This window comes from Hydractinia symbiolongicarpus, chromosome 4, assembly GCF_029227915.1.
Source record: "Hydractinia symbiolongicarpus strain clone_291-10 chromosome 4, HSymV2.1, whole genome shotgun sequence".
Lineage (NCBI taxonomy): Eukaryota > Metazoa > Cnidaria > Hydrozoa > Anthoathecata > Hydractiniidae > Hydractinia > Hydractinia symbiolongicarpus.
This window is the reverse complement of record NC_079878.1, coordinates 12823635-12958268: the sequence shown is the minus strand read 5'-3', so window position 1 is coordinate 12958268 and position 134634 is coordinate 12823635. Positions and strand designations below refer to the sequence as shown.

Here is a 134634-nt window from a genome sequence, read left to right as displayed (position 1 = left end):
TAGAATGGTATTGCATTTGTGGGGTTCCTTATAAATATGGGACCTGATACCCGTCACGTCTCCTTCATGGTACCTACAGAACACAATCGCGGGATCACCCACCATCCCCGTACGCAAAAGGTCTTAGGCCTCATTCCTCATAAATTTATCACATGCTCTGTACCTCTTTACGAACGAAGTTTTGTTATAGCAAGAGTCTTCGCACTTGTGCCTGCAGGGTTCTCCTGGAGCGTATAGCTCCAGCTTGGGGTTTAGCCGTAGAGACTTGTTCAACACATAATGCATTGACACGCCTGGAATACTTACCGCATCCTTCAAAATATCTATCTCGTCCTTATAATACTGCAACCTCATCTTGTTCACAGCTTCAATGAACGGCTTCACATCGGCTATATTGTACTTGCGCAGCCAGTCCATCATGGTAACGCAGCCTCGTCTGTAAAACTCCTCGCGGAATGCCTTGTACCCTTCATTAGATAGCATGTTTTCAACTCTTAGACGGCTATAGAAGTCCTTATGTGCCACAGGCCAAACATGGTCCAACTTGTCGGGGCTCGTCAACCATTCATACGGAAACACGAGCTTTTAGAACTTACATTCCAACGACTTGCACCAACCGTCATAGCTCAGAACAGGAACAAGGAAGTTTTTGATGTCGAGAAATTTAAACCTCGATGTGGCCAGGAACATGTAGTTACTATCTTTCTTCGCCACCATGATCCTTCTACCCCCTTGTGCAAGTTCTTCGACAAAATACCGCTTGATCGGGTTAATATCATACTTGCCACTGTTAAACCCTATTACAGCTACTTGATTTACCAACTCGTCCCATAACTCGCGGTTCTTTATGCAGAGCATCTCGAAGTCGTCAGGCTTCGGGTACATTCTCTCGAGCCCTTTCACAATCAGGGCATGCCTCTTTTCCAGCTCCTCCACAAACTGTTTAACCAAGACCTTGGGATCCTCGTGCTCGATGAACGTTGGGTGGTTATTCAAACTATCGCAATACCAACACTTATGGGAACATATTTTGAAAGGTATGTTAGATAAGAGGTTTGCCGGTAATTTAAAGGTGATTAGGAAGGCTTCACAGTCAAATACAATATAGTGAGGGTAGGTTTTAAATTCCTTCTGAAAGTACATCTTGATTTTGAGTGGTTTCTCACATTCCCAGGCTGAGACGAGGTTGTACCCCTGTTCCCGTATCATCCTTTCCTTAGACAGGGTTGCAGTGTAACGAGTCTTGTCCGCTTTGGTTCTCTCGGACAGACAGGGACATCCGTACCACTTACAACCGTTGTACTCGTAAACAGTCTTTGAAATAGGCTCATACCCATCTGGCTTCCATTCTTTTTTATCATCACGGATAACACATTCACCACCATGACCACTTAAGGCATGATGAATATGTCTTCCGGTTTGTTTTGACATGTATTTTATCCATTTTGATGCATCGTAGCTAAAACCCTCATCGTAAAAAACCTTCTCCGCCCTGCTCGGTATACGTTTAACCTTCCCCCTTGGCAGATAATCGTCGTCTTGACACCCTCGCATTTGTTCCTCTTATGCCACTTGAGGTAGTTGCTTTTAGTAAACAGTTGTTTGGATACCTCACATTCCTAATTCTGTTGGGCCAGCACGTCTAAATCCTTGATGTAAAAACAGTGCCCGTCCAGCATAACAAGATTGATGCCATCTAAACCTTTTTTGTATTGCTTTTGACCATAGACGAGTCGCCATGGTGCGTTCTCGGAGCTTGTCTTGGGTTCAAAGACCCTGATGTTGATCTCGAATTGTTTGGCAACGCCCTTCAGATCCACCAATCTCGTAGGTCTCACATCTTCGCGCTTAAGTTTATGGTCCCCGTAGTACTTTTGAGCCAAAGTGAGAGCTGTTTTTGCTAGACGTTCCGCCCCTCGTACTACGTTGTCCCTCTCTGTTACTGCAAAGCATCTCCAGAAGCATAGATTGTCTGTTCGTTCTTTTTCCCTGTCCATGGCGTAGATGCACCTCTTTTTCTGCAGCCAACCCGGGAGAGGGCCGCATCCCAGAAGAGTTCACGCGTGCTTATCACCTTGATCTGTACATGATCAAAAATGATTTTGACCTCATATCTTCTTGGGATCTCGGTGGTCCTAGCAGGTGGTAAATACGCCTTCCACCAGAACTCGCCATCCTCCAGATCGAGACGCTTCAACTCGCATTCTTCGAGGAACGCTTCAATTTCCGCTATACTTGATAGCGATATGGAGCTCTTAGTTTAGTGGTAATCAGACAGGCCACCTTCACCCTTGTAAATAACACAGCTGAAGCTGTACACAACCCTAACGCGCATTTCTATGTGGGGTTTAATTTTCCGCATAATGGCGTCCTCTAGAGGTTGGTTTAAATGCTTTTTGACTATACTTCCATCTTCCAACATTTGGATATCGTCCTCCTGAATATTCTCCTTGTAGTCTTCCCTTGCCCCCTGTTCGATTTGATCGTGAAGCGTTGTACATCCCGAAATTTGTTCCTTTGCCTTGTTGTAGTAGAAGGCAATGGTATCCAGCACACTCTGTAATCGATCGGCAAGAGCGTCGCGAGTTGCTGCTACTGGAGCCGACACGGTGCTGTATATTTTACTAATGGCATTCTTGAACCAGCTCATTATTATATACACATTTCAACAAAGTCTGAAGATTGCAGAGCATGTTGGGAATTTCCCTCTACTCAACTTGCGCATGCGTTGGGAGCTCATTTGTTGTATGTTAGGGAACTTACCTTGTTACATGAGTAAGCACCGCATGATGGAGATTTGTGTTGGATGATCGGTGGATTTTTGTGCAATGGGGCGTGATGAGGTGTGATGAACAGCTGTGACGTCACAAACTATTTTGAGTATGATGTTTTCTATGAGAGTTTGACCGTGGTTTTTGAAAAAACGTGGTTATCGTGACCCCGTACTACTACTAATGGTTCTTTTTACAAAGAAGCCAAAACGTTCCAGTCGACGGTGTCTTGCTTAAAGAGAAAGCAATGCATTTTGCTGAAAGCTTTGAGTGCCCAGACGTCAAGGCGATGGTTGGTTGAATAAATGGAAGAAAAGGTAGGAAAAAAGTTTCAATTTATAGATATCTTTGAATCAGTCTAGCATTATCCAATAATATAAAATTACGTTACAAAATTTGCTTTCTTAAGATTTCAATCATGTTCTTTCGCCCTGAAAAATGTATTGTGCAAGGAACCTGCATTCCATCACCATCCTCCGAGATTTACTGGTTTTCCTGCAACAGTTATGTCACATTTTCCAAAGGGGCCATTTCGTAAAAAGTAAAAAATCATGTTGGCCAATCAATTTTTCTTCTTTCTTGACAACAACAGCATGAAGGTGGCCCGTATGCTTTTATAGACGTGAAATCCTTTGGTGTGTGATGAATGTCAAAGCAAGTTAAGATTATTATAAAAAACTTTTCGACTTCTGTAATATTTTTTCTCATGCATTTTAATGCCATGCCACTTGTTGGTTGTTCACATTGGGTTTACTCGAAGGAAAAAACTCAGAGAAAGAAAATCACATTCGAAAGTGTAAGAGTTGTTTTACACTGTAAATACTTTTTCATTTAAATTTTCAATCAATATCTTTCTTCCGTTCCAGGCATGTTATTTCGTTGAAAGTCATTGGGGGGTGAATCCAAATCTGTTTCCACAGACATGACAAGCTCTTGGATTAAGACAACACTACCAACAATCTTGTCTCATCACAAGATGGCCGACATCTTCAATGCGAACGAATTTGAGCTGTTCTATCAATGACTTCCTTACAAAACGTACGAACTGAAGGGAGAGAAATGAAAAAGAGCAGAGTCAGATTAACCGGAATGGCAGCAGCTAGTGCAACTGGAAAGAATTTACCAATGTTTGTAATTGGAAAATCTAAAAAATTCCTGGTTAATTTAAAAATGTCAAGCATTTACCTTGTACCTACAAGTCTTAGAAGAACAGTTGGATGAACAGCCAACTTTTTGAAGAGTGGGTTCCAAAGTTAGATAGAAAGTTCGTGCCGAAGATCAAAAGATTGCACTATCATTGATAACTGTCCAACCCACGCCCGATTGAAAGTCTAACTAACATCCTTCTCGTTTTTTGCCACCTAACACAACATCAGTTCTGAAACCAATGGACCACGGTGACATACGGAGCTTACAAGCACACTATCATGGAAAAGTTGTACGATGTAAGATCTACCAAGCTATAGAGAAAAAGGAATCCTCTCCAAAGATTTCCATTTTAAATGCTATGAAAATATTAGCAAATTCTTGGAATATTGTATCCAAGAAAACCATAATCAACTGCTTTAGAAAAGCTAGTATTACTCCTCAGCCTCAACAAGCTGCACTGGATGATTCTAATGATCCATTCAAGGATCTTGAAGACAGTCTTGTACGATTGCAAGATTCACATTCATCTATGGTACCACCAGATGTGACTGCAGCATCGTTAGTGAGTTTAGATGACGATGTAATTCCAACTGCCCCACAACGGAAGCCGATATCATGGCTGTTTTCCGAGAAGATACTGGTGAAGTGAGTGAGGACGAAATCGAAGACATAGGAGAGGAAGCAGCCGGCTATGTGTTTGAAAAACCGTCACGGTCAGATGTCTAGATGACTTTGGATGTTCTTAAAGACAACGCCATATACATCGACGCAGGAGATGAAATGATAAAGTTCATCCTAACTTTGGAAAATCTGTGCGAAAATGAGAGATTACGATCTCTCAAGCAACAGATATTAGGGAATTTTTCAATCAATAATATATTGCTTGTTGTTTTTTGTTTGACAAAGTTTTACAGTAAAAGAAGCATGAAACTAAATATGCTTTTTGATGACTTATATTGTACCCCTGAGCTTTTGTTAGCCCAAAATCTCACCTTTAAAGCAAACTTTCTTTATCTCGAACTTTCTCTACTTCGAACAAATTTTTTGGTCCCTTGCGAATTCGAGATAGAGAGATTCCACTGTATTAGAAATCCAAAAAGAAGCGGGAACGAGATTGATACTTTCCCCATTTTCTGTCATATCAAAAGGGAAAAAACATGGGTAAGAAAGCAAGTACCCTTCCACCCCCCGTCCCCCCAGCATATTTCTACCATTATTGGTCCTTCCCGCCCAATCACATTTTAATTAGAGCCTTTGCAATGCTGTAACCCATCACAGTCCTCATCTGGGCCCTTAGCCTACTGAAGCCTTGGCCTTTTGTGCACTAAGATTCTTGTGCGACCTTGACGTTGTTAGGGCTTTTTTGGTATTAAAATGGGTGTTGTAGTGTGATGACAAAAAGGGGACTTTTATTGTCTAACAACGGTGCTTTGACCATGTTCCATGACGATACAGGTATATGCATTGGTGCTCGAGTAATCCTGAGTCGAGTGTAAGTATGAGAGAAGTTGAAAGATTCGGATTGAAGACTGTTATTCTTCGGTAGAATGTTATAGAAGGCAGAATATCATCGAATACAGTGAAAAAGTGAGGAATTTGGTAGTAAAATTGGGTCGTTATGCAGAGCAGAGAACAGAAATTATTGATACAGACAGCAGTAAGGGAATAAATTGAATTCGAAAAACAATCCATAACATATTATTGTATAAATTGCTTTTTTGATTAGGTTTATGTTATTTTGGTATATTACTTGAAGAATTCGCAGAGGTCAGGAATAAGTGTTTAGTTATCATTTTTAAGTAAGGCTTTTGCTAAACATTCCGGAGAGAGCACCCGTTTTATCAGTAAAAAATGCACATGCAATTTGATTGTCTAAGCAAAGTATTTAGAAGAACATTCTGCTGATAATCCAGGGCCTTTTGGATCTTGTGTTTACAAAAATTCCATGGATTTAGTTTTTATCCACTAAAATGTGCACGCATTTAAGAAAATCCGCATTTGTAAACGTTGAAAAGTCATTCAATGCCACTTTTTCTTTGTTCTTGACTTCTCCCAGGCTAAGAGAACATTGAGAAGTTGAAGTTGGTTGACGTAAAGGCGAGGGGAGTGGATAAATTCTGTACCTTGCAGGCTAGAACGTTTTACATGCTGAACTGTCAGGGTGTACTGCTAATTAGACGGCATCGCATTTTTAGAAAAAGCGCGGATAACAAAGTAGGCGACATGTAGAAATTAGGCTTAAGTTATTGTAAATTGCGGAACAGCTGTCACGTGACTCAAAAATGTATCCTTCATAGAAATGCCTGACTAAAGATTATCGAATTGAAACCGCTCATTGACAACTTCTAGCATAATTCAGTATGAAAGCTCGTCAACGGGGTCATGTGGCCCCTAAGCCTGCAACTGCTATCAACTTCAGGATAGGGTATGAAAAATTTGGGGTAATAAAGGACAAAAAGGTGTGTATTGTATTTGGTAGTTTCGTTCTGTCCCTGTTTTCGGTTACTCTAGCAGCCCAGTTACCATGGTTAAAGCTGGCCATATGCATTTAGTACGGACAAATCAATCGTTTCTGCTTAACGTTCACCATGAGAACAGGATTGATATCTTAGGCAGTTGTCTAGTTGAGTGGATGTTGTGCGTGCACGCCTCCCGTAGGTCAAATAGGTTAGAATTAACGGACCTGAAAAGCCGAAAACCTCTGAATGATGGACAGATTTCTTATAAAGGCAAAATTTTCATAAAAAAACCTTCTATAAAGCGAGCAAGGAAGTAGCGAATTATTAACTCCAATTAACGAACATATTTTTATACACGTTATGAACTTTTTTAACGGACACCTGCCGAAAATAATGCAACAGCTTTGTTTTTGGATGTATCGATACTAGGAGCATTATCGTTGTTGTTGGTACTTTTAATATTTAGATATAGTACAATTTACCTCTTTTTTTTTTTTTTTTTTTTAGCTTTTCTACTAAAAAATGTATGGATTTTTGTTGGACCATAAAAACGATACTGAATTCATCCTGGTCCCCCAGTGTTTGCTGCCTGATGTCAAATCCACTAACGCTTTACTTGAGGGCTAGCATTTGAGGACGAAGTTGTACTGAGCCAGCATAATAAAAGTCCATATCCTATTAAGCAATTTTAGAACTCCAAAAACAAAAACATACACAATTTATTGAAAACAAGCCGTAAAAAACTGCAACTTCAGTGTCCGCCAAATAAATGGGCGGCGAGGGCGGCTATTCTAACTAGTGAAATCGGTAACCATCTGAATCATTCGTGACTTTTAACATGAACATGGCGGTCAAAGAGACGGCATTGGTCTCGCTTGTCTTAAGATGTGCTCTAGAACTCTTTCCCTGTTATCCCTATAGCTAGTACTATTAACTTTCACAATTCTCATGGAAACTTGAAAGATGATTTTGTGAGGTTTCTTTATCCTGATAGCTATATAGCTTAGAAGTTATAGGGAGGGAGGTTAGCTAGCTAGCTAGTCTACAATTTTTCACTTTTAACTTAGGTACTTATTATTTGACATCGCAATGGGTTAATGTGACTTAATAATGACTTCAGGGCAGAGTAGTATCTCCATTTTAAAGTTTTGTGTTTCCATTTTTAAGATAGATAGATAGATGTGCATATTTTACATGGCTAGCCTCACAAATATCGAGGGGATATACCCTGTCTATTATTTTCAGGAGGGCCATGGCTTAGATGGAGAGTCCTAGAGTATTTAATGCTCTTTTTGACCTACACAGACCCAATTACGGCCCACGCTCTACTAGACAACTCCCGGCAACATCCAACAGCCCACACAATGTGCCATCTCCCCAATTTCCCTCACATGGCTTGGGTTAACCCGGGGCTATGGTAACATTCACTCACCCATGTTGAATTGCTGTCAAGAGGAATCGAACCCCCGCCTCCCTCACAAAGTACAAGAGCTATAACTACCAATCTACAGCGCCACGTCAAAATTTAATGTCAACTAAACCTAACCTTAATGTCAACCTGGATCTACGTATTGATTAACTAAGGTTGTGGATATTCTGCCAGTACCGGCAGAATAAGAGGAGGTATTTATTCTGCCGGCACTAATTACCGGTAGAATAAAGGGGGTATTAATTCTACCGGCAGTAACCAACTACCGGCAGAATAAAGAGAGATATTAGTCTGCCGGCACTAACTAGCGGCAAAATAAATCTGCTGTCAGTGATAGCGGAAAGCACGAGTCAAGTGGAAAAAAAATATGATGCCGGCTATATACCTTCTTTGGTTACTTTTTCATCTCCCCTTTTCCTCTAACAGAATATGGTAACATTAATTTAAGAATGTAATGAAAAAAGAATTATAAACTTTCGCATTGTACACTTTGGTTAAAAAAGCAAATATTTCCATCTGTGCCATTAAAACAAATGTTGTGGTATCTAATTAAGCACCTTGCACAAGAGCGTGGTTGGACAAACTCTGCTTTACAATTTCAACACAAACTTTCTTTCGGTGATTCAACTGCATCTTTTATGTATTCGTACAGCTTACCATAAGTTTCTTTTAGGCAAAATCTCCTAATTAGTTTTATATTAAATGATTCATCACTTAGGCACTTAGGAAGATCCTGTTTGACCATCCTTCGAAATGTCTACGATTTCGTTTTTATTTATACAGTTGATAGCACATTCGGGTGAAAACAAAGCAGACAAAATCATTTTAGCCTTTTCTTCTTCGTTCATCTACAACACAATTAACAATCAAATTTATATTACAAAGATTACTTTTAATCTTTATTATGTAGAGATAATCAATGAAGGCAGCAGGAATTGAACCTGCAAGGCAAGAGCCATGTTGTTTTCCCGTTAAACTATACCTTCAAACATAATAATTCTTAAGTTGACTTATAAAATGAGCCACAACAGGGTGGCAAAACGCCATAAAGGTAAATGATGTTTATCATAAAAATTGTACCACCGTGCATAGCGAGCTAGTCACCTTGTTGAGTTCATGATTATACTTATCAACTATATCCTTTACTTCTAAAGTTTGGCCATCAGCAGATGCCCTAATCCTAATACTAAATGGGCAGTTATTCTTCAGTGTTCTGTAATAAAGAAAAAAGAACAGTAGCCAGCTAGGCTGGCTAGGTGAACAGAGCTTGCTAACTAACACTATGCAGAAATTCTTTGTAATAAAAAGCTAGAATCAACCTTGAAAAATAAATGACTTATTAATATGTACTTACTGCGAGAAGCGTTTTCCTGAACTTTCTGATTAAAATTTATGACCACCATGAACACAACACAAGACAGTTTGACAGTTTAAGCTCATAATAATATTTTAAATCAGGGTCTGGTGTTTTCTTTACTCTCCCTTAAGAAGTTTTATTGTCCAAGAATCTCTAATCCATAAATCTACAAAATGGGATGTTTCAAAACGTTCTAATCTATTACATAACTCCCCAACAATAAATGCACCATCAACCGCATTCGACATTAAGATAATGCTGAATGATGGTGACGTACGCGATTTGGCGGGAAATTTACTGCCGGTAGAATAATTTTCTTCCCTAACCTTCCAGTACCATCCGAACTAACGCATGTTACTATTCCGCCAGTACCGGCAGAATATACACTCTGATTAACTAAACCTAACCGACTAATTTCAAAAGTGGAAATTGAAGTCTGGGAGTCATTAAATTTATAAAAACAATAAACCAAAAAGGAACACTGTGTTTGTGTGTTTAAAATAGTCATGGTTTATATAAATAAATATAAAAAAAAGAATACAATAAATAAGGCACACAAAACTTCATCCCCCCTTACCGCCTCTCATTTTATTATATCTATATTATAATACTGATATATTTCTGCTTGTCACGTAAAATGGTAAACACAATAGCAAGATACACAAAATGCAGTAAATAAAGGATGGGTGTAACAGTGGATGTATCCACCACAGGCCACTGACTAGTACACTATAATTGCTAAGATAGAATAATAAAATTATAAAAGCATGGGAAAAAAATCTTCCATACATCATTGTTACAGACAAGCTGTAATAATCATTATTTTGTTTATTTTTATGTCAAAAAAACTTTTAACAAAAGGTCTAAAAATAAATTTAGATCAAATTATTATTAATAGCATGTCTCCCTTTGTTTTGTTTTGTTTTTTTATTTTGTTTTATTTTCACTTTGTTAGAATAACTATTGTAATCTCTTTAAATTGGAAGAATTAGCAAATTTATATAAATATGCATGTTTTAACTATGCAATTTTCTATGTACATAAAGATTTAAGTTAACGATAAGGGTTGCAAAGCCCTCTTAAATCATTTTTGTAATTTTAATGTGTGGGGCATGCATGTGCGATTACACCCCTCTTTTGAAATGGTCTGTGTACTTAGTTGATAGGCAGGCAATAGACATAATAATTTTCCCTACCGGATTACACAAAGCTACATTACTCAAGTTGCCAAAGTCAATTTGATGTTTCTTTTTTATTATGGACACTGGCCTTGGTCAGTGAAAATGCATAATCAAAGGATCCTTTAATAGAGGTAAACTTAAGTTTTTCTTGACTGGATAGTCTTTTTTTAATTTTAATAAGTGATCCCTGTATACCACAATGGCTAAAGTGATTTCTCAAAATTTTCATTGAACCCAGCGAGACATTGCCTGATATTGTTTACTAAAATCTTATCTTTGCTGTGAATTGTTAAGGCTATAGATTTGTTAAATCAAGAACTGCATGTGGAGTGTCTGGGACAAAATGCTCATTAATTAAACAACAATTTTTGAGAGAATTGGTGCATGGAGAATCAGCATAACTCGTGGATTTGGCTATCACATAACCATAATGTAACACTTATGAGGCACAGCCCTGTGAATCCGAAGGATTAAAAGTCGGAACTTATGTGCTGATCTCAGCCGGGCGAAGGCCAGCGAAAATTTGCCAACCTTAAGCAAAAATTAGGTCAGCAAACCGATCTGACAGGTCGACAAGGTCGGCACAAGCAAGTCTATTCATAGTGAACTGACCATCCTAGCTAATTCACCGACTCCTGACTTAGTTAAAAGAACTACATAGACATAAATCTCTATTGCCTGGCCCCTTTGTCGTTGGTAACCAGGTCTTACACAAGAAATCCAGCCATGCGGTTCTTAACTAATGCAGAGGTGAACGCCAACGGAGCACGGATGAAGCAAGTCTGCAAAACTGCACTTCAGGCGGAATATACATTATATCATGATTTAATTGTAGATAAAACCTGTTGCAGGGAATTCCTGTCACAGGGGTTGGATAACAGGATTTCACTGGTCAGGTAAATCATTTATTCTGTAAGTTACGAATGTTAAAAAGTTATATTACAAAATGGGGAGTTCACTTCATTCGTTCGACCAGGCCTGATAAATGCAGGAAACTTGATTGACACTGACAAAATACAGACGCTATACTAAGTGCTCTCAAAGAATCTTGTTAATAGCAAGTAAAGCTGCAAGCGAAATATGGAAACAGTAACTGTTCGTTGAAGCTACATTTTTGATACTTATTTGTGACAAAAGTTAGGTTTTTCCGACGTAATAAATTAATTTTCTCCGCATACCAACCATGAAAAGAATATAGGTCGGCATGTTCAAGCCGACTTCAATTTATTGAAGGTTGGTTTTCAGTTTGACATTGCCGAGTGTCGACCTAGATTCACAGGGCTGGAGGCACCCTCGATCCCTCGATTATGTGATATTTGTCAAAATTACTGGTTAAACAAAGTCTTGCATTGATCCACAGAGCCAGGATTATATTAGAGTAGAGAATTTGGGTTAACAAGCTTTAAGCAAATGGTTAGTTCTTTTAAAATATATTTTTTATCTTTTGTATTATGTTATTTATATTTACTACGTACAGGAATGTGTTTGTATGTCCATTGTTCTCAAAATCAAAACATTATGATGCACAGAAGATCTTATATAAGTTTTCAAGTAAAACGCATTTTTTACAGATTATAGAAAATAATTTTGTTAACAAACTGAAGCAAAAAACATTTTCAGATTTTAAGAAATATCTTTTGTTTTGATATGTGTTTTGTAATACATCATAGTTGCAATGGCAATTTTATATTTTACAACAAAAAAAATATAAATCAAACTTTGTGCTTACATTTCTAATGTTATACTTTGCAGATGTAGAAAAATGGCTAGTAAAGAAGATGAACGGAAAAGATTTGAAGTTGAACTGGAATTTGTGCAGTGTCTGTCGAATCCACATTATCTAAACTTTCTAGCACAGCGTGGCTATTTTGAAGATCAGGCATTTGTTAACTACTTGGAATACTTGTTGTATTGGAAAGAACCAAGTTATGCAAAATTTTTAAAATACCCACAATGTTTAATGTTTTTGGAACTGTTACAATATGAAAAATTCCGCAAGGAACTTGTAAATCCTGGTTGTGCAAAATTTGTGGATGAACAGCAGTTATTGCACTGGCAATATTATTCATACAAGAGACGACAAGTGAAGGTGCCACATCCTGACGACCATGCCAGATGAGTACATTTAATTTTGAAATCACAATGATTGTAAAAGAAATATATTCTGTACATTAAAAATACAAGTTTTTTTTCTTCTTAATATCTATTGGTTCATCTTCCAAAGATCCTGAGCTGAATAAGACGTACCCAAAGAAAATTATTTTTACTAGATGCCCTGTAAATTACTCTCCTGGTACTGTCAAGATCTTGTTTTATTTTTTATAATTCATTACAAAGTGCATCAGTTAACTATATATTTATAATTTTGAGAAAATGTCACATGTTATTTTTCAAAAAAGATGCAATATTTTTTATAATATTAAGTGATAGGCCATTAATGATCTCCTATTTAGTGACAAAGTGCTATATGATTTTTGCTATCAATTTTTTGTTATTTTATGGTCATACTCATTGTTGCTACAGGAAACAATTACTTCTTTAGAAAAAAAGTTGATGATCCAGTACAAGGATGTGACATAGAGCATGCATCTACTTCCTCGACAATTCACAATGTATATAATCTAATTTATGCAACCTAACAAATTGAAAAGGTTGTATACTGTAACATTGCTTAATAAATTTCATGCTGATCATTTTCAGGGTTTTGTATTTAACTTTTTACTTTGTGAGTCAAATCCATAGCTTTGATGTCTGAAAATTTAGTTACTTATTGTTTGAAGTAACATGTGTAAGTTTGGAACAAATTATAACACAGAGCACAGGTTTATGTAATTCAATTTTTTATTTCATGGAAGTGCTCCATGAAAGGGCTTGAAGTCGAATCTTAAGATAATATGTGAACAAATATGGCGTTAAAGGTCTCAGCATACTGACGTTAGCAACAGGAATCCTAAAATAAAACAATCAACATAGTCACATCATTTCAGGTGAGAGTTAGAAATTTAAAATAGCAGCGTATTGCAAACAAGCAAAGACAGAACAGTGAAAATAAAATTAATCACAGAGCTTTATTTAATAAGCAATCACACTGAAAACTGGGATGCATCGCATTATCAATGTCATATAACTTTGCGTATGAATTTTGATATTAAATTTCTAGCTTCAAAATTTTGAAATATTTTGCGAGAAGCTTAACCAGTTATTTACATATGTTGTTACCATTTTAATGTTACCTTAAGTTACCTGTTCATATAAAAGTTTATACTGAACATTATATATATTTTACTTCGGGGTGAATAAGAAGTTATATATTGATAATAGAGTTTTTATTTTCTTTGTAAACTAGCCTGCCTCGTTGTTCATTGACTTGTGTCTGTCATTTTATTAGAATTTGACAAAATTTTTGATTAGCCAAATTTAATCTCATTTTAGCCAGTCAGCAAATTTAGTCTTTTTTAATCCTGTAATTTCACTACTCCCTTCTAACAGTCAGGAAAATGCTACTATCATTGAATGTTACAATTGCTTTGCCTGAAACTTTTTTCATTTACAATGAGGAATTCCATTGCAGTGTCTTCTTCAAAACACTTTTTTGCAGCTTATGCACCATCTTTGCAGTTTACAAACAGCAGCATGTGCGGGTAAAATTATATCTGTGAGCTTATAATATCAGGGCAAGTCTGATGAAAACAGAATTTCTTATGTGCTTCATTATTGGTATGTGCTTTGTGGACCTTTTTTAAGATTTTTTTATTAAATAAATAAATTTCATCTTGTAGAATGAACATGTATTTCTCTTAAAAAACAAAACAATTGTTCATTTATTCCTACTCTATTGATACTTTTTTATCTCACAAACACAAAATGCTATACCTCAATCTCTGAACAAACATTTTTAATAAAAAAATGGTATCCTACAATTGTAGGATTTTCCTAATCTTGTACTAATCTCCTCTAAACAACATGCAACGATATCCATATACTGAAGGCTATTTTCCAATTTTTTTCTCAAGTGTCATTTTATAAGTGCCCTTTTCTTTGGCTGTTTATGATTTAGTTATTAAAAGATTAAAAAATTGTGTATTATGTAGGGACAAAAATGAAAATAAGTGACTCTGAAAAACAAAAGTATGCCATTTTTATTTTGGAGCTGGTGAGTTAGGTATCTTTTAGTTTCTTAGACTTAAACATTGCTTTATTTTCTATGTTTGATTATCACCTTACTGCTGTATATTTTAACATGCACACTATTTTCTAATTATAGTGGTAAAACAATATAATATCTAGGAAGCTGTAGTAACAAAGTCTAGCTGTAGTAACAAAGTCAAGCATACAATTTTGATATAATCAAGGACTAAACATGAGTATCAATGAATAAATTAAAAACTTTGCCAAATCAATGCATTACAGAAGAACGATGTTCATTTTGCCAAGCTGACAAAAATATTCGTTTAAGGTGAGAGATATGGGTTTCCTTCGTTGAACAAAGTGTATTTAGAATAAATTCTGATAGTATGTAAATGCAAATAAAGTAAAAATGTGTATACTGGAGGATGTAGATGGTTATTATTTTTCTCTTAAAAATCAAACTGAAAAAAACTATCGATTTCTTTAAATTTAACCCGGAAAACCTAAAGATTCATTTACTTGTGTCTGCCATTTTAGTTTTTTTTAGAGGAATTTTTGTTGGAGTGAGTAACACAAATTGGAATCAGGCTATTACTTCAAGTTAGATTGTGGAATCTAAAACATAGTGTTATATTTTTTTTGAAACCGTTGAGGAAGTGTATTGTTTTCCCAAAATCTTTCAAAATTTAGTGATGGGAGCCTGTTGTTATTATCTTATTAGGAACTGTTTGATTTTGAATACTTAACACATTCATTCTCTTTTTTAATTTTAATGAACTTTCTTTCTTGTATAGCATTTTTAAAAATCTGATTTTGTTATTTTAGGTGTCCAGTCCCTTAATGTAGTTTTCTAGCTAGAAATTATAATACTTTTATTGAAAAAATCTTAAAAGTGATTCAATTTAAAAAAATGATATTGAACCTAGAGCTTAAAAAGCTTTTACACACACACTTACTATCCTTTACTGTCATTTTATATGTCAGACGTATGTATGACTTGCAGTCTTGAAAAAATTTTGCCATTTCACCCGATGTTGAGTATCTCCGCATGTATTTCATTTCACTGCTCAAATAACTAGGGACAACCTGGGACCAGATTTGATTAGTTACAGACAACGGATAAATAAATTTCATCAATTGTTTTTTGTATATGCACTGCTGAAGTCAGCAAAACATCTAAAAACCTATTTTTCCATTGTTTTTCTGCCTAATTGGATTTTTCAACAGGCCTTATCAACTAGTAAATTATAATGACATATTGAAGAAATAGAAAATTTGAATTCTTTATTAATTTATTTTAAATATTGTAGAGTTGAATGATTGTTAAAATGAGATTGTTTGCTCGTCCCAGACTTCTTATGTGTTTTCAATGACCTCGTAACTTGAGATCTACACATCTGTTTGCAAAAAAAATTTGTGGGTAAGTTTAAATGGAAGTTATCTTTTGTTAATCCTAGCCATCTTTGCAACTAAATTAATTTCAGATCATTGCTGAATTTTTATAATTAGCTGTTTTAAAAATTAAAAATAATAAATAAAGTAAAATATGTGTTGTTACTTACAATAAAATTTATTTAAGAACTTTTAAATATTGCTATTCTTAAGTGAACAAAATCAAATTGAACTTTTTAAAGTTGTTTGAGCTTTTCTTCTTATTTGTTATATGTGTTTCACTAAAATCAATGTAACATCTTTGATTTTTTTTGTGATAACATGGCTTCATTTTTGTGATAACATGGTGTTGTTGCCATGACATTGTTGATGAGATTTGTTTTTCACAAGTTCCTAATCCATGTGATGTATTTCTGTGGGAGGATGTAAACAAATGCACTCCAAAATGAACGATGCGACATAATGCTAACTGAATAATCTGTTACCTGTAATTGTCTGAAATTACTTTTATTAATTTTATTTTGTAATAAACATCTTGTGTAGAAATAAAACATTCACTGTTATAATTATGTTTTTTGGATTTAGTTTAAATTTTTTATGATATGAAACGTTTTTAAAACAAATGGTCAAATAGTTTCAAAATTATAAATCTTCATTTGTGAATGTTTGGTGTGCACTATAAGATTGCCGTATGCATCCATGTCTCTTCATGAAGGCCAGAATTTAACTTGTCTTCTTCATCACCCGAAACTTTAAATATACTGGTTTATGTTTTTTTTTAAATTTCTTTCTATATTATGATTTGTGAGCATAAAAAGCTTTAAATTCTTCACTCAATAGTGACTCAACACCTAATTGACATGATAAATATAAATCACTGAGTTGAAAACAATCTAAGAGAAAATTTATTAGTGGTGAAGTTTCTCTTGTATATCTTGTTGAGCGTGCACAATATGACATCACAGGTCAACAAAATTATTACGAACTAAGTTAGCCTTTGTTTCATAATGTTGTCGACTGTTAATATAATTATCACTTATGGGGATAAAATTTGTATGTAAGTTTTTTTTTTAGTTTTCCTTTAAACCTGCTCTCCTAGGGGAAGTTTTTGCAGCAAATTTAAAAATTATTTGCATAAGCTCAATTTGGTATGTGCCTAAATGGGAGGAGTTGTTAATTTTTTTATTTTATTTCCCATTTATTTGGTATGATGTGATTAGCCAATGTTAAAATGGTAATTTGCTATTTAATTAATGAAGCGTAATAATATCCTCTTGCAAGTGTTACACACAGACTAAGCGTATTCTTTTATCAAATTGTTATTAACATCTTATTTGAGAGGTGGGTCAAGAAATCATTATTATAATTTTTGTGTAAAATAAAAGAAAAAGAAAGAATAGTTTTTATGAAGCAAACAATCAGTTGATAAAAACATTTTATTGCATTTATGTTTGCGAGATAGTTAATTCATTGGCAACACGGTAGGATTTTTGTAATTTTTTTGTTCTTTGATGTCTTATCATATAGTTGATGTATCCACAATATGGTGTTTTTTTTAATAATTTTTGTTCTTTGACGTCTTATCATAAATAAATGCTTGTGCTCTTTTGTCTTCTTGGTTTGTATTATTACAATCATCCATTGTTGTTATATTGGAATTTGACACGCTTGCTCTTCATGTAATTTTAAATGCCACAGAAAATAAACTTTCTCAGATATCTTATAATTTCCATGCAAGAAATCATGCAAACATTGAAAATAAATTTACGAAAGGTTAACTCAACTTAACGTATTTGTCGTGGTCTGGTTTTAGGTCTGAACTTTTATATTGTTGTGCTACTGCTTGGAAATTAAATCCAGCTATGCCTTGTTATGTTGCTTGCAGTTCCTGGAATTTAGGACTGTGCATGTTTGCCTTGTGTGTTTTATTTGCCTATTGGTTACCAGACCAGAAACTGTCTAAATGCCATACTGAGTCTATATTTCTTCGTTGTCAAATACATAAAAACACAGACTGAGTTCAATTTTTTATATTTTGCTTTGTGTATATAATTTTTTATTTGTGTTTTGATAATTTTACAATTTAAGTCTTTACAAATATTTTAAAGTGATAAAATAACAAACGTATATTATATATATTTGATCACTTAGAGTTATAAACACAAAAACACAATTTAAATCTTTACAAATATTTTATATTGATAAAAATATACAAATGTATTTGATCACTTATAGTTAGACAAAATAAATGTTCTACTTAGTTATTGCTAATGACTTTCTAGGATAACAAGAAGCAGCTGTTTTTTTTTAACAAAACCTGATCCAAATTGTGTGCATAGAATCATGCCTGAGCAATGTTGTCGTTTTTATTGGCGACATCTGATAGGCTTGTATAGATAAGATGTTGTTTTAATTATGTAGAGTCTTTTTTACTTGTTTTCTTTTTTTTTCTTTTAAATATTTTTCTTTGTGATTAATCATTGATGGTTGTTAAATAAATATAAATTAAAAAGTGAAGTAACTAGAATGAATGCCAGTGATTTGAAAATAATTTAAAGATGAGCTGTTTTGGATCAGTAAGTGTTTTCAGAGTTTTATGTATATGGCCTTGGGTTTGCATTTGCGTTGAAAAAGCTATTTGCCAGAATTTTGCTGCAAGCAATTTTAATTCCAGTGGCAATAATCACTACCTGAATAGAAAATGTCACTTGGGCAATATGGCAAAAATAGTGAATTTTTGCATGAAAGTTACATCCATGTAGCATTTGACAAAATTTTTGATTAGTCAAATTTAATCCCATTTTAGCCAATCAGCAAATTTAGTCCTTTTTAATCCTGTATTTTCATTCCTCCCTTCTAACAGCCAGGAAAATGCTACAATCATTGAATGTTACAATTGCTTTGCCTGAAACTTTTTCCATTTATAACGAGGCATTCCATTGCAGTGTCTTCTTCAAAACACTCTTTTTGCAGCTTATGCACCATTTTTGCAGTTTACAAAGCATTCACAGCCCTGGTTTACTACATAGATGTTAGCATGTGCGGGTAAAATTATATCTGTGGAAATTTTTTTAATGGAGCTAATAATATCAGGGCAAGTCTGATGAAAACAGAATTTCTTATGTACTGCATTATTGGTATGTGCTTTGTGGACCTTTTTTAAGATTTTTTTATTAAATAAATAAATTTCATCTTGTAGAATGAAGATGTATTTCTCTTAAAAAACAAAACAATTGTTCACTTATTCCTACTCCATTGATACTTTTTTATCTCACAAACACAAAATGCTATACCTCAATCTCTGAACAAACATTTCTAATAAAAAACTGGTATCCTACAATTGTAGGATTTTCCTAATCTTGTACTAATCTCCTCTAAACAACATGCAACGATATCCATATACTGAAGTCTATTTTCAAATTTTTTTTCTCAAGTGTCATTTTACAGGTGCTCTTTTCTTTGGCTGTTTATGATTTAGTTATTAAAAGATTAAAAAATTGTGTATTATGTAGGGACAAAAATGAAAATAAGTGACTCTGAAAAACAAAAGTATGTCATTTTTATTTTGGAGCTGGTGAGTTAGGTATCTTTTAGTTTCTTAGACTAAAACATTGTTTTATTTTCTATGTTTGATTATCACCTTACTGCTGTATATTTTAACATGCACACTATTTTCTAATTATAGTGGTAAAACAATATAGTATCTAGGAAGCCGTAGTAACAAAGTCAAGCTGTAGTAACAAAGTCAAGCTGTAGTAACAAAGTCAAGCATACAATTTTGATATAACCAAGGACAAAACATGAGTATCAATGAATAAATTAAAAACTTTGCCAAATCAATGCATTACAGAAGAACGATGTTCATTTTGCCAAGCTGACAAAAATATTCGTTTAAGGTGAGAGATATGGGCTTCCTTCGTTGAACAAAGTCTATTTAGAATAAATTCTGATAGTATGTAAATGCAAATAAAGTAAAAATGTGTATGCTGGAGGATGTAGATGGTTATTATTTTTCTCTTAAAAATCAAACTGAAAAAAACTATTGATTTCTTTAAATTTAACCCGGAAAACCTAAAGATTCTATGGCTAAAGTTCTGGGAGACCCGAAAGTTTTCCCCTTGTAACAATCCACCAGCAACCAGGACGTAGGGGTTTGGGTCTACGTTTGTAAACATGCTTTAAATCATGTCTTAAATTTTGCTAACCTCTCTCAATGTAACTATTACATTGATTTTATTATTTTTCTTTTTGCTTTAGAAAACTTTATATACCAGCATAATCCTTTAGTATTTGTTATTGACACCTTTATTCAGCATTATTTAAATTGATATATGTAACTGAAAAAAAAAACGTATTTTATTTTATAAAAACATTGTTTTTATCACTTAGCACGTTGTAAGTAGTCATATTGGTAAAATATTTGTTTTGTTTTGTTGTTAGGTGTTCGCAATGCAAAAAAACTTGGTATTGCTCACCCCACCATCAAAAGTTACATTGGAAACACCATAAGTCAAGCTGTCGATCTTCTTCTGCAATCGATTTTAGCATCACAAACAATAGTAATGTTATTGATGCTGAAACTTTCAACAGCATGAAGTCAATGCTTGTTGATTCGTTACACAACGCATCAACTAAAAAAAACTTATCAGATTATGACCTTGCTAAGAGTCCCGAAGTAAGTAGTGAACTTACTGCTAGAGTGTCGCAAAGAGCAGATTATCTAGTTCACCACCTGACTAAATTTGGTTATTGTATTATTGATGGTTTTTTGGGCGAAGCGAAAGCTCAAAAGGTGCACTGGTGTGTCACTCAGATCCAACAGTCCGGTATAATGACAGGTGGTGAATTAGTAAAAAAAAGCGATAAAGAACAACTTATTCGAGGTGACCAGATAGCTTGGATGACAGGTAAAGAAGAACAATATGAATATCTCCGATTGTTTATTTCAGCTACAGATCAGTTGCTACGGCACAGCTGTCGAAAAATTAAGGGTCATGTAATTAAAGGAAGAACGCCTGTAAGTTTAGAATAATTTTGTCAAGGAGCATGCTTTAAGGTTGATCAAAACCCTTTATTGTGCCTTTTGGAAGCTATTTAGTGCAGTGATTAGATGCTATGATTAGATAAGGACTGTATGTTATTTAGAATGGGACAAGACAAGGCTGAACAGTGCTGTTTAACAAAATTACAGCAATCAGAGAGATAATTAATTAGAATTGAATCTCCAAGAACACTAAACGTCTCTTAGCAGCCTAGTTTGTTTGTGTAATCTCGCCATACAGAAGCAACTGCTTTTCAGCACCTATATCATATTTCACTGTGTGTCTTTCCATCAAAATGAAGTTCTTATTGTTGCGTAGGCAATGGTGGCTTGTTACCCTGGTGATGGTACTGGGTATAAGTGTCATGTCGACAACGCAACCAAGGATGGGAGATGTATCACATTATTGTATTACTTAAATAAAGGTTGGGATAGTAAGGTAAAATGTCTTAGTTAGTAGCATAGAGAATTTTTTTTTTTTAATTGCTCTCATAGTTGAGATAGGTAGTCTCTCACAGGCATATACGATGTTTTAATTTCTCCAATGTGGGTGACTGAAATTTTTGATGATTGATGAATAGAAATTTAATGAGGAAAATATACGATTTACTTATGATACAAAATTGGTAGACACAAAATTAATCCCTGTTATACTAAACACGTTTTAATTCCTGTTAAGCTAACAATTTTAAAATTAACATTTAAGATGTCTCGAAAGATCTTAATGAACAGTGTTGTCACTTAAAAACATACTAACATTGCAGTATTTTTATTTTCAGCAACATGGTGGTGCATTGCAACTACATGCACTGCGAAACCCTACTCCTACAACAATTGAACCTATATTTGACAGAATGCTTGTTTTTTGGTCAGACAGAAGATCACCCCATCAAGTATTACCTGCATACAGACAAAGGTGAGATGGCCAGCTTTGAAAACATTTTGTTCTATTTGTAAATCAGTGACATAGTATTCTGACTGAGTATTCTGCTGTCTATAAGAATCTATGTAAACGGTTCATAGGTATTTTCCCATGTTTTTTGCGCTTCTTATTTTTTCAGGAAGAAGGCTTGCCATTGTTCTTATTTTGTTCCCTTTTTTCAACAATTCCTAGCCCTATTTCACTATAGTTTTCATGTTTTACGAATAGTATAATATCACTCATGTCTGCCTAAAATCAGTAAATGAATTAACAAATAGCCAACATATGAACACTCAACAAACTTTCCTATACCTTGCTATAGGTCACTTCAGATAATGAATTTTAGTCAAACTGTCTTTTACAATTTGGTGGTGCTTTGATGGTTTGCGTTTTTAATATTTTCACAGAAAATGATGAAATACAGCTGTTCATCGTTTTACTACAAATATATTTCTCGCAACACTGATTTATCATTTTATAATGTGAATAGGCCTTTATATTGTAAACCAAGCCTAAAAATTGTCCTGACGCCTAATTGCCAAAGTATGTGATAGGTTTTTTATATTGAAAATGATGCAATCAACCTCATAGCCATAGGTGAAATTACATAGACTTTTTTGATTTTAAGGCCCTGTCGATATTTAAAAATTTAAGATGAAAAAGTGCTTTGATAATATTTGGACTGTTTGATCTATATTTTTTGCTATGAGCCTGTACACAATAACGAGACTGCCACTTTTTATTTGTTAAAAGATTTTGGTCAAACCATGCGGAAAACTGATTGTTACAATTTTATAACCAATGTACCCAATAACCTTAAAGAAGAAGCACTTTCACTTTCATGAAGTGTTCTGTTTTATAGATTCGCCATCACGATTTGGTATTTTGACGAAGTTGAAAGAGGAAAAGTGAAAGAAGCTTACATCGAGAAAAGTAAGGCTTGTCAAACCGACTTATGTGCATAATTTGCGCAGATTTTGTTTCAGGTGAAATACCAACATATAAATGAGAACTTTTTCGCAAGGTAGACATGTTGATAACCAATCTCTACACTGTTCTGCTGTTTTTGTTATTATTGTTATAATCAGTATTGTTTTGTTTTGTTGTTATCGTTATTGTTAATAAGATGTCTATATAAATGATTTTCATAGAATTTTTCAACAGTTTAGGTTGATTTTTGATAGACAGTGTTAAAACAGGAAAAAAAACTGGAAAAATAATTTTCATTTTTTTAGAAAATTCAGGAAATCTAAGGAAAGACTTTTTTCTGAAAAGCTTTTTGTGGTTAAGGTTATTAGGAAAATTATATTTGTTTACTGGCGTCGACAAAAGTTTTGTAATTATACTCGTATCTTTTTCGACGTGACCATTTCGTTAGATTGACTTATACCTTTTTAAACCATACCAAATAGCATAAATTTTAGGACCAAAAGCCAGGAAAAATTTAGGATCCTGTCTGAATTTTGTTTAAGAGTGTTTTTTGGGACTATTTGAACAATAGTCATTTTTCGATGTATGTTTCAAATTTGTGCTGACTCTTTAACGATTAATTCTTCGTACTTTTGTTTTAGTGAAAAATGGCTTCAGCTCAAGGCAACATGTAAGTTCTATCTCTTAATCACCTTACAAATTTCGAAGTCACCAATAATAAGGTTTCGGTCACCAATTCGTCCCAAAAAATGGTTTACTGGTACTTAACACTTTTTTTTATCTCCTGTAAAGCCTTGTGTAACCCCTAAGTCAAAGATTCTATTTTATTACATAGATATACCACCACCTTTCCTTAGTATAACCTTGCATTTAGAAAAGACACATCAGGAAAATTTGAACGTAAAAGCCAAAAAAATAAACTTCACATTTAAGCAATAGACCAAGTCACAGCACACATCATCAGCGGGAATCACTCGATTAAAATGCCGCTGATGATTCGTCTTTTTCAAAAGTAAAGCTATGCTAGGGAAAGATGGTGGTATATCTATATAACAAAAAAGAAACTTTTGACTGAGGGTTATATAGGAGTTAACAAAAGTGTTACATATAGTTTATTATTTTTAAGGGCCGATTCGTTGCCGAAGCCCAGTAAAAATAATTTTGATCTCCGCCAGTATATATCTTTGTTGCTACAATTGGTTTTAAAATAGCAGGTAAAATGTGTAAGTTAAACTGACTAATACAAACCTGCGCAAGCATAAGGAAACATGATGAAAAGTTCTGTTCAGTAAGGCAATCAGGAAATACAGTAAGAAAAAAACTTAAGGAAAAGAAACCATTTTTTGTACTTTTGTACTTTTGATAGGATAAAAAAAAAGTTAAATGGCGATCAGCGCACTGCCTCCAACGAACATTAATTCTAATTAACTTTAATTTTTTTAATTAAATTTTCTGCTTTTGTCAAACTGGTTCCTTCCTGGAAAAGGTCAAAAACTGCATAAAAACTACGAAAATTTATTATTTAAAAATGAGTTACCATCCTAGATACGTTACTACTTTATATTTACGTGTAGTTTGTTTCCTTTTTGTGTTTTATATAGTTGCAACATGAAGTGAAAGCTAATCAAACACCAACCATTCAATCATTGCATCAAATGTCTACCAATCAGGCGACTTCAAGTCAAATGTCTACCAATCAGGGGACTTCAAGTCAAATGTTCACCAATCATTGGACTTCGAGTCAAATAACTAACAATCAAGGGACTTCCAGTACATTCTCTACCGAACAAGGGACTTCCAGTCGAATATCTGTGAATCACAATAATTTAAGTCAAATGTCTATTAATAACCAGAATCTAAATAGAATGCCCACCAATCACAATACTTCCAATAAAATATCTACCAATCAGAATACTCCAAATCAAATGCCTTCCAACTACGACACCTTGAATCAAATATCTGACAATACTCTTCATCAAATATATACTATTCACAATAACCTCCGTCAGCTGTCAACTGGTTTGGATACACCTAATGAAAAACCAGCCAATCGCAACCCTCTAAATGAAGCACCAGCCAATCACAACCCTCTAATTCAAGCACTTGATTACAATACTCTGAACCAAATGTCTAGTAATCAAAACCCTTATAATCAAGCACGTACTAATTACTATACCTTGAATCAAGGATCTACCAATCACAACACGCTAAATTCAGCACCTACCAATTACAGTACTTTGAGTCACATATCTACCAATCACAACTCGCTAAATCCAGCACCAACCAATTGCAGTACTTTGAGTCACATATCTACCAATCATAACACGCTAAATCTAGCACCAACCAATTACAGTACTTTGAGTCACATATCTACCAATCACAACACGCTAAATCCAGCACCAACCAATTACAGTACTTTGAGTCACCTCAACCAAACATCTGCCAGTTACAATACTGTAAATCAAATTTCCACCAATCGAAACATTTTTAATTACCAAGGTGCAGCGTATACATCGAACCACAAGAAAACGTAAAATTCAAGCTAAGCAAATTCTAGCGTTAATTGTCGCTCATATTGAAGAACTCTCTCGTTTGATTTTTGCTTTTTGTAAGAACAAGGTATCTGTTTTGAATTTCTAAGGCAGAAGCCTTTTTTTCTGCTTAACTTAACCCATTATTTATTAAGTCACAAGTGGCTAAAATTCTAGCAAGTGATAAAAGCTGCGAAATATTTTTTTTGCAATATATTAGTTTAATGTATACATTTTAGTAAACAAATTAAACGCTTCGGAATTTTAATCGGAGCTTACCGTAGAAATTTTGGCGGAAAGAAAATCTGGCAAACTTTGAAAAATATTTTATGAAAATCCTATTTTCCTACGAATCAAAAGTTGACTGTGAACAAAAAATAATCTTAGCGGTGATTTAACTAGGCGGAATCTATATTATAATACCCTTATACGTCTGTCCGTCTGTCACGCAAATTGGCACCGAAAGTAGCGAGACGCACGTTATGTGGGTTAAAAAGAACAGGCTAACCCGTGGTTTTTCCACGGGCCACCGACTAGTTTTATCAAATCCTGCTAACTCTGTCCACCAAAATTTCTTTCCTTAGGATAACATTTTTCTCTCTATAATTTAAAAAATAAGAGGTCCAATAATTCAAAGAAAAAATGATTTTTTTTTAATTTTAAAATTATAATTTCACAGAGTGTAACAAATATAGCCAACCTAGTCCCAGGGCTCTTCTATGACTTTCTATTAGAATATTCTCCTAGAAATGCTGTAGCGTAGAAAACCCCTGGGTATAAAGTTGTAATATTGTGGTATTATTTATTAAGAATGAATTTATGTTGTCAAAACATTCTCCAAACGGTTGTTATCTGCTTTTTCAAAAAAAAATTTCTACCCTGAACTGCGACCCATGTTCCGGAATATATGGGGAAAAATTACTGAAGGTGAACCATAATGAATGCTGCTACACGTTTTTGTTACAGGCCCAACCTCGTTCCTAGGGCATTTTACCTTGTTGATGAAACCGTTATAAAGGATCAGGGGCCACAAGACCCTGGGGACGAGGTTGCTACAGGCAGTGCCATTCTAGAACACAATTTTTAACATATACCTCTACCAACTTTGCTAGTCAAAATCGGAGTCTAATCCCAGCTTAAGCACGTTTTCTTGTACAATTGTTCAAGAAGGAAGCTAATATGTCAAATCAACAGCAACTGTGCGGTTGGGCCTGCTTTTCTTTGTTGCTTTTGCTGAAACAAAACTACAATCCTGGACAAAATATATTGGAACTTTTCATATTTTATATGTATTTACCAACCACATCTCCTTCCCCCTATTTTAATGTTGCAAGGTGCTGTATGACCAGTTGGCGGCAACATTGAAATAGGGCCCCAGAAAATTTTCCTTAAAAATGTCAACTATTTTTCCGTGATTGTAGGCACCATTGTCAAGAACTCATCCCTACGTAGCGACTGATGGAAAGTCATCTCAAACACACATGTTCAAGTTATTGAACAAAATCTCCTTAGTCTAAAGTTCGACTTAATACAAAAATCTCTGAATAATATCGGTGAAAATATCGATGAAAATATCGTGCCCTAACTGACTGATGACGCACCGCCCTCAGGCAGTTTGTAGGCACGAGGCTGCTGTTTGGGCGTTAAGACATGACCCTATTGTTGTGATTGTAAGTAATTAAAATGCCAGACAATTCTTTCTTAGTTTAAATAGAATGAGTTAATATCGTCGATACAAACTAGTCATCACCGGCGTCACGAACTCATCCCTCAACCTCGTCCCCAGGACTATTTGCTTCTCAACGGCGCTGCGCTTTTTGATAGTTCTATTTTGTCCGGGATTGTAGGCACTACCGTCGAGAACTCGTCCAAGTAGCGACTGATGGAGATAGTCATCTCAAACATACATGTTCGAGTGAGTAAAAATGATCTCCCTAATCTAAAGGGTAACGTTGTTTTCTCCTCGCGAAAACAATAGATAAAATAGCTCTAAAATTCGTCTCCAAGAAGAAAGGAATAATATCAGGAAAAATATCGCGCCTTGACCAACTGATGACAGACCGACCTCAGGTGGTTGATTATGATTTTGTTGATCCCAGCGAGCAATACTTTTTGTTGACGTTAAGATTTTGTGATCAAAATTCCAGATTTCGAAGATCCTGTTAGACAAAAAGGTCAGCCAAAAATTTGAGTTGTAACGTTAATTTAGTGCATTTTTGATTGGAAATGTCTATTTGACACAAAACCTTAAAAAAAAAAAAAAAAAACCTTAAAAAATGAAAAATTCGGAAGGCATCAATTGGCGTAACTTCAAAAAATCGCCCTGGGACATTAATTGGTGCTTGCAGCAAAGGGCGCAAGTGTTTAAACTATTTACAACGTACGAACCTCAAATGTACAACTTTAAGTAAGAAAATAACATCAAGAAATTCGAAAAATATGAATTAGCTTTTAAAAATTGACGTGGAAGCCAACAGCTGGAATAAATAAATCCAAAACTTTTTTCGAACTTTCTGTTCTAAAATGATAAAATTCTATTTCGAAGTTACATACAGCACGTGTTCGCCAACAGATCTGTCTGACAAGCGCTGGGCCCCTAATGTTTTTTTTTAAATTCTGTAACTCGTTTGCTTAGTGCCGTTTCATTTTTCTTACTGATATTTTTAGCTTAGTTAAAGACCTACTTTCTTGTTATCTGCGGTACAATTTTAACCGATTTTTCTTTTTGTAATGTCACTAAATGGCATAAATACACGCACGCGCTGGTCTGCACAACGCACGAATGCTTGGTTACTATATCACTCTTGAACTCAAAACGGAAAAAGAATTTAAATTTAAAAACCAATAACACTTTCTCCTGAAAAAAACTCCACTACCTTGAGGAAACAAATTATTTGTAGAATTTTTATCGGAAAATATTTGCTTGTTTTGCAAAAATTTTAAAAATTGTTTATCCACATTATTTCTTTCGCAACATTTTCTATCCCTTTTATTCAGAAAAATATTTTCAGAAAAAAAATATTTCTTTCTTGTTCTTCAAATCCCTTTATGAACATGTTATTTAGTCCTTTGTTGTTTATATCTGAAAATACTTTTACTTCTGAAAGCTCTATTTTAGGCAAAATTCTGATTTTGCTGCTATTAAAATCTTCTGCATCCCAAAAAATAAATCAATCTATATTATAATACGTATACGTCTGTCCGTCTGTCACGTAAAATGGTACCGAAAATAGCGAGACGCACACTATACGGTTTAAAAAGAACGGGCAAACCCGTGGATTTTCCACGGGCCACCTAGTTTCGAAAATTTCAGTAAAACAAATGTGTCAAATTTAAATCGAGATAGCAAAAGATTAGAAATACAATTTCTTCTTTGATCACGTGAATAAAACAGCTGTTGAAAATAATGACATAGGAGAGTAACAATTAAATTAAAAAAGTGCTGGAAAGAAGCATAAATAATAATACATAAAAAAGCAGTACAAAATACAAAAACTATCAAACCGAAATAAAGAGACTTTAGCTCAAACCATCAAAAATCCTATCACACTAAGAAATGTTAAACTTAAATGTCGTACCCCGAAGCAAACTCATTTTAGTCGAATCTACACGCCACGATTGGCGAAAATGATCATGAATATAGAAGTGTTTGAAATATTTCATATAACTTAAGCTAGCTAGAATTATATAAAAAAGTTAACTTTGACTACAAAGTGCACAAAAAAGGTCCACAAATGTCAAAAATATAGCTATATTAAATCTTATAATCTAATATGTTCAAAATATATAGGAATAAAATTGAATATATAACTAAATTTTTACTGGTAAATACATTTCTGTTGCTGTTGGTATTAGCAGTAAAATAAAGTTACCAAATCTCCACTGAAATAAATAAAACATCTTGGTATATGAGGTGAGTACATTGGGTATGTGCTCACCTCATACCTCAAAATGTAAACACGCAATAATCAAAATTTGAAAAGATTCAATGAAAAAAACAACCTGCGAGTTTTTTATTCAGAAATGAGTGTCATGACTTTTTTCAGACCAAACTAAATAAATCCTTCGAATTTTAAAATTCCTTTAATTCATTGCCACCTTGGTGAGGCTTTTTTTAAATTCTCTTAAATCAGCTAACTGGGAATGTTTATACTGGTTTACACTTGTCACGCAAACAAAAGCGCAAGAAAAGGACTGTGTGAACACCCATGCAAGCAAAAACTTTTTTTAAAATTAATATTACGCATGTGTATGTTGTTTGCGTTTGCGCTTTCAGTTCTTAAACATTACCCTGCAAAATTGTTATAAAAAAGCGACAAAAATCTCATATGAATAAGACATAACAGAATAAACGATAAAATGTATATTGCAAAGACAGTTTCAGGACGAAATGAAACACAAAACAGAGTTTACATAACTAACATTCCAAATAATGTAGGCTTCGCGACTACATGGCCTTCGTAAATTTTTCGTCCAATCGATACCTTATTCATAAAGTCATATTGATCCCGATAGGTAGTCGACTTTACCGTCTCAGAGTTGCACTCACAATAATTGCCAGGGTCAAGGTCGAAGAAATCACTGCAGAATGCACGTGCGTATGAAAAGTCCACGGACAGGTGAAGGCTTGTTTGGTAGTGTAAATAACGAAATGGAGATTCGAAGCATTTAGAAATGTCACGTACACATTGACAACTGTTCCTAGACTGTATGGAATGCGTAACATTGATGGAAGTAATATTGTGCTGTTTGTCGTGGCGGAGAAGATTCTCAAGTTCAGTTTCATTTCCAGGTAACATAGTATCATCGTCCAGTGCATCTCCATGAGATTGGTCAATGGGTTGGTTTCTTCTTGTGCGAGTTAAACAACGATTTTCAAAAGGCCGATAACTAGCAGAAGCTGAAGTAGTGTAGTTACTCGACGAAACCTGTTCAGGGCGTAATTCGTTGACTTGTTGCACCGATGTAGTTGCAGTGTAACACATAACTGATGTCGCCAGTAGACTTAAGGACATGCCGTAGACAAGTGCGCACCCACCAATGATCTACAAAAGAAATACCACATTATAATTTGCTACAACTAACTGACAAAACATTAAAATACCTAAAATGCAATAACAGTTACAAGTTTTGAACTGCTCCTTACTTTCTACAACACTTGCTAAATTTACCAATTAATCAATTACCTAATTTCTTGAGTGCACACATCTCTAAAATTTTACGCGAATAACGTAATTCTTTAAATAAACGCCTTCTTTTCAACGAATTTTTTCAACGCCTGCTCCAGAAGTTTTTTCTTATTAAGACATACTGTAAATGATCGATTAAGCCCCCGGGGGTTATTTGTCAAAATGGGTTTTGGGGGAGGGGGCTTATTCGGGAGGGGGGCTTATAAAATTATGCAAAAATCTAGCGTGCTAACATATTGGACAAAAATTAATATGCAAAACAGACACCCGGAAGAAGCAATGGAATATGATAAAAATGCTATTGGCATTTTCAAATCAACCGATTAAGTAACATGGTTGGACATCTACCAATAGAAATTTCTTGTTTACTTACAAACTTTATAAAACAACGCCTGAAAGCAAACTTGAAGCAATTGTAGTCAGAAAGAAAAAAAGGAAGGTCGGACTTGTTGGTCCAGCAAAGCATGTTGCTTTGACAGGGATATATTGTTCGACAAGTTGAAAAAAAAAAGAAAAGGAAAACACCCTCACTTTGAATTGGATGCTATAACCACGAGTGTTATTAATACCTCAACCTGCGAAATAAATACCATTTAATCAATTGACTTATTCGGGAGTGGGGGCTTAATCGATCATTTATGGTAATACGAAGTCAAACGATTGCAGTACATACAAATATATTTAAGAGCATACCTTAACAGTACTTTCGATAATCCCCTTTAAAATCTTCTGGTAAGGTGATGCAGCTAAAAACTGTGTTAAATCTGTGTAGGAGAACCAGCCACGTTGGAGTCCGTACTTAAAAGCTATCTTTGTTTCCATTTTCGTACAAAAATCTAAGAAGTCTGAGGGACTCACGTATGCATTCCAATTCTAAATTTTAAGGCTTAGTACATTAAGGCTTTGTTCTAAATTAATACAACTCTTAGTGTTGTGAGTCCATAGATAACAAAAAAAACTAACAAATTAAATGTCCTTAACTTGGCAGAATATCACTTATGTACATATGAAAGCACTGATCAAATAAACAAAAAAACAACATACCATTGCATCTAAGAATTCTCTTTCTAGTTTATTTACAGTCGATACAGCAAGTCCAGCTAAAATGGTCAACAAAAAATAAAAAACATGTTTCTTTTTTAAAAGAAACACAAAAGAAAAAAGAGCAATCAATATAGGTATTTTGACATGAGAATTTTTAAAGGTATAAAATAGGCATTATTCTTAATAAATTTTAATACAACAACTCCAAACTTAAGAAAATTTTTGACTATAAATATAAAAAGTATGTTTCAGATAAAATGTATACTGTTCTAGCAAATTTGCAATAAATATTAAACATGCAAAAGAGAAGGACGTACCAGCTTCAGCCCACTCGTTATTGAATATTTCTTCTTCTTCTCCTTCATCATGAAGAAATTTTGTTGCAACAAGCTTAAAAAAAATTATTAACTTAACTGAGTGCACCTTGACGAGTTCTCCCGGAAAATTATGCACCCGGATTGCTTTTGGTGTTAGATGCTTTAAATATCACTGAAAAATGAGGAGGCTGGTGTAAAAAAGCTCTAGGTTCTGGAGACAAACTAATTTCATCAATACAGTTTCACCTTCAAATTTGCACAAAATAGCAAGGGCCTGGGTATGAACGAAAAGCAATCTATAAAGACCGGCAAATCTATTATGGCAATCCTATTATTTATTCACTAAGGTGACTCCAATTTAATTAGTTGTTCTACGGGTGAAGTCGATAGTAGCTTACGGTCGGTCGGCGAAATTAAAATAATTTTATTAAAAATGTATGGTCGGAACAACAAAAATTTTTCTTGCGTTGTTGTAAAAGTTATACAGCAAGAATTATTGTTTTGAAAGTTGTACAGAATATACTTGTATTGTTTTCAAAGTCTTCAGCAGGTTATACTTATACTCGGTTATACTCGAAAATTATACAGCAAGTTATTCTTCTCCTACTTAAAATAATAAAACAAACAATTTTAGTGTTCTTTTAATGTTTTTTGCGCAATTTTTTAGGAAAATCTAAATTTAAGCTCAAATTCCTTTTCCTACTATGGTTGTTTATTTGAAAATATTTGAAGTCTTTCACAGCGTTAAAATCATTTTTTTAAAATTCATAACGGACGAGGGTGTTACGACAAGCACATTCTATCTTGTTTTAATTTTTTTCCTACTTTATTACAGTTTAGCTAGCGTAATTTTAAACATATATATTAATCATAACGAAGGAGTGTGTTACGACAATAATCTGTCTTGTTTTTCGCTTGTATATATTTTTGTTATAAATCACATAAAAATTTAAACTTCTGTTTAAGCACGTTACTATTTTTGAGATTACAAAATTTGCGCATCGCGCATTTTAGTTTTATTGCAACAAATTACCATGAACAAAGAATCAACTTCCAGTGGCCTTACCAATTGTGATCCTAAGAAACGTTATTGACTCACCTTGTTGACATTCAACCAACAAAAAATAACATCATTGATTATTTTCTATGCTCATTATATTTTCACAAAATGGGATGAGAAATTGTTTTTTTTTTCCTTTTTTTTCTTCAAAACTTTTTTGCTTGATGTGAAAATTAGGGTCCGTCGGGCCCGTAGAACAACTAATTAAATTGGAGTCGCCTAACAAGCATTAATTATTAGTACTCCTCCTCTCTCCTTTGTGCAATTGTGATAAATACAGATGAGTTTTATCCAAGTTCGCATAAGTGAGGACAGAGCCCATAGCCTTGAAAACTACATGTGCTGACTGGTATGTAATCATACCTTAGCTAGAAAGGCAAAACATTTAGCTTTCAAAGCGTCAAAAGAAGTAGCAAAACTTACCATGGAAACTACATAAATATCAGATGAGGAAACACGTTCTAAGTAAGAAGGGTTAAGTTGTCGTAGCCGTTCAGAATACAGAATGCCCATCATAAGGGCACATGGTGAAATTGGTAGTTGCCTAAAAAAAGTGAAAAAGCAAATAATCATGCTACACTTAATATAATAACTTCAGAATGTAATAACAGGATTTTTTTTCCAATAAATTATTAGAAGCTATACTTCAATGTTAAAATAAGTACACAGCTTATAACTCATTCTAGATGTACGATACAATAGGATGGTTAAAATCTAAAGATGTGTAAATACCAAAGATAATTGGTGATAAAACTAAAAACTGCATTAATTTTTATAGTATACCTTGTTAAAGAGCTAGCATAACGCTGTGTGATCTTTCGACGGGAACAAGTTGCTGTGTCCAGAAGCATAGATACTGCAACATCTAGTGAATATAGCATACATTTGAAGCATAAACTTTGGCGTAACATTTTGAAAGTTTTTGCTGCAAAACTTGACTAATGCAAATTTAATATGAAAATAAAACCTCTATCCCAAGAGTAGTTTTTAGCTTAAATTTATCCTAAAATATGGCATTTCTAGCAACAGTGAATTAAAAAGTTAATACTTCTTAACAATGTAGCCTCAAGTTTTGTGACAAACAACTTTTTATTGAAGCATACCTGTCAAAGCAACTGACGAAGATTCGTAACAGTCATTATCTTCACTGCAATACAATGTTTTCTTCAACCGAAAAGCTAAATCATCTGCACAGCCCCATGTGAAATAGGGAGAATTCTAGAAAAAGAAAAAAAAACACATAGAAGTTAACTTTTTCAATTTGACATTTATACACATCTCTTAACACAAATTCCAAAATAATCAAAAAGAGAAAAAACAAGCACACACAAGAACCTTAATTTCTCTATTTTCGTGATTGACCTGTGCACACTTAGATTGCAGAGATAACAATTGAAAATAAAATTAGTAAAAAAAATCAGTGTTAGATAGGTTGTGTGGTTCAATTAAAATACAAACTTATTATATGGGAGAAGGGGCGAACAATAAGTGGCGACAGTTTCGTTGACTAGACATAACCTTTCACCAGCATAGCCAACGGGCCAACAAACCAGTCCAGCCAATGAACAACAAAACAAAAGACAAGGACTAAGGGATAGGGACTTGGGGTCAAGTCTTGGTTGATTTTTATGTAATCGCAGTTGGTTCTGTGGTCGTTGGCTCGTTTTTTGGCTACTTACTTTCTATGCAGTTCAATTTTCTATTAATGAATTCCGGGGTTTACATTTTCAGCGGTAAGCTCTTTCAGGTCTGGCATCTGCTTGGCAGTGAAAAAGCTGGGGGCGCCAGGTGAAGCAAAGTAATTGTCAGTCTATAGATGAATTGCAAAGGTGTACAAAGTTCCATATGGGCATGCACCTTAACAAGCAAGAAAAGGACCACAAAGCCAAATTGAACGTTTACGCTATTTTATAAACTTTTAGGAATATAAGGTTGAGAAGTAATTGGAATTTTTTTTTCAATTACACGCTTTTTCTTTATAAGAATAACTCCCATAAGAATATCAGGGTGAAAATTGCCCAAATTGTAAGAATATGTTAAGAATATTTCTAGGGTGAGCAGGCCTGGAAATTTGTGGAGTCTATGGAAACGATCCATCGTTACTGTGATTTGGAGCTGACGGAAAAGATCAAAATGTTTTTTCGTTTCCGCAAAGTAGACATTGCGGAAACGATCAGCTTAAAAGGACCAAAACTATTCAAAAATTCTGAGACTAAAAGTTTTTGACCAAGCCGGAAATCTATTGGACGTTTTGTCCGACAAAATGTGGCAGAAATTTTGTTTGACGAGTCTCTAAAAATTATTTAGAGGGGTGCAATCGCAAGCTACAAAATAGATTTTATAGCTTGATTTTGAAAACTCTATTTTTCAGGCGTGCGATTAATCACACGCCTGAAACAATTTAGGTGTGTGCCAAGGCATGCGCCTGGGATTGCATGCCTCTTCTGAAAAAGACTGATATTTAAAAGGTAAGACTAATGAAGCTTTAAAAAATAATATTTTCAAAATTGCCAACACTTCAATCTCTCACGTCGGCAATTTATTGCAGAAGGATTGCCGCTAATTTAAAATATTGTCCAAGGGAAACGATTTATCGTTATGCTCTTTATTAATTCACCGTAACCTCGCAGAAACGAAGCGATCATCATTTGGCTTCTTTCGAGTAACGCTCCGAGCACAGAATCTATGAGCAATCTTTGTTGTCACTTTTATGCTTGCTTAGCAAAATAATTTTCAGAAACAGATTACGCAAAGAAGACATCTAATCTATGCACTGAGAAAGCGATCTTTTAACTATAATTTGAACCAAACATGTGCCTTAGAGAACGGTGCTATGCACAAGCACAAGCACAAATGACAGCGAACATAGCAGTTAGTCGATCTTTCTTAAGAGGGTGCCGACAAACGCCCGTATATATAAGGGCGAGCACGGGCGACTTTTCAAATTAAATTGGCGGTTGTCGCCCGGAAACCGCCCGCACTTTCGCGAACTCGCCCGGAACATACCCGAAATGCAATTCCTTGTAACATACCATGCGGACGATAGTTGGAAGAAGGCGGTTGAAGATAAAGGAGTTATGAAGTTTATGTATAAGTTATTTATAAAGTAAATCTTATTTTAAACTATCAAAAACAGCTCTTTTAAGAACTTTGCTACCACATAGTAAGTTTATTTCAATTTTTATAGTTTTTTTGAATCATTAGTGTCTGTTTTCTTTTCTTTTTAGGGCATTGTTAGGGTCTATTCAGGGGTTTTCGGGCAAATACTTGTTTTTTTTTTTAAAACGCCGAACTCACCCGAAAACGCCCGCACTTTTTACGGTGTATGCGTCTTATCGGCACCCTCGTTCTTTCTTTTTTTCACCCTGCAAGCCATGTTTTTTTCTGCACTACTGTAATGTTTTCGTTACCTCCATATCTGATACACATTTTTTAGGATAGCATTACGTAATGTTATATGATGCATGCGCAGACACCGCACTATAATTGAGTGCATTGCAGGGTCAAAGGTTCTAGCTAGCATGATTTATTGGCGCCGTAGATTAGTGGTTATAGCTCTCATACTCTGTGCGGGAGACCGGGGTTCGATTCCTCTTGACGGCGATTCAACATAGGCGAGTGAATGTTACCATAGCCCTGGGTTAACCCAAGCCATGTGAGGGAAATTGGGAAAATGGCACACTGTGTGGGCGTTGGATGTTGCCGGGAGTTGTCTAGTAGAGCGCGGGCTCTAATTGGGTCTGCATAGCTCAAAATGAGCATTAAATAAACTAGGACTCTCCATCTACGCCATGGCCCCTCCTGGAAATAATAGACAGGGTATATCCCTCGATATTTGTGAGGCTAGCCATGTAAAATATGCACATCATCATCAGCAGCAGTTTGTTTTTGCACTACTTTTGGGGGAGAATTGACAAGAATTTCTTCCCCGCTACCACTCCCTGAAATGTTTCTAAATCATAGTATTAAGTAGACCTACCTTTTTACTAACTGTCATGTCTAAATTATAAAAATATCCTCTTTAATATAAAGGTGAAGGAGGTGCGTAGCTGGAACTAGTAGAAAGCGCTCCCCATTTTTTTAATGACTTTGGTATATAACTTGTTGTGAGGCGAGACTGCACTTCCCGCGTTTATACATATAATGCCCGGGGTTTATGCGGGGTTTTTGCTCTTCTTCGTTAAAAAAATTAGTTTTAAGTAAACATTTTAGCCACCGTGTACTTTCAATCCACGATGGAGATTGAATGTCTAAACTTCAGCGAATAAGAAATCACCGCGTCCAAATGTAAGATGGCGTCCCTCCGCTGTGGTAATGTACTGCTGGTTTGTTTACTTCTCTCCGCACTTCTTGTTGTTTTTGCTGGGTAATATAATTTGTTTTATCATGATTTTTCATAATAGTAATTTATTTACCTTATACTTTGCAATATTAATCCCGATTACAAATCAGATCAACCTTATTTTTAAGAACATTACTAGCTACACTCTGTATTTGAGGGTCCAGTCACGTCATCAAGTCAAATCACTTCATTCCTGTTCCTATAAGTTTAGAATGTAATCTGTAAATCATGGTCATATAGACTATCCATTGTAACCTAAAAATCATTGGGATTTTTCCTCAACAAAGTTTAGGAAACCTTAAAATTTTTTAGTAGCCTAATTTAATTTAGGTTTTAGCTAGCTACACTCATTATTTTTTTATAAGCATACAGGTAAATTGGGCTTAAGCTCAATATGCTTAAGATTTTCCCAATGCTTCTCTCCGCACTTCTTGTTGTTTTTGCTGGGTAATATAATTTGTTTTATCATGATTTTTCATAATAGTAATTTATTTACCGTATACTTTGCAATATTAATCCCGATTACAAATCAGATCAACCTTATTTTTAAGAACATTACTAGCTACACTCTGTATTTGAGGGTCCAGTCACGTCATCAGGTCAAATCACTTCATTCCTGTTCCTATAAGTTTAGAATGTAATCTGTAAATCATGGTCATATAGACTATCCATTGTAACCTAAAAATCATTGGGATTTTTCCTCAACAAAGTTTAGGAAACCTTAAAATTTTTTAGTAGCCTAATTTAATTTAGGTTTTAGCTAGCTACACTCATTATTTTTTATAAGCATACAGGTAAATTGGGCTTAAGCTCAATATGCTTAAGATTTTCCCAATGCTGGCCTGAAATTATGCTTAACGTATGCTTAACTTCAAAACTAATTTATTTGTACATAGCGTATGATCCGCCAACGTTCAATTAGAATGTCTTTTGCTTGATTGAGGTACACATGTTATGCTGCATTTTTCTCACCTATTTTTTTCACGTCACACAAAAAGGTTATTTGATCTTTGATCGACGGGTGGTTTATTTCATTCGAAACTGATGGATCAAATAAATTTATTAATACAACTCACGAAAAAAGAAAAAGAAAGTAAACATAAAATAAACATGTCACTAACTAAAATTATTCAAGCAGCAGAAAAATTGCGGTGCCTTTCGATTCGTAATAATGATCGACAAGAATGTATATCGTATTAAAAAGAAATCCAGAAGTTCTCTCTCCCACACGACACAGCAGGCAATAAGTAAGCCCTGCCCTCGGTTTTGTGAGAAGAAATGTTCTGCGAAGACTCTCAATTGAGTTTCCTGTACAGTTCTGCTTTGCATTAAACTGTGCCTGTGACAAGCATTTTTGAAGCATGTCACCGGCGACTTATGCGATATTCAACTTAATAAAGCCCTGACCTTCAGTTCGTAAATAGAATTTCCATTTGTCATCGTCTTAAGGAGATCAATACAAGGGTAATGAAGAAATTTTTTGCTAGCTGAAAAACAAAAAAAATATTGTCGAGACAATGATGACGCAAAACATTTGAAATGTATCTCACATCAGCAATTTTAATGAAGGTGGGTATTTAATAGAAATACATTTTAGAGATACATTATAACGCGGAAGAACAATTATGTATTGGGTAAAGTTTGGGTAAGGGATTACTTTAAAATAGCTCAGTTCTGCTTGGCGTGTGTACGAAGTAGAACGAGGCGTGTGATAAAGAGCACGCCCGAATTTCACATGGCGTGTGCGGAGGCATGCGCATGCGATCGCACGCCATTCATGACTGAGACTGGGATGGCACACTGTGTGGGTCGTTGGATGTTGCCGGGAGTTGTCTAGTAAAGCGTGGGCCCTAATTGGGTCTGCATAGCTCAAAATGAGCATTTAATACTCTAGGACTCTCCATCTAAGCCATGGGACCTCCTGGAAATAATAGACAGGGTATATTCCTCGATATTTGTGAGGCTAGTCATGTAAAATATGCACATCTATCTATCTGGCCAGTCTTAAGACGGGCAAGTTCTAAGATTGGGCAGAACAGTTCTACTGGCCTTCTCCAGGCGTTCTAAGATTGTGCATGTGTGTCATAGATTCCACAGGCCTGTCTTAAAACCAGCCGCTAATTTGTCACTGTCCAAAGATTGGCCAGGTCAGTCTTAACACAGACGCGTTCCAAGATTGGACAGAACAAGGCCGCTGTAGCCTACTGACTGACAAACCTGTTTAAAAAGTGTGAATTCCTAAATTTAGGGGCCATCAGCAAATATTTTTTGCCAAAAAAGACAGAATTTTTGTGTTAACAGCCTTTTGGAAAATTCAGAAAAAAAATTATATTAATTAATTTTTGGGATAAGTCGTGAATTTGATGAAAACACAGAAAACATAAAGTAAAGACTGCTGAAGTTAAATTTTACACAAAATTATATGCGTAGTTCTGTGTAAATCAAAAAAGAAAAATTAGTGAAAATTGTTTTTAAAAACAGGAAACAAAAGTTTGTGGGAATTAACTGATTGCCATTATAAAAAAATTATCAGCTGCACTCCCTGCCAGTGCTACCAGCCCTGGCTCATTAAATGGGCCTATTCAAAAGGGCGTTAAGTTTTACAATAGAGCAGAAGAATGTAAATCTTATACAGTAGAAATTCTGTAAAGCATACAGAATATGAGTTGAAATGTAAAACTACTGTAGCTAACAAAATTTGCTTTTGGAAAAGGTAATACAACAATATCAAAATAATCTGAAGTATATATTAAAATTACTTAAATTGTTCTAATATGACAAGTTCGAACTAGCTGATAAACTTTTAAATAATAAATCTTGTGAATCATATATATATTTACATCCTCAACGTAATGTTTGCATTATATCTTACAACATCTTGACGTAAAGGATTTTTGGTTCTACGGAAACGGAAGACAATTAAAGCAACACATTTCTTCATGAACATAAGAGTGAAAGTGATATCAAATACAGCTTCTTGTCACAAGGAAAAAATCTAAGTTGCTTTTTTCCAGGCAAACAATCACATTTTTGATTTAGAGAAGATTACTTTCATTTTAAAACTTGTGAAATTAAATTAAATTTTTAAACATATAAGCGGAATATGGTGTTCTAAAAAATTCAATAACATCGGAGTGATTTAGGATTGTATTTCGTTTTAAAACATGGGCTACATGTTCCATTATAGGAGGGACTTCTACAAAATACTTGGTGTCAAACGAGATGCATCACTTCGTGAAATTAAAAAAGCATATAGAAAGCTTGCCATGAAATGGCATCCTGACAAGAATACTGATGATCCTCAAGCACAAGAAAAGTTTCAAGATTTAGGTGCAGCATACGAAGTAAGTTATAACTTTGTAACTATATGTCCAAGTTATTACATAGGCCGAATGTTGCATGTGAATAATGCCTATATACGCTTTTTTATAAAAATTCTAAGCATTTTGCTAAGCCTTGGGCTTCTTAAAGTTTTGATAATTTCAACTTTAAGTGTTTCTTAAAATTTGACCCTGAAAAATTTTTTATGGACGAGGCTTTTTGACAATTTTTTTGATAATTTTGATATATATAAATGACATTTGCTATGTTTATGTGTTTTTTTCTGTTATGTGTACAAGTTTCTTAATGTTCGAGATCTCTCAGCCTGCTAAAATTTCTTAAAACTTAGCCTTCTAAGCCTAAGGTATAGACTTGTTTCTTAAGCAAACATGTTAGATACACATACAGATTAAAACTTATTGTTATAAAAATTTAACTGTGTAGCTTATTTTATTATTTTTTCCAACTTTTTTATAAATATAATATGATAAATGATAATATGATAAATCAATAGATTGTTAATTTATTAACAGGTATTGTCTGATACGGACAAAAGAAAAACATATGATCAACACGGAGAAGATGGTGTTAAAAAGATGGGTGGTTTCAATGGTGGTGGTTTTGATCCATTTGAATCGTAAGTTCTTTTATAGGGAATTTCGTATGGTTTTAAAGGCATATTATTTTAAGATGTTATGCCTAACAATTCTTATCAAAAAGAACAAATGCAAAGAATTTAAATAAAGGTTTAACATACTTTTTTAATGTTTTTCTTTTTTTCTTTAGTTTCTTTGGTGGTTTTGGGTTTGGTTTTGGTGGTGGTAACCAACGCCAGGGACAAAATGAAGTCCCGAAAGGTGGAAATATTGTTATGGACTTAGAAGTTACATTAGAAGAGCTATATACTGGTGACTTTGTTGAGGTGCAAAAAAATCTTTATGTATTAATCAGAGTTTCCGCTAAATAAGGTCATAATGCCAAAACTTTTCACAAGTATGACATTTTACAATTTGTAGATCGTACGTAAAATTATGTTATCAAATTAAGGGAAAAATTGAGAAGGAGAAAAATTTTTATTGTGAAACATATTTTGGAGACCTAAATAGTTATTTTTGAGATTTATGAAATGTTTTTGATGCAAAATTCAGAGTTTATTTTTGCGATTGAATGCCCTCACGAAGAAAAAATGGAACTAAAAACATTTTACTGTCAAATTTCTTTTCATAAAGTATGCCTGCCTGAACTTATTTGGCAAGTTTGGTTACAGCTTTCAAAATTAAAATAATTAGTATACACTTACTTAATTTCACTCTGATCATCATTCTTCAAGGTTCTGAGAGCTAAGCCAGTTGCCGAAACGACAAGCGGAACAAGGAAATGTAACTGTCGAATGGAGATGAGAACTACACAACTAGGTCCCGGCCGTTTCCAAATGATGCAAGAGGAAGTGTGTGATGACTGTCCAAATAAAAAGTTTGTCATAAAAGATCAAGTTTTGGAAATAGAAATTGAACAAGGAATGAGTGATGGACAAGAATACCCATTTGTAGCCGAAGGTAAAATTTTGAGATACCCCAGCCTCTAAAAGGCTTTATGTTCTACCTTAAAAAACTAAGGCACTACAGCTAAGGGCTGTCGTAAAACTGGTCAGATTTACTGTTGTGGTTGTTATGAACGAACGACAAATGTTAATCTTTTCATCATTCTTTATTTTCTTATAGGTGAGCCTCATATTGATGGTGAACCCGGGGACCTTATATTTAAAATTAAAGAATTAAAGTAAGTGCTGTGGGTAATTTTTGTTGTGTTACATATTTTTTTTTAAAGTGTAAATGTAAAGAGGTAAACCAGGTAAAAGTTGGCACTAAATTTGCTTTTGTGAGCACTAAAACTACCCAAATTCTATCCCTACCTCTCATTTTAAGGCCCCTTGATTTTCTAGACATAAAATATTTGAACGTCGTGGCGATGATTTATACACGAACGTGACAATCAGTTTAGTAGACGCGCTGACTGGTTTCGATATTGAAATTCCACATTTGGATGGTCATAAAGTGAACGTACATCGTGATAAGGTAACATGGCCTGGTGCAAAGATTAAGAAGAAGAATGAAGGCATGCCGAATTATAATGATAACACTAAAAAAGGAAATTTGGTAATTACTTTTGATGTGAATTTCCCGAAAGGTGAATTGACACAGGAGCAAAAAGATAGTAAGTATTTTACGTGCAGTTATATTTGCTTTCCAGAAAACCAAAATAGTAGAATGAGTAGCTTGTAAAACACTTTTGTTATTTGTTTTCTTTATAATTATAAAATTTGATAAATATGAAGAAGTAAAGGCGCTTGGTGACAAATTCACCACTAAACGTAGAAAAATATAATTTTTTTTAAAAAGAGTCAGCCACTTAAAGATTACCGTAAGATATTTTCTTTGCACTACGCACCACGAACCGATGTTCTAAATATTTTTCCTTTTTATTTTAAAATGCGTTCTTGTTCTTACTACAATGTTGGTCAAGATATGTTAAGACAAGACAGCTTTTTTTGAAGTTTTCCACTACAAGTAATTGCGTAGACTATTTCTGAATTATTTCGTTGTGCAGACGTGCCAAAGAATGTGACTAGCCAATTTTAAACGCTGCCTGGCCTACGTGTGTGCAAAAGAAGCGACTTTGTAGCCTGCCAGCTAAAGAGCATTGACTGTTTGACGTTTTTTCCATATTTGAAAAATGACGAAAAATCTGCCTTCGTCTTTTTATTGTTTACTGAGATTGTAGACAATCGCGAAATATTTGTTGTTGTTTTTTCATTAAAAACGCTGTGTAACATTTGTCATCTTTATTTTCTTTTTATTTAGGCATAAAAACTCTATTGAATCAAGCATCCAAACAAACTGTTTACAACGGATTACAAGTGTGATGCAAACACAGCTTTTTATAGGAGAAATATGAAATTGAATTTTTTTAACGTGATTGTTAGAAACGTTTATATCACCATTCTAATTGCCATTCAGAATAGCCATTCTACTCCCAAAGTCTCCTTAATAATTCCAAAAGATCTAATTAGCTACCTTCTTAAAAGATTTAAAAGTTTTCCAGCTTATATTTATATAAGAATTATATAAATATCGCATTCCTCCTAAAATATTAAGACAGAGTTTCTCTTTCTCTAGGTTTTAAATTTTAAATTTGACTATCTTAGGGGAAATTTTAGCTGGGCGGTAATTTTACACAAAGGCGAATTGTGTCAAAAAACGGCAAATTTAGATTTAGTTACGCTAATTTTAAAATATTTGACCCTTTAGTAAATTAAATCTACACCAAATTAAATACATATTTTTGTCACTCCTTTTAAAACTTTGAGTAATGATATGCGTGCGACAAAGTAATCGATATTGAATATAAACATATATTGCAGCTTTTGTAGGTTTTTCCTCACGAAGGATGACTCGATTTTAAAGAAATTTTTTCCCATTATTTCCGTTACTCGTTAAAACTAAGAACATGATGAATGCATTCCAAAGGTCCCGATCGCCAAGTTTTCTTCTCTTAGCCGCCCTGCGGTAGTATTGTACCAACAGGCTTTTTTACCGGAGCACAGTGGGTACTGGATGGCAGGTAGTATATATTGTTTTAGAAGTTTCGTGTTAGACGTTCTCATTAACATTATTTAAATTTCATTTTTAAGAGAAAAAGATATAGTTTGTGGTGTCGAGTGTTGTGTCGAGTAGAGTGAAGTGTTCTGCTAACTTTTTTAGCACGTCGTGGTCACATCTTACTTCTATGTGATACTGTATTTGGTATTGTCCAGTTTTATGTTACAGTGTTATTCAAATTTTAAAAACTTAAGCGAGTAGTATTTATCATAGTTCTAAAACAACTTTGTTTCTTTTTTTTTTTCTTACTTTTCAGTAATTACTTCATATTTGTTTTAAAGCACACTGCATGTACGTTCGAAAGTTTTTAAAACGCATAAATTATTTGTTTTTTTGTAGTTTTCCAGGTTTTTGAGATAGTGAAGAAATGGTTCCTCTAACATGTTTTTCTCTTTAATCTTAAGTCGTCCGTGTACCTTTATAGATACTAATTTTTTTGCAAGAGATTTTATACGTGTTTTGTCAACTACGTGTCTGCCAGACCATAAAAATTCTTAAAATTACGCTTGGTTCTTTTGGATATCCAGTTTATGAGATAAAGATTTCTGCCCTGTTATGATGCATTTAATTTGGCCTCCTGAAAGCTCGTCACTAGAAATCTCCTGGAAATGAAAAGTTGCAAAATTCTTTTTTTTTATTTTTTACATTCCGCGAACCTAAACTTGCGAATGAGCCTTTTTAGATTTTGAAGAATAAATTTTTGCGAATTGTTACTTTTGTAACAGGGTGTCTAACAAACCTAAAAAACGCCGAATTTGAACAAAAGCATTAAAAACTTTGAAATTTAGATTAAAATAAAAAAAAACCCTCTAAAATCTATTGACATGAATAGCTAAAGTAAAAATATTCGCGATATTACTCGATAAATGACCCTGAATAAGCGCGAAATTAGCCAAAATTCGCGAAATTTTCTTTACTTAATTCTAATACTATATTTGCAACCGTTTCTTTTTTAAACGAAATTAGTGTAGAAAGGTCGGAAAACTGGAAAGGGTTTTGGAATTTTCTATCTGAAAACGAGTGGCCACCACCCTTCCATTGTTATTAATTACTTTTCCATAAGTTTGAAAGTTAAGCAAAGTAGCTAACTTTTAGTTCTTTTTATTTCCTTTGACTGTGCTTTACAACATCAAAACCTTGTTTGGAATAAGACAGTCATCTTGAGAGTTTCCCAGTTCCCTACTTTTGTGAAATAAGGCGCAATACTTAACAGTCAGGTAATAAACAAGAATAATCTCAAATTCAAATAAAAAAGTGCTACCTAAAGCTAAAAAATTGACAATGCTGTTTTTTAGTCAAGATAGTATTTATGAATTCATGCAGTTTCCAGGCCAACTAGGTGGCAGTATGGTATTTTGCAGACCAGAGTTATGAAAACCAACTCCTTGTACAATTGAAATTTTAGTCACCTCTTCAAAAAAATAATTTGCACCACTTGACAGAGCTTGACGGGAAAATGATTTGCTCACAGAGCTATAGTCGGTTAAACGCCCCAAACTTCAGTTAAACTTAACCTACGGCGTCGATTACCGCTTACGTAAGTAGAATTTACAATTTTTTTCCCTTTTTGCTAAATTAAATCTCTCAAATTCTGCCAAATTTTCTTTTCACTAAATAAAATTTCTGGTTAGCAGTTAACAGAATTTAAATACCTTGTTGCAAGAAATTAACGAGGCTTTTATTAAATGCTCTTTAGTCAAGTGCAACATGTTAATTTAACACGAAAACGTCGTTCCTCAGTTTGAATGCACGCAAAAAATGCAAGCAGGCTTAAAATGTTTCTGAAATTTATTGCGATTAAAAGGCTAAATTTTTCTACAAAAATATTTTCGGAAAATGCTTTGTCAATTTCTACAATAATTTCTACAATAATTCACGGCCTATGTATTCTCAATCAATTACTTACTAAATCGCCTAATGACAATTAAGAGCTGAAAGGTTTTTGTCAAAATGCATGTAAAAACACCTCGCCTGTTGGATATCTTATTTTACAAAATAATTCTAATTTTTATACCTACATTGCATACAAAATATAACAAGTCTATATTCTATAAGTCAAAAATACATTTCTTATCTATTAGGAATTTATCACAAGCACTCTACGGAAAAGGCTACCATATTTTGAGCTGCACACAACTTCACATGCAAAAAGAGCTTTTTTCATTGCATATTGGTAATTCTGCATAAAAGCGTTTTTCTTATAACATAACACTGGCTAAAATGAAGAAAGCCCTAAGTTAGGAATGCTGAGCTTAAAAAAAATGGCTACTAAAAGACATGCTTCGTACAGAATTTCAATCTATATTCTTCTTCACGCAACCAATGGAATACACAAGATTTATTTCACAGCATAGCCGTACACATGTGGAGCTAGAGAACGTAATGGACCGATTAGTTTACTCATATCAACCCAAGTGTTTTTGTAATTCACCTCAGAAAAGCCCACATTCTCGATGTAACTTCCAATATTTTTAATACAACAACCCACGAGGAACATGGACGGTCTAAAGTTTATCTGCGCAACCCACATAGCGGTCCATCTTTCAGTTACCGCTGTATGCTCGATAAAATATAACTTTCCTCCAGGCATTAAAACCCGCTTAATTTCCTCCAAAGCTCTAAAAGTACCCCTTGCCGAACACAAAGCATGAAAGGACACGACGCAAGAAACTGAATTGTCTGGAACGCTGTTTAGTTCTTCTGGAATAGTATTTATAAACCGATTAAGTTTTATATTCTCCTCGTCGCTATCTAGAAAGAAGTTGTTCTCCAACTGTTCTTTACATTCCTCATGGATGTCAGTGGCAATGTAGTAAGCACCTTTGGGATAGTAAGACAAGTTGGTGCCACCACCAGCATTTAATTCCAAAATCACCAACTTTTCATCTTCAAGCAATGGCAAGCCGTGCTCCTCGTCTTTCAATTCTTTTAACAACTCTTCTTTGTATCTAATAACGTCGGGATTGCTATTGCTGCGATGGAAATATATCATTTCTTTTTCACAATATGAGAAGAATGAGGACCGTCTCAAAACAAACGGTAAAGAACGCAAAACTACCAGCGAACCAAAACCGTAAACGGCAACTTTTACGAATTTGTTGTCCGGTAACGAGCGATGAAACCAACAGCCAATCTTGCGGATATCTGATAAAATGTCTGCAATATTGTCCCAGCCATCAAACACACTTATTGTGGTGATGGTTGTCAGACCAGATAAAATAACATTTGACATTTTCTTTTTATGTCTACAAAACAACGAAAAATGTAGTATAAATTCAGCAATTATTTTAAAAAATCGTACACTAGCGAAGTTTCCAAGCGTCGTTACTACCTCGCCGGTGTCCACTACGTCAGCTTCTTGTGCCCATAATTTTTATGTAGTATCGTCAGAATTTAATAAAAAAATTATTAAAATTTAATAAAAAAATTATTAAAATTTAATAAAAAATAAGTAAAAAATAAGTAGTAGACCGTAACAGACCGGCATAATAAGAGGCCAAGGTGCAGAAAACTTATTATAACAGAAGTTATGAAGTTTGTAATCTTGTTCTTTCACACATAACGCCCTTAACCGCCTCTTCGCCCCTAACACAACCAATTGTTAGACTCGTGAACAGAAAAAACAGAATAGACAGTGTTTGTCTGTAATAGTGCAAAAGAACTTAGTATAAATGAACGTGAAGGCTGAGATTTTGCTGAAAATTAAGGACATAAAGAACGTGTTTAACATGACTTTATGCATAGATTACAAGAACAAAAAAAAGCGAGTACAGAATCACTAAGAAACAATTATTTTATAACAGTTATTCTTCCCTAAAGATTTTCATCATCATCCGTAAATTTGACCACAAGAAATCCTTAATTTTTGGAAGAACACAAATTAGAACATATTAGACTGAAAAGATGTAAAAAACACATCCAGTTGAAACTAAGACGTTCTAAAGAAGACAAACAAGAAAGTGGAGATTGATCAAATTTTTAACCTAGCCTTCCTCTTCCGTTGTGATATAAGTAATAAAATATAAAAATAAAATAAAAAAAAAGATTTATATTCAAATGTCTTAATAAATTACTTAAAACAAAACGTCACTGCAACAAATAAAGTGGTTCTTTAATTGCATATTCATAAATGACGCGCCGATTGTGAGCTTCAAAATCACGCGCGGTATTTATCTTATAAGTTGGTTAATATAGTTTACGTGTGCCCGTGGTTCTGTTTTCATCCAATAAAAAATGTTTTTATAATAATGAAAAATATTCGTGTAAGGCTGCATTTCAAATTTAAGATATACAACGTATTGTAACGTATGTTTTTGGTTTTAAGGATTGCTAAATGATTTTCGAAACAACATAAAAAATTGAACTGCCCACCAGATTAACTGATACGTGTATTGACATTTCGATTTAAAATCTGACTTGAAGCCTTTGCGCAAAACAAGTGGATTTAACATGAAAGAACTTAAAAAGTTGAGAACCAATAAGCATTTATTTTTTTAAAAATAGATTCCCAGACGTGAGGTAAGCTTTAAGTATTTCAAAGCTAGATAAACTAAAAATATTAAAAAAATCACCTCTTATTTCTATTTGACACAAAAACCATATATATGAGGTGACAAAGCATGAATAGGTTTATTAAACACATTACTAAAGTCGGCATCAAACTTTTCACATTTTGTTTCGGAAAATCCCGCTTTCTCAATAGCTTTCTGCGTCGGTCTTCCAACATGGCACGAAACCATAGCAAACGTAACTAAGAATCGTATTTGTTGAAACCACTGCATACTAAATAACTTTGGTACTTGTATATGTTCGATAAAATAAAAACGTCCGCCTGGAAGTAAAACTCTTTTAATTTCCGACAAAGCCCTGTCCAGTCCTCTAGCTTGACATAATGTATGGATACATACAACAGCACTAACTGAATTGTCTGGTACATTAAAAAGCTCTTCTGGAATTGTGTGTATAAATCGATTCAAAGAGATTTGATCCAACAAAGGCTTGCCAGTCTCGCTTTCAAAATTCTGCAACAGCTTCTCGCCATATGATTCGTCCATGTCAGTTGCTATGACAACAGCACCTTTTGGATAATACGTCATATGTGCACCACCTCCAGCATTTATCTCCAATATAACCAGCTTATCATCGTTTAGTTTGGGAAGGTGAACAGTGTTCTCTTTGAGCTCTTTCAATAGTTCTTCCTTCCATTCTTTTATCTGGGGACAGCTCCTGTGAATGTAAGCCATGTGGCGATAATAATAGTCAAATATTTCTGTATGCCGTAACAGGTATGGTGCTAACTGAATCAGTGAGAAACCCCCTGCAGTATATATAACAGTTCTTACAAACTTATTTTCTGGTAGGTAAGAATTCATCGTGGAAAAAAACTCAGGAATTGATGACAAAAAATCTTTGACTTCATCAACCAAGTCTAACTGTAAAACGCTTGTAGCAGCTGCCAGTACATATGACATGATTTGTTAATATTTTTAAACTAAAAAAAAAAGTTATTCACGTATGTCTTTTTAGGTTAATATTTCCCTTAAATATAAGATTGCCTTTGACTGCTTAAGACTTATAGCGTTTCTAAAAAAAATATCATAAAATACTCAGGATAACTTAAGGCATCCTTGCCTGCATCTCCTAGCGTTTGAACGATGGCCATCAATATGCTCATTTGGCATAACATTGAAAATGTTGCGTATTTAATATTTTTACTGAATATTCAAAAAGTTGTCAGTCAGCAAAACGATTCTAAAATACTTAATTGTCTGTTGTTTTTAGTAAAACATTTCATACTTAAAGAAATATAACTAAATGAATAGACACCCTTTTTTACTTTCTTGTTTAGTAGCACGATAAAAACAATGTTGTATAGCTGCATCAGAAACCCAAATTAATTGCAGAGATGCATTAGATTAGATTGGAGAATTATTACTTTATGGGATTATATATCCAAACAAATGAACACAGTTGACTGAAAAGATTTAGGGGTGCTGGTCACCCTAGACTAAGTATGTTTGTGGAATTGCTAAAAAATTTTTTTGTGAAATTCACAAGAATATGCAGGATGCCCACTCAATAATTTTTTTTTCCCGACATTTTTTGACAAAAATTCCTGATGTAAAAAATGCGAAAATTATTCATTTTTTTACTTAGAGTTAAAACAACTTTATTTTTTTTGATGACAGCTAACAACAACTAAAAAAACAGAGCAAAGCTAAAAAAAATAAAATAAATAAATTGGTAAGTCGAACTTGTTAAGAAGAATTATCAGCGCATTGACGTTTGACAACAAAAAATATACATAGTTAGCTACTCCATACATTGGCATGAATCAGGATTTCTTTTGATCACTGAACAAATTATATATATCATCAACACTTAGATCTTCGATATCATTTTCAGCATTCTGTTTATCCTCATAGTCCATTTGATAATTTACTTTTTCTCCTCGTAGTGTTTTTAAATGAGCGTCAAAAGAGGAAAAGGCCTGAGTCAAAGCGGTATCGTGGTTCTGACTTTCTTTTAAATATTTTTCGTATTCTCTCAAAAACAATTCTGTTTTTGTCTCTTTTGTCGAAACGTCTTCAAACAAACTCTCTGGATCTCGAACAGCACGGAAATAAGTTTTATAAAACTCTCTCTTTATATCATCTACAGGATAAGTTATTTTTGGAACATCTTTTTGACTCCCTTCCTCTACCAAAGACAAAAGGCTAGTTGATGGAGGAGGGAATCTTCGAACTACGTCATACCAAACAGGTGCTTCTTTTAAACTTCCTGATTTCAGCAAATGCTTCACTCGTGTAATTATATTACCCTGAAGATGACGTGATCCTGCCATCAATGTATCTATAATATATATGCATATTCTCTAACTTACATTAAATATGAAATGACTATAACTTTCGTGTAATGGCGTTTTAAGGATACTGAAAGGGAAGGTGAACATAATTATTTTAAATCAAGATATATTCTTTATAATGATTTAATATAATTATTATAATTAATTCATAACAATGAAAAGCCCATAAAAAACAATGGAAAAAATCCACTACTTGAATTTTGATGATGTTAGTAATGGCCCATCAAGTCCGAACTCAACAATTTTTTATAGGTTGGTGTAGGTAGGGACTTAAAGTAGAGAAAAGTTTGACATAGTATTTACCACGCCACTGAACCTTTGTTGATTATCCTAACCAGAAGGAATGTATCTAATTAATTTTATTCTTAATTTTGATTAGTTTCAAATGTGCCTTTTTCAAAACTTGTACTCGTCAATAATTCAACTTTCTTAGCTATTAGAGAGAAAATTCTGTTAACTTAAAATGTAAGCACCCTTTCATAAAAAATCAAAGGTAGGATTCACAGTAACCTTATTATGTTATTATCACTTAATTAGGCAAATTGCTTCACTAGACTATGCATTGCACATCCATAGGCAACATAACATCCTGTGAATTTACTTTTCCTGTCATTTCTTTCTGCTTACTGGTCACCGCATGGCTATGATATAAAACATAAAATGTTTGAGTCCAGGAATATCTTAATACCTATTTTGATAGTAACAAAACTTGTGTAATTTACATCTGCTTTTTGGGCAATAGAAAAAGACACATAGGGATGTTTAAAGCATTGATTAGGTGGATGTCACATATAATAGGGGTTAAAGTCACCTGACTATACCAATTTTTTATTACAATTTTTGATGTATGAACACAGTCAGAAAAGCTTGTATTACAATATAATACAATAGTATACTATGACTGTCATGCAACAATCTTTATCCCACAACCATTACTTATATTATTATTAGCTTCACTTCAAAAATTTAGCCTTGAGTGTGAGTGAAGTAAAATGGAGAGTGGAAACTCCACTTAAAAGAGGCACCTAAGTTTATCATCAAGTATTTTGCGTTTAATGGGGCGTGTTAATAGCTGAATGGATGGACACCACTATCTATCGACATTCCAACCAACTGATTCTGGTACTCAATTTACTCTACAACCATGGAAATAATAGTTGGGAAATTGTCTGTTTTTACAAATGTTAAAAATGCGCTAGCTGCACTTTTTCCTGGGTGCAGCCCTGTGAATCTAGGTCGCCACTCGGCAATGCCAACCTGAAAACCAACCCTCATTAAATTGAAGTCGACTTGTTTTTGCCGACCTATATTTTTTCCATGGTTGGCATGCCGAGAAAATTAATTTATTACATAAGCAAAAATAACCTTCTTTCACAAATAAGTATCAAAAATGTAGCTTCAACAAACTGTTACTGTTTCCATATTTTGCTTGGAGCTTTACTTGCTACTAACAAGATTCTTCGACAGCATTCAGTATAGCGTATGTATTTTGCCAGTGTCAATCAAGTTTCCTGCATTTATCAGGCCTGGTCAAACGAACGAAGGAATGTTGGCTTGTTGAAGTAAACTCCCCATTTTGTCATATAACTTTTTAACATTCGTAATTTACAGAATAATTGATTTACCTGACCAGTGAAATTATCTAGCCCCGTGACAGAAATCCCTCGCAACAGGTTTTATCTACAATTAAATCCATGATATAATGTCTGTTCAGCCTGTAAGTGCAGTTTTGCAGACTAGCTTCATCTGTGCTTCGTAGGTGTTCACCTCCGCTTTAGTTAAGAACCGCATGGCTGAATTTCTTGTGTAAGACTTGGTTACCAACAACAAAGGGGCCAAGCAATAGAGATTCATGTCTACGTAGTTCTTTTAACTAAGTCAGTGAATTAGCTAGGATGATCAGGTTGGCTATGAATAGACTTGCTTGTGCCGACCTGTCAGATCGGTTTGCCAACCTAATTTTTGCTTCACAGGGCTGTGAGTGGCAAAAACTTCAAATATTAATAAGAGGAGGGTGAAGAATAAGAATGTCCTGGCTTGGCAAATTTCAGAAAATTATTAGTGTCGGACACACTATTGGACTCAGGAGTAAGCCACTGTAAACTTTGGCAAGTGCATTTTGACAATTTTAGACCATATTTCCTTTATTAGGCACCCAGGGGGTCCTAAAATGGGGTGCTGAAAAGAGGAAATATATATAATATAGTAATCAAATATTTAAGGGTTATAAACTTTATAGTTTCACCCTTCTTTGAAATAATTTACAAGGGTACATGTCAAGAAAGAAAAAAAGATGGCCTGGGTACAATCATGTCTTTATGAGGGATGTTTTTATATACCGTAGAATGGGGTGACTGGGGACAGTTTTGGAACATTCATAGCAAGATCTAGAAAACAGTTTTTTGTTTTATACCTCTATATTAGTCATTTTCTCATTGAATATGCAAAGAATACATGAGTATACTTATCAAAAGCATTTTCCTCAAATCCAAGTGTTTTTTTAAAAAATATGTGCTTGTCCCAAGCCACCCCAGTATGGGTTGACTTGGGACAAGATTGAAAACTCATGGATTTGGGACAAATACACATTGGGGTGACTTGGGACAGTAATGACTTTTTAAAAAGTACAAAAAACAGTTAGAAAACTTAGTCAATGTAACAGTAGCATTTAACCATTGAAGACTTGTCCCAAGTCACCCCACAGTAATACAAGAGGTTTTATTTTGAAAAAAATTATACTAAGAACATGATAAAGTATGTTTCCATTTCTTTTTTCAACACAATATAGTAGACTCAGTAAATTTTTTGACTATTATTAAAATTTTGGAAAATAAAAAAAGTGAAAAAGTTGTTCAATTTTCAAAGAAATCATAAATAGAACATAGATTTTTGGCCTAGATGTACAAAAACAAGTTAGAAACTCTTCAGCTTTAGTTTTCCATTGCTTGTGTGCTGAAAAATCAGTTCCCAAAACAAGTAAACAAGTAAGCAAGTCCTGTCCCAAGTAACTCCCATGTCCCAAGTCACCCCATTCTACGGTAAATGTACTGTAAGTAGTCGATAAGGCCCCTGGAAAAATCCACTTAGGCAGGAGAGCAATGGTAAAGACAGGAAGGTTTATGTATTTTCATGACGTCAGCAACGCATATATAAAATAATTTTTTTTAAATTTTGTTAACACAATGCATCTGTTCAGAAAAATAAACAAACAAGTAACATTGATTAGAATGGAGATGCAACCAATTTTTTTGTAGATTTTCATTTTTTTAAACAGTTGTTAAAAGAGTTGTTACATAAGAAGTGCAGTAGTATTAGTGGAAGGTTAAGAGCTGACGTACAGTTTGTATTGATTAGTAGCAGTTTTGGCGTTACGCCGCCGTAGTTTAGTGGGTATGCGCGGGAGACTGAGGTTCGATTCTCCTTGATGCCGATTCTATAGGGAGTTCTCTGAAAGAGCGCTGACCCTAATTGAGTTTGCGTAGCTCTAAGCGAGCATTAAATAATCCGGCACTCCCCATCAAAGCCATGGCCCCTCCTGGAAATAATAGGCAAGGTATATCCCTCGATATATGTGAGGCTAGCCATGTAAAATATGCATCTCTCCTGACTGGGTATAAGCGCAGGCCCTAATAATTTGGTCTGCATAGCTCAAAATGAGCATTAAATATCCTAGAGCTCCCCATGTAAAATATGCACATCTATAGCTGTATATCCCACTCGTTTGTTTGAAGATTTTTGGTGGTGCACGATACTGGAAAGTTGAGTAGCTATGGTCGCTGCCCCTAATTTCGCATGCTTAACAGCACGATTGAATAATAAATTTTCTTTTCTTATATAAATTTTGGGATATTGGAAAATATTTAAGAAGAAGAGAGCATTTTAAGTATTGATAAACGTGCACCTTCTTGTGCGCTATTCTGTCCGCCATTATGATTTAGCGCAAGTGACGCAATGTTTTATGTGAGTAGTGTACCAGACACACGAAATATAAAGTTCTTTTCACTTTTTTTCCTGACAAACACTTAGGGCAACCTCGTTCCCAGGGCAATTTTTCGATTTTTTGATATCCGAGACGGCGCGAAGAAATGTTCTTCTCGCCGTCCGAGATTGTCAGAAAGAGAAAAATGGGCCTGGGGACGAGGTTGACACTTAGGGGAAGAGAAGAACAATGGTCTGGACAAATTTACTTTATTTTCCTGGTTGGCAAGATCACTGTACCGTGGCTGATTAGTACATCTTGTCCCGTAACGAATAGTCGACGTGCGGCTGTCAGATTCTCTGAAACGTTCGGCCGAACATTTATAACTTGAAACTTTCGGACTTGCGAAGGTGCGGTCGAACATTAAAACGTTCGGCCGAGCGTTATGACGTTCGGCCGCACATCTCAAAGGTTCGGCCGCACGTCGACTATCCTGTTACGGGACAAGATTTACTTATCAGTCACGGTACAGTGATCTAGCCAACCAGGAAAATAAACTAAATTTGTCCAAACTCCAGTTTAAGCACCTGCTACCCATTTTGAACTATTACTTCAGGTGTTTAATACTTTGCGCACACACTCACAAACAGTCACAAAAGGAAGTTAATACTACTTGTCAGAATGGAAATCCGCAATATTGATAATATTGGTGACATGGAAACCGTAAAGAAAGTTCAGAAATTTCGAAATTTGTAATTTTTTACCCAACACGTATCTTAGACCCCAATCTTCTTGTTATTTCTGCAATACATAAAAAATAGAGTAACAGGATCCACAATTGTTTTCCTTTTGTCTGGCTACAATTTGTTTCGATACATTTTCTCTTGATTTTTAGGAAATGAACGAAGTCTACAAAGACAGCTTAACATCTTTATATCAAGATCTTCCAAGAGAGAAGAAACTTCGAGAGCATAGTGAAGTAACAAAAAAAAAAAGCAACTTTAGAAGAAGAAAATGGGTTGTAACAAGGAATGTGACACAACTTTCGATAAGTAAGCGCGAAAGCAAATGAGATAGCAGAGGTGATTCGGAAATTGAAAATAGCTACAGAAGCCGGGTGAAAAATGTGAGAGGAAAAATAGCTACAGAACAGCTACAGAAGCCGGGTGAAAAATGTGAGAGGAAAAATAGCTACAGAAGCAGGGTGAAAAATGTGAGAGGAAAAGCTAAAAGAGGAATTACTGGAGAAGATAAAGATAATGTTTTGTAAATGAGGCGGCAACAAAAGAAAGTTGTTTTGCTAAACTAAAGTCGAGTCTTAATAGTATACTTGTCCGGACAATGTAGCTTTTCTATTTTTTCTTACTTTTAAATCTTAACTTTTTGTGAGGTTTTACCGGCCATTTTAAAGACTACAATTTATACGAACGCATTTGCAAGATGTCATATTTTGTTTTCAATAATTTCAGGTCTTTAATTTTTATCTTGATAACAAGTATTTGAGGTTTTTTATAATAAAGGTAGGGTGGGGTTCAGGTCTATTTTTTTATTATTTATGTTCTGCAAATATATCCAATTTACCAAAGTTTCGTCTTTCCGGACATACAGCGCCTGCTCTTACTGTATGCAAGAGCAGAAGCGGTTACCAAAAAATAATTGCGTTCCGTGAAAAGCTTTCATTTTACACCAAAATAAAATCTTTTTTTACAAATTTGACAAATTACGTAAAATACGAAAAATCGCTCTTATAACAATATATACGTACATACCGGGATTTATTATTTATTCAAAAAGTTGTCAACATGAAAAACGCAGGTCGTATACGTTTTCAAGCAACATGATGCGAAATAATAACAAAACATAGCATAAAGACTCCAAAGCAGACTATGGTGAGACCATTTGTGTCTAATAGGTGCCGATTGTGCTAATTTTCACAAAAACATAGGACTAAATTGATTTCTAGCGAGTACTTTCAGCTATAAGGCAGAAAAAACACAACAAAGAGACCTACAAGAACTATATCCATTACATTAGCGTAATGACACCATTAAAAATTCATTCGCTATAATTTAGATACATCATAGGGCTGCAGAAGGAAGTCCATATTGTTATAAATTTAGCGTTGGGAAGTGCAATATATAATTTATTAACCAAACTGAAAGGAGAAGCCACCAGGAAATCCACCGCCGCCTCCACCTAAAACAAACGAAAATATATCAACGAGTTATTTCTTTGTGATTTAAAAAGCACACGCGACAATAGCGTCATATCACTGTCCAATCAAAGGAAATCAAAATATAGTGGTAAAAACCTGACAAAAGTAGACCGAACTATATATGGGATATATATTTCCAATTATTTGATTTAAATTTTTACAATGAAACCAGTAGTAAAACAGCACAAAATTCACTGCTAGCACGACTAACAATGTTAAACTTTTTCTCGCTACCTTAGATATAAAGGAGAGTAATGAAAGCTTCTCGTAATCCGTTAAAATAACATAGCATACCGCGACAACCATGTCCACCAAAAGAATTATATCCACCTCCTCCTCTGCCGCCGCCACCGAAGAAGCTTTGAAATATTATATTAGGGTCGAAGTCTAAAAGAAAGCGTTCAAATTATCAACATAAAATAAAAGAAGAAAAATATTCACCTTCTTTGTGCAGATTTGAATACCTTAGGTGGATAAATTTTGGCGAGGATTAAATTTACCAAATTTGGGCGAAATTCGGCAAATTAAATACCCGTCAAAAATTTGATAACAGACTATTTACCGTTCGTCAAATAAAAAAAAAACGAACTTGCGCTTATATATACGTTTATTCTTCTTTTTTATAAAACATTTCAAGACATAAAAATCCATTTCTTTGTGTTATTCGCTGCCAAAATAAACATTTTTTGTATTCGGCAAATTAAATCCTCGCCAAACTTTATAAAATTTATCATTCGCCAAATTAAATCCCCGCTAAATATTTCATTTTGGTCATTCGCCAAATTAAATACTCGCCAAAAATTTATCCACTTAGGGTAGTTTATATTTCCCCCTTGTTTGACCGAACAAAATGAGACAAAACAAACTAAATCACTTTTGCTTTTTACTGAGTTCCGTTCATTGATATCCCTCAACAAACAGCGGACTGACTTTAGTGTTCAAAGCACGACTAGAAATTACCTCCGAAATCCATACCGCCACCTTCTTCTATATCGAGTCCATTATCATATCTATGTCGTTTTTGTTTATCAGAAAGTACACTATATGCCTCTCCAACCTGAAAACACGTGTGATAAGCTGCATTTTAGAATTTTCGGAACAGAAAATCAATGAAGGCTTAGGAGCAATCGGTTTTAGCAGTTCTAAAGAAATTTTGCCAAGTGATCATATTCTCCACTTTCTCTACCTGGCTAGCCACAATACGTGTTTCGCCATTATCAAGGCGAAAACTTAAAGCCGCGCAAAATAAGCTTAATTCGCGCACTTCAGTAAATTGAAATGGACCCCTTCCAAAGTACCCTTTAAAGGCTACTTTTTTTCTGTGTGGAAAGAAAACGCATTGTCAAATGCGCGAATAAAATCTGCGCGAAAAATTCGTGTGACAGATATACGAGGAGAAAACGGCAATCACCTCTTTAAATTTTATTTCTTCTTCTTTTTTAACAGTATCATCGGCGCTTGAATGTCGATCTAAAGAGTATTCAGAACAGACGTTGGATGAGATTGATCAATTCTTGTATGGCGTGGAAATATAACTTTAAATTTTATGTTAGTGCACACACGTTGTTTACATATTTTAAAACCAAATAGCCATATTGGCTCCCTGTAAGTATACACAAATCTAATACTTAGATACATATAGGTATATACAACAGGAATATTCTCTCACCAGGATGATGTTTCAACGCTTCTTTTCGATATGCTTTTTTTATTTCACATTCATCTGCAGTTTTGGATACACCAAGTATTTTATAATAATCTTTCCTTTTACTTTTCTTTAATTCCAGCTTGGCGTCTTTCAGCAGTCTTCTATATTCTACAAAATAAACAAACTTGTTATCAAACTATAGTATTGAGTGGTAACCTATCTTTTAAACCTTAGCTTAGTGTTGTATAAAACTGGGAATTCAGCGGTAAATAACATACCATGATTGTGGTCCATTTTTGTTATTTTTTCGTAATCTCTTACAGCTTCTTCGTATTTTTCAGTGTCCATGTAGCTGCAAATATAAAATAAATAAATATAAATATAAAAAAGGACATTTGCAAAATTTTTAAAAAAACATTGCAAGGTAATTTCTTTGTCATTTTTGTAGGATGTTCCAATCTGATATGGTATGATCGTTTTTGTTACAATCTGTTACGAAAATTTAGGGTGAAGTTGGGTGGGACAGAGCTCTTTTGCTATGTAACGGAAAATTTTATGTATGACGGATTTATTTGAGTGTATCATCTACACCTTGAATTTTGTATCTTGCCTCTGCACTTACGCAAATGTACCAAAAATTGCATTTTGTGTGCTAAATAAATGGCCCTGTTATACGTTTTTCTCATATTAGAGCACTAGTTTGCCTGATTATCTGTTACATGAAAGTTTTAGTACAATAGGAAATTAATAGACGAGGTCTTAAAATTCAAAACATTATGTAACAAAGGGTGGGATTTCAAAATAGCGAATTTGGGTGTTACGTAATTATTGAATGGCCCCTGATGGCATTGTATCCGTTTTGGACATTTGGATTTATATGAAGTGATTTTGATATTTTTAGAGGCTTTAAAGATGGACATCAACCAAGTATTATTTTTGACTCATGAGGTGAACAACCACTTACCACTTGGCTCGCCTTAGGTATGCTTTTAAATAAGATGGATCCAAATCAATTGCACTTGTACAGTCTTTTATACACGGTTCTTTACTACCAAGTTTAAAATTTACCGTAGCTCTATTAAAGTATAATTTGGAGTTAGTCGTTTTGTTTACTGGGTCTATAGTTAATGCTTCTGTATACAGTTCCAAAGCTTCTTTATATTTGTGATTTCGAAAAGCATTATTGCCTGCTTCTTTTTTCGTTTCAAGGTTTTTTGCTTTCTAAACGAAAAAAAGAAAACACACCGTAATCTTCAATGGGATATGCGTTTAGGTGGTTATCTACGGGGAATTTTAAGTGAGTTCTGTGGGCTTTAACATAAAACAAAAGAATGTAATCACCTTATATGCCACCCGTGCTTTGTTGAAGTCTGGAGCTGTCCGTAATAAATGTTGAAAAACGTTATAAGCTCTTTCAGTTTGATCCTAATGATATGCAAAAAAACGGTAGATTTTTAATTTAATATAACAACCTAACTTGAGACTACAAAATTTGACACTTTGTTTTATAAGAATCGTGAAATTTAACCTTATCCTAAGGTGTTCTTATTTTGTTCTTATATTTTAAGTATTTTTATTTGTTTTACACTACATTACAAATTTTTGCAATCCAAAATAATTGTCTACAAGTTTGATAAAACTGAAGCAATTCATTCTACAGAAAGCTTTTCCTTGAAAAATATTTTTCACAAATTTGCTGAGTTTTTCAGTAAAAAAGGGAAAATCAATAAAATTTAAGACTAGTAATTGTTCTTACATTTCAGTTATTCCCAGTCTCTGTGTGCTGGGAAAACCATTTCTTATTATGTCCAAACAAAAAGTAGAAATCCAATTTACCTGATAATACAAACATAAACCTCGAACATATAATGCATCTTTATTGCGGGAATCCTTTTGTAATATTTCGCTGTTCAAAAAAATTTAGAGGTTAAGCTACAAAATAAAACATGGAAACTTTTGTATGAATAAATAGAAATGTGCCTGTCTACACATGATTGAAATAATTAAGACTAAACCACAAAAATAATTTTCAAGATAAAAATAAAACAGAACAAAGCTACAGAGGTCTAAATTTTTTAGACTGAAGATCAAATTTGATAAGAGTATGATTATATCTGGCCATATAATATACGGTATATGTGAACCAATCAAGACATGTTTTCAATTGCGCCAAATATGTAAACAACCATAATACAGAAGAGAGAAAGAAAAGTAGACATGATAAAAATACCACAGAGGATAATTTAAAGTCACAAGAATAAATTTATCGACACTCAAAAAAATATGTATAAGTATAAGCTATAAATTAAATAATAAAAACTTACTTCGTTAATAATTGTGCATCGTTAAATTTTCCTGTTAATGCTAAACATTCAGCTTGGAGACTCTTATATGTAAGAGCACTAGGTGCGAATTCTAGTAGCCTTCGCATGCAAAATTCAATCTTAATGAAAAAACAAAAACATATATAAGAACCAACTACACAAAATGATGACATAAATAAATTTAACTTCTTTACTTTTCTATAATCACCAGTTTCGTATGCATTGGCACTTTGTTTTTCGTAATCAGCCATCATTTTGACATTCTTCAGCTAAAATAATAATAAAAAAAAACAGGTGAAAATGACGACTATTTTTTTTGCACTAAAAGTACATGGACATACAAAATTTTGGTTTGTCTAAAAATGGGATAGGGCTCTTCACAAACATTTACAGCAATAAGAACCAATTAATGATATAACTGCAATCTACTTTTTTACAATGCAAGAGTGAAACTAAAAACTTGCTCAGTTAACCATACAATTTTCATTTCAAAATTAGAGGAGGATAACAAAGAACTTAACCCATCATTTTATTGGACAATAAGGATTAAAATAAGCAAGACTAGTTAAATTTGTTTAAAGTCAGCCTTATTGGAATGAGATTCATTAAAAAATAAACACATTAAATAAGGAAGTTTTTATATTAATTAAAAATTGTTAAAAAAAAAATAGAACTATAGACATTTTTTGAAAGGACCTCTTTCATAATAGAGGGTTTCTTGGATTTACCGGAGGCAGGCAGATCAATAACAGGTGAGCTATCGCTTTGACACACGCAAAGGGCTGTCAAATTCTAAGAAAAGAGAAAATAGCTGAGTCATTAATTGCTCCCAGAAGTTTAGTTAGTGGCGCAATATATATTTCCAAACTAGGTACACTAAATTTGTTGTTCTAATATTTTTTTTTCATTTACATTAGGATAAAACTCAAGCAGACTCTAACTTACGCATTTCACACATCTTAATATTTTTAAAACCTTTAGTTTCAATTTATGCTTATTGAACCAGAAAAACTACAGTACATACTTCTGCTAATACAAGTTTATTTTTCGGTTCCAGACCCTTTGCTTTCTCAAGAGTTTGTAACGCATTGTTTGTCTGGCCAGTAGCTATGTAACATTTTGCAGCTCTGTGGTATGCTTTTACAAAGGACGAATCCAATGTAAAAGCAGTCCGTGCATCGTCCAGACCTTTCTGGTAGTCGGCCAACATCATATAGGCTGCAGCTCTATTTCCATAATATGCAGCACAAGTTGGGTCCAAAGCTTAGAAATTAAGTTTTTACCGTTAAAATATACAAGTAAAAATACTACCTGCACCAAAAATTCTTATATAGTTTATTAAAAATAGAAAATGTAAGTACACTTACTGATTGCTTCTGTGTATAAAGAGACAGCATTGTTGTAATCTTTTCCTGTGTAATATTTGTTTCCTTCTTCTTTCTTTGACAAAGCAATCTCTCTATAAGGTAGAAGATAAAAGTTAACTTGCTAACATTGTTGTAATTTTACAAGGATTTTCAATCCTGTGGGAATTACCGATAAAAATTAAAAATGTCTTACAGCCTGCTTATACCGGTAAAGCTAACTCCAGCTCAGGAGACTCTCATTTTTCACTATTATGTAACAGTGGCCGTATAACTAAAAAGGAGCTGTCCATAGAGCATATGTTCTCAAAGTAACAACAAACTAAAAATGCATATCTTCTGACAGCACATAAATAATAACTATTTTGTGGGTCACTTAAAATTGATTTGATAGTTTGATTGTCCACTAAAAAGTTTTGTGCCACAGGTCTGTTTCCTCTTTCTTTAGCTACTTTTATACATCACATTTATTTTAGGTACAGATGCATGACTCTTCTCCTTCACTGCGTCATGTTTAGTCAATGATAACAAAAAAAATGTATTTGTAAAAAACTATTTTGAAAGAATAACTTTATTTCAATGGAATGTTTATTCATTATAGTGCTAATGAATAAACAATTAGGGAGGAGGGGGGTCTGAAGTTTGAAAAAAAATCCGCTAGGGATTGAGAAATTTTAAAAATTTGTTTGTGGCCTGAAAATTCTTCGTCGTTCGTGAGCATAATTCCTCTTGTCATCAATTCTGATAACTTTTATCTACAAAACACGCCCCTGAGCCTTCCAAGATTTATCCGAATGTGTGTATTTCACACACGGAAATCCGCTAAAAGAGGGGGGGAAGTCTGAATCTTAGCGGCGATATCCTGCTAACAGGGCCGAAAATTTTTTCGAAGGCCCCTAATTCAGATACTTGTAGTTCTTGTTTAATCAAAGCTTCTTCTGTGATAGTTGACCATGAAAGATCTGTGCTTTCCCTCAACCGAAAGTTGGTCAGGAGAATGAAACTCTTCAATAAAGTTGTAGGTATATATGTGCACAACTGTCGCATAGAATAGTTTGGTTATCATGGTTACGTATATGCTATTTTGGAAACAAATCATTTTATTATATGCAAGTAGTTTTCACTTGTTTCTTCTTCAATATATACTTATAGTTATCTAGCTAGCTAAAGTAAAAAAAATAATTTTTTTCGCCTGACTCTGGTCTTAGACAGATGTATCAATTTTTTTGTGGTGAGAGGGTGAGATATGTCCAAATTTTAACTAACTTTTTATCTATCTCTTCGCATCCTTCTGTGTCCATCTTTTCATCTTCGGTATCATAACTACCCTCGTTTAAATCCATTTTATTTTCCTGTGGAAGTGAGCTACAGACTTCAGCGGCCGCCATCTTGTATTTTTAAAGAAAGTTCCAGAACCGTGTCTGCGAAATCAGCATTTTCACAAAATGTTGAGTAACCGTTTGGGGGAATACCCGTTCGTTTGGCAGACACATCGCCAGAGGCAGGGGCGCTGGCTACCATGGCTCCTATTACTCACTTCTCTTCTTAGCAGTAACATTTCTCTTCTTAATAAAAACATTTTTCTTCTTAGTCAAAACAGTCTGCTTCTCTTGCAAATGCGAAAAAAATACACTTCTCCTTCTTTTCAAATAAACTCAAAAAAAAAAATTCCCAGACTCAATCCTTCCTATATGTCTCTTAATATCTTTTAATCTAAATAAATCTTTTAAGTCAGAAACCAATGAGGGTTAAAATGTCATACACTCTTTTTTGCTTCTATAGCCATAAATTAGGTTCAGTCAGTACGGAAAACACAACTAAAAATGTTGAATCATGGATACATAAATTACCATCTGTCAATATGGCACTGCACTGTATTGGCGCAGTCGTATTCACAGCGTTTACTCATGAGAAATAAAATAATACTTAAGACCAGATGACAGTAAAAAAAATGTTTACACAGTTGAGGATCGGTCCCCTCCTAGAACAAGAAATTTCAGTTTATTCATCTCCCTCTAGTTAAACAGCAGAAACGCGTTTTTTTTAAGGCAATATAGTTAAGAGACTAGGCCTCAAATTAGACAAAAAAAATTAAGCAACTTGCTGCTTAGCAACCTTCAGGCTTTACATTCCATCCCTGAACTTTCTTTTACTTCTCTCACCATGGTGTGCTTCTGTGACTTTTTCATTGTGTTAAATTTAATACCGACGTACACAGATCAAAAGGTTCAAGGTTGGGTTTACAATGCCGTGCCAATAAATTAATTGTAACCAGCCATGGACCAGCCAAGCAAATTAATTGTAAAATAGGACCTCTCTTTTTAACAACCTACTTCTTCCCCTTGAAAATGCATTTGCCTATAAAGACAGGTGTACACAGTAACAAAAGTCACACACAGCCGCCTACTTTCGTGTGAAGCAATTCTTAATTTCATCCCTAATAGCAGCTTATGTGTGTTGACAAAATTGTATGCTTTTAGAAAGACCACCATTTGCAGAAAATCACACAATTTAGCTTAATATTTCAGCTATAAAGAACAATGCCATAATAAGTCATAACATCATGTGTTTCACAGGGAAAGGTATGTAACTAACACAAGAATATTACAAAGAACTCGGCGTACCATTCAACGAACATTTTTCTATTTGGTACACAGAACTGGACGGCATATGAAGTTTTACTGCAAATCGCAGATTCGATTCAAAAATCCTATACACTATGTTTATCCAAACATCTTTGTAGTGTAATTATAAAAATCCTATACATACAGGTTAAATGTAAATTTCATATTATACGAAAATATATACTTTTAGCGGTGACAAGGTTAATAAAATCCCTGACGCTAAATTCAAACTAAATAACTTGAATAAAATCGACCGATGTGATCAATCGTATTCGTTCTAATCTTTGGGTATTTGCTAAAAAATCGCAAAAATAAGCGAGAATTAGTACATTCTGCGTCTAAAAGATTTGTGAAAATTATTACGCTACATTAGTAATTCATCGAAATGACAAGACGCTGGAAAACTAAATTTCATATTTTCATACTGATTTTCTTCAACTACAAATTTTCCTAATCTTACTTAGACCTTTAGTTGGCCACCTTAATATCTTTGTGACTTGAAGCAATATTCTTGAAAACTATATTTTACAAAACTATTAACAATTCATATGCATGCGTTTAAAAAATTGAAACTAAAGCTTGGTTTACAATGTAGAATTTTATTTTGCCTATTTTGCAGCTATTAAAAAAGTGATTGGATGATTCTTTATCTTTAGGACCCTAATACCGTCAATTTGACATCTTTAAAAGGCCTGTGCAAGATAACTAAGCTTGTATTTTGACATGTTTTCTTCCCTGGGCAATATTCCTCTCATTAGAAACCTGTTATTCTTATGAAATTATTCAACGTTGTAAACATAGCTGTTGTAGAAAAACATTTATAAGATCCATCGTAGCATCGTTCGTTAAGACCATATCATAATCCGACATATATCTTGGCAATGATTGGTCAATCTAGAAAAAAAAACGACGAAGAAAATCTTTAATTACGTTTAATCACCAAAATTTTTTCAGCGAAAATTTTCATAGCAAACTACATTTACAAATATTTTTTCACAAATTCCTTTTTTAGTTATCTTAGTATTTAACCAGTGATGTGGGTACGGAAATTTTTTCGGCAGGAAAATTTAGAAATTCTCGCGAAAAAAAAACTTTTGCAGTAGATCAAAATAAAATAAATTTTCTATCTTTTCGTTTTTCTTTTCTTCAAGTTCTAACTTTGTTTAAAAACGAAAATAAATTAATATGCAATCTTTTTTTCTCGTAGCAACGAAATTCTAAAAAACTATTTCTAAGTGAAACATTTGACGGGAATAATTTTATTATTATTATTATTATTATTATTATTACTATTATTATTATTTATTACTATTTACCCAGGATAGCCTCTTCAGTTCCTATTGGTACTGCTATCAACGAGGGTCCTAGCGCATTAAAAGCTCCCATTTGAGCAACGAAAGTCGTGCAAGTACAGCAATCATTCAACTAGACAACTGACTAGGATATCAAACCCATGCTTATGCTGAGCGCTAAGCAGAAAGAATAAATCACACTTTCATACTCTCTGGCATCACTCGACCGGGGTATGAACCCAAGACCTACCGCACTGGAAGCGAACGCTCTACCACAAGGCCATTAAATAATTTCTTAAAGTTTCTTTCTTTATACACTCACATCTTTGTTGAGAAATCCTATTTTTAGAACAGTGTTTGCATTTTCAACTCCATCAGCCATTCCAGGATCACCTAAAGTATCACCCATTAAAATCACGTTTTTGCGTTCCTAAAAAATAAATAAATTGCAGCTTAAATACAAATGAGGTTTTCACGCGTATCACTACATTTTACGGTAAAAATCGGTTTATCTTAGTTTCAAGTATTTGCTTTGATAAAATAAAAGAAGACGTTTTCAAGTCCAATCCTGCTTAAGCTTAGCTTGCTGTTGGTGATTCGCGAAATTTTAATGTATGTGAAAATTTCCAACAGTATCGATTCTCGAAAGTGTATGTTCGCAAAATCTTTTAATATGACTCATTCGCAAAGGATTATGTTTAGCGAATTTTCCCTTTCACAAAAGTTTCTGTCCGCCAAAGTTTCTGCATGCAGCTACATGAAATCAAGCAACTGTGGTTGAATAACGGTAAATTTTGGTAGAGTTTATTGATAACCTTGAGAATAATTTCACTTTCCGCTAAGCAATTTTAAACTACTTTTCTACCAAGTTGCAGCCAATTTTAAAGCAGCTTAACTACCAGGGCGAAAGTTGAGTTGCTTAAAAATACATGAAAAAGATTATCCCTATAAAAATTGTCATTATTTTGTCTGTCTGTCCGTGAAAAAGCGATGGCAACAGGCACACGAAATAGCGTGTGATTTGAAGACGGGCGCCTCCGTGGATATTTCCACAGGTTAACGACTAGTGTGATCTATAATAAAATACTGCGTGTAGCGTGAATTTTTAAGGGCTTACCACTAGTATAACAGACGGGGAATTGTCAATAAAACACGATGTTTTTATAACGTAGATGTGTCATATACGGATAGCAAGACAATTAAATACCTTAAAGTGGTTAAAATATTCCACTTGCTTTTTCGATACTTCGTTTTTGTTAAAGGTATGTATCAAATCATCTTTAATACCTGTCACGATATTCTAAACAAAATTTAATTTATATTACCTACAAAATTTAGCTTCAGATTTTTGCTTTAACTAGATTCTGTTTAAAGCTGTAAATGAACAGACAGTTCCTGACACTTAAATTTCAAATGTAAGCAAGGCAAGGCAAGGCAAAACAAAACAAAAAAAACAAAAAAAACAAAACAAAACAAAACAAAAAAAAACAAAACAAAACAAAACAAACAAGACCTACGTCTTTATCATAAGTGTAATAATTAGCAACTACTTTTATTGAAGACGAGATCTCAGCTTGCTGCCGCAAAATTTCTTCCACTATATCTAAAGAGAAATAGATTAAAAAGGTAAATAGACGAAACTCAAACAGAAGAAGGGTATGGTCGTGTAACCGAAACGCTCAAAAAGTCTCTCCTAGGGAATTAAATCTTTATTCTTTACCAATACTTGCATACGGATGTTTCTACACACTGTAAAAGTTAAACTTCTTAGTTATCGAGCTTTTACAACAGCAATTCCATTTATATTTTAGTTTAAAATATAAATAGAAATATGAATGGAGTGGTAAAGAATATTCGCAATTACCTCCAATCCCCGCTGACATGATAAGTATTGGAATATTATTCTCCTTAATTAAATGGAAGAATTGATCGGATCCATCTCTAAAGGTTAGTAAACAAACAAAACATAAATTAAACAACAACAAAAAGAACAACAACAACAAATTTAACAAAATAAAAACAACAATAACAATAGCAATACATCAAAAACAAAAAAACAACAACAAAAGCAAAATTAACAGCAAAAACAACAAATTTAACATAAGAAAAACACAAAGCAAGCGATGTTTATCATATCAAGTTGGAAAACGGTTAAAATCTAGAATAAAGACCTTAACACAGCACGACTTTCACGAACCATCGCTGGTAGTAATCTTTTCTGTACACCAGCTTTTGCAGCCATATTTATCGCTGATATCCACCTAAAAATAAGTGCTTATGAGAATTTACCCGTAATGCACCTTTCTAATTTTCTTTTATGTCAAACACACAGAGCAATTCCATAATAAATTCAAACACGCTCACAGCATTATACGCAGGGTACGCCCTGCATATAATGCCGTGTTAGTTAACTTTTCTAATGAATGATAAAATTCGGAGGAAATTCCAATTCAAAATAAACGCTTCATGACTACGAAGAACACTGGCTTACTGAATATTGAGTAGTAAAGCTCTTTTTTTGTTATTACACAGTTTTAAGAAAACATGGCAAAAGTCACACGAATCTTCTAATTTAAACAAATAAGCCTAATTTAAACAAATAATCTATTGTCATAGTATTATTAATAAACAAAATGCAATTTTTCGGCATAAATAGAAAAGATCATAATATAATAATCTTACCACTCAATCATATAGGGAATCTTTTCTTCTTCTGTGAGAACTCTAAAATATATATATAGAAAGCAAAATTCATACATAAGGAGAAGTCAAATCTAAGTAACAAAGTAAAATTTCCATGCAAACTTACGTAGACATCTCTATTGGGAAATATTTTTCTTTAAGCGTTTTCAACTAAATCAAAACAAGAGATGTAACAGTTAAGTTCGTTATGTAGAGTTTACTTATCTACAGATTTTATGAGGAAGCAGTTATATATAAAGCAGCTTAAAAGGGAATTTCTTGCAATATCTCTTTTCTTCACAAATCTAGCTAAAATGGCCATGTACTGTCCAATTTTGTGCAGTTAAATATGTAAAATATGATAAGAAACATTTCGTCATTTTTACCTGTACAGCAATGCTCTAATTTCAAATGCTTTTCCTTCGTCTTATACAAGTAAAGAAGAATGAAAATAATCGAAAAAAAAAATTACCTCTTGTATAATGGAGTCTGCAATGTAAGAAGAATCATCTATGACACCTGTAAAAAAAACTCCTTTAGACATCCATTCAATCTAAACTTATCAGCCAAAGTTCCAAAATATGTAAAAACGGCTGCACAAAATATTGACCAAAAACCTAAAAAATCATTTCAAAGGAACATTAAAATCTGTTAAAAAAGACTCGGTGCTTACCATAACTGGCATGACCCAATTGTCCATCGACAAAACACTTGGTTAAAGTTCTATCAAAATCTGTGACAATCTGTTTTAACAATTGAAGATAATAAAACAATGAATAAGATAATGAAAGGTGAGATGAAATAATGAAACAGTGCATGATGGCTACCACACTTATTTTTTTTTAATAAGAAAAAATTCTACGTTTCCGTGTAAAATTGACAATAAAACACAAATTAAGGACCCCATCCTTTCAGGTAAAAAAAAAATACTGGTTAAATGTAGAAATCATGAAATTTTTATTTCAAGGCAAAAATGGGGTGCAAATGTCACTCAAACTTGCTCATGTAACCATTTTTAAAAATATATGTATAACAATAATGTGATTCTTTTGTCTCTGCAATCACTAAAAAACAAACCAAAACTATACATAGCACGTTGAGGGCGTGTTATCTAGAGTTTTGAAGCTACCATTTTGGAGCTACAAAGTAATTTCAACTTCAACAATGCATCTGGATAAAGTTTCTCACTTAAAAAAAACGACAATCATTTAAATTCTTGTATTCCCACTATCATTATCTAATAAAAAACATCAACATTAAATTTCTGCATACCTGCAGTTTCTTTACACCACCAGATACCAGTTTTCTAATTTTACTCCGAACTATAGCAATATCTCTTATATGACAATTTTCATGGTCAAGCAAGAGTAACTGAAAGGTAAAATGCATAGAAAAACAGCATGGTAAAGTGATGACATCATCATTTCCAACTTCCATTTTAAAATCTGCAATACTTACAAGCTCATCCACAGCCTTATTTTGCAAGGCTTTTCTTACACTCCTTGCATAAAAATAATACAATCCAACTCCAGCTGCTGCAGTAGTTACAACAACAGTTCCAATTGTAGCAACTTTGCCGGCCATCATTATAATTTATTTACTAAAATGCTTCTACTTTATACATATAATTCCTAAAACGAATTTACCATATATAATTTATAATTTATATAAATTATATATATACCAGCAAAATGAATACAAATAAAGTATAACCTTCAGTTCTATGTGGAGCTGCTCAAACTTAAAAACAGTAAATTAGATTTAAATAAAAAAGGGAGCAATACACCTAGATAGTTAACGTCAGATACATGTATATTGTTCAGCTATAGTACGATGAACATACATTAATTTCTTTGGCATAGTACAATTGGCAGACATTAATTTTTTTGCAGTATCATTAATTTGAGGTTTCTAAAAAGAGGTACCAATGAGAGGACCAGGCAACAGTTGGATTTGGAGACATCTTTGTAATAACTTTATTAAAGTTGAAGGTCTAATTAATTGTTTTGTTTTCGTGAAAATGAATGACATTTTGTTGGCATTTAACCTAAGGAGAGATGCTTTAATATATACATATTTGGACGGTTGTTCAACATTCCAGATTAAATAAAGGAGAATTGTGTCATCAGCAAAAGGTGAACATTACATTTGATAAGAACATTGTGTAAAAACGGAATAGGTCCTTATACTGAAACTTGAGGAACCTTAAGATCTATTAACAGTGTTAGAGTTTAGTCCATAAATATTAATAAATGGCTATCTGTTTGATAAGTAAGATTTAAAAAAAAATACTATGGCATGACTTAGTACAGAAACTGAAACAAAGAGCCTAGTTGTGTCAAAGTATTTTTGTTTTTCATCAATTAATTAAATTTGATAATTACTATTAAAGTAAAGTTCTGACAACTAGGTTAAAAGTTGCTTATGTCAGCAAACTTCAATTATTTTAACTTCTCCCTAGCACCACACACTACATTGTTGTTGCTGTTGTAGACACGAATCCAAGCTGTTCTGTTCAAACAATATTTTTTGTTTGCAGGTTGTTTTTAACCATGTATTAACCCTACTCAGGCTAGCCTTTTTTGGGGCCTTTATTAAATAGCTGGGTTACAAAAACTTCCCCTCCAATTGTGATGAAGGAGCATATTTAGCACAAATGTTGGTGAGCATATTAAAGGACAATTAGGACAGAGAAATGTTGGATGCAGTAATATAATTCCAAAATCAAAAACAGGCTAAAACTTTGAATTAAGAAAAACTGGCTCAAATTTATTCAGATGTATAAAATTAGTTCATGTCATATTAACATCTTTTTAACTATCCTGAAGCTAACTAAAAATGAGGGAGCAATTAAAAATGAGGGAGCGATTAAAAAAGCTCCCTCCTGCATGAATAGGGTTGACATGTAGAAGTGATTTTGGTGGGGATTTGTTAATGGTAAAAACACAATAGTTCATGTAGTCAAAAATGTTGGATACGTTTCAGTAAATACACAGAAAGTTAATATTGCCGTCAACCTTTGAAGATATATCTTTATTTTGTTACAACATATATTACAGATTTTGTCAATGTCAAGTCTAGGGTTTTTTATAAGCAACAAGCTATTCAGTTTTGGCATGTCCATAACAATATATTTAATTTGTGAGTTTGTTTGTTTCAATTTGAGAAGAATTTTATTAAGGTCAGGCTTTTTTATAATATTATGATGAAGTATGACCATAAAAAGTTATTAGGACAAATATCACTTGGCTAACCTTAGGCACTAGGTCTTTCTTGGGTGCTTTATATGTTGTCTGACAATAAGTTTGATTAAGTTCTGTACAATACACCTTGTGGAACAATGAATAAAACATTTGCCTTAACACTGCTTCACCAAGCAAGGCATGTCAACTCACACACATTAAGCATGACACACACATTTTCTTTACCTCACACACTGAAAGAATATTATTAAAGTCGTCCACATTTCTTTTAATGAAGCAAAAGCATCTATTTCTGTAGCTTCTTTCTTCATGTCATCTCTTTATCATGAAGAAAATTGATAAGTGATAGTTTATAATAATCATCCAAAATGAATGGATTTAATAACCATGCACACCATCTGATAAAAGGACAAAACTTAGCGCACAGCTGTCTTACCTTTCAAAACAACAACCATATAAAGAGAGAGAGTTTGAATCTACTTGTTTTTCCTGTAACCCCTATGATTAAGGATTCACCTGAAATTCAAGACAGAAAATTACCAACAGTTTAAACACAACTTTCTCATTGCTTTTGGTAGGCAATTAAATAAGCTTGCACCATGTAGTGGTAGTGAAGATGATCTCAGCTTCTGAAAGTGATAATAAACATTCTGTACGCAAACTTGAGTTAATAGATACTTTTGTTCTATTGTAACCAGGCCTCGAAACCAAGCCTTTGATGATTTTCCAAACATAGGTAATTCTGTATCCTTCGGACATCTTGAAGTGAGTATAAATTGTATTTTCTAAATGCACGCCATTGGTCAGAGATATATATATCTTTGATTTTGCATATAAAGCACCACTGAATTAATTTAATTTGTTGGATAAGGTCAACAGTGGTTGGATACCACAGCTGTGAATTACCATTTAAGGTAACACAATGCTTTTCCATAGGGTTAACATCGCTTCCTGTGAGCTGTTACTAAATGTGCATAGTATGCAGGGATTTTTTTTCTGTATTAATTACACTCTCTATGCAGTTTTTGAATGTTTGTCAGTATATACTTGTCTGTTTCAAATATTACCCTAACAACCAATGGGAGGCCTAGGGTTGAACAGTAAAACTGGCATCTATAATATAAATCAGTATTAAAAATTGTGCAATGGTATAACACTAAATTGCAATATTTCTTAAGTAGTAAAACGGTGGTTTATGTGTGCAGAAGTTCATTTTTTGAAAATATTGAGTCTTCAATTTTCCAAATTTCACTACTCTACCAACCGTGATGGGAACTTTCAGAGATTTTATTTATATACTAGAGATATCTAACGCATTAAGTTTTAGAATGTTGTTGTCTCTCTGCAAAGTAATTTCTTTACTGGTTTATTTATCCAAGAAAAAATATTTGAGAAAATTGTTTGAGTTAATTTCTTAAAAATGTTCAATGCTAATTAACTCTAGATTAAAGAGTAAAGTAACAGAAATTCAACAACATTGACTTTAAACCTGATGAGTTTTGCTATTGCGTACCACTTAAGGGGCACAATTTCAACAAACACTGCGATTATGGAATCCACATTTAGAATTTTTCCATGAATGCCTGTAATAATGATGAAATCAAAATCAGACTATTGTTTTACCTACATTGTCTTATAAACAATTTTCAATGTTTACATTTTTACTGGATTGTTGCACATGTGTGGAAAAATCAGAAAACAGACATTAAGTTAAGACAGTCAAATTATGGTTGAAAATTTTTTTTAATTTGGCTACTAACATCTTTTCACTGATATATGTTCTAAATCTAAACTACATGCAAGCTTATTTTAATTTCAAGATCAAAATTTGCCTCTACCTGAAAATAAAGCTTTGAATTTCTGATCCTTATTAGTGATATTGTGAAAGGTATCAAACACAGTAACTTAAAATATTTGCTGAAGACAGCAAAGTTAGCTAAGTTGTTGCATATGTCCAAGACGTCATCAAACTACAAGGAGACCACAACAGAATATATGAATGGGCTGAATACTCTAACATGAAATTTAATGACAAGAAATTTAAAGTTCTCAGGTATGGTTACCATGATACCTTGAAACTATGCATAAACTCCCTAACTTGTTGAGGATCAATTATCACAAAAAAATGATGTCAGAGATCTTGGCGTATTGATGACAATTGTTGCCTCATTCACATACAAGGTGTAATTGATACAGAGAAAAAGTTATTTGTACCAGATCACAAAAAGTGTTGTTAACCCTATGGAAAAGCATTGTGTTACCTTAAATTAAATATTGCTCACAGCTGTTGTGTCCAGCCACTGCTTGTATAATTCAACAAATTGAATTGGTTCAGTGGTATTTTATACGCAAAATCAAAGGCAAATACATCTCTGACTATTGCAATGCACTTAGAAAATACAATTTATAGTCACTTTAAAGACGTTGTGAACAACACAAAATTATCTATGTTTGGTCATTGAAGGCTTGGTTAAAAAGCTAGGTTACAACAGAATAGTATCTATCAACCCATGCCTAGATAGAAAACTACGCAGACCCAATTAGGGCCCACACTCCACCAGAAAACTCCCAGCAACATCCAACGACCCACACAATGTGCCATCTTCCCAATTTCCCTCACATGGCTTGGGTTAACCAGGGGCTATGGTAACATTCACTCACCCATGTTGAATCGCCGTCAAGAGGAATCGAACCCCGGTCTCCCGCACAGAGTACGAGAGCTATAACCACTAATTTACGGCGCCACAAAGAGAGCGTCCTCACTTGTGCTACATGATGCAAAATTATTTAATTGCTTACCAAAAGAAGTGAGAAATTGTGATGGTCAGTGTTTAAGGAGCTGCTGTATAGTTTTCTATCTAAAATTCCAAATGAACCCCTATTCATAGGGCTAACAGCAAATAGAATGGCAGGTTCAAACTCACTTTTACATATGGTTGGTTGTGTGTGAAGATGAGACTGGTGTTTGCCACCTTTTATCCTTTTACAGGGTGGCATGCATGGTCAATGAAGATGGTCATTTTTGATGATCATCTTGAAAGTATCCCTTCAAAAGTTATCCAAATTCTTAAAAGTAAGTACGTAATAGGCTTGGCTTACTGCCTGAATTTTTTGCCTGTCAATTTCCGTAAGAAGTCTGGGGATTATAAACAACACATGCGTCAAGATGAAAAACTTGTCTATATATACCTTTTACTTTTGCTAATTTTGCCATTTTAAAGTTCTTGTATCTCAGGGTAGGATTGTTATTAGTTTTGAAAATAGTGATTTGAGACTTTTAAGGTGTTGCATTTTCTCTTGTTGAGGTTCGTGTTTTCATAAAACTGTTCTTTAAAACTGTTTTTTTTTTTATCTAACAAAAAGGGTAGCTTTAAATCACCACAAGAAAGCAATAAAAACCTACATAATTAACACTTTACAACAAATTTTACAAAACAGAATAGCTGTAGGATAGAACTGTTCCTTTTTCAAGCAAGCAGCCGTTAAAAAGGTTCTTAATGCCATCACGAAGAGGCTTGGATTATCTCCGGCTGTTCGATGTCTTTGCAATTTTTTGACCCAGTGCAAAACCAAAACAAGGCGATTAAAAGCAATAGTTTAAAATCCCCGGCCTGACCTTGTGCGTTTTGTACCTTTACGAACATACTATATAAAAAATGAATTACATATTTGGTTAGTTTGTTAGAAAATGTGGCCACTACCATTGTTAAGTAGCATACCCAACATATGCACTTTTTTCTCGACTCAGTCCACTTTGAGCAGACCAGAGCACATGTAGCTATATACTTTTAAAGTAAGTAAGTAAGAATATCTTTCACATAAACCACAATTATAAAACCATGGAAGTGATGTTTAGTTTTATAAATAAACACATGTATAATATAGTACTTTCTTTTTAGCGAAAAGATGGAAGATCACAGCAAATAAGCATATGCTAAGAAGAATGTATAAAAGATAACTGGTCGGGTTCCCGCCCACGTGAGTTTGTTATAAATAAGCGTATTCTAGCGCCCAATATTAATTCTGGGTTTAAATGTTACTAGAAATTAAAAAAAGGTTGCAAAGCATTCTCGCAAGTTGCAAGGAAAATTTGTTCATCAAGAACCAGACAGTTAGGATCAACCCGTATTCGAGGGATCCCTCAAATGCGGTATCCCTAGCTAGTCGCATATGCTATCACTCAAATGAGGGATCCCTCAAAGAACGGATGTTGTTGTTTACCAAATGAGCAACTACACTATTATTGAAAAGTCAATGTTCTGACTGATAGCCAACAATGTTTCTTTATAAAATTCGTGTTCTGGTTCCATGATCACAAAAATAAATAGATTATTGATCGATGTGAAGCACGTCTCATTACCACTGTATGCACTCCTTTCAGCTTTTTAGAGTAAAATATAATGCCTAAAAGAAAACTCAGAAAGAGAAGAAGGAAGAAGGTGTAATCAAAAATATTTTCTCTGAACCAATACCATTCGGGTTGGATGATATAACAGTAACCGTGGAAGAAAAGATGAAAGAATACTGGACAGAAGCTGCGTCAGGTACACCATTGCAAAACATAAGACACCAAAGATTGTTGGTGCAGTATGATTCGGATGAAGACAGTGAATAAATACAAATGTATATTGCATGAAAACTAGACAAAATATACAACAAAATTTTATAACTGTTTATGTTGTTTTCTAAGGGTTTATAATCTCTTTTTTAGTAAAGATTTTGGTCTTGGTAAAGACATCGGGTTGTGTGGTGGACAGTAATATTTCACAGTGCTGTCAAACTTTTCTTCGTCTTTTTCATTAATGACTAAACCAATGCAGTATGCATGAACCCAGTAGTCACACTTACGTTTGGCACAATTAACCCACAATGAGTTATACTCATTATCGGTTCGACTACCATATATAGTGAGGCATTTCTGGCATACATCTCTGTTCATTTTTTTCGGCTCATTCTTTTTTTTTCTTCTGGATGATGGAGTACTTGTGGTCGGAGCTGATGTAGGATCCATATTAGCAACACTTGAACAGGGAGAAGTAATAGCGGAAGATGGTGAAGTTATTGTTGTGCTTGATGAATTTGAATTGCAACGACTGAACATTTCTTGGTTCGTTGACCATCGGCGTGTAACAGGAGGGGTTACATTATGGCGTATTTCAACCAAAACATCGTCACCAGTGACTGTCTATAATTCCTTCATCTTCCGCTGAAACGCTTTGCTGTGATTATATCGGGCATTCGCACGTGCTTTTCCAGACTCCAGATACTTTGTACCTAAAAGTTCATAGAGGACAATGTTAAATAAACAATATAAATTGGTTACAGAATCCAATTTGTCTTCCTTACCTCTTTTTTTAGCTGCGACATACTTCTTTTTTTTATTAGCCTCTAAATTTACTTTGTTATCATTCTCATCATATACCTCAATATCTTCTACATCAGACATATTTTTAGCTCTAAAATGTGAGTATGGTATGACTTCAAATAGATAGAATACACTAGTTTGAACACAGGTTCAGAGGACAATTACTGTAATGACAATCCAAAATATATATTCGATAGAATGAAAGAGACATGGAATTGTTATAAGCATTATATATTTATTAAGCATGCATCAAAGCATGACATACTCAATGTATATAATTTGCATCTTTTCAAAATGAACATAACATGAATGTACATAAATACATATGATAAATAAGTTCAAAATGGACAAGAATCACTTGTGTTTTCTACAATAACTCTCTCTGTACACCCATCATAGTTTTTGGTAAAGTTGTGAAGCTCCCTGACAACGTCAGTTTTCCCCTCCACAACATCTAAAACGTAGATACTGGGTATTATGACACCTCCACCACGTCGATCATATCCACCACATTCACTCTTTTCAAATTTCTGATCCGGTGGAGGCTTCTTGCTTGGTATGGGATCACCCACTGATTTGCTAAAAAATAAAACAAAAAGTTCACATATATCTACGAACAAATGTAGAGAGCAGATGTGTATACTTACCATGTAATGCTCTTCGTATAGGGAAGCAAATCGTGAAACACCTTCCCCAAATTCGCAGGCAGCTGTCCAACGAGCAAGCCTGCTATGTCCTTAACTTTTTGTGTAGAAGAACCCCTCTTTGCTGGTCTTGTTATCGATTCGTGTAACGAAACGGTAATGGCACTCGAGTTAGGCATCCACACACCCATAGCATACTTGTCGTACTCGTTCTCTACTGGCTTCACTAACATATCTATGTCTTGATGTGGTCATATTCGATGTACATGATAACCTTTGATAGTGCTCTCAATCACCTTCACTTTCATTTTGGCTAAAAGAAAGAAAATATACTGCGAGGAGGCTATGATTTTTAAAAATATCAACCAAGGGGGAAGTCGTTTCCGCCTGATCGCACTGGTTAACGTCCACTTCGCACTGGATAGAAAGTTGATATTTTGAGGAACATGACGAAATAAACTTGTTTTGGGGCGCGGGCTTGTCTTCTGTGGCGCGCAAACAGAAAAAACGCCAAAATCCCTCATTTGCGGGGTATCATCGCTCAATTGAGGGATCCCTCGAACGCGGGTTGAGCCTAACTGCCAGAGAGAGGCAGTAATGTTTGCAGGTATATGAGCCTTGTTGAAGCTGTTAGCATCCTGCCCCTCCCTGCTGTAGTCAGGACAGGAAAAAACATGGGAAACTCATTTTTGCGAAAACGGCATACTTATTCTCTAGCATATAAACGTACAATTACGGAGACTTTTACGGTCTTTTGCGTCTTACCGCAACCAAATCCATCGAAATAATGAACCCATGGTTCTAAACGGGAGATTTATCTATTGGCTATACGTTGGAACCATTTTTCCGAACATTGTCGGACCTGCCTCACCACAATTGCTGTTTTTAGCCGAGCACCGCCTGCGTCCAATTACGGACACCTACGTTTAATTACGGACACACTGTTTTTTGTATTTTAGAGGGTCAGCGGCAGGTATATTGTATTTATTCCTACTGGAAGGGAGTGTTTAAACGTTACTTTTGACTCACAACAAGTTTTGACTTAATTTAAGAGTGTCCGTAATTACACGTAAAAATTGACCCAACAAAACATTTTTTAGTTGTTACAGATCATTAGCGGGAAATGGTAAAACATTAAAAAAGCGAGATTTTTTATTTTCCTTTTTTATTCAAATCGACAACTGTAACATAAATATGTGTCACTTGACAATTCCGCCTTTGTAGCTCTCGCACAAACGCCATGGAACCATGCCAAGCACTTATCGCAACCAATCCAGATGATTTTGTTGCAAGCGACTGGTGGGTTCGACCTTTTACAGATAGCACAGTGCGTCCCACGCTCAAATTCTTCCTCGCTGCTACTTTCGTACTCACTCTCCGTCTCTTCAACTATCTCATTTTCTCGGCAGTCATCCAACTCGCTGTCATCACTTTCGAACGATATCATTGTTCTTTTCTGTCGCACAGATCGGGTTTTCAACATAACCCTTTTTTGCCTTTTTTTTCCGGACTGCAGAGCTTCTTTACTTAGTTTTTTTCGTTCTCTCTCCTTTTTCCTTTCTTCTTTTGCCTTCTCTTTCAACTCTTTCTTCTCCACCTTCTCTCGAAACGCTTGTCGATGCTCGTCGCTTGTGAGAACTCTTGCCTTAGTAATAATCCTGGTGTTCTTTTGTTTGTTAGGCTTTGGCGCTGGAAATATAAAGGCATCAACCAAAGACGCTGGGATAATACCTGCTGCAATGAGAGGATTTACAGGTGTTGTTGGAGTGGAGGTGAAAGGGCTTGCTGCAGTGAGAAGATTGGTTGGTGTTGTTGCAATCGACGAGGGCGGTGGAGTAGAAGCATCTGTTAAAGGTATTACTGGTGTAGAAAAAGAGCCACCGGGCAACGAATTAAAAGATGCTCCTGTTGAAGAACCTGGTACTGCTGGTGTTGTGGATGTTGCAGTATTGTTTCCATTCGGAGCGGAAGAAATAAAATCAATGCTGTTGTCTGGCATTAATCGCTCCTTGTCGATGGCGTCAGGATTGAATGGACAGATCCCTGTTTTCCGAAATCCATTTTTAATAATGGTGATCCCCATCGATCCTTCAAACGCTGCCTTAAATATCGCAGTGAAATTTGTTTTACACACAGTTAGTGGAACGGTGTGGCCCATGGTTGCAAGCTTCAAATTATCTGTAATTTTTGAGAAATGCACCTTTAGAGGCTTGAAAATCGACACATCCAATGGCTGGAGTATATTGGTTGTGTGAGGGGGCAAACAGTACAAGTGGATTTGGTTCTCCACTAGCATATCTATCATCTCTATATCGAGATGAGAACCGTGGCCATCCAAGATCAACAATATTGGTTTTTGTATGTATCTTGTCTGAGGAATAAACAGCTTTTCACACCACTGTTTAAAAAGCTCGATGTCCATGTAGCCGTTTGGCGAATGGGGGTATAGAGCATTGGTAGGACCATCTCTAGCATAAGGACCGGATGGGAAAGCCTTTTCAAAAATTTTCATTGGAGGCAACGGCACTCCAGCAGCTGATACAGTGGCATGGGCAGTGATGTGATCCCTATTTCCTTTGCTCTCAGAGTAGGGGTGCTTAGTTGATCTTGAGACAACAACCTTTCCAACGCGAGCATCCATAGAGATACCTGACTCGTCGCAATTGAAGATTCGATCTGGCTTATCGAGGATATCAAGATCGACCAATGTTTTTCTTAAAAGATCAAAGTGCTGTTTTATAACAGTCACCTTGGCCATTCTAGAACGTCCTCTGTCGAGGCCGTCGGGTTTTCGCAGGGTAATTTCTCGCGAATGACGTTTCTTGAAACTGTCCCACCAAGTATGACCAGGACCACTGACACGGTTGAACGAGCTGGTACGCTTGCTTCGTTTTACGATGTTCCATGCAAAAGCTTTTATTGCTGAAATACTTAACGGGTGTGCAATAGAAGCCATGTATTTGATATAATGAATTAACATCGTCTCCTCTTCCGGTGTCATTTCTGTTTTCCTTCCTGTCTTCGTCTTTCTATACTTTCCCCGAATTCGGTCGGATAAGGTCTGTTTTAGAACGCCGAATTCTTTTTGAGCCTTCTGTAATGACATGCCATCCTTAACTGCTGCTAGGGCGTTACTCAAATCTTCCTTGGGCCACTTTTTGTATTTTTGTTTTGGGCCGATTTCACCAAAGCTTAATGGCTAAAATAATGCGAAATACATGGTATTGAAGCAAAAAGAGATTTTATAACATAAAATCATAAAAAGAAATGATGTACAGAAGGAGAGCTCATAAATAACACTATATTTTAAGTTTTATCATATTGCGCACATATACAAACTATGAGAAAAAAGCGTGATTTTGCCATAACATTTTGCTTTTTTTCCAGAGGCCGAAAAACACACTTCGGGTCGCTAAAAATCTGCCATATATATTTTTTATGTTAGTATAGCTATTATATAATAAAATAAAATAAAATAAAAAATAATAATTACCTTGATTAATAAGATATAAAATGATTTATTAGAATAAGTTCGTCGCGCGAAACCAAAAATCAGCGAAAAGAAGCGAGTTTTTTAAATCCATTGTTTTGGTATGAAACAGCGAGGCAAATCGAACGAAACCTATTAATCATAACGGCTTTGAGTAGGAGAGTCAAGACATCGTGAAATAAAGTTGGAAATACAAGGTTAAGTGGTGGAAAACTTTAATTTACTAAAGTGTCCGTAATTGTACGTGTCCGTAATTGTATGTTTATACGCTAGTGTAATTTATTTTGCTGAAATACAATTTTACTATACTAGAATTTAATTTCGAGGAGCCATCCACATTCGGGAAAATTGCAAAAATTAAAAGAGCAATTTAAATCGCCTGCACTGGTATATTTTTTAGGAATTTTTAGGAAATGTGACAGGTCTATCGTAATTATTCTAATTTGGTATTATTAAAGTCCAAAAAAATTATTTTGAACCTTAATAATACACCTTTACGATAATTCGGGAAAACTAACACTCCATCGCAGCTTATTTAGCGATCAGAGGAGGCAAACATCACACTTTTATAAGAGTTTATTAAGGAGAAAACACGTTTTTTCGTGATATCTTTTCTTGCCGCGTTTTGATTTTAATGAAAGTACACATAAGTTGTATCTCATTATTATTAATGTTTCCTGAAAATTTGAAAGAAATTCATATGACACAAGTTAAAAAACTGCAAAAAACACGCTTTCGTCTCTAACAAACTCATAACACGGCGGGAAAAACGGCATGAAAAAAGAGCCATCCGTAAATTTCAGGCTTTGTAATTAAAATTCATAACATGTAATCCTAGGTGAAGTGTTCGTGAAACGCGTTCAAAATGGTAACGTTGCAGCCGTACGGGAAGAAGAAAAGGATGTTTTGTACAACTGTAGCTATGTATCTTCAAGAATAAATAACACAAGATATACATATATATAGATATATTTCGGGTCCTTCGACCGCCTCATTTTTTGGAGTTTTTCCGAGTTGCTAAGTCAGAAATTTATAACTTTAACTATAAATTTTGTAACTTTAACCGTTCGAAAAGAAAAAGAAAAAAACAATATCACAGAAAGAGAATACTGTGAATTTGAAAATACCGAATGCTATCTCTTTATGCATTATTAACTTTAATTATGATTTACAATGCATAACAATCAATAGGCTGACCGACTGACTCCCTTTCACGAGTATTTCAGACCCGAAATAAACATATCATTGATGGCCGCCTAAAACATCTCATATAGTTGCAACTACAGTCAAACCCGTCTACAACGAACGCCTACGAGACGGAAAACTTGTGGTCGTAAAGGACAGCTATATATAGATATATAAACATGAAAACCTTAAAAAATAATATCCAAAACGAATAAAGTATCAGTCTGTATACATCAAAACAAAACTGATATATATATATATATATTAAGTGGATTAATTTTCACGCTGACTTTATTTCGAGGGAATTTAATTTCGCAGAGCACCCTGAAATCCGCAAAAAATTAATCCATGCAAAAATTAATCCACTACAGGGTATATATATAATATATAAAACATCTCGTACAAGTTATAAACTTTGTCTTTGAATGTAATCAAAGAAAACCCAAAAAAACAAATATCCTAAATATATGAACAAATATCACTAGCTTAGCTAAAATATCCTGCAAATATATAGCTACACAGTCTTAAAATCATGATAAAAAGTAATAATTATAACATGCACTATAAGTGTTGTCATGTTTGTTTCAACCTAGATACATAGCTATGCATATTTCATGTGTGACAATAAGCAAAGAATCGTTGTTTCCATTTTATAATACATACGCGTAATAGTGATAACTTCAAACAACATATATATACTCTAACTAATATAGAATACTAAATTGAATACATTTTAGATTCAAACAAATGTAGTAATGTCCTGCATTAAATAGCTATCACACAAGAAACACTTTCTATTATTATCAAGCTGTAACCTACATTTTTTACAACAACCTTCCTTTTCATCAGTTATGTACCTTACACGCCGCTTGTTATATTTCTTCAAGTCGAACTCATGCTCTTTTAGATATACTAGTTGAATGAATTCATGTCGGAAGGTGAAAGACCAACGATTTTGATATGTGGCTTTTTTAGCATACTTAGCGATTTGTTGATGTTTTTGCTCTCTTCCTTCCATTGTATGGATACCGAGACCAAAACCAAACAACTCCATAGACTTTTCAGAATGAACAGGAGCAACATTAGTGAAATTCCACATTGACGGAGTAACTCTTGCATCAAATAAACAACAGCTTGTAAACAATTTCCTCCCAATAGATTTCATGACGTAAATATCATGAAGTGATATATCTGTAATGCGAACTTAATATGATACCATATCTCGCAAACATATTGACTGGAAGAAAACTCTCATCAGCTTCTCTTTATTGCTAACACTAGTAAGTTTGCGAATAACAAGCTCTATTAACAAAGGAAAACCATGAAGATAGTTTAAACTTTCTTTCCCACGAAATCGAAAAGCAAATCCTTTTCCTTTTTGCCATCTTCAGGCCTATCAATAAGAAAAAAGCTCCCGCGCGACAAAACGCGCGCGCTGAGAGGGGGAAATTCTGTTCGCGCGAGCGATCTTACAGTTCCAAAATTAAGACAAAAAGAGAAAAGAAACATTAATTTCTGAAGTCGGGGGACGATTTAACCAGTGAACCCCTGAACACTGGAGACTCGAAAGCCTTTATCTTGACTTCATTCGTTACGAAAATTGTATCATGTATATATGTTAATCTCTTTTTATCTACTTGTGGTGCTTAATTAATATAACAAAATTCTATTTTTTTTTTAGGTTCGTATATATATTTGAAGATAACTATTTATAGAAAGTGTTTCATTATAGTTTTACAAATAGAGATCGTCCTCGCTGTCCCAGCTCTCGTCACTTGAATAACTATCATCATCTGAGCGATCATCATCAGTTATATTATCGATACGGTTTGGTTCTGACGTATTCAACTTGAGCCGCCTGCGTTTTGCCATGTAGAGCACTCTCGCTCTTTCGATGATTTCTTCCCGCTCCTGAGGTGACCACAGATTATCGTTGCCAGAAATAATCAAAGTATCCTCCAATGTATCGTGAGCCATTGAAAGTCGCCGGGTCTGATAGAATGGAAGTGACAGTACTAAAGCACCGTTCAACACTGGAGTTTGATCCGGATATGCTGAGAATCAAAGAGAAGAGAAAGCTCACGTTGGGAAATGATTCTCTTTTGTATGTCAACACCGACTTCCACATGTCGCGTACTGCCATTTTATTGTAGTGAGTCGCTGCGTGTATTTTAACCATTTTTCATTTGACCAATGATCGGTTCAAGTCGAATCCTGCATACACAAGGGGCTTGGCGAAATGATTATGTAGAAGAATTATTTCCCGATTACCCTAATCTCTATCAGATTCCCAATATTCCATGTCGATGAATCTCATTGATGTATACAATTCCTTGTCCCTCTTATAATCACAAAAGCGCTCCTTGAGAACTTTAATCAGTGACTCGCACAACTTTTTTTTCAGAGCTCGAACAACATCAATGGCATGGTCTTGATTGATTTTATTAGTTTGGAATTTTACGGTGACAAAGGTTTTATCTTTTTTCCGCTTTTCGCCAGCTTTAATGAATTGACCCTCTAATGCTCCACTCAACCAATTCTGATCACCCGCTTTGGTACTAACACTGTAACGTCCAACATAACTGTCCAAAAACTCCAAATCACCCCCAATTTCTCAATGTTTTCATTCAGTTCAGAAGTTGTTTGGTCGATAATCGAATTGACTGAGTAAGGTAAAAGATCATTCGATTCAAATATTTTTGAGACAGGAACAACCATTTCAAGCATATCGAGGTAAGTTGCTATAGTCAACAAAAATTCATAGGATTTGAACTTTTTAAGAAGGCCTGAAACTTTCGCTTTCGTAGTAGCATTACTCCCTTCATCGTCTGCGATGTAATTTTCGTATGCTGTTATGTACGCTGGCCATGATTCAAGGATATTCTGAAATCCCCGCCTACGATGCCCAACAAACCTTGTTCCTGTGATCTTCGATATGTTATAGTATGTGATACCTAACGCCTTTGCACATTCTGCAACTTCAGATTTTAGTTTGCCACTATTTCGCAAGAGATAAAAATTTGTTGTGTAGAACTGATCAACCTCGTTCAGCTTGTTTATATTGAATGCTTCCTTAACTGCGAGTTCTATGCGGTGGTTTGCACAGTGAATCATCAACATCCATGGCTGCCCCTGATCATTCATCTGCGTCAAAACACCCTTGTATTTACCAAAGTTAACACTGGCTCCGTCCGCCGTACAACTGACAACCTTTTTAGTGAAGCTCTCTTGGTCCATCAAAAGCGCACTATTGTCGTCACGGAAAATACTTTCAATACCGGCAACAATCGAACAAGCATCACCCCCACCGAACCTAGCCACTTCCAGCAAACTCGCCACCACGTAAACTGGAACACCACTCCTCTCAGTTCTCACTAAAACAAGTTCTTTTTCCCTTCCAGTTTTTCTGGCTTGGCTACCATCTGATAGAATCGACATAAAATAACCACTTGCAAGTACAACTGCACATTTTTCCCTGACAGCCTCAGCTATGCAATGAACAAACTCACGTCCAGAACGACCGTCTTCTTTCCTCTCTATGAGTCGCACACCATTCTCCTTGCAGCATTTAACCTGAAAAGTCAGATAAAACAATAATGGTCGTACTCAAACAATACTCGAACATGGTTTCTACCTATTTCGAAAACTTTAAACATATTTATAAGGGCAACTTACCAAAACACCAAAGTGTTTGTGTGGCATTGTCGGTTCCATCGCCATGTGATACGCACATTTGATAAGCTTTGTATATGCCTCAGCCGCGGATTTTGCGTTTGCTGATTCAATAGTCGTTTGGATCTATGAAATATGAAGTGAACGTAATTGTGTTAGAGTGAAAGTAAATAAAACTTGAAAAACCCTAATTTGTAGAAACAAACCTTGTCAACGCTAGCTCCCGTCTTAACACATGTGATTGATGGTAATCGATCTTCCTTTGGTTTACTTTTCTCACACGATAGTGCGAGAGAATGACCTTCGCCGGAAATATGTCGCGTAACAGAGTGTTTTGTTACGAAACTTGTCCCATCAATATATGTCAGGACAGCTTCCTTCACTGGTCCCTTGCAATTCGGATGCTGAAGAATAGCAGGCTTGTTTTTCGCACAAAGTTTGCACCAAACGAAGTTAACAAATCTATTTCCATTTTCTTCTAAAGTTTTATGTTCGATAATATCATCAATACCCCATTTCATGAAAGTAGATAATTGGATTTTGTTCCCTTTGATACTTTTTTTTGACGAAGACATGTCGCGATAATGATTTCAGATAAATATAGCAATCGAGTTTTCAAAACATACGATCCTGCTGTATTCTATTCTATTTTAGAATAACGTTTCAAACGCTCTCACCCAGGGATGTTCCCATAACAAAACTATTTTTGAATGAATGGAGAAACAGGGAGATGGAGTGTTATGTAAAACAAAACAAATACATTACTCATTTTCTTGTTTATTACAAGAACAGGTTCCACATAAATACGCGTGGTGTGATCAACAAAACAAATTACAAGTCTTGTTACACAACTATAGAAAAAAACGACATTTGATAACTGAAAGTACGAAAACAAAAGAAATATATTGCATTCACAAACAAAGAGAATCAATCATAATTGTTACGTTACAAAAACATCGTTTGACCATGTGACTATAAACATCATCCACTTCTAACTTTTTCATGTTGATGTATCTTCGTACGATTCCGATTTCAGCATGTCGGGGTCTGGTAACAAAGTAGATTCACAAAACGGAATATCTAAAGGTCGTTACTGGAACGATATGTTTTCGCTTCGCACCTAACGTGAATGGTTGGTCAGTTTATGATTAGTAAAATGAACTACTCTATCTAAAATAGAAAATACAATCTCAGGAATTTAGGATATTATCGCTCAGCTACATAACATGGAATCAATCTAGGCGAGTGAAAAATCACTCCACAGAGGCCTCATATTTCAGAATTAGGCGCGTGTTTGCGTGCGCGGGAGCGATCGCGCGCCTCTTATTGATAGGCCTGCATCTTTGTTCTCATTGAACCATATTATTATTTTCTTAGCAAGATAATTACAATTAATATCTTTGCGAATGCACTCAACAAATGCAACAAACAGGTTATCAGATGGAATAGTACTGTATGATTGGACGTTATCTGGAACATGTGATTCTGCTAGCACAACTTTTAGAATTACCATGAATCTTTCCTTTACAGTGTTATTCTTCATGTGAAGAGGTTCACAAAAGTCACAGTCTACGTAAGGCCCAACAAGAGGCATTTCTTCTTGACGACTTTTCAATTCTTTACTTATGTACGTAGTAATGGCAGTGCGTGGGTTAGCCAATTTTTTTTTAAGGAGAGCATCTTTCTTGATTAACACCTTTGAAGCATCATTTAATCTCTTTTCATATGGAAAAGGTTTCCAGTGTGTTTCACCAGTGAGACTATATGATTTGGTAAAATCATTTGAATCATCTTTGTTCACAGTTCCAAATGTAGTAAAAAAATTGGAAGCGTTGTAAGTTCACCAGCCAAAAATGCTAACATGTTTAAATCGTTTGGTAGTGATGCGACTTTAAATTCAACAGGTATCTTAGAAGTGATGCTGCTGTCTTTATCAACCATGTCAATAAAGAATACTTCTTTTTCCAAAATCTTCAATTGTTGCATTAAATATAGCAAGTATCTCCTAACAACTTGACCATTTTTCTTGATATTAGCACCAAAGATCAAATAATTTTCAAAACTACTGGCAATTCGTTTACCAACATTGAGAAATGACAACAAAAAAGTTGTCCCAAATCCAGGAGCCTCATCTCCAACTAGAGCAAGGAGAAACAACAATGAGGATGGATCTTTTCGTTCATAATTGTCAAACTTTACAAGCTTATCTTGCCTAAATTGATCGACATAAACATACAACTTTGCAATTCGAGGAGCATATGTAAGAAGGTTTCTGTACATTCCATCTCCAATTTCATCTCCAATTAAACCATTTGTAAATGTTGGATTGATATCATGAACCTCTTCAATATCAATATTCCTGATGTGATTAGAAAGCATTTTATAAGAGACAAAGTTCACAACTTGAGGTGCTTTATTTGAATTACGCATGCTGGAATATGTTCTTTTTCCAAGCACTGATTGACAATAGTACACATTAAGTGATCTTGTGGTATTGGATTCTGAATAATAATACTCCTTGTTGCGTTTATTGATACAACTATCTTCTAAACATTTAACAACTGATTTTTTTGACTGAAGAATTTGATTTGTAAACTGTTTTGCTGTGCACTTAGAAGTTAACGTAAACATCATTCCTTCAATAGTTGGTTTAATATCATCATTTGATCCACCATGTATGGCAGCACAAGCTGCTATTGTCTCATTTGCTCGTCGACGTTTTGATGCAAGAGACAAGTTTTCAGTAGTTGGGTTGTTTCCACGGCGTACCCGTGTAGATGTAGATACAGCAATAACTGGTACATCTGTTTTATCTACTTTCTTAGTAGGCTCTTCAATTCTAGACTTCCGATTTCTCATTTTGTCTTCTAAACTTTTAATCTCCCTTTTCTGTTCAACTAAGATTGCAGTAAAATTACTAATAGTTTTTTTTCCCTTAGAATATTCTCCTAAGCTTTTATTTTTATTTTGCATTGCCTTTGAGCCTTAGCCCATTGTCACAAATTTTTAAAAACACAAAATATATATATATATATACTGTATATATATAGCTATTATTTAACTGCAATTAATACCATATCGATTTTTTAGTGTATATGTTCCACGAATCTGTAAATCATTTCTTGACGGTGTATAAACAAGTGTCAATGGAGTATCAGCACTAAACACAACTTCGCCACTTCCACCACCTAACATAGACTTTTTAAGGAACTGTTTAACATCAGTGGTTCTAACTATTTTAGAAATATGGAATATGAATGTGCCTTTGTGAATGAAGTCGATTTTGATTGTTTTTATCGTACCTTGGGATCTTCTCGATCTTGATCCTCTTTCAACAGTTATTTTGCGTCCATAAGCCGGAACATAATCTGCCACTGCTCGATAAAATTCGTTAAAAACACTTTTAAATATCTTCACTTTGATACAAATCTTCCAGGGATTTTTCACTGATTGTCATGGTGAGATCTTGCGTTTTATGCTTTTCAAAATATTCAGGAAATGATCTTCCAATATCGGAAGTACACTTAGCTTCCTTGCTTCCAAAATGTCATAAGGTTGGAGGGGAATGAAATGTGGATGTTCCCTCTGGTGTGACATAAGTAAAAATATATATAGATTGAAATTTAATAAGCTAAAGTAAAGTAAATAAGCCAACATAAAAAGTATATATAGCTGGCTACAAGTGTTACACAATTATATCTTTCCAGTAATTCCACAGTTTGGGAAAACACAAGAAATAAAAAATATCGGCCCACAGAGATTCGTGAAAAACGTACGTTTTAAAAATCCAAATATCTCAGCATTGAAGGAAACATTTTAAAAAGTAAAACCATAGGAATCTCCATGAAAAACCTACTATCCTATAGAAACCAAACCTGCACATCTAAACACATGTAAAAATAGTGCTTACATTAACTAAAAAATAGTATTATTATCTGTGGTCAGCGTTGGGGAAAAAAATCAATATTTTGCACTCGTGAAAATGTATAATATTTCTGATGAATCCTATCACATGGCACCTTGCCAGAAAGCCGCATTATTCAGCTTTTCAAAAATGGTAGATTTGTTATCGTTACGTGGGCAGAACGCCATGTAAAACATCATTTTGTAACCTTATATAGACAGTGCTTTCATCATATATAAATGAGGGCCGCGCAAGGCCGTATTTGAGGTGAGCAAACTTGCAGCTTTTTCCCCGAAATATTTCCTGCCGTGTAAAAACACGATTTTTACCTCCTTTTTTCCGATATTGTAAAACGATGGAGAGCTGGTGGTGGAATAATGAGGTTGACCAGTGTATAAAGGAAAAGAGGAAACTTTGGAAAGAGTGGAAGTCAGGTGGTAGTAAAAATATTTACTTAGAAGCTAAGCATCGTGCTCGTACAGCAGTGTTTAAGGCAAAATCAGAAGCAGAGAGAAACAGATTTGCAGATGTGTTAAGAAGGGAGGACCAGCGCAATGAGGTATTGAAGATAGCAAAGCAAATGAAGAAGACTAACCAAGATGTTGTAGGTGAGAAGTGTATAGGTAATGATGAAGGTGTTTTGGCTAGCACAGAGGAGGAGAAAAGGGTAGCTTGGAAGAATCATTATCAGAGGTTGCTTAACACTGAGTTTGATTGGGATGAGGATAATTTGTCTGATGATGATGTTGTAGAAGGGCCAGCTATGCAGATCAAGACAGAATGGGTAGTGGAGGCTATTAGGTAATTGAAGATTGGCAAGGCTGTAGGAGTATCAGGTATTGTTACAGAGATGGTAAAAGCTTCTGGATATATTGCAGTTGAGCTTATTACAAGTCTTGCTAACCAGATTATAAAGTAATAAACTCGTAAACTATAAACTCGTAATCTGTAATGACATTTCCATCTTCGTCTTGCTTCTCTCAGAGCCAACCTTCCGTGTTTAAAATTTGATTAACGTATCTGAAGATATCTCTACTGTCATCTTCTTCTTCAAGTCGTGATGTAACAGTCTCAACAATGACATTTGCAAAATTCCCTTTCGTTGCCTTGACATGCTCCTTTGCTGCTACAAAATTTGTCATTTTCACATTTTGGTAGTACTTATCGCCATCTTTGTCTTCTATTCTACTTAGCAGGTCTTGCACGTGTGGCAATTTTTCAAAAATTTTGCGCTCAAACATTGCTAAGCGATCTTTGGTAAGTGATAGTGATCTCATCGCTGAAACTGTGTCAATTTGGTCACGTTGGAAGTCTTGCGAGAGCGCTGATGGTATTTCGAGCAAATCAATAAACATTGCCAACATTAATGGTACTTTAGACTGCTTCCACTTGTTTAGATAACCTCTCATTGTTTCACGATCTTCTCCGCTCACCGCTTTATCTTGACTGAGATGTTCTAAGTGCTCTATGAAAAGACCATATTTCTCCAAACAAATTTTCATAGCGGCCAGTTTGTGCGAGATCCAACGAGTGCCGTTTGCTTTTTTGGGTTTAACCCCTCCTATGTAGTCCATCGCAGGAGCGTAAAGATCATGCATCTGACGTAACTCCCGAAGTTTCTTTGGTGCTTTCTGATATAAATAGTATGTCCTTAGTAGCATCTCATCTACAATATTAGTCGGTACCTTTCAACGCATCAGATAAGGCCAATTCCAACCGATGTGCGATGCACCAAATAAATACAAGCCACTCCGATTCCTCTCGTGACACCATTTTTACACTATTTTTATTCCCTCGATTTACACTTGCTCCGTCAGAAGTAAATCCAATCAGTTTTTTGGCTGGCATTATGCCGATAGACTGAAACTCACTTTCAATGGCACTTTTTATCGTGACCATGTCATCGTAGCTTTCAGCGAGAGCAGCTGCAACACCGACAGCATGTTGATGCTTCAAATGAGTCATGCTGAGAAAAGACACCTTAACTTCTACACAATTTGAGTTAACTGGAGTGGGATCAAAATGTAATGCATATATTACTTCATTTTCAACAACTGCGTTGTCTGTAGAACCATCACAAAGTACGCTAAAAAACTTGGCTTTCGCAAGATCAGCATTGAGTTGCTGCTTCATATCTTTACCCATATAATCAATAAATGTTCCACCAGCGCGGTCAGTGTTATACGCTATACCAATGTCAACTTCATGTTTTCCCTCTAACTTCAGCAACTCCGGATATGTTGTCAACGGTAAGTGATTTTTAGCAACAAAATACGCCACTTCAAATTTCTTTTTCGTTCGTTGCATATCTTTTTCATCCATCTTGGCCAAACCAGCGACAACGTTGGAAGAATCGGCCGCAGACAACGTTGTAGCTCGTTCATCCAGGGAAACTCCTGTTGCTTTCAAATACAGGCTATGGGCTTTTAAGTGATGTCTACTCTTCGTGGCATGGTCTTCTACTGCACTTTTTTTGTAGTTTTGGGTGCCAACAACGAAGATGTTGCTGTAATTTGGCAATGTTTTGATCTGGGACTGATACGTCGTACAAAATTTACAGCGCATGTTCTTAACCTTGCCATCTTTTATATCATAAAGCAGCCATTCAGCAACGCTGTGTTGTGCCAGCTCAGCTTTCCACTTCTCAACAGTAGCAGGTGTTCGGTTCTTGTTGATGTTGTTTGCTTGTGTTGTTTCGGATTTGTTTTGCCTTTGGTCTGCGGTGTGGTCTGCAAAATAAACAATTAAAAAAAAGAGACACAAAAGATATTGTGAAAATTAAAGTACTAAATATAACAGAGTGAAGAATTACTATATTCGTTGCTGATTGCTTCGCTAATGTTGGTGGGTTTTTTCCAAAGGCTGAAAATATGCTTCTTTGGATTTTCTTCGGCTGCTTATTAATAACAACAGAACAATCAGGACATCTACCAACACGTTTTTCCTCTTCGCTGTACCCATTGACTGTACTGTTAACACCGATAGAACATATGTTACAAGATGTTTTTTGACACGATATACACCGATATTTCGTGCTTCTTTCGCAAAAACAACAAGGCAAATCATTAATTTCACTCATACTTGAAGGAGCAACTAACTTACATGCGATAAATGTGAAATGAACACTTTTTCATTTCTTATAAAAGCGCAAGCGACCGGCGTTCTTTTACCAGTTCGAATGATCTCACTCAGAGATGTTTTATATTAAAATGAATTAAATAATTTTTTAAAAGATGGAGTGTTGAAAGGAAAATTTTTTTCTTCGTTTGACAAAACAATTCGAAACCATAGCAGGTCCCATTTAATTGATTTTTTCTTAATGCTGCAAGTGCTATTTCTATTCAAACAATTTTAAAAACGAAACCCACGTGCGGTATAATATTTTGTTTTGTATAAATTTTGTTAAAAATTTAAGCCACGTGGATAAACTTAAAACATTTTTTTTTTAATTTAAAAACGAAGCATTTTTTTTCCTATTTGCTTGTGATGACTGTACAAATAATTATAAAAATACAAACTTACCCATCTTCATCGTTTGACAAGAATCGTCTTGTCAATTTTCCAACATAAAGATTGGGACCTTTTTTCGTGGGATAAATGCAAGCGAAACATTTGCCAATCAGCTCTTTTTCGGTAGTGGGTGGTTTCAAGGCCTCCCAGCACGCCACTTGTGTAACACCACTCTCATTTTCGTCAGTACATGATTCGTCTGAGCTATCAGTACATGTTTCGCTCTCTTTCACTTCTTCTTCTTCACTCTCTTCCTCTTCACTTTCTTCCTTTTCCGCTTGCTTCCTTTTCGTTAGATTGCTTTTCTGTTCGTTCAGATTCTTTCTCTTTTCCATCCTTTCCGCTTTCCGCATCTCATTTTCTTCCTTCGCCCGTTTTTTTCTTTCTAGTTCTTTCAAAAGTTCTTCTTGCGTTATAACTTTTGCACGTAAATCTAACTTCATCCGCTTAACTTTTGGTTTATGTACAGGGCCCTTCATTTTATCCAAAAATGATTTTTCTGATATTTGATTAATTTAGCAAATTTCAACAATGGTAAGTGTTGGTAAGTGCGGATAAATTTTTATAAGCTTCATGACTGTTGTTGATGTTATTCGCTTCCGAGACAAAGATGTTTTTGATGGTGCTTTTAGTCACTCTAAAACTGGTTTACCATGTTCCAATTCTATAGCAATTTTATGTTTGTCCTTGGATTAAATGTCTCTAACCTAATTTTTTATGTCTTAAAGAAGAGAATTTTTTTCTTTTTGGCGATTGTAGCACAGTTTTTTCCATTTACCTGATATTTTGACTTGGTTATCTGCTGCAAAAATACATTTCAATGAATCTCACGTCCATTACGAAAAGCAGCTTTCACATCTGTTGTTTTGCATTGCCAATCTTTTATACTAGAAATTGGTAATAAAAAATGCTTTTCACAGCAGTTAGTCAAAAAAATGCTCTTTTTTCAAATCCTTTTGCAACAAGTCTGACTTCTATAAAATTTCTGTAACAATTTTCTTCTTTGTGATGAACCATGTAGTAAAAATTGTCTTTTGCGCTAAATTTCTCACTTCCTCATTAACACCAAAACCCTTCCAGTTCTGTATCTCTCGTTACTTGGCAGTATCAATATTTTTATCACACTGGCGTTGTTGTGCCACTATGACTGTGTGCTTCCTCTGTTCTTTCCCTATTTTTATTATCTAGATGTTTTATATTGTACCAGGAAGAATACTTCCCAGTTTCTTGACCTGCTTTACTGATTACTGTTTCGTCTCCTTAAAATATCTTTACCTAGGTACATAATTATTTTTTTTGACATACTGGTGACATGTGAGTGGTTGTCTTGAGGTGACACTGCTTTGTACTTTATCGTGTATTGGATCCTCAACCTGAGGTAGTTCACAATTTTTTTTACAGGAGTGATGTCGTGTTGCAGTCACTAATCTGACAGCAACAGCTTGTGCCTATGCAAAGATGTAACAAAAGAAAAAGATATTGCATAATTTGAAACATGCAATCAAAAACGCATTACTTCATGCATTAATTTTTGAGTTTATTCTCTTGATCACAATGTAAATAGTCTGAGCATAAAAATGTTTCACTGGGAAAAAGAGATTATCAAATTTGGTCCTGTTGGAAAGCTGATTCTCTAAGCAATAAAATTTTAATACTTTCATTGTTCTTGAGCAAAAAAAAGTTCTTGAACTAATGTCGCTATTCGCGCTATTTTCTGTAACAATTGTAGCACCTCCACCTTGTCATCTTTAAGATTAATATTTTCTCTTTCTCTTTCTCTTTCTAGTTTAAGTAAATGTGTAGTTTTATTATAAGAAATCGTTTTTGTTCAATCTTCCAGGAAAAATCCCATTGACTATCCATTTTCATTTTGCAAAATACAGCTGAAATATACCAGCATGTAAATAAGGTTAGTTCAGGGACAATTTTAAGTTTTCAGTAAAGACGGGCAGAAAAAGCTGGTTTACTTTTTTTTATGATGTTTAGCTTATATAGCTTATTGTTTTGGATTTTATATTTTACACTGAAAGTGGCTACTTTGTGAACTTATGGTAATTTTGTTCTATGCATGCTGTATCCAGTGTTGTATCTTTTATTTTTTGAAATAACAAAGAAGAATCCTAATTTTCTTTATAAAAAATATTGCCCTTCTTTGGAATGTGTAAAATCTGAATCTTAGGGAATCATAGTTAAAAAAAAAAATTGTTGTCTTGTCTAGAAACGCCCATACCAAGTTTGCATTTACATAAGTTATTGAACTTTTCAATATTTAAGTAAATATAAAACCTAATAGCGGACATTAATCTAAAAACAACTTTAAATCTTATTTTTTAGAGAAAATTGCTCGTTATACAATATTTTTATATATTATTTACTAACTGTAACATATGACAAAAAAATTTAAATAAAAACAGGAGTGTGTCTTCACCTTCTAAAAAATGCTAGGTTAGCCAGAACCTATACCAATAAGCAATTTTAGCTGAATGTTATTGGTACAAAGCTTTTAATGCTTCAAGATAATTTAATTTTAGTTCTAAATATTTTATTGGAACAAAGTGGATGATCAGAATGATGTTTGAGGAAAATGTGTCTATAAAATGTAAATCTTACTCTGTTGTGAAATTGAAAGAAATGAAAATGGGTCGGATGCACTGTAATTATGGTGTAAAATTCTAAAATAAACTAGTGAAGTGCCTGAAACTGCAAAAGGTGGAGATGACAAAAAAATCAGCAATGCCAGAAAGGTGTTTACAATGTTTTATAGAGAAAGGTTCTTTAAAGCAAGATAACGAAGTAACACCTCCATAGAGATTGCAACAAGAAAAACTTTCATGCATTCAGAGTACATTCATTCACATGGGAATTTCTGAACAATGAGATCCTTGGTATTTTTTAATGGGGCAGACAGGAAAACAAATTCTTTTTTACTAAGAAAGACTGACCTTTATCCTGCACCAGAAGAGCCATTTGTAATTATTATTGGTTGTTAAATGTTTATTGCAATATGTAATATAAAATCAACATGGAAAGAAGTTGTGCGCTTGTCAAAAATGGATTGAGCTGTGTTACGTCTTGTGGAGAGTGTCTGGGGAAAGCTGTAACAATTCCTGTAATTTTTCAGATGAGTTTGAAGATTTGGAGCAAATGAATGATGACTTTAAAGCATCTTTAGTTGCAATTTTTGTGTTATTTTTTTAGTTTTAAGTATATTTTATAATTTATCGCATCTAATGTTTAAAATGTATTAACTTCAAGTGTGTGGAACTTTTTTTTTCTCAAGAGGTATATAAACAGAGGATTTTAACATGATAATCCTGAAAAAATGAAAGCTTTCAACAATACCAAATTTGATAACATCGCAATTGTGGGTTTTAAGCCTAGACTGAAAGATGAGAGTGGGAAAAACTTGACTGATTTAGCCATGTGGCATATCTTCAAAACAAAACACATTACAATATTGCATGTGCTGATTTAATTTCACATTGTTAAGTGCTAAAAATGAGGTGTAACAACTAACTTGTGAACAATGGGGTTAAAGCGACCATAAATAACGACAACTCCTATCATGAAAGCCCCATCCAATGCAATTACTATTGTTAATTTACTCTTTCTATTATTGTAATAACATAGTCCAGCTTGTGGATCATTTTATCGATTTCGCAACGCTACTGCCAATTTTAGCTTTTTTGTCTTTTCTCCTTTTATCAACTGTCATGGTCAACTCTATGTATTCCGTCCCTTCTCTCTTAAGTAAATCTTTTTTGTTATTTTCTTCGTTTTATCTCCCAGTTTTGAGAGTGTCCACATCTGGGTTCTCATTCGCCGTGTCTTGGAACGTTCCTTTTAAATTCTTTGACAAAGTCTTTACATTGTGAGCTTTCTCTCTATTTTCTTCGTTTTCCCCTAAAAGTTTGGAGAAGTCTTTACATTGTGAGCCTTTCTCTATTTTTCTCGTTTTTGCCTCAAAGGTTGGAGTTAGTCCACATTTGTGTTATCAATGGTACTATCCTATGAATCTGTGCAGGTGCATATTTGACAGATGTGGCAGATTGTCTCATTAACTGTGAACACAACCAGTACAATAATAATGCAATCAGGAACAACCCTATTAGCCAGTAAGTAATTTTTTTACGTTGGCAATAAAACTGATGATGTCAGGTATATTTAAACTGATTTACGTCAGCATTGCACTGGCAAAAGTTTTTTGTAGTGAAATTTTTCAGTTGGCAAAAACATTCTTTCTTTACTGGTATTGGTGCTAGATCTCTCATAAATTCAATGTATTGATCTTCTTAGACGATGAATGGAATGGAAAATGGGAATCAAGTACAAGTCCCATTGACCTACCTTCCTGATGGTGTACTTCGTTAAGTTATTAGTTCACTGCAAACTGGCTTTCTATGTTTTGAGATGAACTCATTAGGAAGTACATTGTACGCATGCTATTTATCTCCTCATAAAACCTGCTGTGTTATTGCCTGCTGTGTCGTGTGGGAGAGAGAACTTTCTTGACTTCTTTTTAATATCAGATACAATTTTTTTATTATTACAAAGCGAATGGCACCACAATATTTCTGTAGCTTGAATAACAAGGTTATAATACGTCAACAGATACAATAGAAATTACATGAACTGATGTTTTTAATATTCAGACCAAATAAAAATTAATTCTTTTTAAAATTCTTTTTCTTCGATGATGTTGAAAACGAGTTGTTGTTGTTTAAAAATTTAACAAAATTCGTCGGCAATTTATTTTGCCTACGCATCTACGGTATCTTTATATTTTACATTGGCAATTTTAAAGGCTGCACAAATGTATTAGCTATAAGTATAACAGAAACACTATTAACCGCAACCATATGATTAACTACCCATCTATGACAGTCACTATAGTTCACTCTTTTTTTTTAAATAACTTTTGGTTTTGGAAAATGTTTGGTTCATGACTTTTCATGCATTCTAAATGAGGTTTAATTTCACAATTCTCACAGCGCACACAATGTTTTAAATCCTCCCCCCCTCTTACCACAGGTAATCGTAATTTAATTGCTTTGCTATTTTAGTACCTCCCTTCACATAGACATGAAATATCACTCCAAAGGAAAATATAATTTATGAATGTTCCATGTACTTATCTATTTATGAAAAATACTAAATGGATACTGACCAGTTTTGATGTTGTACTACGAAATACAAATGCCTTAGGTCAAAAGTACAAACATTGCTTTTAGTTTTCTCATTTTAAAAACAGTATGTACGCAATAAGTTTTTTTGTTATATGATCTTTTACGGTAACAAAAAATTTTTCTAGAAAATATCAATACTGTCACTCTCTTCATCTTTATCACTAGATACCCCCTCAACAGCCTTTCTTACTTTCTGACAGGAGGAAATACTCGCTTTCTTATCTTCGTCCATTTTCTTTTTTAGCTGTCTTTTAATATGTAGGTTGGTGGCTCCTACAATGACCTTCCGCTGCAACTCTGACCATAACCTTTCTGTGTCTTAAAACATTTTTCTACATACTTGTTGCGTTGACTTGTGCAAAAGTATAATTTGCTTGAACAAAATATTTAAATTTTTTCCATTCAATCAATTTTCATGGTATCTGTACTCATCTGTCCAATTTTTGAACCAAACCAATTTTTTTAAAAAATTGGGTAAAACTACTAATTCTATTGGTCAATAGGTAGTTACGTCTCTTGAAAGTGTTTTTTTTAATATGAAGCTCTATTTACTGATTAGTTGTAGCTCGTAAAATGTGGCCGTGCTGAAGACAGTTAACTTTCGCTCTCAACATAAGCTATCTAAAAATGGCTAAGGAGTGTAATTCCTTTGAGACAAATTAATTATTCATTCTGATGAATCATGAAAAAGAATTTTACCTTTTGAATTTATAGCTGCCTTGCAGGGGCGGCGCCGCAATTTCTAAAGTGGGGCATAGTGGCAGATTTTGAGATTTTAACAACTTGGGTTCAGGGGCAAAGCCCCTGGAAGCCAACACATTAGCCCCTGCCTTGACCTTCAGTTCATATATGCAGCTTTGCAACCTGGTTTCCATTCACTTTCTTTTAATTTCGTAAATGGGAACGTAGGTCAATAGGACTTGTACTTTATAATTTAAATTTTTATTTATAGTACATTAGGCGCGCGATGATGAGTTATTACAAACAGGCCTCTAAATGTACTTGATCACGTAACGCTCACGTAACGCGCTCACGTAACATACCATGGAAAGGTTTCACCCGGAAAAAACAAGCCATCAAAATGCTGTCGCGCAGAAGTTTGTTTTAATAGGTTTGAACAGATCCTTTACTCATCAAGTTTAGCGCCCTTAGAAAGTTCCAAACTTTCTCAACCTTGTTCCATAACGCCACTGGCCGATATGCTTGTGGTAGGAACTTAGCGTGGCCACTCCGAACTTGAATGAAAAAGTATCCTAGGGGTTCTGACTGACTTTCCTTTCGTGTCTATCCCCATTTCTCAACAACGAAAAGTTCGCGCATCGGTAAGAGTACCACAAGTTTCAGTCAGACTTTTGCCACTGTATTATCCGAACATTTATTTAATTAGGTGTTTGACTGTCCTTGTTTGGAACTAGATTCCTAGGCAAGCTGATGAGTCCTGATATTGGACGAAACAGTAAATTAAATACAACAAAAAAGAATCACAGCAAGCAAAAATACACTTCATAATACACTTTAAAAACTATAATACAACGAACTAATTATTCCGATTCGCTTGATGATTCTTCGCTGTCTGTGTCATCGGATTCACTCTGGCTCCCTTCGTCATCTGAAGACAGAGAAATTGCAGGAATAGAATCTGATGGCGCGGCAACGGCAAGCTTTCTTTTTCTGGATTTGATTGTTGTGTAAATTTCCAAATAGTGGGAGCTGTTTAATCGTCGGTCACTTAGCATTGCTGTCAATATGCTGATACTTCTTCACAAAACTTGTTCCTTCTATATATGCCTGGATTGTGGTTTTTGCTGTCCCTTTTATCGTAGAACAATTTTTTATCTCCTTTTTAAATTTGGCACAGATCTTACACCACACAAAATTAACAACTTTTGCGCCGTCTTTTTCAATGGTTTTATAGCCAATTACATCTGACACGTCATAATTTAAAAAGGTTTTTAAGGCCAAACAATTTCCCTTTAAAGTTGCCATCTATCCACGCTACTTGCAATTCTGTACTCTAAAGAAATTTATTTCTGCTTCTTTTTCTTTTGAAAGAAGTTTTACCGTTTTTACCTTTTTGTTCAAAAAAAAGATCAATGGGTTTTACCTGTTCATTCAAAAAGTGATCAATGAGTTTTCCTGATTTACTTTCGAACACGCAAATCTTTTTCTTCTTTAATATTCTAGACACCACGTGACCTTATTTAAAAGAAAAATTTTGCAGTCTCGCATTTTTTTTTTCTTTTTTCTTTCCGTAATGTGATTTCTAAGAATTATTACTTGCTACAGTTTTATTTAGGAGCGTGATTGTTCACGCACCTAAGAAATGAATTGATTATTTTGGTGATTTATTTTTCACGCGTATAACACATTTTAATGGCGTGCCAAGGTGCGCGCGCCGCGATCGCGCACCTAATATAACGCATAATGCTCTTCTGAAAAACAATTTTAAACTAGCAATTACTATGAATGTAATATTTTTCTTTTGAATAAATGTCATGCCTAATATAATTAGATATAAGAGTGCGAAAAATATAACTTCGTTTCCAGGCGATATGCAGCGTATCGATATGTGCTATAAAAGAAACCCGGGAATGAAGTTGTGAATTTTGTTACCTGTATATAACTTTGAGTATATTATAGTATGTTGACTTTGAGTATATTATAGTATGTTGAGTATAATTTTTGTTCGACATATATCATGAGTACAATTTTACACGTTACATTTTGTTGAGTATACTTTAGCATATGTTTTTAAAATAATAAAAAAGTCGTTTACCGATTCAGAACGTTATCTTTATTAGGTATCCATGCTCCTTCCCTGTCATGAAGACTGACCATTACAGTCCAAACACATGCGGGCTTAGACAGACAGCATTGAACCCTTCGTGTTGAGTGACATGTCGAATCTGAATAGAAGAAAGTTTGACCAAAAAAAACAACATTCATAGTGTGCGCATTATATATTTTCACATCAAAAACAAGAAAATATGCCCACTAAAGCTGAAACTTACCACCAGAAATATATCTCAACTTTATTTCGTCGATTTCAATGCAGCACAAACATTCCCGATTCACTGGCATAGTACGACAAAATAAACATTTACACCATTCGGATGGTTCAACATGTAGTCGATTATTTTGAGGCTCTTGCTCTCCAACCTCTTCAGGACAGTCAGGAATGTCTTCCCAACTGCCATTGCTATCATCGTCGTGATTATTTATAACTTTCTTTTGTGGTTCGAATTGGTAAGGATTTGCAGACATATTATTAAACTTTTGTGTAAGTATATTTGTATTTTGCGCGGGATTTTGTAAAGAAGTGTTGTGAGTAAAAAAGACTGGACACTATTCTTCAACTTTCTGAAAATAAATTCGCAACAAGATGGTGGCGGAGGTTCACATTTTCACGAAGTAAACATGGACAGCTCAACTTGTATCAGCACCTCGGGATCCCTTTAAGGTAGCGGTATGGTAAATTACACCTCTTCTGTATAAAGCATTTTTTTCCAACTTTCCTTTTAAAAAAACATTATAAAAGTATATATGTACTTGTTAACAAAAGTTTGTTCTACAATATTATGAAAAAAAAAATTAAAATGTTGTAACAGAAAAAAAATATAGTCGAAAGTCTTAAAAAGTGGGTGTGGCCAACTGTGAAGGGATTTGTCTCAAAAGTATACAAGTTTTCAGAAAAAAAAATATGTCCACATGTTCAGCATAGTCTGAATTTAAATCGCGTGTCTCATTTTTTTCTCAACTTTAATCGTTTTAAAAATATGCCGTAAAACATCTATAAGATCATAAAAATAACACTCAATTTTTTTTCCTTTTTCTTTCAATCACTTTTGCATCCAAATCCGCTGACCAAAAATTAAAATGAGACACGCGAGTAGAGATCAAACACTCGTGAAGCCGAAAACGAAAGTTTCATGACGTCATCTAATGTATTTTTGAGACAGATCCCTTTTAAGAAGAGTACGCAACCGAAAATTTTACGAAAAAATTATTCAGAGATATTCGTTAACGAAGTTTTTTCTTTCGTCCTGTGATTGTTTACAAGAAATTGAAAAGAGAATATTTAATTATTCATTAGTTATTTAAAGTGAACTTGCGGAACTCTTATTCAACATTTTTTTTGCATAAGAATGCCCCCGTCATAATAAAGCAAAATTAATAATTCTCAAAGCATTTGTTTCTAATATGATGATATTTTTTCTCACGTCAGGGGGTTTGAGGGTAAAATATGAATATAAATGTTCAAAAACAGGAAATGTAATAATCGAGAATACGATTCTGTTCAACTTTCATTTTTGTTTTGTGAAAATATTTGTTACAATAAGAATATAAAAATGCCAAAAGCAAATAAAACACTGCAGAAAAAAAACAGCGAGGGAAACCCAGGCAATGTTTTTTCGTTGGAAGAAGAAGTTGGAAAAAACATGAGAGATGCAGGGTAAGCAGTTTTGATTTGTTCAATAAACAAGCTTCCACCTTGTTTACATTCTTTCAAATAATTCAATTTTTATTTTATCTAGATACGATGGCAGCCTGTTCATTTCTGCACTAAAAGATGCCGTAAAAATTAGAAAGAAAAGATCGAAAACACCAAGAAAAATTCGATTTTCTTTTTATTGCTATTGGGCTAGAAACCTCTTGGTAAAAAAAATGATTTGATTACATTTTTATTATCATCTTTAAAAAGATTATAATAATAATGTTATTGTTCATTTCAGAGAAAAGAAGTAGGACCGGAAAATCCCGAGTATTCATTTCCACCCTCGATACTATCCTATCTTCGATCCCTCTGTCCAGGAGATATAGTAGGCGAATTTAGAGAGGTTAGTAAAATGAAGCTAAAACTATGAAATTGAAGTATCACTGTTTTATATAAAAGAATTTCTATTTTTCTTTTAGAACGCATACAAAGTTTCAATGACAGAATTCTGCGATTCTTTAGAACTTCCCCTAATAACAGTATGAAATATAAAAAAATATATATAAAAAATAGGTTACTTTTCAAACATGAAAAATATAAAATACATAAACGCAATTATTTCTTTTTTCGTTTCGAGCCGCGCCCTCTTGTTGAACAGTTTGACTGAAAAGCCCCTGATTTGTATTGAGTACCCTCTTGTCGCTGAAATGCATCCTGCTTCTTACAACGCGAACGTTTCTTCTCCTTCCGACGTAGTTTTACAGTTTCTTGGTTCTTATACTCAGCATTCTTTATGCGCTCATTATCGATTGCTTTCCACTTGTTTGACATGGTTTCAGTGTACTGCAGGGAACATTTTTTGAATAAACTTGTTAGGGTGTAATTTATACCACTATTGAAGATGCATACACCAAGACTGATTCCAAGCGATATTTCTTCAGGAGAGTTGTTTTGCTCCTTAGGCACGATTGTCCAAATTAAGTGGTGGAGGGATTCGTTTGGATTCTGTGTATAGCATTGTTTTACACCTTCTAAAAACTCCTGATTGGCTAAACGCGTAAACAGTGGAATCAAAGTTTCGCGAACAGCAGGTCTCAGTGGATTTTTCAACGGTTTATGAGCATTAGTGCCTAAGCACAAATCACGGTTATAGCTGCACCAAGATGTGGGCCCGACTGGGCATCTTTGATGTCGTGGTTCATCAGAGGAACTTGAATAATGCTCTAGAATTGCCCAAACAGCCTCTGACATCGCTTTTGCATCTCCCTTATTATCGCGGATTGATTTACCGTAAAAATTCTGAATAACGTCACACTTGGCGATTGTTAAACCTCCTCCTCTGCCTCCAAGACTTTTTCCATCAGAAAGTTTTCTGCCTAAAATAATAAATAAAATCTTTCCACTCTGTGAAAACTTGATTAGACACGGGTCACGGTGAAATCATACATGACACATAGACCATGTAATATTCTCACCTTTAAATTCTTTTAAAAGTGATCTCAATCCAGTTCCCATTCTTTTTGTTATATGATTCACGCACTCATGTTTTTCGATATTCACCAAAGGTCCATATGGCATCAAACTTTCTACCGATCTGAATGAGGAACTATCACCGTCGCCAATGAAAGGTAAATAACGAATGTTGTGTTTCTCTAATGACCGCATATACATCTCGACGACTCCGTCTGATTCTATTTTCTAAGAAAAAAAACACAGCATTTATTTACAGCCCAAACTTCCAAATTTTTTCCCCATTGATTTAGTTAGAAGTATTTAAAAACAATCCTTGGGAACAAAGTTGATCACACTAAATAACAACTTACATGAGGGTTCCATCATGGTTTAAAAAACAATCAGGTTCATGATTGCAATACCAATTGAGATAATCCAGTTGACTTATTTCATTAGTGCTTTTCTTATCTTGCATTTGATTACAGAGTCTGCAATAACTATTTTTGAAAACAACATCTAGGACTTGCCCTGTACTATCGGCTATTGCGCCAGCAATTCCCTGAAAAGATGTCCAACCCCTTTTCTTCCACGAACCATCAAAACACATAGCGACGTTCACGGGTTCGTTTGTATCTTCCACACCCGCTAGTTCTACTTTTCTAGTATATTTCGCAGCATTTGAAAGGTTTTCCTGAAGTGTATCAAAAGCCTTCAATTCTAGTAACTTTGTTTGTTCTGCAAAGCACGACTTCGATAACGGTGTTGCTAAACCCAAAACAGAACATATTTTCTCCAACCCATTCCTACCTTTTCCAATAACTCTTGCACCAATTACGCTTTGTCTGTTGATGTCATAGGTATAACTAGATTTCTCAGTTGTGTAAAATCCCTTACTCGAGACTGAACTAATACAATGTTTGTTCACACAAATGAAATGGAACTTCGTACCCAGTCCCGCTCTGTAAGATTTTTCTTCCCGAACCTCTAATTTATCATGGCACATCTTACATACAGCAACATCGCTTAAGTAATTTTCCAAGGCTTCGATTGATATTATCCAGTGATGAACGGCCTTGGAAAATTGTTCATCATCCATAACCTCCATTTCACTTTCTGATTTTTCTTCTTCGTCAGACGAGCTGAATTCATAACTTCCAATTTTGCTTTGACTGGCAGAAGCTTTTTTTTCCTTTTCAAAATTACCTCGGATCCCTTGTTCTCGCAATAATTTATCTTGATCATACCAAGATCCTTTATCCAATACCTTTAGCTCTTTTTGTTTCTCTGAATCAAATTTCCGTTGTTTATTTTTCCTTTTTTTTCTTGAAGTTTTGAATGGATTTCTACGATAATTTGACGATTTCGAAGACATTTTCACGATAACAAAAAGAAACTTATAATAATAAAAAAAAATGACGAAATGCTATATTATATAATTTAACTTTTTTCCAGTGCTTTTTGTCTCGCTTATGTCTCACACCTTATGCATAAATATAGCGTAAACAGAAAGTTCTCAATGCTGAAGTCACATTATTTTTAGTAAACGTGAGTCATAACTCACTTCGTGCACAGAAATATTTGATCGCCAGAACAAAGACATATGGAGTGGAATATTTTGTAACGCTAAATCCTTCAATTTTGAGGAAACATTTTGGAATAAAAATTAGTTCATTGGAAAGAGCAGTTTTAATAGTAAAATGTTCCTTAAAAAAAAAAAATGTAAAAAAAATTAATTATTTACCATACCGCTACCTTAAACTTTTAGAACACGATCTAACGAAGCTTTTCTATCGCCGTTCTTCGTTCTTAAGTTTTTAAAACGCAATCTACAAAAGCATTTCAATTGCCGCTTTTCATTTTTGAATTTTTAAAACACGATCTAACGAAGCTTTTCTATCGCTGTTCTCCGTTCTTAAATTTTTAAAACGCGATCTAAAAAAACATTTCTAACGAAGCTTTTCTATCGCCGTTCTTCGTTTTAAATTTTTAAAACGCGATCTAATGAAGCATTTCTATCACCGCTTTTTGTTCTTAAATAAATCAAGAATCTTTTGTTTATTATGCACAAGTTAATGACTTACAAGACTCTCAAGATAATTAATAAGAACAAAAGATAAACAAGTACCGCCTCCGAGAAAAAGGTGTGAAACTTGAGCGTACGCATACGCTTACATCTGGACTGTGCTGTATTTATATAAGATTGATTTTCTTACCCTAAAAAAACCCATACACATTTAATTATAAAAACTCAAACGAATTTTTTTAAAAAGCTCATGCGAATTTAATAAAATTTTGAACAAATTTTTTTAAAAACAACAACATACAAATTTTTTTAAACTCATACAAATTTAATTTAAAACTGATATGAATTTAATTTAAAACTCATACGAATTTAATTTAAAACTCATCTGAATTTAATTTAAAACTCATATGAATTTTATACCATTTTAGAAAACTTTCATATGAATTTAATTACTGTATGGCAAAAGAAAATTTGTATAGCATACTACACTTTCATCTTCTTGCTCAAGTTCTTCTGATGATGCTGGAAAATCGGCAGATGTTAAGCTTTTTCCTGGTTCTGCTTCTACTTTCTTTCTTCTCTTCCTTGGTCTTTCCATTGGAGTTCGCATCTTTTCTAGCCGCTGTAGGACCACTTCAGAAACTTGTAACTGTATGTCTCCAGATGATTCTTTTCCCCCAGGGAGTTTTTTGAGGGCTTGTTCTGAGTCAAGAGGGTAAATGCCACAAGTTTTGAATCTTGACTTTAAATTCTCCAAATTCAACGGTTCTATCAAGTCCTTGAGAAGTATAGGAAAAGAGTCCTTTGGAAGAGTGGTTAAACTCTGATTCTTCTTTTTCCAATGTTTCAGGATTTTTCGCAATTTTCTTTTCATGGGACCATAAAAAGCAACATCTAAAGGCTGTGTTAAGTGGGTACTATTAGGTACAAGCGAATGTTATTTTCCTCACAAAGTTTTATTATGTCAGGAGAAACATGACTTGAGAGGTTATCTCCTATAACAACTTTAGGACCTTTCTTTCTTTGACACCAAGGAAGAACAACTTTACCAACCAGTCATGGAAACACACTTTTTGATCGGGTATAATGTGTTCCTGGAGGCCCTCCAGTTGCCCAACTATTCCACATATTAAGGGCTTTGTAAACTACATATGGTTGCAGCAAGTCTTCAGTTGCAATGCCACAAAACATTACAGACGTACTTCCCTTTGTATAATTTTGGATGCGTTCAGGGTACTTAACCCTATTCGGTCCAGGGTTTTTCGAATCTACTATGACCAGGGCGGCTGAATCCGCCCCCCCCCCTCAAAAACTTCTCATAGGATTGTTCAAATTGAATCAAACTTGGCACACTTATAGTACGTCATAAAATAAAGAATTGCCAAAAATTCGGTTTACAAAATCGGGAAATCGGATTAATCATGTGTCCAAGTTATGAAAAGTGTTTCTTCGTAATAAAACAAAGTTGTGTTGCAAGTTTTAAGTTCTGAGGATAATCCTAACAGGAGTTCTTAAATTTTCCCCATTATAAGGATTTCATAGAGATTTTTTGGGATAGTTTCAGGTCATGGCCAATATCAAGGCCTCTGAAAGGTATGGGACTTAAAAATTTGGCATGCAGGTGTCTGATAGATAAATATTGAAACTCAGTAAGTTTCATAGCCATATAACATAGCAATAAGGAGTTATTAAAAAAACGTCAGTAGGGGCGGAATCCCCATTCTGACACCGCTGTTAAGTGATTAACATTTGTTCACTTCTTCCTCCTTTTTGCTGAGAGCAGTTTGACCACCCATAGTTTTTTGTGAGTTCCTTTAATCCTCCTATGCAGAGTAAATGTTGGAACTCCAAATTGATCCATTTCAAAAACTTAATTTGTTGTCAAATTACGAAAAATGCCACACACCAGGCTTTTAGAATTTTTACGTAAAAAAAACTGTTGAATTATTGGGAGAAGGAAATATATTTTCTTTGTCTATTTTGTGAAGTTTAAAAAAATCATTGTGATTATTTTTTTTAAATGTTCTATTGTTTTTTAGATGCTAATTAGAGGTCCTATAAAAATACTAAGAAGTATATCACCCAGCACGATAGTAAGTACGTATATAAGAGGATGCTTTAAAAAAGAACCTCTGTTGTGCAGTGGAAGATTATTTTCAACTTCCCTGGCATCAGTCAGCATAGACACTAAAAGAAATGAAGAACTGCATGAAACAATAAATAAAATACAAAAAGATGCTGCTTTAGATCTAAAGAACAAGAAAGTGTTTGCAGTTGTTTACATTGCTGGCTCACAGTTTAAAGTTGCTCACAATGATGTGTTAATGATAAATCAAAAAATTGCAGCAGAATGTGGGGATTTAATTAAGTTAGAAAAGGTATTGGCAATAGGAGGAAGAAACTTTACTTTATTTGGTCAACCATTGTTGAAACGTGAAATGGCGAATGTAGAGGCTATGGTCATGGAAAAAACGAAAGGTGAAAAAAAGCATGTGTTCAAGAAGAAGAGGAGAAAAGGATACAAAAGATGGAAAGGACATAGACAGGATTTGTCAGTACTAAAAATAAAAAAGATTGATTTCGATAATAGTGTTTTATGAATATCTAAATGAATCATTTGAACCAATCAATGAATTAACAAATTGATTTAAGTGAATTTTTAGCAATAGTGGAAGAACATACATGAAAGCACCGTCCACATCAAAAAAACCTCAAAAATTATGGTTGTAATTTTATTATTTACCATGGCTATGTATATAATGTTGATTACAGTTGCATTTATAATTTCAGTAGACAAAAAAATAACACATTTTGTAATATTAATTACTATATTTCTTTATTAGAGTCAGGTTTTTTAGTAGATCTGTTACCTAATAACCAACAAAGCTGACAAAGTATTATACCATTCAAACAATCACAGGATTTTTATTTCCTCATAAGACTCTTATTAATAAGCACTCGTTCTTTAGGCTATTTTTTACAAAAGTTAACCAAGTTCAATTGTGCACACATTTTATTGTATTTTATTGTACAAAAATATCCTGTATTTTCTAATTTGTTTCCTACAGTTTATACAGGTTGTATTGTCAATAGTTTTGAAACCATCTGATATTATCTGTTCTAGCAGTTGTTTAACTGTAAAAAATCTAACATTGAAATATTAGGTGTTTTTTTTTAGCCGTAAAAAGTTGTTACTAAAAATTTTAAAAATGGGCAATTCAATTTCACCACAAATTGAAAATGCACAGAAAACAGGTGTTTGTTCATTAAAAGGAAAGAAACTAAAAGAGGTATTTGTTATGTTTTTGTTGTTTGTTTACAGTGTTCTACCCATTGGCAGGGCTTAAACACCCAACACATAATCAGAGGTTGGGAGGTATTTTTATTTATTGTTTTACTTTGATTAAAACCCCTTTTTTTAAAAGGCCCCTCTAAATAAACACCTAGCATTTCTATTTATGTCTATAGACTGATTATACCTGTGATTTAGAATAAGCAGGACTTTGTTATGTTATAGTATATTATAAAAGTTACGTTATGTATAATGTAATCTGCCTTCATTTTTATCTTTACCTGCTTATTTGATATGCTTTTGGCAACAGAATGGCATCTATTCCTTAAATCGATTTCTTAAATTTTTTTTTCCTTTAAAGCATTATTACTCTAGATTTACATTGAAACCAAAAATGTAGCCTAGTAATAATGCATTTTCATCTTTTGCGTGCTATTCAATGTTAACTAGCTGTCACACAAAAACTAACCAGAGTTCGTCACATTTTTTTTAGCTACCGCCCGAATTTTCTAAGCTGCCGAAGACATTGCGGACGTTGGATTTATCTGATAACTTCTTGCACACGTTGCCTTCTCTTGGTCAATTTGTAAATCTCAAGTCATTGGCTGTTGATAATAATAAATTAAGTAAGTGATATCATTTAAATATTTATTACCTAAGTTTACCAGCAAAACCTACACAGCACAACTTTGTTGTCAACTTTAGGGCTTTATAACACCTTGTTCGATATTATAATCTAGTAAATATCACTATTCTATGTAAAAAGAGGGTAAAAAATAAGATTCTTAAAACTTACCACAGACACATAGCGCTTGAAACCTTCGTTTAGAAAATTCTTAAATCCTCTCAAAAAAAAGAAAGTGGGGACATTTTTTGTTTTAACTGCATTCTCATCATTATAGTGTAGTGGCCTTCTGACATTTCTCTCTTATAGTAATATTTTAAATATCCTTTAAATTTTGCTTGAAAATTGCTGCTAATTTTCCACAAACCTTTTTATTTAATTTTTAGCTAATAGTAAAGCAATTGTCACTGCTTATAAAGGAGGACTTAGGTCCTTAGAATTGAAAAAACAACAACAGAAAATTAAATAAGTCCTTCATATTTCTTTATTTTTCAAAACTGAGATATAGTAAGACCTTTTTGACATGTGTTTTTTCAACAAAGTTTTTATACATTTTAGGTGATGCTTCTGCAGATATATCAAAACTGGTCAAGCTAGAAAGTTTGATTTTCTCATCAAACTTGTTACGAACATTTAACTTGTCTAATGCAGCATCATTGAGAAATTTAAAAACTGTAAATTTAAACAAAAACAAAATCAAAGAATTTCCCATCACTCTTTGTCAATTGTCAAGCCTTGATGCTGTGGACTTATCGGAGAACTTTATATCTACATTACCAAATGACATTAAAGGTTTAAAAAGCATAGAGTTAAACCTGAATAAAAACAGACTAAAGGAGCTAAATGAATCCATCAGCGAATGTCCACGTTTAAAAGTATTAAGGATAGAAGAGAATTGTTTACCTCTATCTGCAATGACTGAGAACATCCTAAAGAATTCTCAAATTGCTGTTCTGGCATTTGAAGGAAATATGTTTGATATGAAACAGTTGCAAGAGGTGGAAGGTTATAATGAGGTAATTTTTTTTAGTTCAAAACAAGTGCCTATTGGCTAAAATCATCCCATAATAACGTTAGGACCCTTTCCACAATCGTGTCAAACATAATCGTTTCAATTCACATTTTTTTTAATAATCTTGTTATGAATTTGAAAAAAATTTAATTGTTTAGTCATCAAATTGTTACACATTTGTTTAATAATTGTTTAATTTGTTTTCGTTATTTTTTGTTATTATTTGTTTGTTTTTTTAGTTCAAATTGTTTCAAAATCGCTTTACACACATTGCTGATTTCTAAAGAAATTTAATAATCAAATTATGTAAATTTTATTCTTATCACAAAGCTATTAAACTAGAAGCAGCTAAACATCAAAAAAGCTGAAACATTGCCATAGATTGTATAAAATAACATAAAATCCGATTGTAGGGAGTGCAAACTTCGCCACAGATAATTTAAAAACTAATAAAATTAAGCCATTGTCCTTCAAATTCATCAAAACAGGAGTATGGAAAGCGAAAACATTGTTGTAGATCATCTAGGAACAAACACAGGACTGTAAAAAACTAAAATATTCAAACCTTTAAGCTGGAATTATATGAAGCACAGACATTGACAATTGGCTTTGGAATTCATTTCAATTAAAATTTGTATTGGATTTTTTTTTCCCAATCAGTTTAAGATTAAAAACAACTGTCTGAAGATTGTGTTGAATCAAAACGGCTTAACATAAGATTTGTAAATTATTTGAAAAAATGATATACAATCGTAGAGGATGTAAATCGAACCCTTAGGCACCATTGCCTTATTGTGCTGTTTTGATTAATTTTAGATAGATTTTAAACTCAAGGTATTTAGGTGGATTTCAACTCAGGGTTAAATTTTGTGTAAAGAGACTCTACTTGCCAATAAAGGCTGTGTATATTAAACATTTCATTGATTTTCTCCACACTAATGTCATCAGTGCTTCACCACATTTTGTTTGGATGATATCTATCTCAGTTGAAGAGGAACTCCAGTAAAAACCAACTTTTTTTGTTTTATACGTATAAAACAAAAAAAGAAAAATTGGTTTTCTTATGCTTTTTGCGGTACGTACTGAGAAATACATAAGAAATCAAAAACAACTTCTTTTAATTTTTTTCCGTATGTAAAATGTACTAGCCTTCGCATATTCAATTTTTTCCTTATAAAAAACAGACAGGTGCGGTTTCATTTGACGTCATTATAATTAATAACATCACATCATGCAAAGTTTGAGCGAGAACATTCATGTTAAACTTATAGCACATTTAAATAGCTTTTTGTATGACTTACCATTAAACATTTAAAAAAAGGGTTAGTGATTCTGCGTTTGGACGTAGCATTAGATTACATTTTTATGTTAAGTGAAATAATATTATTCTAATACAAACCCTGATAAAAAAGTTATCTAGTTAGACATGTATCTTTTGTAGCGCTCGTTACTTTCTATTCTTATAAAAGGTTTATTTTGACATATTTATGTATTGTCTTACCAAAAAACAATTTTTCAAAATATGATTTTTTTCACTGTACCCTTTAAGAAAATATTTATGTTTTTAAACTATCCGCCACATCCACTTTGGCATTGAAAACAGTAAAATAAAATTTATTGGGACACAGTTATAGAATAGAACGTATTCTATTCTTTTATTTACTTTCAGTATATATCACGGTATTCAGCAAACAAAAAGAAGTTTGTTTAAATTTGTAAGTGGCTGGTTAGAGAAAGCTGGAGAATCATCTGAAGACTTTTTTGCAATGGTGAACTATGGGTATATTGATCCAAGTTAAATTTGTTTATGATCCAAGTATTTTTTTTTTTTTTTGAATTATTAATGTTTAAAATAATGTATATAATATCAAGCTGTGAGTGACCTAACTGAGTACAAAACTCTTCCAATTACAATTTAAGGTACTACGGAAATGCATTTTAAGTCATCTGAATGTAAGAGATTAAAAATTACACTGCTATCAACCTGTAAAACTGCATCACTTATGTATAGCTTTGATGATTTAATTAAATTTCTAAATCTTGTTTCGTTCTGTTTAGTGCTAGCTTGCATAGGTGTGACATGGGTTTTCCATATGGCTTTTTTCATAAACCATACTGTACCATTTAGGTGTACCATTGCTTTTCCACAAAGCAAGTTTCTGCAAAGTTTGTAAAATGTAATTTGTAGAAATGCTTGGTTCATCACATATACTGTAATTCTGGTAACATAAACAAGCATATTGGGAACTTTTTGACTTTGCTGGATTGTCATTTTGCTTCATTGACTTTTAGCATGAGTAAATCAGGTAGTTTCAAGCAAAGTTTGTTAAAAAAATAAAATTTAAACAAAATCATGCAAGGAAAAAATCAAGGCCAAAGATTCTTAAAATGTGAGACACTTGGTTTTGTGTACCATTGCTTTTCCACAAAGCAAGTTTCTGCAAGCAAGTTTGTAAAATGTAATTTGTAGAAATGCTTGGTTCATCACATATACTGCAAAAGATTCCTAAAATGTGAGACACTTGGTTTTGTATTTTTAACCAAAATTATTTTTGTATCTTAAGAATAATACTAAAGCAGTGTTGAGAAAAATCAGCACAAAGTTTCGAACTCCAAGTGATGCTGTTTACGTTACTCTCAAACAAACTGTGACATTTCCTACAAAGTGTTGATTACAACACACCATTTCAAGTGTTAATTGTAAGAACAGAGTCAAGAGAAGGGTAAGTCAAACTCTTTTTCTTTTGTAATAGTATTGTCTTTTTCTAGCATTTTAAGTATCTTTATGCTTCGTGAAGAGGAACTCCTTTAATACAGGGTTACTTAGTTCTGGGAGTTCTTCTATTGGGATTTCTTCCTACTCTTTCTTTTTATGGGTTATTCTTCATCTTGTTCTTTTGGAAATTCACAGGCTTTTTTGGTTTCTTTTTATTGTTGTCCAGTGTTTGTTGTACATTTTGATTTTTATTCTTTTTTTGCTATCAATTTTAAAGTTAGAATTAAATTTGATACAATGTTTTTTAAGTTGAATTTTTTTGGTAACAATATCCAGATCGTAAGGTTGAATTTTTGTTCTTAAAATATTTTTCATTTGGGGCTGGTATGTCCATTAATAGTTCGGTCCCTTGATATTTTTGATCATGTATTGGTAATACTGAATCTTTGTTGGATGGTTTTTCATGGTCGTACTCCTTCATTTGTTCGTAATATCCTGTTTACATGATCTTTTGTAGTTTGCTGATTTTGTGGTTATTAACTTCTATTATCAGGTGTTGGTATGCATTAATGGACCAAGCAAACAGTAAGCAGGTATTGTTTGCTGTTTGAAGGCGAACATTATCGATTAATATGGAATAATGATATTTTTCAATTTTCATCTATTCACCCTAAAAGTCTTGCCTGCACACCTAGTTCAACAACTGAACTATAATTATGGCTGGATTTACCCCCTTTCTTTCTCAGCAAACCTCTTTGTAACATTTATAATACCTAAAATCATGTTCATAACAGTTTTTGCAGTATTTAGAGGGACAAATCAACACAAAATCGATGCTAACTATAAAGACATTTAAAGATTTCCCGTGCTTACAGGCTGTGTGAAGTAAATAACTAAAAAAAAACAACCAGTCAAGAAAAAAAACAAAAATATAACAAGACAATTAATACTTAAGCATTTGTCTCTTCATCTTCACAATCATTGACATTCGCTTGTCCATGGACTCGATTATCTTTTCGACTTCTTCCGCAGGATACTCTTTCATGGTTTGCTTAACACAGTGAGAAAACTGCTTGACAGTTTCCTTTGTTATATTTTTTTTACCGCGTTCCCTTACAGTTTCTTGTCAATAAGGTGAAAAAAGTTTTCGATTCTGCTAATGCTGGTGCTCGTGGTGGTATGGAGAACATGGTCGCTTCTATCTCCTCCAGGGCTTGCTTTGCTGATGCTGAATTTTTGTGAGGATCTTTGTCGTCTTACAAGAAAAGTTTTTTCTCTTTGTTGCCCCAGATTTTAGAGGCTGTTACAAAATGCTCCCCAACAAAGGCTGCAAAGTAGGCACTGGTGAGACAGTCTTGTGTTACTTGCACATCACCACACCATGCTTGTGAGCAATGGCAACAAAAAAGTTTGCTATTTTCCCACCGGTGCCTGCCTTCTTTCCTTTTGATGTGCACTGAAAATGGAGACCCTTGCCACGCTTTCTCCACATCAATAATCCCGTCGATCTCGCCTGGTCATTTGGGTTTGACTTGTGCACGAATGATTTCCTGTCAATGTAAAAACTTATACCAATTGCCATAAGCTTGGGTCGTAGTTTTTTTTTTAACGCGCCTGGCAAACGCCGGTGGTGGTGACATGTCTTTGCAGGTACCTGCCATCCAGGTGTAAGTTTGACATGTCCATCTTTGTGTGTCTGTATTCTTACTGTGTAACCATGATTGTTTTCCTTTGATCAATGCATACAACAGGAGGATAGTACAATTCCTTATTTTGTTCAGATTGTTGATTTATCGTGAGAAATCACATTTTTATTTTTTCTTCTAGCATTTTTTAAAAAAATAAAATGAGTCAACAAAAAGAATTAAAACATTTTAAATCAACATTTCATCTTTCGGCTTCATTAGAATTTCTGTTCTGTAAAGTATTATTACAAATTTTTGACATAATAGCAAAACATGCACTAGGGGCTAATTACAATATACTCTAGAATATAAGTTAACTGTCACTCTCTGTGTCAACAATGAATTTAGCACAGCCGGTCTTTTTTTAAAATATGCGCCGTTAGCCTGCCTTTAGCAGAAACGACGCCCGATTATTGATGAATTTCTAGTATTCTTAAATCTAAAAAAGTTCATGTAACGAATTCCTGTTTTACATGAGTTTTATATGTAGACTTTTGTGATCCCTGAGAGTCCCAGTTTTGGCATATTTTGCTTCCAGGATATCCACAAGTGTTGCATACCTCGGTCGGGGGGCCTTCAGCGTCGTTTGCTGGGAGATGTGTGACTATTGGACCCAACATTTTGATCACCTTCTTTGCATCAGCCTCTGTCCGCAGCACTAGGAAAGGGTTCCAGTTCGTCAGCAAATCTATTGTGATTCTATTGATGTTCAATCGTCCTTGAGGCCATCTTGTTTTAAAGGTAGTTGTCTGACCTGTAAGTATTTCAGTTGTCTGACCTGTAAGTATTTCATTATCCAAAAATTATGCAACATCAGAATAGTTGTTCTCCTTTAAAATAATCAGAAATTTTCTCAGCAGGGATGTTAGATCTGTTTTTTTGACGTCCACAAACTGACCAATCTTTCCAACTTTATTTAGTTTTTTAGCTGCCATTTTTGTGACTGGTTTTCCACAACATTAATACAAGGCTCCTGCACCCCCACTCTCCGTCTGCCATATTTATACAGTTGTTATTGTAATTTGATAAAAGAGTTACTAGGTCACATGACACAGCAAAAAAGTTAACCATAACACCTCCCTATGTGTCAGGTTCCGACAGGGGGGGGGGGGGTGTTTGCCCGCGGGACATATATGTGCCTCTTCCTCAGAAAAGTTTTACATAACAAGATTTATTTCGAAGTTGACGGTAACTTGTTAGAATATGCATCTAATAGAGTGACAAATGCAACCTTACCAACACATCATTAATCTCAACATAATATAGATGCCGTAAATATATATATATAGATGCCAGAAATTTTAAAATAGCTTCTTTTTCCGAATGCGTTGTCACAGACTTCTCGTTTTTGCACCATTACAGTCAGCATAAATTAAATTTAAAAAGCTTCCCAGTTTTGTTTTCTAATAACGTCTCTATGAAATTATTTGTAATTATATGTAAATATTCAAAAAAACTGCATATTTTTTTCTTTCTGTCGTCATAATTCGCTTATAAGTAATTTATACAAAAAAATATTGGAACCTTTAGTGCATAATTTATTCACCTTTCCATTACAGAAAATTTCCAATGAGCCAATAGGAAGCTTTCGAAAAAGAGACCACAAACGTAAAGGCATGTATGCGAAAATTGACTAACAAGACAGGGGCGTAGCCAGAAAAAAATTAACCTTAGTCGAAGCATTGACCCGCAGGGTCAACATCGCACCAAAGGTGCGATATTAAGCAACTGGGGGTTTGGGGGGGCGTTGTGAGCCCCCCAACGAGTCCAACGCCTTTTTACGCCCTTTAAGCACTAAAACGCCATAAAACCGACTCTCTGAGATACACGATACATGTTAAGTATTCTGAACAATTGATCAAAACGGGGGAATAAATGACAACATAAAATACATTACAATATTTATTAGCAAGGTTGTAATCAAACCAGCAATAAGAAAGCATAATACCATCATAATGTTTTTTATAGATTGAAAGTTATTAATGCAATAACTAAAATCTTCATTCTTCTTTCTTCATATCCAGCACCAAAATAATGTTTTTTGCAGATTGGAGGTTATTAAAAATATAACCAAATCAAAATCTTCATTCTTCATAACTATTAATAAAAATTTCAAAAATATAATAATGAAATGGAACCATGGACAAATTGAATCTAACATGAATGAATGAATAAAAACATGGCAAGGATCAGAGTTTCATACCCAAACCATGAATGAGTGAATCAATCAAATCAGATACATAAATATACATGTATATCTACCGGTCAAAATGACAGTAAAATGGAAAAAGGGGTGTTTACTTAATATTAGGCTAGAAATGGGGTATTTACTTAATATTAGGCTAGAAGTGGGGGTAAGTTGCTTATTTATTTAAATTTTTTATATACACATAAAGATTGAGATGGAAGTTAATCGAAAAAGTTGAAAAAAGAAAATGATTAGACAAAATCTAACCTGCGTTGTCCCTTGGCGGAAAACCTATTAATTATATCTTCTTTATTTATTTGAACACCCAAATGAACATGGAGTAGAGCAAGACCATTAAACCTTTCTTCTGTCATTGTTGATCTGCAATAGTTTTTTAGTCTCCTCATTGCAGAAAAGGATCTTTCACACTCGCATGAAGTCATGGGAATAGTGGCTAAAATTCTAAGGGCCACCTCTATGTTGCTGAAGACTCCATCTGCATGAGGGAAAGCTTTAAGAGTAGCTTTAATGGAGTTTGGAATGGATTCAGGATTTTCTTTTTCCATATTTTGCCAAAAGGTTACCCACACCTCTAGCTCATTTGAAATAGTTAAAGGGTTGGGAAAGTCGTTAAAATAGAAATTTACAAATGTGTCAAATTGATTTTTCCATGGCAATTTAGAAGAGTGTTCTTTTTCATATGCAAGGAGATGTAAAAGTTTGGATGGTATGATCACTAGACCATGACATGCAGTCACAGAATGATCAAATCGATCGTTTAGCTCAGAAATCACATGGTCAATAAGAGGGATAGTTATGGCCTCTTTAAAGTAATCTGAAACATCAGAATAAGTATAATTTGGCCTGTGTACTTGTCTTTTAGCAGTTCGAGGAACAGTAACTGTTATGTTTACTTTTTGAGCTAATTCCTCTGCAAGTAAAAACCACTTTTCATGATAGGTGTCAATATTGTCTCTAATGCAAGAAAACCTATCTTTTAAAGAATTAATTAACATTACAGTTTTAAACATGTCATTAGTCTTAATGCATTTCTATGACTAACTGCTTTGGATACAGTATCAGCATTAATTACCCTATTAGGGTTAAGGGCCATCTCATCAAAAGTAGCTAAAATGCCTTCAAATAAATCATTAAAAACACTCGTGCCAATAATACGTTCCACCCACCTAGTGTTACAAACATCAATAATATGGGCATAATTAGGATTGTTAGTAAAGTCAGCAACATTCTTTCGTAAAAGTTTCAATCTACTTTCAGAAAATTTAAAAAAATATGTTATCTGTTTGATTTGATCCATCATGTTGCGGACATAATGTACAGAGCACGAATTACAGACAACTAAATTTAGGCGATGAGAAGAACAGTGTGTGTATAAAGCTAATCTGTTTTGCTTTAAAATATGAGCCTGACAACCATTAATTTTACCAGCTACATTCCCAGCACCATCATAACATTGACCTCGACAATTCTGTATGTCAAGAGAAAGTTCATTCACGGTTTTTAAAATGACCTTTGAAAGAGACAAACCTGAGAGCCCTTCACTACAATGAACAAACCTTATGAATCCCTCTCGCAAGTTACAGTGTTGGTCTACAAAACGAAGTACTACTGACATTTGTTCCTTGGTAGATGTGTCGCAAGCTTCGTCACAAATTATTGAAAAAAATTTAGCTTGTTTAACTGCAGATATTATTTTGTCTGTTATATAATCAACACAACATGAAATAATTTCATTCTGTGTTTGTGGTGATAAGTAAGTTGCATTTTTTGAACAGGCTTTTAAATGATTACCTAAAGCTATATCACCCCCTCTTACTCTATAATTTAAAAGGTCAAGAAAATTGCCAACAGAATAAGGAGCATAGCCACCAACTTCAGGAAAATCTTTTAAGTTGTCTCTCTGTCCTCTCAGGGAAATGCATAGGCGGCCACAAAGAATAACTGTATCAATAATAGCTGCTAAAAAAATTCTGTTGGCTTTTACCTTTTTGGAATACATAGTAGATACCAGTTCATTAATTTTTTTGGTTGTACCTGACTGGTTAGTCCTTAAAGAAGTCAAAATAGAAGAGGTGTCCTTATGAAGAGCACTTTTTTCATGTTTTTTATAGACCGAAACACTGTCATTCCAGTAGTTCTGCCTCTTTGAAATAAGATTAGTAGCTAATGCAGATTTTAAATTTATTTTTTGATGCAATAATGTGCAAGGCAGACAAAACGCAGCATCCTTGTGATTACAATATGCTAGTCATGGAAATTGAGCAAACCAAACATATCGAAATCGCCTATTAAGTTTGTCCCTAGGAAAAGTGAATCCTTGATCAGGTTTTGTTACGTTATCAACATATGTGACTATATCATGATCACTAAGGTGTGGAGCTTGCTTGTAATAAGTGCCTACATCATATTTTCCAATACCATCAATATAACCTGGGGGGGAAAGAATTTAATAAAGGTTTTGCAGAAAAAACTTTTTCAGGTGTAATAGGTTTTAACTTAGCATTTCCTTTGACAAAAAAGTTTTTAAAGTTAAAGGTTGGCTTTTTTGAAATGGAAGAAGTCTCCTCATTAGTGCCAGAAGTACCACATTGATTAACTAATGTTGTTTGGCCTAATGAAGAGGAAAAATTTGGTGATGAGACACATACGTTTTCAGTTCTTTTTATTTTGCTCTCTGTCTTCATAAAGTATGGCAACCTAGCTTGAAAATATTGAGCAGGACGCTTTAACGTAGCTTTACTCAATTTAATGGAAACTAAAGGGACAAAATGATTGGGTTTAACAGGGGCGGATACAGGATTTTTTTCTCCTTAGGCGGATTTGCGAAGCGAAGTCCACGCGCAATTTTTGCGTAGCAAAAATTGCGCGTGATAAAACAGCTAGGGGTCTTGGGGGGCGCTGTAAGCCCCCCAAGTGGGGTCTGGGGCGAAGCCCTAGAAGCTTTAGCTTATTTATCTATTTCAGCACTCAAAAATGCAGCAGACAGGACCTTCACATGTCCATTTCTTATATGTTATTGGAAAAAAAACAACCATAAAATTCATAAATAAAAGCCAAATAATGTTTTCAGAAAAATTAAGGCTAAAATTAGCCAGCCAGCAAAATTTCTTCTTTCTTCCAGATTCACATCCAGATAAATGAAATCCAAAAATAACATTTTTTAAAGATTAGAGGATTAAATTAATAATCCAGTCAAAATCTTCTTTCTTCATTCAAAATCTTCTTTCTTCTTTCTTCCAGCTTGCACATCAGGTAATATAACCAACCATGAACAAAATGAATCTGTCATGAAATGAGTCAAATTGATCAATTGTCAAAACCAACCAATGAATAAATGAATGAACAACAATCAAAACTGAAAATTTTCAACTAAATTTCAGTACACCAGGTCAACATGAAGCATAAAAAAACATACTCCCTTATATACCAACTTACTTACCTACTTCCCTTACCTACTTACTATACCTACTTCCCTTACCTACTTACTATACCTACTTCCCTTACCTACTTCCCTTACCTACTTACTATACCTACTTCCCTTGCTTACCTACTTTCCTTACCTACTTCCCTTACCTACTTACTATTATCATTGCATTAGGGGAATACTCGCACCCACCAGGCTGACTTAAGACAAGTATTATCATTGCAGCTAGCTGTTTTGTTACCTTAACTTAAAGTATAACCGTCTTTAGACAAGTATTATCATTGCAGCTAGCTGTTTTGTTACCTTATTAACTGAATATTATTTATACTACTATCATGGATGTATACAATCAGCTGCCTCATCTGCAATTATGGAAAAAATCTTATTTCTTTTAACCTCGTTGACAATAGTGTCAGATATCACTGAACCACAACATGATATCAAAGCATTTTGAGACGTTTTCGAGATGTATGTAGCATTCTTACTGGCAGATTGTAAATGTTCTTTTAATACATTGTCTCCTGCACGTACCCTAAAGTTTAAAAGTTCACGAAAATTTCCAGCCCCCCCTTGCGAGTATTCCCCTATTTTTGGTTGTGAATCAGGACCATCGTTGTGGCTACGCAAAGCTATGCCAATTCGCCCACACAAAATAATTGTATCAATGATTGGAATCAGTTTTTGCCTGTTATCGTTAATACTTTTCTGTAAATTTTGGTCAATCAATGTGTCAATTGATGGCCTTGCCCCAGACATATTATCAATAAAAGAATTGAAGAGAAGAGAAGTATTTACATGTAAACCCTGCTTAGACGAACAATGACGTTTAAAAGAAGGTACTGCATCTGGCCAATGTTTTTGAGGTTCAGAAAAAAGTTTGGTGACCTTATAAGATTTACTGGGAAATCTGTCTCCAAATAGGACACAAGGAAGACAAAATGCACCATCCATAGTAGGCGAATATGCCAGCCATGAAAAATCAGAAAGCCATTTATACTGAAATTTCCTGTTACTGACAGGGAAATTGTAAGTGTTATCTGGAATGAATAAATTTGTAATAAGTTTACGAATATCACTTTCCTTTAATTTAGCAACTTTTTTTCGAAAAGATCCAACATCATTTTCACAAACATAAACCATTTCAGGTTCTGTACTATCAACAGTGGAACAATTTTTGGAAATTGTGCTAATACTGGAAGTTATAGCAGGTGATTCATATGTTTTAACTATAGGTTTTGTTAAGAAATTAAGTTTTGTCTGTAATTTACCACCTACACACATATTACCGTCAGTAAATACTTTTTTAGGAAAACATAATTTAAGTGATTGATCAGTCTTTCGTTTTAAAGAAGAATGAACGAGAGGCACGAAATGGTTGGACTGAAATTTTGAAGATAACATAAGGCCTTCATAACAAAACATTATGTGTAGATCAGCCTTCATTGAAACATGCTTACGGGGAATTATTTTTTGGTTCATACAAACCTTAAACTTTTCCTCTCCAATATCAGGGTAATATGAGAATATAATTCTCCCTGTAACTGAGGACAAAGCTAAAAGGCAAAGGAAACTTGACCAGTTTTTGTCATTTAAATTTAAGACAGCTTCCTCTTTTATAAGCTCTTCCCCCTCTTTATTGCTGTCACAAGCAACATGGGAAACACAGAAAAATAGAATATTTTTCAGAGAACTGAAAGAACCTCTCTGCTCTTGAAAGATGGAAGAAAATAGAGGATGATTGGAATAAAAATTTGGGAAGAGAAAAAGTTCCAACGATACCAGAAGTCGTAGCAAGTCCACCAACATATTGTTACTTCCCAAACACAAGGATGCTGAACTGTATAAACAATTTCCAGAAGCTTCAGATCTACAAAAGTGAACATAAAAAATTTGTTCACTTCACTCTACTGCAAATCTACAACAAGAATAACAGCTGGCTCTATTATTGTCATTAAATAGTCTCGATGACCCAAATAGAAACTTTTTGTTTATTGTAGTGAACCCCCTTTAGGGATTATCAACAAAAGTAAAAATAGATAGTTACCTCAAAGCGACGAATGCTTTCTCTTTTGCATACCCAGGAATAAAATGTTCAACACTGAAATTTCTGCTTAACAACTTTTTCTCAATCTTTCTCCAATGATCTAATGTTCCAAAATCAGGAAACTCTGTTATTTTATCTTTCAATATCTTATAAAGACTTTTACATTCGCAAATATCATTGCTTTTTACAGCAAGCACAACCCGATCCCGCAAGCTCCCATCAGAAGACATGTTGGATCAGAAAGAACTTCAGAATTGCAGTTGGCCGAAGCTGGCCGAACCCATTAAACAGACCGGCTACCGCGAGGCAATAACAATAGGAAGAGTAAATTATTCCTACGCACCCATCCCCTAATATCAATCTTTCTTTCACCGTAAATTTCGACTAAAGAGAGTCCAAAAGTCCACACTTCGGCGAGATTCTTTTTACGTCACAAATTCTTTTGTTTTAACCAGAGTCCAAAAGTCCACACCTCGGCGAGATTTTTCTCGACGTCATAATTCTTTTGTGTTTCTTTTGTTTAAGAGAGTCCAAAAGTCCACACCTCGGCAGCCGCCGAAGTCGACTGTTTTTACGGCAGAAAACAAAGGAATCGAGAGAAACAAAGTCAGCGAAATGCGGCAAAATGTAGTTCGACTACCGTAAGAACCATAGTACTTCGGCAAAGCACATCGAAGGAGAGTCGAGCCTCGGCAAACACTCCTGAGTGGAGATAAGAATATTACCTCGGATCCTGGGCCCAAAGGAATCTTATTAAACGCTTATAATAAAAATCATGCGTTGCTTTAAATCAATTTCTATATTTAGATACACATGATTTTCTCATTGGCAAAATTTCTCCTTAGGCGAGTGCCGAAGTGGCCGAAGTCTAAATCCGCCCCTGTTTAAATTGCCCAGAATGTTTGCCATTATTGCAAAATAAAATTGAAACAGGCTGTAAATTTTTATTTGAAGGCAGACGAGGAAAAATATTCTGATTGAAAAGCGTCTTGAATCGTAGCTGACCACAATCAGGATATAAAGTTGAAATATTTCTTTTTAATACACTGGCAAGGGCAAGTATACAGATAAAAGATGACCATATGTTTTTACTGCACATAAGAATAGCTTCCTTCTGTACAAGATCTGCTGCCGAAAGACCTGTGTCTACAGAGGAATGGCTAACTGAAAACTTTAATGTACTTTCTACACAGGAAAACAAATCTGAAGATTGACATAAAGATACAAAAATTGGATGGTTTGAGTAGAATAGAGAATTTTCGAAAAGCTCTATGCAAGTTAAAGCTCTAAGCTCATCTATTAAATCATTCGTACCTGAAACAGCCAGAGAAGCACTGCTGTATAAACAATCACCGTCTGTCACTGACCTGAAGTTAAAATAAAGCTCTCATAAACCACAACATACAAAATAAGTTTACTTTACAATTACACCATTATTGTTAAGTGATTCCGTGTGTCGAATGACACGAACTTAATCACTGCATTGTTTAAACAATGTATTGTCAAAGGATTATAGCAATTATAAACTAACCTGAGAGCCCGAATGGAATTATCCTTACAGCTGATGGCTAGCAGATGATCCTTTGGGATGAAACTTTCAGCTTCTTCGTTTCGTTTCACAGCGCCTTCATCTAATAAAACTGAGAAATCGGGATCTCTCAGTTTATTATCCAGCGTATATAGCTTATAAGGAGCGAATTTTTACCCTATCTGCGAAAGTTATTAGCCAATAGAATGCGTCCAAAATGACCATAAATGGAAGACACATGGGCATAAATTTCGCATGTAATCCTGCGAAAAAACTATCTGCGAAACAAAGTAGAGATTCAACACCTCAGCCTGCAAAACAAAGTGGATACTGCTAAATCCTGCAAAAACGACGTGCGAAGGCGCGAAGCTTGTGTGCGCCGCCCGGGAAAAGATTTGTGCCGATGCATAATCGGTGCGCCCATCCATGTGTTGGCGGGGGCGGTGAAAAAAACGACGTGTTGGGATGAAAAAAGTAGGTCAGTCGATCGCAGAGCCTGACTGACGCTGGCTACGCCCCTGCAAGATATTTGTTTTTAAAGATTTTCATAGGTGTTATGAAAATGTGTGAACGAGTATGCAGAAAGGTGATAGAAGTGCGAACTTTTTCTTTATACAGAATATGCGTGCGCACATTTTCAGAATTATTAACCACAGAAGTCAGGGTTACAAGAGACAGCTTTATAAACATAGCACAATTAAAAAAATGGCAAAGACAAGAGTAGCATATATATGTATCGATGGTGAAAGTAAAATATCTAAAAAATATTATGCATTTTTTTATACGAGAGTTCCATATCATGCATAATGAAAAAAGGGATGTTTTAAATATTTTCATGGAATATCAAATCTGTCATTCGGAAGATATTTTTCTATATGTCATTAAATTTTTGCAAAAAAACGTCAAAAAAATTCTTTCCTTTACAGTAACCTTAAGCCACTTTTTGTCAATCGTCTTATGGCTCTGTTTAATATGTTGTTTACCCTTGATTCCACTTGTACGCATGCATATGTGTAGGAACCTCCTTGTAGCTTCTAGCCAGCGAATCATGCTATGTTTGTCTTTAATAGTCAGTTTTTGTGGCGGCTGTTGTTGCACTTGCATTCGTCAACAACTTGCTCTCCATTTATAGTTTCCTTTGCGTGGATGTAAATTACACCCTTGCTGTACTCTGGCAATATTTACTACTTGTCCACTAATTTTATCCAAAATTACAGCATCTAACTCTATTTTAACGCTCTAAAAAGGTGTATGGTGTCAAAGCTAACGTCTGTTGATAAGCCAGTTATTTAATTGCGTTCACTTGTGTTGGTATTTGTAACGTTTCTAGTCTCCGCAGCTCGGGATCGCGCATCAAACACTTACGATATAAAGGATAGTTGTAAATTTTTTAATTCACAGAACTTTTTTACGTTTACTTTATTTTTTTATTTTTTTTATTTATTTTTTTTTTTTTTGCAGTTAGTCTAGTAAACTAAACTCATCATTTTCCCCTTTTTAATATTTTTGATAGAGAAAAAAAAGAGTTTAGAATAACCTTGACAGTTAACATTCACACTTACAATGATTTTAAAATCAAAAATATTAGCCACTTAAATTACACGGAATTGTTTTTGAATATTTGCATAATTATTTTTGAAGTCAGTTTTAAAACATGGGAGATTGAAAATAAACATTGATAGCTTAAAGTAGCTAGCTAGCTCTTAAAAGACAATTAGCTTTGATTATTTGTATGATTTCTTCTGATTCCAACCAACATTCTTCGCATCTGTACACATCCGATCCTGGCAAATTTTCTAACCAAAACGTGTTGTTATGGTTTTTTAATGGTATTTTGAAATGTCCAATTTCATGTTGTTCAAATGGTGCCAGTAACATGTCCATTAGTGTTGTTTCTCCACTGTCACTAGCCCCGATGAAAATTAGCGTGTTTTTTTTTGCCTCCTCTTCCATCCAAGATTGTGTAGAACGATTCCATCAACTCCATGAAATCCATGTTGTTTTCATCCGCTACCGATTTTAGAAATTGACAGAATGTGCCTGCGGCGATGATTAATTCTTCGTCGGTATTACACATATCAGAAATTTTTATCTCTTTACAAGGACAATGGTAATCGTCGATTCTTTCTACAGACTGTTTGTATGTAATTTCAGGTGTGTTTTGACGATTAATTTGATATATGTGTTTCTTCAGCGATTCCAGTGACAAAGGATTTATTTTGGTTATTGAATCGATTAGCATCTCGTTTTCCGCCAAAAGATTTTGGAAATGCTTTTCATTACGTACTTTATTATCAGTTAAAATTGTTATAAGCCTTTGTTTGTGGCTTTTAAATGCTAATTTTTTTGATTCGTTTGTTGTGGTGTTATTGTTAATAAAAACTGCGTTGTTCATCCACTCATCTACATATATTTAGGATAAAATATGAGTTACAACACTTCTTATTATATACATTAATTCTGGTGTATAGACGTATCTAAATATATTTTCGTGTTCATATATTTCCTCGCCGTCGTCTTCATCTCAATCAGGTATAACAGTGACATCTAATGTTTGTTGTCTTCTTTCTTCTACTGGTTGCGTGTTATATTCGTCTTGAGATTGATCTTCGTCGTCCCATGTGCAATTGTATGATTGCGTCTCTGAATTGTAATGTTTTCCCACCATGTTTGTTCGTTTATGACAATTCTTGCATTGTAATGTTTCTGTTTCATCTCCTCTGTACACGTCGTAATCTTCACATTGTTCTTTTAGATCGTGCATTTTCTTCATTTTGTCCCATGTTCGTCCTGCTTTTTTCCAAATCTGTTCCATTTTCTCGTACCTTGTTTTGTGTGCGATCATTCTTTGTAGCATTCTTTTTTGATGATTCATTTCCTCTTCGTAGATGTCTTGATCAATCAATTAGCAAATCGGTGATTCTTCGTTTGTAGCATTGTTCGCATTTGTCTTCATCTTCTTCATTTCTATGTCGTTTTTGGCACACTCGTTCGCTGTTCTTTTTTTTTTTTAAATATCCTCTATTGATGACTCTTCGATCCAAGAATCTTTGTCCTGTTGGCGAACTTCTCCATCTAATAATTGCATGTCCATGGAATTTTTCGTTATTTTTGCATCTGTTGTGGAACAGGATTCTCTCGCCGTATAAAGTAAATAGTTCTCTTGCTGTTTCTTCGTATTTGCTCGTGTCCTTGACAGTTACCTTCGTCGTCATGATATCCATAATTTTGGTTAGATGGTCTACATGTGGCTTTTTTACGGTGCACTATGAATGAGTGTAACTGTGGTGAAAAGCATATTGCAATACCTTAAAAACTTCAAATTATTAAAGTTAAGAAAACTTAACTACCTTAAAAGGACTGGTACCTACTTAAGGAACTTTTGCAGCAACGCTCGTTACTATTGTATTTCTTTGCACCATTACTCTGTCAAAAAGTGTTTCCCAAGCTTCTACAATCAACGAATGTGTAGACAGGCAAGGGACAAAAAATAATATGCAGATCCATCACACAAACAGTCTTTTCATTTAAACAAGCAGACAATAAACAATAGGAGGCCTGGAACCTAGTTTATGAAACAAGAAAACCAGCTCTGCATTATAATATTGAATATTGAATGACACAGTAGTACTGGTCCTTAATTTAGCTAACACAAAAGCACACAAAAGCTTTTATAAAAAAAGTCACTTAAAAAAACAGTCTAAATTTTTGAGACGATCATGTTCATAATAGTTTTAAAAAAACCACTATCCCCTCCCTCCCGCTTAGAGGGGGCAAACTCTGAAAAAGCTTCAAAGTATTGTAGTATCTTTTTTTATTCTTGTCTTGGTTTCGTTGTATTGAATTCATTTTATTGAAATCAGTCTACCTTTATGAAAATCCTAAACAGTTCTTTAGAGTTCCCTTTCATAGACATAAATGACATATTTCATGCGTTACCATGATCCACTTCAGTGACAAACTATTCTTAAAATATAAGACAAGTGTGTGGTAAAAAATTACAAGTATTGCAGATTTTCAGCAAATGTTTTTCGCATGTTTAAAACCTATGCAAGCACACAGGAAATATACCACGCACGATTGACAGGTTTATCTTGTTTAGGCAGTTATTGCATCGTAAATCTTTGCTTACATTATGTTTCTTGTACTAGTGGCAATTTTGTTTACCAGTGGAATTGTAGTTTATTGTTTTGCATGAAATTTTGCTGTATTAAATTAAACTTTGCAATACAGGTGAATACATTGAAAATCCCAATGGCCTGTCTATTGAGAGAGTTGTGGCAATGCTTGACTCACAACAACAACAGTATACCCTTTGAAGGAAATGTATTTTAAAGGCCTCTCACAGCTTGACGGAAAATATATCAGACTAACTTATTTTTTGTATAACCTGTACTGCTTAAACTGTTATTTATTTGTAATTTTTTCAATAGTATGTGTTTATTGAAAGTTTCAGAGAATGATATGTCTGGAGTCCAGTCCAAATTATGTAACGCTCCAATGCGGGATGTCTAGGTTATTTTTACTTCATGTGCCAACATTTCTGTCCTAACAAATACGGACAATACCCCCTGGAGCGTCACATAACTTTTGTCTTGTATAATGTCTGGCACTATCGTTGCAACGTACAGCAGTTAATGTATTATCATTGGTTAAAGAATTTATTTTTTATTTATAACTTGTCTTAATTTTTTTTTTCCATTCAAGGAAAGTCTGATTCAACAATGCAATGAGTTTATCGCTTACCCAGAACGTTGCAATTTGCTAAAAATGCACCACAAGCAATATAGCAAGAAGTTTTAAGAAGCACCCATTTCGTTTCAGGGTAAAAAATGCGAGATTTAAGCATGATCTCAATCCCGGCTGTATAAGCTAGTTTTAACCCATTAAAAAAATGGTAGCACGGTGTTTTGTAAATAAATAAAAGGCTTATCCAGAAAACGTTCGATTATGTACAAATTGTAATACACGAGTTCACAGTTTTAGCTAATCACTGTTTCAATAAATCTTTCTTTTGTTATACGCTCTTATTAAGGATTGAAAAAAGAAAGTAAACTGTTATGTATTAAGGCTCTGACCATGAAGAAAAGTGAATTTTTTTTTTTTGCGAAACATTTTGAAAAGTTACAGTTCCTTCACATATTAAGTAGGGTTACTGGTCTGAAAAATGTGACCAGCTTCTAAGGAAAGAAACTCATTTTCCGCACTTTTGTATAACACGTCAAACTCAACTGCAGAGGTTTCGAAAACATTAAATCTTAAAACTCTAACTATTCCCGCGAAAAAATAAAAAACACCGTTGTAAACTTTCAGTTGTTTTTTTACAATTTCCAATTTTATTGTTAATATCGTCAACCGCAAGAAATTCGCGAATCCGCGAAAATTTCTAAAAACACTTAGCCGCAAAACATAATTACCAAAATTTCACAGTGATTTTGATGCCGCAAAAGTTTCTTTAGTATTTTTTGTTTCAAAAGAAATTCATTCGTAACTTTTGTCCGATCAGAAAGGATTCAAAAGCAGTCTGCTAAGCAAAACTGGTGGCGTTTTTTTTTTTGAAAATAGATGATTATCATGGTAACATAGAAGAGGGGATATCACTTTTAACTCGAGTAAGATTTATTAAATCACATGACCTTTTCGCTAACTATAATCCTAGTTGAAATATGTAAAGAAAAAACCCGCAATATTTGAGGTTCATCCCACAAGTAGGCTAGTCCTATATCACGCATTTTAAGCTTGTTTAATGTTCACGTCAGATTTAAAACTTAACCGTGCTGAATTTCGGAACTTCCACGAAGAATTATTTCATAATGCAGTCGCGCTGCAAAAAGCGGACTAGCTGACTAACCAATCAACGCTCGTAATATTGATGCTCGTTAATTTTAAGGCATTTAACACGTGAAATCTCATCCCTGGATGAGTTTCGTCCCTGTATCTACTGAAAGTCCCGGGATGGGATTAAGAAAAAATGCGTGTGTAAACACAAAAATTCTTTTCATCCCGGGATGACATTGCTGAATGTACACTTTTTCACACTTTTTGAACATGATTTTAAATATAAGAGCTATAAAATCAATTCTTTTTTTTTTGTGACGACCGACGCAAAGAAGTAAAGAAAGCATGTAGAAAAAAAATATGAAGAGGTTGGTTGTAACTTTTTCGTTATTCTTCAAAGTTTTTTCATTTATTATTTTAATAAAACGAAATGTCATCTTAAATTTATACGAGTTCGACCATTAATTATGGTTCTTATGTTTTTATACGAGAAAGTGTTTAAAAATGCGCACTATTTCAAACTGTAACAGAAGAGGTGCTCAGGTGCGGATCCAGGGTTAGTCAGATAAGTCGCGTGACTAAGTGTAAATTTGACAAAAAAAGGTTAGCCAAGCGAAGATGTCGACGATCCAGGCGTTGCAAACGGAGGGCGTTAAAAATTGTAATTTTTTTACGGCGAAAAGCCATGGTTCACAGCCCTCTCCAATTCGCCTTTAGCGATGTTGACGTCAAAGTTGTGACGTCGCTACCATATAGACTGAGAGGGTTTCAAATTTAGCTTACAGATTTTGACTGATTCATTTTGACTAATCAGTCACTCAGTCAGTCAAAAATCAAATAGCTATGGCCCGCAACCCTCCCCATCTCACCTAAGGGGCCTGTGACGTCAAAATCGTGACGTAATTTTCACACTCTATGCGTAGTCCAACAATATGTGGCCCGCAGCCGCCAAAGGAAATTTAGGTTCCGTACTGCGTGGTTACTGATAACCTGTTAGGCTATAGTTTTAACTCCCATCCGTCAGGATTAGTCAAAGACTCACGCCTTTTGACTTGGATTCTTTCCGTACTATTATTGATTATGGCCGCAGCAGATATGTTGGCGCGGGTGCTTACTGATTTAAAGTGTGATAATTTTGAATCTGTTCGTAAAATGCAAAAAGAACTTTTAGAAAGTGTTTATTCTCGAGCATTTTTGTTGTCTGGGGATATTTATCCCTTGGTTGGTAAAAGTCTTCATCGGAATTTAGGTCCAGATATATACCTTCCATCTGAGGCGAGGTGTGAAGATAAAGGAATTATTGCTTTAAGGTGAGAAGTATGTTTTTTACTCTCCAACACACCTTGCATTTATTTAAAGGTTTTCAGTATATCTGCTACGAAAAGCTAGTTGGGGAGAGCTTTATACAACAGACTATTAAAACCAAATACAAAAAGATTTATTTAGCTAATAGCTAGGGCTAATACACCTTTACGATAATTCGGAAAAAATAACACTCCATCGTAGCTTATTTTGCAATCAGAGGAGGTAAACATTACACTTTTATAAGAGTTTATTAAGGAGAAAACACGTTTTTTCGTGATAACTTTTCTTGCCACGTTTTGTTTTTAATGAAAAGTACACATAAGTTGTATCTTATTATTATTAACGTTTCCTGAAAATTTTAAAGAAATTGATACGACGGAGGTTAAAAAGCTGGAGAAAACACGCTTTCGTCTCTAACAAACTCTCATAAAAACACGAGTTTTACCTCCTTTTTTCCGATATTGTAAAACAATGGAGAGCCGTAGGAACGCATGTACAATTGAATTATCATAAAGGTGTATTGTTTTTGTAATATGAGCTTTGAACAGAATTTTCAGCATTGCGGAGGAATTCTTTCTCAATTAATATTTGTGTTGTTATTAGAAGCAAGAACTTGACATCTGGATAAGTAAGGTTGGTGATGAAAATAAACAACTCTTCGATTGACTATTAAGAAACAAAGTTTGTTGAGTAAAAGGTCATGGTAAAATATATTATTTTTAGATCCAATCCATCAGGAGACTGTCTATACAGCTCAGCATCGTTGGTATAGGTATAGGTGATAATTCTCTTGTTGATGTTTTGAGAATCTTGACATCCATAGAACTTTTCTTGCATCCTTCCTTTTATTCCAATCATACTTGTTTTCAATTTGCTTTTAAAAACCAAAAGGCAAATATTTTTATATCTGAGAAAAGTTTATTCAGATTTTCCCTTTCCCATATTGTTTGTGATATGACTCTTTCTCCTGAGGAGGCAGTTAAAGCAGAAGCAATCAACAACTGTAGCCCCAAGACATGGTTTCCTTTTCTATCAATACTTGCCTTGTCAACAGTAATAAAGAGAAAAATTAACACATTTTACCCACAATTCGGTTTGTTACAGTTTGTTACAACTTTCTTTACACAGTGTATATCGCCACACCCATCTATTTTACCTGATGAAGATCAGTTAAAAATTTTATTTTGTTATGAAGATATTGTTGTAGGTGTAGTCTGGTGTAGACTTCAAGCCAAATCATTACGTTCCCCTTTTTTCAGGTTGCAACTTTCTTAACTGAAAGTTGCATTTTCCTATTTCAGCATGCAAAAAGCAGTAAAAAGCCCTTCTTAATTCTTCTTTTAAAGTTCAAACGAAACTTGAGTTTAGCCCTATAAATAAACAAATATATCTGAACAAATACATGGGTTGAGGTGTGTTTGTATCATATCACATGTATGTATATTTCATTTTCATTATCCTGATCTTTTCATATTCTTATTGTTTTTGTTATTATTGTGTTTTATTTTGCTGTCCATGGCTGGTGTGATCATTTGATTCACCTAGTCATGCTGATGAAGCCTGATATTGGCAGAAACAGCAGGAGTTTATAAATAATGAAATATATTCACAATTGTCTCACTTTATTGTAGTTAATCCCTGTTAATTTTAGTGGTTTTATCTATTTAAAATAAGACGTGTAAGACGGAGATTTGATTCTTATAAAAGATGTTCTTAGGAGATTTTGTTATAGCTTAGCGTTTCTTTTGGTCAATTTTATTAATAACTAGATAAATCGGAAGACAATTTTTCG

The 134634-nt window shown here is 34.3% G+C and overlaps 16 protein-coding genes across 18 annotated transcripts; 6 read left to right on the top strand and 10 right to left on the bottom strand.

The window, feature by feature from the left end:
- The first annotated feature begins 12108 nt into the window (after nucleotides 1–12108).
- On the top strand, nucleotides 12109–12465 carry LOC130642251 (mediator of RNA polymerase II transcription subunit 31-like). The gene has a single exon (XM_057449339.1). It carries the CDS (start codon nucleotides 12109–12111, stop codon nucleotides 12463–12465), a length of 357 nt encoding a protein of 118 aa, XP_057305322.1.
- Nucleotides 12466–14473: 2008 nt separating this feature from the next.
- LOC130641366 (hypoxia-inducible factor prolyl hydroxylase-like) lies at nucleotides 14474–26132 on the top strand. Its single transcript, XM_057448139.1, has 8 exons — nucleotides 14474–14802; nucleotides 19552–19762; nucleotides 20307–20883; nucleotides 21227–21346; nucleotides 21687–21823; nucleotides 22692–22762; nucleotides 23401–23429; nucleotides 24361–26132. The coding sequence occupies exons 2-8, from the start codon at nucleotides 19677–19679 to the stop codon at nucleotides 25291–25293; spliced, it is 1953 nt and encodes a 650-aa protein (XP_057304122.1). The 5' UTR covers nucleotides 14474–14802; nucleotides 19552–19676; the 3' UTR covers nucleotides 25294–26132.
- A 2511-nt stretch (nucleotides 26133–28643) lies between these two features.
- Nucleotides 28644–37036, bottom strand: LOC130641367 (protein CNPPD1-like). Its single transcript, XM_057448140.1, has 8 exons — nucleotides 36880–37036; nucleotides 34004–34118; nucleotides 33684–33765; nucleotides 33324–33444; nucleotides 31841–31913; nucleotides 31524–31579; nucleotides 31173–31352; nucleotides 28644–30335 (listed from the first exon to the last, which is right to left on the bottom strand). Exons 1-8 carry the CDS (start codon nucleotides 36895–36897, stop codon nucleotides 29700–29702), a joined length of 1281 nt encoding a protein of 426 aa, XP_057304123.1. The 5' UTR covers nucleotides 36898–37036; the 3' UTR covers nucleotides 28644–29699.
- Nucleotides 37037–37116: 80 nt separating this feature from the next.
- Nucleotides 37117–44602, top strand: LOC130641368 (dnaJ homolog subfamily B member 11-like). 2 transcript variants are annotated; one of them, XM_057448141.1, is made up of 8 exons: nucleotides 37117–37266; nucleotides 40430–40586; nucleotides 41097–41200; nucleotides 41350–41485; nucleotides 41894–42119; nucleotides 42285–42342; nucleotides 42506–42777; nucleotides 43425–44602. In XM_057448141.1, the coding sequence occupies exons 1-8, from the start codon at nucleotides 37193–37195 to the stop codon at nucleotides 43484–43486; spliced, it is 1089 nt and encodes a 362-aa protein (XP_057304124.1). In that variant the 5' UTR covers nucleotides 37117–37192; the 3' UTR covers nucleotides 43487–44602. The 2 variants fall into 2 exon arrangements, with proteins under 2 accessions (XP_057304124.1, XP_057304125.1); XM_057448142.1 differs by lacking the exon at nucleotides 37117–37266 and adding an exon at nucleotides 37622–37689.
- Nucleotides 44603–46037: 1435 nt separating this feature from the next.
- LOC130641371 (N6-adenosine-methyltransferase TMT1A-like) lies at nucleotides 46038–47592 on the bottom strand. Its single transcript, XM_057448145.1, has one exon. The coding sequence runs from the start codon at nucleotides 47452–47454 to the stop codon at nucleotides 46561–46563; it is 894 nt and encodes a 297-aa protein (XP_057304128.1). The 5' UTR covers nucleotides 47455–47592; the 3' UTR covers nucleotides 46038–46560.
- A 586-nt stretch (nucleotides 47593–48178) lies between these two features.
- On the bottom strand, nucleotides 48179–50310 carry LOC130641369 (N6-adenosine-methyltransferase TMT1A-like). Its single transcript, XM_057448143.1, has one exon. It carries the CDS (start codon nucleotides 49691–49693, stop codon nucleotides 48803–48805), a length of 891 nt encoding a protein of 296 aa, XP_057304126.1. The 5' UTR covers nucleotides 49694–50310; the 3' UTR covers nucleotides 48179–48802.
- A 220-nt stretch (nucleotides 50311–50530) lies between these two features.
- On the bottom strand, nucleotides 50531–53823 carry LOC130641370 (uncharacterized). Its single transcript, XM_057448144.1, has one exon. It carries the CDS (start codon nucleotides 51064–51066, stop codon nucleotides 50557–50559), a length of 510 nt encoding a protein of 169 aa, XP_057304127.1. The 5' UTR covers nucleotides 51067–53823; the 3' UTR covers nucleotides 50531–50556.
- A 2844-nt stretch (nucleotides 53824–56667) lies between these two features.
- Nucleotides 56668–64369, bottom strand: LOC130641364 (dnaJ homolog subfamily C member 7-like). The gene is made up of 14 exons (XM_057448136.1): nucleotides 63824–64369; nucleotides 62561–62652; nucleotides 62218–62456; nucleotides 61388–61462; nucleotides 61194–61312; nucleotides 60706–60775; nucleotides 60211–60294; nucleotides 59834–60090; nucleotides 59148–59221; nucleotides 58891–59037; nucleotides 58633–58691; nucleotides 58182–58278; nucleotides 57516–57608; nucleotides 56668–57202 (listed from the first exon to the last, which is right to left on the bottom strand). The coding sequence occupies exons 1-14, from the start codon at nucleotides 63943–63945 to the stop codon at nucleotides 57153–57155; spliced, it is 1578 nt and encodes a 525-aa protein (XP_057304119.1). The 5' UTR covers nucleotides 63946–64369; the 3' UTR covers nucleotides 56668–57152.
- A 1546-nt stretch (nucleotides 64370–65915) lies between these two features.
- LOC130641365 (7-methylguanosine phosphate-specific 5'-nucleotidase A-like) lies at nucleotides 65916–70801 on the bottom strand. The gene is made up of 12 exons (XM_057448137.1): nucleotides 70614–70801; nucleotides 70428–70526; nucleotides 69829–69898; nucleotides 69628–69674; nucleotides 69283–69326; nucleotides 69156–69197; nucleotides 68645–68734; nucleotides 68338–68414; nucleotides 67991–68076; nucleotides 67681–67773; nucleotides 66796–66903; nucleotides 65916–66075 (listed from the first exon to the last, which is right to left on the bottom strand). The coding sequence occupies exons 1-12, from the start codon at nucleotides 70740–70742 to the stop codon at nucleotides 65965–65967; spliced, it is 996 nt and encodes a 331-aa protein (XP_057304120.1). The 5' UTR covers nucleotides 70743–70801; the 3' UTR covers nucleotides 65916–65964.
- A 7137-nt stretch (nucleotides 70802–77938) lies between these two features.
- Nucleotides 77939–79064, bottom strand: LOC130641363 (uncharacterized). The gene is made up of 2 exons (XM_057448135.1): nucleotides 78371–79064; nucleotides 77939–78302 (listed from the first exon to the last, which is right to left on the bottom strand). Exons 1-2 carry the CDS (start codon nucleotides 78598–78600, stop codon nucleotides 78062–78064), a joined length of 471 nt encoding a protein of 156 aa, XP_057304118.1. The 5' UTR covers nucleotides 78601–79064; the 3' UTR covers nucleotides 77939–78061.
- Nucleotides 79065–79532: 468 nt separating this feature from the next.
- On the bottom strand, nucleotides 79533–81733 carry LOC130642249 (uncharacterized). Its single transcript, XM_057449338.1, has 2 exons — nucleotides 81707–81733; nucleotides 79533–81566 (listed from the first exon to the last, which is right to left on the bottom strand). Exons 1-2 carry the CDS (start codon nucleotides 81731–81733, stop codon nucleotides 79533–79535), a joined length of 2061 nt encoding a protein of 686 aa, XP_057305321.1.
- Nucleotides 81734–102086: 20353 nt separating this feature from the next.
- LOC130642248 (uncharacterized) lies at nucleotides 102087–102578 on the bottom strand. Its single transcript, XM_057449337.1, has 2 exons — nucleotides 102326–102578; nucleotides 102087–102220 (listed from the first exon to the last, which is right to left on the bottom strand). The coding sequence occupies exons 1-2, from the start codon at nucleotides 102576–102578 to the stop codon at nucleotides 102087–102089; spliced, it is 387 nt and encodes a 128-aa protein (XP_057305320.1).
- Nucleotides 102579–103567: 989 nt separating this feature from the next.
- On the top strand, nucleotides 103568–104359 carry LOC130641362 (uncharacterized). Its single transcript, XM_057448134.1, has 4 exons — nucleotides 103568–103767; nucleotides 103850–103970; nucleotides 104048–104152; nucleotides 104229–104359. The coding sequence occupies exons 1-4, from the start codon at nucleotides 103568–103570 to the stop codon at nucleotides 104292–104294; spliced, it is 492 nt and encodes a 163-aa protein (XP_057304117.1). The 3' UTR covers nucleotides 104295–104359.
- Nucleotides 104360–104364: 5 nt separating this feature from the next.
- Nucleotides 104365–105475, bottom strand: LOC130641359 (uncharacterized). Its single transcript, XM_057448131.1, has 2 exons — nucleotides 105225–105475; nucleotides 104365–105125 (listed from the first exon to the last, which is right to left on the bottom strand). Exons 1-2 carry the CDS (start codon nucleotides 105418–105420, stop codon nucleotides 104365–104367), a joined length of 957 nt encoding a protein of 318 aa, XP_057304114.1. The 5' UTR covers nucleotides 105421–105475.
- A 3762-nt stretch (nucleotides 105476–109237) lies between these two features.
- On the top strand, nucleotides 109238–110068 carry LOC130641361 (50S ribosomal protein L21-like). Its single transcript, XM_057448133.1, has one exon. It carries the CDS (start codon nucleotides 109264–109266, stop codon nucleotides 109822–109824), a length of 561 nt encoding a protein of 186 aa, XP_057304116.1. The 5' UTR covers nucleotides 109238–109263; the 3' UTR covers nucleotides 109825–110068.
- A 130-nt stretch (nucleotides 110069–110198) lies between these two features.
- LOC130641360 (leucine-rich repeat-containing protein 57-like) lies at nucleotides 110199–121446 on the top strand. 2 transcript variants are annotated; one of them, XR_008982452.1, is made up of 5 exons: nucleotides 110199–110514; nucleotides 111010–111142; nucleotides 111700–112157; nucleotides 113823–114106; nucleotides 114165–121446. XR_008982452.1 is itself a non-coding variant. In XM_057448132.1 (4 exons), the coding sequence occupies exons 1-4, from the start codon at nucleotides 110434–110436 to the stop codon at nucleotides 113862–113864; spliced, it is 714 nt and encodes a 237-aa protein (XP_057304115.1). In that variant the 5' UTR covers nucleotides 110199–110433; the 3' UTR covers nucleotides 113865–121446. The 2 variants fall into 2 exon arrangements, 1 of the variants encoding a protein (XP_057304115.1); XM_057448132.1 differs by having other exon boundaries at nucleotides 113823–121446.
- The last annotated feature ends 13188 nt before the right edge of the window (nucleotides 121447–134634 follow it).

Bases quoted from the DNA above. Each gene is read 5' to 3' on its own strand.
- LOC130641361 (XM_057448133.1), top strand. From the start codon at position 109,264: ATGCTAATTAGAGGTCCTATAAAAATACTAAGAAGTATATCACCCAGC.
- LOC130641360 (XM_057448132.1), top strand. From the start codon at position 110,434: ATGGGCAATTCAATTTCACCACAAATTGAAAATGCACAGAAAACAGGT. The intron at 110,515-111,009 runs GTATTTGTTATG...CATTTTTTTTAG, and splicing joins AAGGAAAGAAACTAAAAGAG to CTACCGCCCGAATTTTCTAA. The intron at 112,158-113,822 runs GTAATTTTTTTT...ATTTACTTTCAG, and splicing joins AGGTGGAAGGTTATAATGAG to TATATATCACGGTATTCAGC.
- LOC130641359 (XM_057448131.1), bottom strand. From the start codon at position 105,420: ATGTATATGCGGTCATTAGAGAAACACAACATTCGTTATTTACCTTTC. The intron at 105,126-105,224 runs GTGAGAATATTA...TTATTATTTTAG, and splicing joins ACTTTTAAAAGAATTTAAAG to GCAGAAAACTTTCTGATGGA.
- LOC130641370 (XM_057448144.1), bottom strand. From the start codon at position 51,066: ATGGCAGGATCACGTCATCTTCAGGGTAATATAATTACACGAGTGAAG.
- LOC130642251 (XM_057449339.1), top strand. From the start codon at position 12,109: ATGGCTAGTAAAGAAGATGAACGGAAAAGATTTGAAGTTGAACTGGAA.
- LOC130641363 (XM_057448135.1), bottom strand. From the start codon at position 78,600: ATGTTAGTGAAGCCAGTAGAGAACGAGTACGACAAGTATGCTATGGGT. The intron at 78,303-78,370 runs GTAAGTATACAC...TTTATTTTTTAG, and splicing joins TATACGAAGAGCATTACATG to CAAATCAGTGGGTGATCCCA.
- LOC130641364 (XM_057448136.1), bottom strand. From the start codon at position 63,945: ATGGCGGCCGCTGAAGTCTGTAGCTCACTTCCACAGGAAAATAAAATG. The intron at 59,222-59,833 runs GTAAGTGGTTGT...TTATATTTGCAG, and splicing joins TACCTAAGGCGAGCCAAGTG to CTACATGGACACTGAAAAAT. The intron at 57,203-57,515 runs GTATGCTATGTT...CGTTTGTTTTAG, and splicing joins TGGTGGACATGGTTGTCGCG to GTGGAGGCGGCGGTGGATTT.
- LOC130641365 (XM_057448137.1), bottom strand. From the start codon at position 70,742: ATGATGGCCGGCAAAGTTGCTACAATTGGAACTGTTGTTGTAACTACT. The intron at 69,675-69,828 runs GTAAGCACCGAG...TTTTTTTTACAG, and splicing joins ATTGGGTCATGCCAGTTATG to GTGTCATAGATGATTCTTCT. The intron at 66,904-67,680 runs GTATTTAATTGT...TTTATTTTTTAG, and splicing joins AATATTTTAACCACTTTAAG to GAACGCAAAAACGTGATTTT.
- LOC130642248 (XM_057449337.1), bottom strand. From the start codon at position 102,578: ATGTCTGCAAATCCTTACCAATTCGAACCACAAAAGAAAGTTATAAAT. The intron at 102,221-102,325 runs GTAAGTTTCAGC...TCTTCTATTCAG, and splicing joins GTTGAGATATATTTCTGGTG to ATTCGACATGTCACTCAACA.
- LOC130641368 (XM_057448141.1), top strand. From the start codon at position 37,193: ATGGCGTCCCTCCGCTGTGGTAATGTACTGCTGGTTTGTTTACTTCTC. The intron at 37,267-40,429 runs GTAATATAATTT...GTTCCATTATAG, and splicing joins CTTCTTGTTGTTTTTGCTGG to GAGGGACTTCTACAAAATAC. The intron at 42,778-43,424 runs GTAAGTATTTTA...CTTTTTATTTAG, and splicing joins GACACAGGAGCAAAAAGATA to GCATAAAAACTCTATTGAAT.
- LOC130641369 (XM_057448143.1), bottom strand. From the start codon at position 49,693: ATGTCATATGTACTGGCAGCTGCTACAAGCGTTTTACAGTTAGACTTG.
- LOC130641362 (XM_057448134.1), top strand. From the start codon at position 103,568: ATGTTCAAAAACAGGAAATGTAATAATCGAGAATACGATTCTGTTCAA. The intron at 103,768-103,849 runs GTAAGCAGTTTT...TATTTTATCTAG, and splicing joins AAAAACATGAGAGATGCAGG to ATACGATGGCAGCCTGTTCA. The intron at 104,153-104,228 runs GTTAGTAAAATG...TTTTTCTTTTAG, and splicing joins TAGTAGGCGAATTTAGAGAG to AACGCATACAAAGTTTCAAT.
- LOC130641366 (XM_057448139.1), top strand. From the start codon at position 19,677: ATGAATAAATTAAAAACTTTGCCAAATCAATGCATTACAGAAGAACGA. The intron at 21,824-22,691 runs GTGAGATGGCCA...TCTGTTTTATAG, and splicing joins TTACCTGCATACAGACAAAG to ATTCGCCATCACGATTTGGT. The intron at 23,430-24,360 runs GTAAGTTCTATC...TGTTTTATATAG, and splicing joins GCTTCAGCTCAAGGCAACAT to TTGCAACATGAAGTGAAAGC.
- LOC130642249 (XM_057449338.1), bottom strand. From the start codon at position 81,733: ATGGCAAAATCACGCTTTTTTCTCATA. The intron at 81,567-81,706 runs GTTTGTATATGT...GCATTATTTTAG, and splicing joins AATCACGCTTTTTTCTCATA to CCATTAAGCTTTGGTGAAAT.
- LOC130641371 (XM_057448145.1), bottom strand. From the start codon at position 47,454: ATGTCAAATGTTATTTTATCTGGTCTGACAACCATCACCACAATAAGT.
- LOC130641367 (XM_057448140.1), bottom strand. The intron at 33,766-34,003 runs GTATGCTTCAAT...TATATTCACTAG, and splicing joins TTCGTCAGTTGCTTTGACAG to ATGTTGCAGTATCTATGCTT. The intron at 31,914-33,323 runs GTAAGTTTTGCT...ATTTTTTTTAAG, and splicing joins ATATTTATGTAGTTTCCATG to CTTGTTGCAACAAAATTTCT.